The sequence below is a fragment of the Anoplophora glabripennis genome, unplaced genomic scaffold (genome assembly GCF_000390285.2).
Source record: "Anoplophora glabripennis isolate ALB-LARVAE unplaced genomic scaffold, Agla_2.0 scaffold10, whole genome shotgun sequence".
Lineage (NCBI taxonomy): Eukaryota > Metazoa > Arthropoda > Insecta > Coleoptera > Cerambycidae > Anoplophora > Anoplophora glabripennis.
Window position 1 is genome coordinate 345,098 of NW_019416481.1, and position 144,179 is coordinate 489,276.

Consider the following 144,179-nt stretch of genomic DNA (forward strand, 5'->3'; position numbering starts at 1 on the left):
TTAATGCGGAAAAGTTTCAGCTCATTTACAATTCACATTAACTTTTTTCAGTAAATGAACTCATCCATACACTTTATTTTCCAGACGTAAAACGGTTTTGATGTTCGTGGCTTAATTGGAAGAATAATTAATCAATTATTTATGTACTATAATTAGCTAAATTGCGTCATCGCGGCCATATTTATCTTTATGTAATTTTCTAATATCCCTTTTATTTAAACGACCAAGTATTGATATGATTGATTTAGACAGTCGACAGAAATGTAATATTTAAAAATGTCTAAAATGTCGTTTAAGGGGAAGCAATAAATCAGACTGAAGATGGCCGAACTTAATACTCAAATTATGATTATTTATCTTAAAAAATCGAGTTAGTTACTACAAAATAAAAATAATTTTAACTTTATATATTTTTCCACACTAAGGCATATTAACTACATCTTCATATTTTCCCCACAAAATGCTCTTTGGCCCATTATTAATAGTCCGCTCTGTATATTCGACACGGTGCAGAGACGTTTCTACTTTCAATTCTGAATTAGTTATTTCCATAAAAAAATTAATACGGTTGCAACTGTACTTCGCCGATTGACAGCTAGTATATCCTGAGCAACTATACTGTTGGGATATCTTGGATGGAACAGACGCATAAATATGGAAATTTGTAAAGTAGAAATGGCATCGAAGTCTGATGTGAAATATCTGGTATAAAAATATGTAGCTTGAGAGTTGCAATTACTACAAAGGAAAATGTAAAAAAATAATTGGCTGATATCAGATTTCCCAACTTTTATGCTCGTGTTACTGCCATGCTTGTATAAAACAGGGCGATTTATCTGTAACTCCCATTATTTTAAAGGTTAACCTTTCCACATGTCATGTGATATTGGGGTTATTTCCGTGTTTTGTCTTGAGTTTTTTAATGTTAGTAACGTCGATTGGAAGATGTTATCGAGATGTTTTTAATACACAATAAAGAATTTGCAATAAGCATTTTTATAAAGAGGATTCTGAAGATACATTCCTTATAGGGATAATGAATTAGCAACAAAGAAATTAAAAACTGTTATAACTTATTAAACCATATAAATTTTTCTTCTTATTCTGAAATCTAAGGGCCAAACGAAAATAATAGACGCAGATAATAAGTGAACATTTAAAAGTTATAAGCAATATCGGCCTAAAGAGTCNGAGTTAGTTACTACAAAATAAAAATAATTTTAACTTTATATATTTTTCCACACTAAGGCATATTAACTACATCTTCATATTTTCCCCACAAAATGCTCTTTGGCCCATTATTAATAGTCCGCTCTGTATATTCGACACGGTGCAGAGACGTTTCTACTTTCAATTCTGAATTAGTTATTTCCATAAAAAAATTAATACGGTTGCAACTGTACTTCGCCGATTGACAGCTAGTATATCCTGAGCAACTATACTGTTGGGATATCTTGGATGGAACAGACGCATAAATATGAAAATTTGTAGAAATGGCATCGATGATGTGAAATATCTGGTATAAAAATATGTAGCTTGAGAGTTGCAATTACTACAAAGGAAAATGTAAAAAAATAATTGGCTGATATCAGATTTCCCAACTTTTATGCTCGTGTTACTGCCATGCTTGTATAAAACAGGGCGATTTATCTGTAACTCCCATTATTTTAAAGGTTAACCTTTCCACATGTCATGTGATATTGGGGTTATTTCCGTGTTTTGTCTTGAGTTTTTTAATGTTAGTAACGTCGATTGGAAGATGTTATCGAGATGTTTTTAATACACAATAAAGAATTTGCAATAAGCATTTTTATAAAGAGGATTCTGAAGATACATTCCTTATAGGGATAATGAATTAGCAACAAAGAAATTAAAAACTGATATACCTTATTAAACCATATAAATTTTTCTTCTTATTCTGAAATCTAAGGGCCAAACGAAAAGAATAGACGCAGATAATAAGTGAACATTTAAAAGTTATAAGCAATATCGGCCTAAAGAGTCTCAAAAGAAATACCACCTAAGAATCACATTAGCGGTGGAAGTATCAAGTAGTCGTTGGAAAATAGTTGAATCTTCGTTGTTTAAAGTGCATAAATGTCACAAAATACTTGTCATTACTCAATACGAACGTCAAACGTATAACTTTTGTGTTTATAAAATGTTTTTTCATTCAGAAATTGTTGATATGTTGCTAATTTACGGTGAGTCACAAAAAAATTCAAGAAGAGCTGTAGCGTTGTGTCGAGAAAGGTATCCAGAACGCCTCATTCCTGATCATAGAACCTTTACAAGGTTGGAGGCTGCGATTAAATGAAGATGCATTTTCAGTTTGGAAAAATCAGATAATTGAACGAAGAGTAACGTGTTAATTCAGCTAGACTGTTACAGTATTTCGAACAAAATCCACGAAATTCTATACGGGGCTAGCCGGGTATTGAATTTGGATAAATCAGCCGTTCAACGAATTTTAAAGACCAATTGAGTAACATGACTACAAAATTCACAATGTGGAGTATTTGCCTGAGCGTCACATTGAAAACAGACTTAATTTTATAGCTCAAATTGTGGTAGGTAAATGTAGAAACTATTGATCAGAATCTTTTTCGGCACGTTCTTTGGACGAACGAAAGTCGGTTTCAGTAATAGTTTGCCAAACAGTCGCAACGAACACTACTCCATTGAAAATACCCATATTATAAATCGAGTCCAAAACCAAGGCCATTTTGGAATAAATGTATGGTGCGGCATCATCGGTATGCATTTGATTGGGCCTTATTTTTATGAACATACATTGAACAACGGTAGTTACCTAAATTACCCACAAAAAAGTCAGACGAAGGTTGGATATGTGTCTTGAAATGATTAAAAGTCTTGAAAAATTAAATTCTTTATGATTCGCATTACAACTAATATATATTTAAATAGGCGGTTGTCATGCTAATTTCTGTCTATATCTTTTGTGACTTTTGCTAGTGCTTCCTTAGATTTGGTACTCAATAATTTATTTTTTTACAATAACTTGGGAACAATTATGGCAAATAATTTTACTAATGATGAATATGTTGTTAGATATAATTGTGATGCGAAAATGTAACAATGACAACATTCACTCCTCCAGAACATTACATAAAGTAGAAATTATACCAACGTTTGTATTGGTAATTTTAAAGCCCTGAAATGGTTTTTTCAAATCGCGCTGCGACCAAGCGCGTAACAATGACCGTTAAACATTAACACGGCCCTCTGCGATCCCGGATAACTATCTGGGAAATTCCGGTCGTGAATAATGCATCCAGAAGGCCGGCTTTGAAGACGCATTAAATCGGCTAAATATTTAATTGCTCGGCGATCCTGTAGAGCCAACACACTTCGTCGCAGTTCCGCTATCGGTGGCCTTTAATCAACACGACTCCGGAAAGTAAACATCGGAGCATCACGGAGTGTTTGCAGGCAGTTGGCGAGCCCGGCTAGAGAAACAATGGACGCGCGAGGTCTAGATTGGTTCGCCGGCCCCGGGGGAAATCGCTGAACACTTCAGGATTTATGCCGGAGTCCAGACAGCCTTCTATAAAGTGCATCGGAGGATGTACGGTGGGGATGTTGATAGGGACGGGAGAAAGCTTTAATGTTTCTTCTTCTTCGACGAAGGAAACACATTTGTTTTAATATTCAACGATTGATTTTAGACTGCTTTATTTTCAACTATAGCAATGACAATGAGAATAACGAGGCAGTACTAGATGATAGTTCACTATTAAAAACACGATAAAAGCTAGGTTAGTGACCGAATACGAATGACATTATGAATGAATCACCCTGTATAGGTGGAAACACCTGAGAGACTGAATTATACTTAAATTTAATAATTGGCAGGATTTACTAACGTGTCAATATTTCACTCATTTCAATTAACTACTTCAGTAAATTTTTTTAATATTTCTATTAAGGAACATTGGTGGAGATCAAAGGTTCAGGAAATTTTCTTGCAAATGTTTTGAAATACCAGTAAATTTTACGAATACTTTACAAGAACACTTTAATGTCACAAATTGATTGTACACTTTAAAAACATTTAAAATTTTTTTAAAACCAGTGGCGTACGATTTTTTTTTTTTTTCAAAAAAGGTCCCCTCCTCCCCCAATAACTATGCCACTGGATTGTATTTTGAAATAAGTTATCCATGAAAAAATAGTCCCTACTAAACATATATGTCATCCCTCGCATTTTATCACTATATCTTTTATGCCAGTGAAATTACAGGAAAATGTATACAGGGTGTTTCTAAAATAGAGTTCCAAACTTCTGCTGCGTTTATAACTCATTAAAATAAGCCAAATAGTTCCTTTTAACATGTGCCCTAAAACGCACCCTTAGGAAGTTATATGCCCTTAAAAGGGCTCAAACAAAACTGGTTTTTTTTATGTTATTGACAAAACGGTCGCAAATAAATAGAAAAAAATTTATGGGTCTTACATAACTTTTTACGTTAAATAACATGGGCTACTCCGTTTTTCGACATGCAAATCATATGCGTCCCATTTAGGTTGCCCGTAATTTTTTTTATTTCAATTTTTTTACAGTTTTCTCTACAGATTTATAAAATCAATACAATTTTACGTAAAAAATATTATCTTTGTCCAAATCGATATTTCCAATGGTTATCGAGTAAATTGAGTTTGAATATTTTAATCCCATTATTTTCTATTTCACATTTAGCTATTGTCTGCAGTAGTAATTAGTTCTTTAATTAGTAAGTGTAACTCTAAATTTAGTCTTAGTTTATGTCTTAAATTATTTATTAAATGATCGGATCCTTCATAACTGCAATTTATTTGAAAAAAAAAAAACAGTTTTGTTTGAGTCCTTTTAAGGGTGCGTTTTAGGGCACATGTTAATAGGAACTTTTTGGCTTATTTTAATGAGTTATAAACGCAGCAGAAGTTTGGAACCCTATTTTAGAAACGCCCTGTATAAATATTTGAAACTTTTAACACCCTATATCTCCATAGGAAAGTATCCTATCAAAAAATTTTATAGGGCAAAACTTGATTATTTTCATCGGTAGAATATGCCATTAAAGTTTGGCAAAACTTATAATTAACACCCTGTATATCGCGCACTGTTTCTGTTTTCATAGTCAAACATATCAAATGATGTTTATTTTATTATTACTTTCTACATTTTTAAGAAATTGTAGCCAACAGGATTCAAGGTCAACAAAATAATCGTAGTCTCTTTTAATTTTCTTGTAAGGATATGATTTTCCTTCTTTTTTAACCAAACCCCATTAAAATATATGACCGTTTTCCCAAGTGTAACCACAATTTTTGTATTTTTCAAATTCAGGTTTTTTAATGTAATCTATTCTAATATTTACAAAGAAGTCTCGAAAAAATCAAGGACCAATGCTCACAGCCATTGACAACTACCACAAAAGCCTACAGACCAAGCTACCGAAAATAAGTTTGTTACATTTTTTTTAGATAAATTGTAATAGTTCTCGTCAGGTATCTTTTGAAAATAAAATGAAATTAGTGATGATTTAAAAAGGAGTAAACTGAAACTAGTCCAATGATTGAACCTTGTGGCAATTCGTATGTATATTAGTATAAAATTATCATTTTTTACAAATACACTAGAGTAAATTTTAAGTTAACTTGTTAAAAAAAATACTGAATTGAAGATTAAAATATCATTATTGAAACTAAACTGGTACAAAGTAACTAACAATGATACTGCCATCGATCAAAAAGTTAAGTGAAGCCAAACAATATTTTAGAAAACATAGATACAAACAAATAAAATTTCCGTGGATCAATAACTGAAACGGGAAAGAGCAAAGTAAACACATTTAGGTAATGGGAAATATTTTGAGGATAACAAGTTAAAATCTAATACATCGCATCCTACACTGTTGTTTATTTTGGAATACCATAATACAGAGCTTGCGACTTACTCGTGTTAATAATAAAAGAACGGATCAATAGTAGTAACAGTTACTGCAATCAAAAATGAGAACAGACTTTATGGACTTGTATAACGAAACTGTGAAAAATAATTGAAAGTGCATTTACCTTTTATGCCGGTTTATGTCATTAAGGTTTCGGTTCACTGATTCAATAATCTGTCACAGAATGCTCCAGACCAAATAGAAACGAATAATGACATCACTTATTAGCTTAACAAAGAAATAATGAAGACAGACGTTTATTGCATTATAAAAATAAACTTCATCATTTTGAAACTGACAGTATTATCAGGAGCAAAAGGAATATTTGTAACTCTACGAAATGTAATTATTCAATTTAATGAAATTAGAATTATTTTTGCATGCCCCAGGGGTGTATTCTAGGTCCCCTCTTATTTATACAACTTATCAATGATGATGTGAATATTAATATGAATCTTAATATGGTAATAAGTTCGTTAAAAAAGCTTCTCTCATCACTTTACTGCTACTGCTGTGGTTGTAACAAAATGTAGCACAGTCAGATTTCCATCATAATTTCTAATCCTTTCACATGTAAGTCATATCCATAAATATTTTTTCGTACACGTACCCGAGCGTGTTTTATTCAAACCGTCCGTTTTTTTACACGCCCCTACGTGGAACGCGAGAACTTTAGATGAAATATTTAAAAATGTATAATGGACATTAATTATAAAAACTGGGACAGGTATGCTCGTACGCCGTAATAATTTCGTTACGTTCTTAGTTCTGTATTAATGAGAAGTGAAATTGTGAAAAGTAGGGACCGCGCTAGCGGGCATTATTCATGAGGACCGAAAAGGGATTATTAAAAACTAGAGAAAAGTTGTCATTTTATGTTCGGACTAGGTGGTTGTTAAAAATTTACTGGCATCGATCTGATACACACGCTACCGCGACCGAAACTGAAACAATGCGGTGTTGTCAATTTTTTACATGTAAATCGATTTTGGAAAAGGTCACTTTTGTTTGAAACCGTTGAAAAATAGAAACAGTAGTATAGTCTTTCCGAAGACAATTGGACATGTATAAAAACAATTAGCAATAAAATTTAATGAGTTTCATAGGCGTCCCTAAAAAAGTTTTCTGCTAAAGGTAAAAAATTATAATAATTTGTATATAATGTGTAGAAAATTTAAGCAACAACATATTTTAATTATTTACGTCCTCATACAATTTTATTATATGTATTGATGGTAAACTTCATTTTGTTCCGTTTCAAAAGGTCTCAATATGCCATGTTGTAATAATATTAGTAAACAAAATATCCCTCTTATTTCTCCCTTTCGCAATTGTAATATGAAGGTGCCTATAATAAATTAAAATTACTTGAATCACAATAAATTCCGCATTGCCGCACTGCACTGTTAGGCCATTTGTTGACAACTGAATTTATGGCCAGGTCGCCCAGCGCGACTGTGTTTGTGCCGCGTTTACCCGCGCGATAATTGTTCAACTGGGCGACCAGACCTGTAATGAGTATGACTAAATAAATATGGGAAAAAGCTTTTCAAATATTTCAATACCGAGTTGCCGCGTCAGCAACAGAACCTAGTACACACTACCAACCTCTTGGTACTTCAAATGAGATCGGAAAGACTTGTAACAAAAGAAACTTGCAATCGACATATTTTTACTGTTTAAACATACTCAAACATGTTTCTACATAATAATTTCTGCCACCTTCCATTCTTTTTTATATGTGTACTCTAGTTCCAAAATAATAGGACATAATAATTGTATTGTGCTGTTCATTTCGCATAGTGTTCCGATATGATAACCCTGCGCGCGCACTTGTTACGTTCTATTGTTACCAGGGCGTATTGCTATCTTTGTTTATCGTGTAAAAAATAGAGTCCACTGAGATTACATAGTTTAGTTCACCACTGACGTGTGTCCGTGCATGTCATAAGCATACAAGTGGGAAAAACCTGTTGGTATTTTCACGTTTTAGTTAATCTAATAAGTGTTGTTAAAAATGAATCTTGTGGAGTGTTAATAGCCAAGCTAATAATAAAATAATACCACAATCGACATATTTATTTGGTGTTATATATTTAATTATTTTTGGAACTCTCTAAAATGATACGCCCATGGGGCCGCATTTTCCGCACGCCTTACCCGTCGTACAGTCTATATGCCGAGAACGAGTCACTGCCTACTAGTTTTGAACTGGGGTGTAGTTTCAATTTATTAAAACAATGTTGACGGTGAAATGATATATCGTTCGTAATTTTTAACGCTCGACCGGGCGATCTACGTGAGGTCATCGTTGAACCAACTGAATTTATCAGGGATGTCGAAGTTTTCCTCCCAAACAGAGTCTCAAGAAGCAGCAGGCGGATGGTTTTCGTCAAGGTTTTTATATATAAAACAACTATGACATATACAATTTGTTCCACTTTAAAAACAACGTAGTTATAGGTACTCAAAAAACTTTAAAACATATACTCATGCTTTTAGTGATAAAAGTTGCTGCCAAAAATAATTATTCATTCTAGATTGCGATGTATATTTTTTGGATTAAAAAATGTTGAATTTTGTTGCGAACGCCAGCAACTAAAAAAATATATTTTGGCTAAAGCGACACATAATTGTGTATCAAACAATAATTTCTTTGAAAAGTGCTTCAAAAGAGGAAATAAAAATTTTGACACTAATAATACCTAATATTGAAGCAATTATATTCATAGCTGATTTAAATCTAGATTGCCACTGTCTGCGGTCTCTGGGCTACATTTTGTTAAATATCCGTTAGCATGTACGCTTCTTCAGCGTCAAAAATACCAAAACATACTAAACATCGATTGGGACAAGTCGACACTTGCGACTTAAACCGACACAGTGTACATAAAACTTGGCAACATCAAAACTACATAAAACGCCACCGCACCTGGCCCGTTCCCTGGGGAAGGGCCATTAACTCCCCGAAACGTCGATACCCCTGAATGTTTTACGAAATGTTATAAATTAATGGAATAACAAATTGACCCGCTTGTCTTTCCATGTCTCTCTAAATATGTTTATTTTCTGTGAATGCTGCACGCGATCTTCCGACGGGAAAAACATCTATTATTTAATTTCTAATTATAAGGAGCCTATCGGGTATGCGGAGGAATATCTAATGGTCCATCGATCGCCGGATTAAGGGTATCATTAGATCTATTTCAGTATTTTCCAAGAAAGTTTCAGAGGGACTTTAATGAGGTGTCATTAGGGTCTGTTATTGGAACTGTACAGAGGGCTTTGTGGTCTACTTATAGTTTCATTACTTAATATTACAGCACTGCTTGCAAAACTTACACGAGTTGCTTCGTTTGATGTGTGTTTGCAGTATCGGACGAAGAAATCACGTCACTGTATCATGTATTTCAATTAGCTAAGGTTTCGAAAATCAATCTGTTTGAAAACTGCCAATCTTAATTAAACAACAAACGTTCTTAGAACTGAAAATGATAGATTAATTTTTGAAAGGATAACTAATTAAAGTAGGCACAGTATGTGTATTTTTAATTTTTTATTTATCTTCTTTTGCATTGTGAGATTTTTGTTTAAACAAAAAGAGTTTGATAAAAATAGCTATTGCCTGGTCCTTTTTGCCTATGTATCTGTTTTTGTCACTTTTTTTTTTCAAGCAGAAAAATTCCCGTAAACAGAGACTAAAATAAAATAAAACTATGTATCACAAATAAATAACTTCAGACAATATTTTGAGATATTTTGGTGTAATTAGAGATATTTCAAAACCTTCTGAAGTATCTCTAAATATGTGATTTGAATGTATGTATTTCAAACTATTTCGCGGTTTTTCAAATATTTCGAAGTTCTTGAAATATTTTGAAAGTTTCAGGATATATCGACGTATTTAGGGATTTTCGAGATATTTTGATGTAATATGAGATAATTCAAGTTTTTAAAGACTTTCAAAGTTTTAGAAATTTGTAAAAGCTTTTGAGAAATTTTGAAATTTTCCATATTTAGAGGCTTTGAATATATTCAGATGTATTTAAGGGTAGCTTGAAGGATTTTCAAGTATCTCGAAGTGTTTCTAAGTACACAGTTTGAAGTTTTCGAATTATTTGAGTTTTGAGGTATTTGAAAGTTTTATAAATATTTTAAAGTTTTCGAAATCATCGAGATAGGTACATCGACGCATTTTGGGGTTTCTCGGGATGTTTCAATGTAATTAGAGAGTTTTTCGAAGGTTTTTGTGGTATTTCTAAGCCTAGGGTTTGTAGTTTTTTAAAATTTTCGAATGTATTTTATGGTTTTTCAAACATTGCGAAGTTTTTGTAATATTTTGAGATTTTCGGGGTATATCGACGTATTTAGAGAACTTCGAGATATTTTTGTGGTATATAAGATATTGTAGTAAAAGTTTTTAAAGTATTTCGAAGTTTCAGAAATTCTTGAAAGCTTTTGAGAAATATTTTGGATATTTTGAGAAAAAAAAATTAAAATTATAGAAATAAACCCTACACCAAAAGGAGCAGTGAAGGGTTATTTTTATAAAAAATAGTTTTCCCTAACAAAAAAAATCACTGAAAAAGCAGACAAATACAAAATATAGTACAAAAAACATCACTTTGTACCACGAACTTTAAAAACTCGCTGTCGTTTTGAAAATCTATCGGTTTTCGTCATCTGAACATTTTTTTGACTGTCAAAGCAACTAAACCGAAATGTCAAAAAAAGTTCAGAAGACCAAAACAGATAGATTTTCGAAATTTCAGCAACTTTTTTTAAGTTGTGTGATTTTTGTACTATATTTTGTATTTATCTATTTCAGTGTGAGATTTTTTTCGATTTGGCAAAATTATTTTTATAAAAATAACCCCTTACTGATGCCGCAAGGGTTGATTTATTTCACTAATTTTTAAATATTTTCAGAACTGTCAAAAAACCCAAAAATTAAAAGAAAAAAACGAAAACTATGCCACAAACAAATAACCTCAGACAATGTCTTTAGAAAGTTTGTAAAATTTTCGAGAATCGAAGTTTTTCGAATAATTTTAAGGTATTTCGAAATATGTCTAATTATGTAATTTAAAATTTCCTCAAGTTTTCGATCTATTTCTATATATTTTGCAATTTTCGAGGTTTCATTGGTATTTGATGGTTTAAAAACTTCGAAAATTATTTTTTTGTTTAATTAGGTATTTCTGAAAAAAAAAAATTTTTAAATGCCATGAATCTCGTTTATTTTTCGAGATACACACACAAATTAATTGGAAATGCATGGCAAAGTCCTGAAGTAACTATTTAATTATGTTTTTTTTCTAAACCAGATACCTATATATAAAAAAAATGAGCGCGTGGAAACTATTGATATTTTCACGCTGCCAGGGAGGTAGAACGCAATTTCCCCCACGATATCATTACGAAATTAACATGCTCCATCACGGGCAGGGCAATTAAAATAAAAACAATGGGAACATTAATCCCCCCCGTCTCGCGTGGCGCGTAAACTGCAGCAATAACAAAAACCCGGTTTTAATCACATCAACATTTCAGCACGGCCTGGCTAGTACCATCGATAACATTATAAAAGGGGGTTGTCAATAACAATCCCGGGCATCCCCGGGAAGCCGGCACGGTCGACCGCTTTGATGGATGACTCTAATCTCTTTAAATGGAAAATTAATTAAACATTTGTATTTTCAGCACTACATTCCATAATACGGAGTTAAACTTTGAAGTATTCATTTTGTCCGGGAACCCATCAAATGGAGATATTGTGTAACGGCAATTACTTTCCTCATTACGTTGCCGCTTGCTGTTCGTCACATTCGGAACATTTTTTAAATAGATAGCATGGCGAAAATAGTATAAATAATAATATAATATAAATTAAAAACATTATTTTTCTATGTATCTATCTACAACTCATCAGAAGTCTTAAATACTCCAATCGGATTAGAACGTGTCTAATATCTACTAAACATTTTTTCAAGTTTTATGATCGAATTCGACTGGAGACACTGGAGTAATATTAAATACTAGATTTCCAGACTTAAGTAGGCAGTCAATTCAAAGTTTCCGAATTCCGAAAACAATTATTTAAATCTCAGCTTTCTTGAATGTGTGTTTTATTATTTTTGTTAACAATTACACCACAATAACACCACCCTTTTATCCTCCATCAAAACTCACATTTTCGAAACACATTTTCTTTATCAACATAGCTATGAAAAAGTGAGTTAATTATCTGTAGCAAAAAATGTGTATTAAACACTGAAAAAAAAGAAGAAATGAACGCTTTATACAAGAGTCTGGAACTCCTTATATGTATAACAGTAGGTACGTAATAATTTTACATGGATGCGAATGCTAGTCACATATTCGACTATTGAAAGCATTTTTAACCTCGGCTATCAGCAGAAAACAAAGTACCACACAATAGGGCAAGTACAACAATATGAAAACATGCCATTTACGCGTCATCGCCCAAGCGTTACCGTATGAAGCCAACAGACCAATATCACCGGAAGTTACCGTCTATTATTGCTTATTTTTGTGCAATAATTTAGCCTTTGTCTGGATATATCAGTTTGACATAATACGAATATATTCTCTTGTTCATAATAATTTCAAGTAGGATACCTATTAGATTTAATGATCTACCAGTCTAACGACAATGTGAAATAATATATATAGGTACTTACCAAATTATTTTGGCAGTCTCAACCATGATTTAGGCAGCAAATGAATGTTTCAGCATTTCTAAAAGGGCCACTAACAAACACAAAACTTTCGCTATAAATTATGTGCTAGTTAACTGTATCTATAGAAAAACTAACAAATGAAGAGTAATATCTAATTACCAAATAGCCATGAATAAAAATAAAAATCAAAACCTAGATAGGTACCTATATGAAATTTTAACAATAAAATTTACAAAAAGGATAAACAATCCAGGAAAATGACGATTTAAGGTACTTTGAAATATAGTAAGTACTGGAATCATTTCAAATTTATTTGACCATAACCTCAATAAACAAAATGAATATCAAATTTATTTACCAACAAAATGAAGATGAATGTGGAGCTTTTGATTAACTACATAATATTTTACACTCAATATGATTTTAATATTTTTATGCACATTGAAAATTAGTTATCCAAAAACATAAAAAAAACTAGAAAGGATCGCAATTTTAGAAACTTTGGCGGCTAACAATACGAAGCGATTTTAGCCGAGACAAGACGAAAGGCAAATACAAATTAAGGCGTATTCCACAGTCCACAGAAATGGTTATTTCAAAATCAAGCTTGCTGAATAATATTTAACTATTTAATTCATTATATTCTTCTTTTTGTCAACTGAACTAGTTAACAGAAAATAATTTTTAGATTATCGTTAACAGGAGTGAAGAATGTTGTAATTCAGATAGAATTAATTTGTTGCAAAAAATTTAAAAGTGTGTATGTGGTACCATCTCTTGAGCTTCTCTTGAACTGTCATTAAATTAAATAAACAACATAACATAACCTTCCTTTCTATTTCGTGACGATAGCGCTAACACCAAATTAGATTATAGAGAAATAATGTCAAATAGTCATTTATTTTTAAATCCGGTTTTTATTTCCACCCCTTTACAAAATGGGGTAGGACGATACATCAGTCAGTTGCAAAGAGTAGTCCTTAAATTTTGTAAAAACCACGGATCTAGTCGAGGAATGAGGTTAAGTTATATATTTCACAAATTGTACTTTCAAACAAATTACCACTTTTTATTTACAGAGAATTCATCGAATCTGGATTAGTGAACTACGCAAAAGAAAACCCAGGGGTAGTCGTTTATCTGAAACCGAGAAGACATCGCTCCCCAGTAATAAAAGCCGAATACTGTAAGTAATCCGATTATTTTACTTTATCGTTTAGTCAGTAATTCCTCCCTCAGTGAATGGTGACACTCAATGGATAACGTGTAGAAATTTCACCCAAGAAGAAATATTGAAATGGCTTACATTATTAAAGACCCAATCGAAAAATCACACCGGCGATAGACTTCGTAAACTTTGGTACTCGGATCACCCTTCCATTCAGGGACCATGGACTCCCTACACCTTCAGAGATCCAAGATTGAATTTGGTACAGTTTCCTAATGAAGAGTTGTCTCAACCAGCTAATTTGGAAAAATCCTCAGAACAGGAACTCATTGAACTTTTCGAGAAGCAAAAAATTTTGGAATAAACAGTTACGTTCTACAGTTGTAGTTATATAATTTTTCCGTTTTATTAAATTTAAATCACAATATAATTTTTGTTGTAATTTTAACTTTAAGATTGACGTTTACCATTTTCATTTAATTTAGAAAGGAAGATCAAGGTTTCGAAGTTACTGTTTCATTATATAAATTCGTATTTTGACGTTTACACTGTAATAAATGTTTAAAACCTACAGCGAGAATCAAATCAAATTTGACAATACTCAACTAATGTAAAATTGATTCATTTTTTTTTTATACAAATAAGTAATTTCAGTCGACATAATGCAATATTTATTTAACAAAATGATGCAAAATTGACAAAAATTGTAAAGGATACTAAATTAACATAAACAAGTCACAATATTTGTTCAAAATTGCAACCATTCTCAAGAATACATAAATCTAATTTTTTTCTAAATTGGGTATCAGTTGCCTGTAAATAAATATTTCGAGGAACAGATGCACAGCTCCCGTGTTAGAATTTTGTCACACAAATCAGCCAAGTCTTCGATGACTGTTTGATAGCTTTTTAGTTAACCCCGCAAGAAAAACTCAACTGGGATTAAATAAGGGATGCGGGCAGGTCACCTTATTGGTCCATTGCTGTTTATATTTGCAAATTGATTCTCGTCAATCCATAGAAATCTTAAAACTGGTCGTTTTCTCGAAGCTTTATTTTCTACAATAAAATTTAGTGTTTGCGGCATTCGCCAGGATGTAAATTATGCAATATTTCAATCATTGGGACTATTTATAGTTTTTCTTTAGATACTGTTTGCAAAAGTCTTATACAGATTTTTTGTGTTCATTTTATTTAGAATTGCTTTTATGAGGTAAGTCTATTAGTTTTGTTTTACTAAATTCTTTTCTCCCAAGTATATTTTCCTCATTTATGTTACATTTGCAGTTCCATCATATACAGGCAGTCGTACTTACATGTTCAGTTCTCAAAATAAACAACGTAAATCGAAATGACGTAAGTCGATACATTTTCTTTCATCCATTTCTATATAAAGTGAAGGAGTTAGCCAAAGCTGCCAAGGCCTTCCGACTGAGGTCGACCAGGGCTACATGGTAAAACCGTAGTGGGTTATAATCCCGCATGCGGCAGGAAAATTTGAAGGAATTTTCTTGTCGTACCCATGGATGTTTGTGATTGCTAAGGTGGAGGGTAGTGTAAGTTAGCAGGCTAAAAGGGCCAAGCATGGCCTAATTGCCGGTAAGCTTCGTGATCTTTACCTTTTTTAGGTTCTATCAGAAAAAAACTACATTATTAAATAATTATACTTTATTTACAAAACAAACATGTATTTGGTAAATAATTATGGCACAATTAAAAAAATAGAAAGAACTGTAATAAAAACTAAACCATTGGTTTAAAAAACGTATCAATTCGAGTTTGTTTCGCTTTTTTTTCTTGTTTTCATACATTTCTGGATAACACTAACAGGAAGTAATAATTTTGTTATTAACATTTTCTTTCAAAATTTGAATCATGTTCCTTAAATATATTTATGGCAATGCTTGCGAAACCGATGACGGCACAAGTGAAATAGCCCATGACATATCTCGAAACCATTGACGTTAGATTGAGGACTGGTGTTAAAATATTGTCCAAAGCAACTCGAAACGACGTATCTCGAGGACTGCCTGTACTTATTTGTTTTCGTCTTATATTAGTGTTACCATTATTTGTGGTCAAGTAGCTTCTAATTAGATTTCTTCACGAGTGTACGTCCACTAGATTTTACTGTTTATTTGTATCCTGTATGACAAAAGTGACAATAATAAACGACTCGCAATTAATGCTATTTATTGGGATTACCTTCCGTTTTTGAGAAATTCGGCTAGGGATTTTTAAAAGGGACACTCTGTATATATTGATAGTTAGACAACCAGTCAAACTTGTGAATCAAAATACCAAATGACGACTCCCAAGAACTCCTTCGACTCTTACATTACAAAGATAACAGGGATTTTTTAGGAATATCACCATCTACATAGCCTTCATAAATGATTACAAGCCAGATGACCAGTAATTTTGTTTGGAATAGTAATTTTACATGCTTCGCGTTGGCAATTATGTTTCGGTAAAATTAAAAATTATTAAAACAGTAGGACCAACATTACATTAAAACACAACATTCTGATTCACCAGGTCTGGTTAGTGTAATTTTTCACGAGTTTTTATTTAACCAATTAGTGATCGCATCTTGAGCGTAAACACAATGATTTGTCATTGTTCATTATAAACGAATCAACGTCATGACCGATTTAAGAATTTTTAGTTGACGATACCAGCCCTGTAATGTGGTTGCCTAAGCTCAGCATCTCATGGCTTGTAAACATTTATGAAAGCTTTACGGTAACCTCATCTGTAGAGTTTGGGACTCGGTCGGATGATCATAGCCGTCGTGTCGACCTTTCGCTACAACGCCACGTACAAAACCAGTAATAACGCCAGTTATTGGCTTCATGTTTGCTTCGTATATATGTGTTTTAACTTTAAGTATGCAAAAATATTTATTTTTATTTATACTTACTCGTTTACTTATTTGTTTACGACGAACACGCCTATGACTAGCCCACGAAAACCCTGAGCTCTACTAATCTGTAAGTTTGAAGTTATTTAACTGAAATAAAAAAGGATATAACGAAAATTGGAAAAATATGAGTTTATTTCCTTAATTTTTTTGACCTTGAAGATAATGATCAAGGTCATTTCAAGGTCATCTTTGATTTTTTAAATGAAAACCCATATTTTTTATTGCAGATTCGTGTTCTGTGGGAAAAAATATGTAACTTATGTATGAAACATTTTTTTGAAATTGCTTTGTCTCTCGCCAGAGTGCACTCACTATACTTTTACTGTTCCATTTTAATTATCAAGCTAATATCTCAAGAAATCAGCCAAAACGATGAAAAATATTTCCAACAAAAGTTGTCAGGTATCGGGGGGATCAAATTACCGTGACCTTGAAATTAACCTGTCAAGTCGCAAGGTCATTTCAAGGTCAACCTTCTGCAGGAAAAAATATGTAACATTTGTATTAAAAATTTTTTTGAATATGCTTTGTTCTCTCGCCAGAGTGTGGTATACTTTTACTGTTCTATTTTAATTCTCAGACTAAATCTTAAGAAATCAGCCGAATGATGAAAAATATTTCCAGCAAGTTGTAAAGTTTCGAAGGGATCAAATTACCGTGACCTTGAAAATAACCTTACTCAATTATCAAGGTCATTTCAAGGTCAACCTTGATTTTTTTAATTGAAACCCATATTTTTTTTATTGTAGATTCGTGTTCTGTGGGAAAAAATACGTAACTATTGTATGAAACATTTTTTTGAAAATGCTTCATTCTCTCGCCAGCGTAAGCTATACTTTTAGTGTCCCATTTTATTTCTCAGGCTAATATCTGAAAAATACAGCCGAATGATGAAAATATTTCCAACCAAAGTTGTCAGGTTTCGGGGGGATCAAATTACCGTGACCTTGAAATTTACCTTAGTCAAATATCAAGGTCATTTCAAGGTCAGCTTTGATTTTTTAAATGGAAACCTATATTTTTATTACAGGAAGACTTTTCAAGAAAAATGTTACATACAAGATACGTATATTTTCCCGCAGAATATGAAACTGGTATAAAAACATGGTTTCCATTTAAAAAATCAAGGTTGACATTGATAATTGACTTTAATGTTAATTTCAAGGTCAAAGTAATTTGTCCCCCCGAAACCAGCCAACTTTTGTTGGAAATATTTTTCACTATCCTGCTTATTTTTTGAGATATTAGATATTGAGAATTAATATAGAACAGTAAAAGTATAGCGCACTATGGCGAGAGCAAATCATTTTCAAAAAGTGGTTTCATACAAAAGTTACGTATTTTTTCCTGCAGAATATGAAACTGTTGTGGGTATACATGCTGCAAGTGACCCATTTTTAAGTACAACGTCAATAGCGCCAGTCTGACGCCAATCGGGACGCAACAGGGTTCCAAAAAAAAAGGGTCGATGGCAGATTGGCGCCAAGGACCAGGTACTTCTGCGAGTGACTCCACACCAAGAGGGACTCTCCAGCAAACACTCGCCCTGACTTTTTTTTACAAACTTAGTTTTCAATAAAAAACTTTATTTTTACCATTGAGAGAGCGTCTTATTTTTGCTGTACAGCCAAAGCAACTCTCACTGTAATGAAAACATGGGTTTCCATTTAAAAATCAAGGTTGACCTTGAAATGACCCCGATAATTGTCTTCAAGGTCAAATTCAAGGTCACCATGATTTGACCACCTCGAAACCTTATAACGTTGGTTTGAAATATTTTTTTATGAAAGTCGGATTAAAAATATTATGCGGCCTGGTACATTAAAATGGGACACCCATAAATTTTCACAAAATAAACTAAACGGCAACTTACTGTATAAATGATATATTTCTCGGAATTAAATTATAATTTTTTTTTATTTACACTATAATAAATACTTACAAACCTAGAGCTAGAAACGAATTTGACACTACTCTGACTACACGTGATAGAGGCCCTACTAAACACCACTCGTATACAAAAATATTACAAAATAAATGCTATTTTTTCAGTTCTTATTATCAGTATATTACAAATTCAAATCACAAATAATAACTAGCAAAAATTTGTATAAAATTCACAATGAAAACATGATTAAGCTTAACTTAGGTATCATTTAAAAAAAACAACGTATTGTCCTTTTAACGTTAACCCTACTTCATATTACTAACCGTTCCTCCAATAAATAGTACTAAGAGCTATATAATTACGCTAAAAATCCGTGTTCATTGAAAACGGAGACAATTATTCACTTCACTTCCGACATCCATAACGAAGCAATCCCCCCCGTTCTCTTGTGCGATTTAAAAAATGTGCGTTACGTTACACGAACAAATACTAAACGCTTACATCCCCATTTCAATCGATGCTTGTTTGAGCGCCACCGACTCGATGCTGCTTTTATCGACAACACTGAACAAGAAAATCAGTAACGTCCGAAAACCGTTTTATTGAAAAAGCCAATCAACAAGGTCGATAACACAACAGTTACCGTCAAAGTCAATTTTGCAGCCAAAACGAGCGCCTCAGAATCGTACTATTATGTTAATAGCCTCGATCTAAAGCCGCATTCCCATTACAATCGACAGTGTCTGACTTAACAGTCGACATGTCACGGTTTTCTATCAAACCGGGAGTAACGCTTTCGAAAAAGTGATAAAAATCCGGTTCTATACTGTCTACAATCTTTGTTTGCGTAATTATTTAGTTAAACTTAGAAACGAACGCTAGATGGCGACTCTCCCTAAAAATCCCTGTCAACCCATTTACTGTGTAAAGAAGTGACAGGAATATTTTTGTGTGTCGCCATCTAGTATTACCATCTCTAAACTTGACCGCCATCGATTGAATTGCCATTACTAGCGTACCTTAAGAGGGCTCTATAGCAAATAGGCAACCACCAATACATTTTTATAGATTTAATTACACATTTTGTCTAAATATGAATCAATGCACAAATAACAGACTTTCCTCCATTCTAACGCAGATTTTCTATAAAATGGATTTAGTTTGAATCTCAAATAATTTTTTGGTGTAAAGAAATTTGTAATTTACTTGTTCAAATGCGGCAAATTACAAATTACTTTACACCAAAGAGTTATATGAGTTTCAAACTAAGTCAATTTTATAGAAAATCTGCGTTAGAATGGAGGAAAGTCTGTTATTTGTGCATCGATTCATATTTAGACAAACTGTGTGATAAAATCTATAAAAATGTATTGCGCCGGTTGCCTATTTGCTACAGAGCCCTTTTAACGACAGTACCTCACAGCCAAACAAGTGCCAATCGCAATGGAGATGCAGCTTCTAACCCCTGGAAAAAAGTTTTTATTTCTAGCTAACCCCTACAGGTGGCGATCGGATGCGCAGAAAATGAACACAGACCCAGTGAAGTGAATAAGCACTCCCGCTTACGGACATTTATATCTTACTATACATTGTTAACAAACACCCAATTGATTCACGTAAAATATCACGATTCAACTAAAGATGAGGACTAGATTTGCGGATCAGGGAAATCAGACAACGATAACGATTTAAAATTGGCAAAAAACAAAGTGACACATTGAAAATCAATGTATTATAAAAACTTAGCGCCTAGATAAATGGGATAATACTAATGTGACGTCGCGCGCGGGCGATCTACTCTGCCTTCAGCGTTTTGCTGAACTCCTCCTGCTGCCTCTCCCGCCACTCCTTCTTCGCCTTCACCCGCTTCAGCTGGCCGTCCCTAAAATAACACAGAAGAAACGAACTCAACACAATAAAATCCGGCTCGAAGGACCAAAATTTACTCTCCTACGAACTATCACTTACCACACTAAATCGACCAGTCCGCCCTGCTTAGCGATGGAGCTCTTGACCCTGTTGGCGAAGTCTATGGCAGTCTCTCCCTCTTCCTGGTGCATGGGCGGCAGGTACCACACGTCGCAGACGATGGCCCAGCTGGTCATCATCATGTACAGGTACTGCAGCATGGAGTACCTGTTGCTATTCCAGAAGGCGTCGCCGAACCTCGGGTCGTACTTGATGGCCACGGGATAGATGACGCTGCCCACCTCGAAGCTGCCCTTCTTGAACTGCATCACGGAGGTGTTGTTGATGCAGGTGCCCTCGGGGAAGATGAGGATCGGCGGGTTGTTCGGGTTGGACACGTGCTCCTTCAACCTAGTTGTCAATTTAATAATGATTATAGTGTTATACAATCATTTTCCATTTCTAACTTTTTTCGCTCGGTCCCCGTCCTTACCTCTTAGCGACGGCATGTCTGTCTCTCGTCTCCGATCGCTCGAACCAGATGTGAGGAGAAGCCCTAGCCAAGGCTCTTTGCAACAATCCCAAGAAACCCCCATGACGTTGGCCGATCTACGATTTATTATATTAATAACGGCAATAAGTGGCAACAGGTTAATAATGATAGATATTATACTTTGTTTTGAAATGAATGCATTTAAATAGGCATAGGCCATAGAGTTTTCCCCTTAACACCACACAGGCTCAAGTAATAAGAAAATTTTCAAATAATATTTTTTTCTTAAATAAAAATTTTCCCATTCACACAAGCTATCACTCTAAGTATTCGCGACTCTGTGCACGCTGTTAAAAGCGAGCATTTTGCCCAAATTATTCTCTCATTGTATTCTATGCAATGATGCAATTCCTCCATTTTATTTACTTCAATCGAATACACCAAACTTTCCTTATTTCAGAAATTATTTATACCACTGCAAGTAAATGGAGTGATGTGTTATTGGAACAAACGACCACGCACCCACTATATGGGATTTTGGTTCCCCGTCGATTTGGTTGCAACCAATTTTTTTCGATAGTATTTGACCTTCTGATAAAAAGTTCTCAGTCGACGAGAGTTTGAATATATGAAAGATATGTTATGTTATTTCGAACAAGCTCTATCACCATACTTGATTATGGTAAACAAGTATTTGGGCGTGCTGATTACAAATCCAAGGTAAGCTAACCTCCATCATGTCAGATTCAAGGTCATCTCAAGGTCAACTTGTGAAAAAACCATTAGAAAAATGTGAAACAGTAGGTACCTAGGTTTTTGAGGTCACTGAATACGAATATCGGGTTCGCTTAAGCCTACAAGGTCACCTAGCGGTCATTTTTAAGTCATCTAGAGGACAAAGTGAGAAAAAACCTTTTATTAAGAAGAGCATGACAAATTGTTATAGACTTGAAAGACCTTTCGTGCCGATTTTGAATCTGACTTTTACAGTGACAATGAACTTTAAGGCAAGCCTGATGTCACTGAATTCAATTCTGAGGTACGCTTAATCATTGTCAGTTTGGCCTTGAAATGACCTAGAATGACCTCTAAGTGACCTTGTAGGCTTAATCGAACCCGATATTCGTATTCAGTGATCTCAAAAACCTATGTACCTGTTTCACATTTTTCTAATGGTTTTTTCACAATTTGACCTTGAGATGACCTTGAATCTGACATGATGGAGGTTAGCTGACATCGGATTTGTAATCAGCGCCCCCCTGTTTACCATAATCAAGTATGGTGATACAGCTTGTGTGAAATAACATATCTTTCATATATCCAAACACTCGTCGACTGCCAGACCTTCTAGGAGGCTTTTGAGAACTTTTTATCAGAAGGTCAAATACTATGGAAAAAAATTTGTTGCAACCAATTCGACAGGGAACCAAAATCCCATATATTGGGTGCGTGGTCCTTTGGTGAAATATGTGTTGCACATGTATCGCCGGTAAATTAAACTGTTTTAGGATGGTCTTTTAGCCATAACGCTTGAATTTACTCCACGAAATATGAACAAAGTTAATTTTTTGTGATTTTTTACTAGTTGTACGTTGTAGGATCTTCAACAACATCTAAGTGGCATACGTCTTCCAGCATGTCCAACAAGAACACAAATTATAAAGGAAAGCGTCTGGCATTCAATTGTGATCCTACGGCAGCATTTTGATTACATTCCCCGTAAACGAAATCATAAATACGGACCATTTTAAGTACCGCAATTAAAGCGTATGCATTTCAAATGGTTTTTCCTTTATTTTTAAGATTTTGCAAAAACGTTATTTGAAAAATTTGTCCACTTTAATTCTAGGTCAGGATCAAAAGAAAACCGCAACTTAGACACCCCGTACGATGATTCTTAAATTGCTCTGCATCATTTCAAAACAAAATATAGTTAAAAACCAGTTTGTTTTTAATTAAACATATTTCTAACAAAACACTCACTCTTTCTACAGGTGCTAAAGGAGAAAAGAACATGTAGAAATAAAATAGCCGGCAAACGGACAAATAACGCACAGAAACCTACCAGCGAGTAGCAGTTGTCACACATCAGGATGAGTACGTCTATGGGCGACGTATGGTTAGCGACGCAGATGCCGCTTTTCGGCTTGTTCTCCTCGTTGTGATAAGTGACAACCGCCGAGATGGCCCTAGACAATATCCCAAAGCACATTATGGACACGTATTTGTTCAGCTTTTGCTTAAAGTCGCCCGGCTTTACGTATCCCACCAGGGCCGTACACAGCGTTAGCCACCATACCTGCAAAGAGCATAACGGTGACACCTTACAAAAGCCACAGACATAAGACGGACACGGTTTTATACGTAACGATAATGTTGGGCACAAAAAATACAAGATGAGAGACATTAGCTAACAATTTAAATCTATAGCTTTAGATGATTGTAATGATAATGAATTCTCTTTTAATATCATATACAGGATGGTTCAATTATACTAATGCAAAAAATTAAAGGCTCAAAAGAATTTCCGAAATTTTTTCATGATTTTTGACCGACTGTATTTAGGTGAAAAATGGTCGCATCGGGAATTAAAAAAAAGCAATTTGAAGCTCTAGTTTTTAGATCTTTTGGTAAAAATTTTTTAGGTGCTATGGTTATCATACAATTCTAAGAAAAATGCGTGACAAAAACATTTTGCATTTTTTTTTTTTTTTGAGTCTACGGACCTGAAAGAATTTTTTCAGCTAAACCATTGCATGGACCAGATAGCTTGTTTATTCAACTTCAATTTCCTTTTCTTTTAAATTTCAATACGACCATCAAAATATCGGACTTTTAATGGAAAAGGATCGTTTTGTTCTTCAATCATCGATATCTCAGTGACAAATGGTCGTACAGAGAATTGAAGGGTAGTTTCAAAAGCTGGAACAAATTTCCTATAATATGCCATAACTTTTCGAAAAAAAAAAAATATTTTTTTCATTTACACCAATTTTAAAAAACAAGGAAAAAAGGGTAATTTATAGTTTTTTAGAAAATTAACAGTTAAATTCGAGTAAAAAATAAAAAATAAAAAAATACAGTTTGATATACCCAGAAGAACGCTGTGAAATTTTATCTCGATCTAGCAAACCGTTTTTTTGTTTCAAACAAACTTGAAAAAAATTAAAGGGTCACGTTTTTTGACCTTAAACACTGTGTGGTTGTGGTTTTCTGACAATTTTACCGCAAATAACGTTTAAATTGATGAACAAAAACAGATTTCGACCCCGATTCATACCGTTTTTTGAGACAAATTTCTAATTTTTGTGCAGTCACTTAAAAAAACAGTTTTTTTCAAAACTTTTCTCTGAAAAAATAATTCAAATCTTATTTTTTATTAATTTAAACATTATTTACAGTAACAATATGAAAAAAGCTGAAAAAAAATATATTTTCCATTTTAATTATGATTATGAAGTGTTTAAGCTAAAAAAAACGTGACCCTTTAATTTTTTTCAAAAGTTTGACTGTTAGAAACAAAGAAACGGTTCGCTAGATTGAGAACTTCACAGGATTCTTCTGGGTATATCGAACTGTAAAAGTCATGCTTAACATTAGTCATTTCGTAAATATTTCTAATTTAGCCGTCAATTTTCTAAATAACCATAAATTACCTTTTTCCTGTTTTTTAAAATTCATATAAAAAATGAAAAAAAAATTTTACCTAAAAGTTGCGGTAGCATGTTATAGAAAATTTATTCCAGTTTTCGAAACTGCCCTTCAATTCTCTATACGACCATTTATCGCCAAGATATCGATGATTGAAGACAAAAAGATCCTTTTCCATTGAAAGTCCGATATTTCAATGAAAAATGGTCGTATCGAAATTTAAAAAAAAAGAAAATTGAAGCTGAATAAATAAGCTATCTGGTCCATGCAATGGCGTAGCTGAAAAACAAGTCCGTGGAAAATAAGAAAGAAATTTTTTTTTGTCGCACTATTTCTTAGAATTGCATGATAAGCGCAGCTCCTAAAAAATTTCGACCGAAAGATTTAAAACCTAGAATCTTAGAGCTTCAAAATGCTTTTTTTTAAAATCCCGATATGAATATTTTTCACCTAAATACAGTCTGTCAAAAATCACGGAAAAATTTCGAAAATTCTTTTGACACTTAAATTTTTTGCATTAGTTTATATTTTCATTAAGTTTTAGGAGCAGATGGACTACAAAAAACAATACAATGTTGCAGTGTTCAAACTGCACATTTTCGACAGTAAAAACCTACTACTTAAATGTAATTTTTTTTTTGTCAATACGGACGAAGCACCAAACATTAAAAATTTTTCGATAAAAATTAATATTTTTTGCAAGACTTATTAAAAACTAACTAATTGTGGATATGTTACTAATTTTAAGTAAACAAATGTATGTTTTGTACAATTATTTTTGTTGTTTACAAATAAAAATACTCGCAAATCTGATAGAAAGTTTTTGTTACTACTTTTTAAAGCACTGTGTTTAATTTGTGAATCTCGGTGTCAAGGACATTGTTCCAGTCCAGTTGAACTACGTAATATCAATACACCTGATGTGATATAACAACAAATAAAAGCCGACGCTAATTTGGAAGGACGAAAATGTTGATTTTATCACATTTATTTTAGTTTTCAGTTTATCGGTTTACGTAATTTCGCAACATACTGCATGAAATAGTTTTTATAGGGATCTAAATAGAATTTGTATACCTAGTACAGTGTTGTGTTTTATTAATATTATTTTTGTTGTAAAGTTTAAAGAGGTATTTAATGAAGTGTATTGTGTAGTGCACCTTAAAAACTATTTTTTACACTTTGCAACCTCCGATTGCTTCCCCGAATCTGATTTACCAATTGTACCGCATAATCTACAACACTACCTAACCTTATAACGCTCTGAAATACGACACATAAAGCTTTACGTCTCCATGGCTCCACAGAACTCCACAAATCTATAAACAGCTGAGGCCTTCGAAAAGCTGAATCAGAAGCAAGCTACGATTCCAGGCCCCTTTCGGTTTGAATTCTGGTAACTCACCAAAGAATAACAATTGTCTACGGATAAAATAGAGACGTCGTACGGTGAGGTATGGTTCGCAACGCATACCGATCCCCTGGCCGGTCTCCACTGTTTATTGTGAATATTGACAACCCCCGAAAACGATCTGGATATTATACGAAACGCCATGATGTAGGCTCTTGCGTTTACCCATCTTTTGAAACGACCTGGCGGTAACATTCCTACGAGGCCTGTCGCTATTACTAGCCAGAGTATCTATGGGGGGAATCGAAAATTAAGAAAAACAGTTCAAATGCGTTATTTGAAATTTTATCCATAAATAAAAGAATACCGAAACTATATTTTCGCGGTAAATGAAAAAGTATATTACAATTATTGTTATCGTAATGATCATTTATGGATTTTTTACAGCAAGATAACCAAAAGGTAACAGAGTGTGTGCATGTGTCGCCATCTATCAAGTATTAATGAATACTTACCCCGACAAAGCAAATAATGACCCTCAAAGGGAACAGGAAAAAGTATCTGATGAAAAAGCCACACATCCATATTATGGTGAGTTTCCAGGAAATGAACTCGTATCCCCGGTTCGTGCGGATCAATAAATTCCAGTTCTTCAGTTCTTCCGTTTCAAACCTTGATGTTACTTGGTCTTCTATGATAGCCTCTACTCCGACTTTTAAGTAGTCGAATACTGTTGATAAGTCAAAGTCCTTATATTTTTCCTATAAAAATTGATAAACGGAATGTATTCCTAGTATAGAATGGTCAATTCTGAAAATGGGGTTATATTTTCAGTGGGTGTCACTCAAATATGGGACAAAACACTATTTTACTACATATTTTCACACCGGTATTTGTTTTTCTTTCTCTCAAAAACATATTTTTATGCTGATGCCACCGAAATAAACTTTCAATTTCAAGACTCAGTTCTATTTAGTTTTCTTATAATTTCGGTTATTTTTTAAATTTCAAGAGAGCCTTAGTATATGAAAAACGGATGAAATTTAAGCAATGTGTATTGAAGCGTTTCTTTTCAATGTGAACATACTTAAGTTATTTTGAAGATTTAGTCAAAATGTGATAATTTAGGTACAATCATTACATAAACTTTAGGTAGGCACATTCATTTTGAAAAGTAAAGTTCAAATGAATCCTTTTCTAATCCTATCTGCGTTTATTTCATCAAAGCTGAGAATTTTAGAAAGTAATTTTGGACTCGACATCTCAAAAACAGTTGAAAGTATAAAGAAATACTAAATAGAGAAATTTTACCAACGAATGACCAATGACCAATATGACCAAAGTTACTAACCATATGTGATGGGTTACATTCAAAAATGACCACCAAATACATAAAATAACCAATCTTTTTCCTATATTTAATTAAAATCATTATCGATAATATTTTTTTATGAAGTAAAGAACCAATTTGTTGTAAAAATAATAAGAATTATAATCATAATTATGTTATAAATGGCAAAAATCTAAAAAATATTTAAGTTTGACCGGTTATAACTGTCAATATTAGTCCAAAAACTTTTGAAAACGCATCATTTTGAAATCTCATCTAGATTTTTTGTACAGCAATTTTCCTTGCCTACTTCTACAAAAAAATAATATTAACGATTTTTTGCATAAAATTTTTCTTTTAAAATTTTTAAATAAGCCATTTCGATGGGAAATTCAATCTCCAAACTTTTTCCTATACCAAAATACTTTACAACCTTATTTTGAAGGAAATTTCATCCATATTTTTTTTCTATGAAGCAATGCCTATACCTATCTTTACTCAAAAAAAAGCTAGACACACGCACAAAAGTAAAAAAATAAAAAATAAAAAAATCGAATTTTTTGCTTTTTTTCTTATTGTTTATTAACAATCTTTTGCATAAAATTTTCCTTTTAAATTTTTTAAATAAGCCATTTCGATGGGAGAAATTATCTAAATAATTTTTCCTATGAACTATAGTAAAATTTTGCTTCGTTTTCGAGCTACAATTAAAAAATTGAAAGGGGTGCATTTTCACCCTTATCTCCAATTTCCACCCTCTAATTTAATAGCACTCCGCGATTTTTTCATCTAAAATGACCCTTTAAACGATTCATGTAATAAAATTGTTTGAACGTCATAGTTTCTTTTAACCTTTTTTTTAGATATAATCAATAGCCTAAAATGTGATATGTATGACATGCAACCAGAATGAAAAGGCATAAGATCTTATAAAGTACAAAAACAGTTTAGAAATGTACAGTAAGCATAACAAAACACTAATCCAAAGAAATATAATTTTTGAAAGAATTCTCTAGTTTTGCCGGTCATTTAGCCATCATTATTTACAATAAAAATTCTTTTCAGCAGCGTCACCACAGAAGAAGAAAAAAAATTACCAATGCACTTGCAATGTATCTTCAGTCATTTTCAAGAAAAATACATGCCTAAGACATATCGATCACTCAGTACATCGTATAGGCAAATTTTATCTTTAACAAAAGAGTTGATAAAGGCAATTCTGTTTGTCAGTCTATTATACTATCTAATATTTGCTCTTTACATTTGAATAAGCTTGGGTGGAGTTTTGCAATGAACTAAAAAATTTCAATTACGGTTATCACATTTTTAACAAGTACTCCTCTATTTATACTTCATTTGCCACATATAAAAATGAACCAGTGTAATTATACGTAAAGAAAAATTGATAAGTATTGCGTAAAAGAACAACAGATAGTCATTTTAGTCATTTTATTAAAGGTTCAGAAATAATTGACGAGAGATGTTAGACATATATTTTAAAGTAAATACTTCTACTAATGTACTTCCTTATCACTAATGAGTCTACAAATATACCACAGCCCCTTATCATTTATCGAAATAAGATCGTTTTTTTCCTTCATTTTAAGATTTCGTCACTAGTTTCCCACGTGACAATCCTCTACTTAAAACTTTAAATTATTCCGCTTCAACTTAAAACAGATATGAATTTCTGAGGAATAGGAGAGTTTAAAGTGAAGGCTGATAGGTATATACAATAGTTTAGATATAATTATGGCGGCTAGAAAAGCAACATGCAATTATTTTTTTATTGACTATACACTAATTAACACAAACTACTGTTTATCAACAATAATTTGCTTTTGTAGCATAGAATACTTAATGAATTGAAAACAAACACAAAATACTTAAAAAATGAATAACAGGGCTCCATATACAGGAGTTATTAAAAAATTGCACGTGGGTTAGTGTGAAATGAATAATTTTATTTCAAAAGGGTATATACTAATTCTACTTAAGACTTTATGTTCTAGATTACCTTGTTATTTCCTTCTTTCAGTTCATCATCAGAAAGCTTTTCTTCCTCCTTATTTAACTTAGTGGGTGGTTCCGGGATGAAAATAAGTTTTTCGTCTCTGCTGATCAAAGTATTTCCTCCGTTAACCATTCCATTTTTCAGGCCATTATGAGGAATTACGGGTTTTATTTCTTTTGGTACTGTTATACCAGTGTTGGGACAAATTTCTTCGCTGTAGCCTTCATCGTCTTCCTCGTTTTTCTCCAGAATCTTATGCTTCTGTGCCGATTCAATGTTTTTTCTGCCATACTACAATTTATAGATAAACTTATTTCCATTATTCTCAATTTTACAAGATGGACTATTATTGTCGGGTTGTGAAAAGTATTAAAGGTCAATTTTTATATTTACTTGTATCCTAACTATAAATATTTCAATCAATTTCGGTGACAGTGTTTGACCAATGCTCTCTTTTGTCTGAAGTGAGGAAACTTTTCAGTCAAAACAAACATAAAAGATTTATCAACAGTAAAACATAGACTTTTACCCTTTGGACTGTTAGTGATACTTTACACTGTTTATAGGACAATTTTTTTATTCATAAAATAAATTTATAAGTCAAGGTACAACTACACGATATTTTTAAGTCAAAAACACGGACTTTGATCAATATTTCGAACACGTTAAACCAGCTGATTTACATTCCATCTTAATAAAAATGTATTACAAGACTATTAGCTATGCATGTCATTGAAGACATTATTATGTGCAAATATTATAGTACTCATACCAATATTTGGATAGTGGGCCACATAGAAATTTATGTATTAAAAAATTGTTTCGTTTTATGCGAATTTGATCAATCACATCAATTATTTTATGTTATTTATAAAATATAGCGTTAACTATAATTTTCCTAAGGTTGATGATTTGAGTCTCCAAATGTGAACCCTGAGGGACACCTGAAATAATACGAAACGACGACAAATCGCATTGAAAACTTTGAACTATAGTATTTTTTTCATTTTAATATCTTTTTAACATTAATTTCTTTATAAATATTAGAATCATATTTTTAAATAATGCGCTAGTGAAAAACGAGAATAACATCGCGAATGCACATTTCCCAATGAACTAAATTTACATTTTAGTATCCCCATTCTCCACCATTGCAAAACGTATCAAAGTACGAGGTCCGCACCGTGCTTCTGCGGTCAAATATCAAACAATTAAAAGAACAATAACCAATTTCATCATCACTATCGCCGTTTCTGTTGCAATTATGATTTCCGACGTATCATATCTTTATATTTACAGACCCCATTGTAAATATTTTTATATATATAGCTTAGTATATACAAGTTTTATTATTTTAGTTTATTGCTATGACTTATACTTGGGCATGTCGAGGTAGGTAAACAATTTTTATTATTAGGTAGGGCCGAATAATTGTATATACCTACCTACTACCACTTTTCACTAATTTATATCACTAATATTTTTTTATAATGGGACTATATTTTAGTTTTACTGTGCAAGTCCATTAGGATTAATTTTATATTATCCTATTTCCAATTTATTTGGTAATCTATATTGCTTTTGTTTTGATCAAATTAGTGCAAGTGACTTAACGTACAATAAAAAATAAACAGCAATTTATTGGTCAAACGTAATAAATGTGCCAGATCGATATGTAATAAAGTAAGCATCAAAGCAGCTGTTGTTAGGTCAATGTCAATAATGTGTCAATAAAGATAATGAGTAACAATGTAGAGGAAATATATTATTGTTGTTTATTTAAGGGAAGGCAATAAAAATGTTCATACTTAACGCTAAAAAAAAACAAGCTTTCGTGTTTTATTGATTAAAATTAAATTAACAATTTAGGGTATCAATTCTGAAATATAAATTGTGCAGGGGGGGGCTTGCAGTTTCATCATAAAATTGATTACTTGCCTTCAAAAAGTCATATTATTATTTTTCTAAATATATGACCTATTTATAGCTGTTTTAAAACCAATTTAATTAAGACAAAACTGATATAAAATCATCTAATAGGTCAAAGAAAACTACGAACAGGTATTTCGTAGAAAATTGTTATTTGGTTATTTGCCTGTCTTATCGTAAATAACTATCATTTGTCGTCATCATTGGCGTATTATAAAATACGCATTGCAATCTTGTCATTTATTTTTTACGATAGAACAGATATCTTTTCTTTTAGTAAGACTTTGGCAAAACTACTTTCGAATATTGGACAAAGTACAAAAGGCAAACAATAGAAGAGAAGATTATTTATTGCTTTAATAAATGATTAATACGGAGGATTAACGTATAACTGAAACCCTTTTATTACGATATGCAATATATATATGTCACGTCTAAAAATACCAAATAAACTCCAGTGAACCTCTCTTGATACCGAAAGGACAATGACTTTGCTTTCCTGTAGATTTCCACACTCAATGTTAAGAAGATAAAAAAATGCACCAACCTATTTCTAGATTGAATTCTTATTCCTAATCATAAAATATATGGAATGTCTGTGAAATATAAAACCAGCTGTATGTTGAAAAGATTAGTGAAGAATTATTGTGTCTGTTTATTTTTATAATAAACTATTATGATGAAGGAATTTTAATGATTTTAATTACATATATTTATTTAAAAAACGATAAACTTAATTATCTACCTATACAGTACATATAATTATTAGTTATAAATATGTAAATAAAAGAAGTTTGCAGAACTAAGAAAAACATCGGGATTGCGATTTTGGCATTGATGAAAGATTTATTTTCAAATCTAGAACAAATACTAAAATGTATTCGTAAACAGATATATTTTCCACGAAAAAATTTTAGTAAAAACTTCTTAAAGAGGTGTACAAATCTAAGAAAAGTAGGTATTTAAAGAAATATATTTACATAGAAACTCGACAGAAATATGATTAAATGCAAGTAAATGTAAATACATTCAGATAGCTACAATATGTTTAAATGCAGTTTAAATAACTCGCAAATGCTTGGAAAACACATTCCTCTAATAAATCATAAATAACTTCTCTGTTACGGGGTGTTTCTTAAGAAGGGGTCAAAAATCCAGGGGCGTATTCTGTGACCAAAAGTAAGGTTTTTTTCGAGGGTTTTTTGTTATATCAATGTGGGGTCTTAGGGACAGTCATTGTTCAGCTACAGCGTGCCAAAAATTTTTAAAAATCAGTTTTTAATTTTTAATTTCTAAACCGCTTAAGATAATTTAATGTATTTAATAAATACATAAAAATTAAACAACAGTCAATTTAAAGGACGTTCAATTAATTTTCTGCTCAACTCGTTTGCATACAGTAAATTTCTTTAACGATAATGACCTTCCACAGGAAAAAAACATTATAACGCACATCGTTACTACGTAAATCCATCATCTTTTTTACCTCTTATTAAATTTATGACAGTACAATTGATGGCTTATTACTAAACCTCTTAATATTTAAATTTTTCGTTACATCCTTGAAAATATACTTCGTTGATATCACGCAAGCAACAAACAAGCATTCGGCACAATTTTAACAAAGACGATTAATTATTACGAGCACGAGCTAACTAAAACTTTTTGTGAATAGTTGAAGTTGTGTTACGTCTCATAAAACGATTTTAATTTGAACACGCCGCCACTGGACGAATGCGAATTTCTAATCTAAATTAAATGATTGCGGGACATTATCAGAACGATGAGAATTCACAAACGTGACCCCTTAATGTAAGCAATTTTTAAACAGTTTTTGATGACATACATTCGTCCACCATGAGAATAAAGTCGATTTAATGACAGACAATCCGTAATCACTCAAAATAAAAATGAACGATATATGATCGCTTATTTGTATTCAGATCCAAAAGCTTAGTTTTTTTTTTATACCCACTTAAACGCTTAAGTTTATCAGCATGCAACAATTGCACTACTTAATATATTTGTTTTAAGCACGAACCTATTGATTCTGTTACATTTAAGTTCAATTTATGTACACACTTATCCATGTTACAATCACGTATATATAATCACGTGCTGTCACAAAATTGTTTTTTTTTAACAATAACAATGCAGGAGTAGGTACCTTTGTTTCCAAATAAAAATAATCTTCCTGGTACAAATAATTACGTTTGTATTTCTAAAATTAAATAGCCCCCACAAAAACTGAACCTTGACTATTGGAGGATCATCTAGGTTAATTAGATGACATTATAAGTGATCAAAAAAAAATACCAGTCATTTCTAGACACATTAATGCAAGTCACACAGTTGTATACTTGTTGGAAGTCAAGTTTTGCTGCTTACCAAGGAACGGATATCTCATATCAACAAGGAAATTTATATTCTTGAGTAAAGTGTTGTGTAATAATACCTAGTAAGCCGATTCAAGGCGACTTCAATGGGAGCAAGGTCTGGTCAACCTGTAGGTCAGTGTGTTATTGCAATTAAGACTATGTTTTCTACATTTGCGAGCGTGTAATCTTCCATTATGTATTTACATTAAACAAGTTGTCTCTGATAATTTTGGGAAGATGCTATGCAAGTAAATAGTGTTAACATGTAGATAAATATGTTTTTTTCCTACTTGCTGTTGTTTCCTAAAGGCAGGGTGCTAATTTGCGATTAAAATTAAATTTTGCGTTTTTTGTGGCGATACGTTAAGGAAAAAAACACAAAACGAGCGTCAAAGTATATCAACAAGTTATAAAAAGTTTAGAAAGAAGAAATGCCTAGATTAATTTCCTTGGTAAAAACACGTATGACAATTAAATGGGATTTTAACAAACTAATAAAAATAAACAAACTAATAAAAATAAACAAGAACAAATCAACAATCTGAGTAGGTACTTCAAAATAATTATAATGTAAGTATTAATGTGGTTAACAGAGACTGATGATGTAATAGAAATATTATATATATGTATACATATAAATAGTTCTAATACAAATTCAGTGTAAACTAATTAGTACTGTTTTAAACTGTAATGTAATTTGTTTTTACAATTTTTTTTTTAAATATGAAACTGAATTTGATATTTGTCTCGAGTAGGTAGATAATACGGACGACTACTAATAATAGGTATTCACTCAAAAATAAGTGTCGGATAATTTACACATTGAAGGATATCTCCTAATTTAAAACTATGTGCAACTAACTGTAAAAATAATATTTTTAGGTAAAAACCATTAATTTCTTGGCCTACAGAAATTTAACAGAAATAAATTGACGACTATAGTAAAACTAACTTTCGATATCAACAAAGCCGAACGTTTATTTTTTGGGATATTTTGTTTTCCACCCGTTTTTATATAATTGATAAACATTAATAAAGAAGTTTATAACGTCTATGATGGCTATATCAAACTCTTGATGTCAAATTACATACAGGCCTAAGGAAGATAACGGCTCAATTTGTTAAACAAAAGGAATACGTATAATAAAATTTAACAAAAAATGTTTGTTTTAAATTTCAAATATTTTAAATTGAAAAGAAAATGTAATGTTTTGGGCATCATCTGTTGGGCGATTTTGGGATGGTCAGTTGCACCACTGCTTACCAACTTAATTTACTTTTAGCAAGCCAAAATAACATGAACACTTAGGTAAATATGTTTTTTTCTAATCGCTTCTACTTCCGAGATACTGGTGATAAAAATGGTAATTACAAACTCAATTATCTTATAACTTCCAAAATACACTAAGAAAGCTGATTTTTGCAAAAAAATGCATTACTAATACGCATATTATATGAATACATATTGATAATAGGTTATAAGTGACTGTACTTCAGCTAACTTGCTCAGCATCCTCCAAAAATGATGCCAGTCAGTTTAAGGGTCCCATATTCTTTAAATAGTGTTTTCCGCAGACAAATAATTTCAAACATTTAATAACTGAATAATCTAAAGCTTATCAAATAATAGGAATATTATGTCATGCCACCTGAGTATTTTCAAAGACGCCGCAGTAAAACGAATAAACAGGTGCAAAAAACGATCAAACCATCAAGGTTTTAGATACTGAAATCTACGAAAATACTAACTTTTTTATATATAATTCCACATGTAAATATTCTTATAACATTTACTTGCTTAGTCCTACAACATATAAAATTGTTTACTTTTATTTATAAGTACGTGAAAATAATTATTAAAATGTGGGGTTAGAATAACAGCAAACGCATGTTTTACAAACGCTTTTTTTTAGTTATTATTTTATTTGAGTAAATTTAAATGGTAACAATGAATAAACAAAACATCAAGGATTTTATTTTTGTGCTTACTTTTGTTCTACACGTTTTACTTTTAAAGATTTCAATACCGAAAAACGCCAGAAATTTCACTATTTCTCGGACAGGAATATGGCCACCTTAAGGACACTTTGTATAAGGCTCTTTAGATATACAGGAATCACAGTACTTAAATTTGAAAAAATAAGCAAAGTAAAATACCTAATTGTAAAAATCTGCCTTTACTTGGATCCTTCGACCATAAAGAATATGTTAAACATTTTTCGTGACATAACTATTGTGTTTTTATTTCCAAATGGTTAACAGTGTTTCACAAATTCTATAATTGAGAGAAAATGTCAAAACAGCAAACCTACCAAAATTAAGTGTTACAAAGGTCAGTTGTGCAAAATAAAAATTATTTTCGTTTGACATAGAATAATACGTAACAACCACCGTCTATTTTTGTAAGAACATATCCGAATGTTGATACATTTTTAAATTTTGCGAAATGTACTTAACAAATTTTTAATTTATCATAATATAAACTACCAAAACGGACCGCCAGCCATTAAAATGAATATTTATACATCAACTAAGTATTTAGTTACAAATTGTTTACAAATGGTTGGTTTCTTATCAAAACGATTGTAAATACTTATATAACTTCCCAGAGTCTAGTAAATCATGTAATTCACGTGCTATAAAAGCCACTGTAATGTTGACCTGAATTTCTTGCAGGTTACTGATAAAAGAACCAAAATATAATAAATATACAGGGTGCTCACAGTTAGAAATCATGAATATTATAACACATTGGGTTTGTTTATTGCTATTTATATGTTCTTAAATGACCAACTTCGGAAAATTTAACACCAATTAATTATTAGTTATACTGCAGATTTATTGACTGTAAGAATTTCTAGAAGTTAAATACAGCTTTTATGTAAATCAGAAGAACTACACTACTACTGCTAACTACTATACTGTTTTATATCCACAACATGCAATTTTTTTATCTTTGGATACTACAATACAATATCCTGAGACACCTATCAGACTAAAAATGCAAGGGATGATAAAGTCGAGTTACAATTTAAGAGTGTCTAAAAATAATTTTAAAATGTTCTGGGGGGCCGTTTTAAAGACAAAGGAGGTGAAAGTCATTCACAAACATAAATCTACAGAAAATTTTTATCTCAAGTAAACAACAGTACAGGAAACTCCAACGTTAACCTTAATCTCGTAATAATGACTAGGTATTAGGATCACAATAGCCAGAATTAACTTAAGACAAACAAGTTTTCCTAAAATCCGTACTTGATATTTTGAAACGTCGTCTACAAACTGCACGACTTAAGATTTACAAAACTGAACTGTGGGGCATATTAACAATCTATGTAAATTTTATTAACGGGCATGATATAGGTAATTACCAAATGTAAACTAACTAATATTCACAATCATTTAAAAGCAAAAAATAATCGATATAGGATAGGTACATACATATAAGTTTTAGTATCTACCTGTCGCAATAGTAATGATCAAAAGTACAAAGCAGGTAAATGTGTTAGATAGTGTGGAATAATGAGGCATAAATTTCAATTTAATTGTAAGTACATCTAGATTGTTTTCCTGTCACGAACTATTTCAGCTTTCTGTTTATTGGAACTATTTAACCAGTTTTTTTTCATTCAAACAATAAAACGTAAGTTTCGCGTAATGTGAAAAGAGAAAGTGTTTATTGTGGTTATGAATGAACTGGATGTAAATACATAAATATGAAAATTTCTTCTTAAATAGGTAGGCACATTATTTTTTTTTCAAAGGTTAGGTAGTTCCAGATTATTCTCAGAAAATCTGATACCACATTTTGAAACTTTTGAATAACTGAGACGTAGGTAAACAATGTATTTAATTACAAATAACTTTCTCTACGATAATTACGAATTTTGGTTTTCTAATACTGTGTACTATTTTTTCAATTTTGTAACACAAAATTGTATACCAGAACAACTCGCCAACTGATATGTGTATTAATAATTACTTATACGTAGAAACTTACCTCAAAAATCATCAGCAAAATTTTAACATATAATCTTCTAACTCCTAAGGATTTTCCGATTGATGCCAAAAATATTATGCACAATAACAGCATAAGAAAAGGTGTTAGAAATATGGAAGCGACAATAGACACAATGGAAAGTAATATAGCCATAGTGTCTCTGCAAATCACTACAATTTTCGATTTTAACTTTTTGCACCGAATATTGTCACATTATTACAGACGTCAAAAAATTGTGCCGTCCACAACCCGCAATCCTCACACTTATAAATACCACAGATAAATAGTCGAAAGTCGAAAAGTCGAATCGTGTCTAATCGACTGTCGTCTCCGAGCTCGGAGTTGAACCTCTAAGCTCGAAGTTCGAAATACAATGATTTTCCATGTAATTTTCCAAAACGTGCAAAACCAATGAGCAATGAGCATGCGTTTGGAACCTGAATCATTGAATGGAATGAATAGTTGAATATTTATTTCTCATAGTATGGCTACTCCGTAAATTTATGTCTATATCAATCTAGGGACTGTAACATTAATATTCGCATAATGTTTAAAGTCGAGAAATCTTTATACAAGAGATATTTAAGCTCTTTTTTCCTCATTATTCGTAAATGTAATTTTATTTTTATCAGGTTGTTAACTTGTCCAATGTTGACATTAGTCAGTAATATCTCTGAATGTTCGTATCGTCAGTGGTTCAGTTCTATTCTATGGTTCTGTCAGTTTCATTACAAATTTATTAGTCGATTTAACATTTTTACAAACTGTATATTAAATTACAAAATTAAGAATGGCAGATATACAGGCACCCGTCCGCGTTTCGCCTCTAATCAAAGTATGTATTAATACTACCTATTAAATTTTTTATTCTCCATTTTCCATTACATAATCGCCATAACCTTATAAATTTCATTCCAGTTTGGGAGATGGAGTTTTCTCGGTGTAGGAGTTCTATACGGAGCATTCCATCATAATAGGTTATCCAAGAAAGAGGCTGCCATTAGAGAAGTCGAATCCAAAAAGAAAGCTGAACGTGATGCTAAACTTGCTCTTGAAAAGAAGGCTGCTGCCGATAAAGAAATCAAAGAATTAGAAGCGCTGGGCAAGTGAATGCTGTCGTATAATATTGTTTATTTGTACATTAGTTGATAAATAAAGTGTTTAAACTTTGATGATTTAAGTGGGGAAAGTATCCCAAATGTACAACTCAAAAGACAATTTCCGACTTTGATTTTGAATCCCTGGTAATATTCAAATGCATAACTAACGTTTTTTTAAACAAATGTAGTCGAATAAAACTTTCTGTTTTATAAGGTTTTTTTTTAATTAACCTTACAAGTATTATTGACTTGTCAAATAAATGAATATAAGAGAGAATGTAGTATAATATTCAAGTATTTCAAGTGAGGAAAACAGCAGAGTATGCAACAATTAAAACACGAGAGCATCAATGGTGCCATATGCTAATTTTGGAATATGTATATTCAAACCACCAAAATTCTGCAAAATTAAGTTGGTAGTATATTGACAATGTTTCTTTAGCAATAAATGGCACCTAATTTTCCAAAAATTATATATGTTCATGAATTATTATGCACTTGTATAAAGACATGCGAAATTATGCACATTGCATAAAATTATGTAGGTGTATGGCAATACTGGATACAATACTGCGATTTAACAGTGATTGTCAGATTTGAGGATATTTTATATTTTTTTTTCAGAAAATTTTAACAAATATTTTATATTATTTCAAGATAGTTTGATCAAAATTTAAACGCTAGCGTATTGCTAAATTATTAGGAGAAAGCACCGCGTGTTAAAAAAGGGTAGATGCTGTAGGAAGAAGAAGCGATACTTTGGGTACTTATTCTCTCTCCATTTAACCTTTGGGAAGGAGTTGCTTTAGCCAATGGCGTGCCTGTGCGAGAGAGAAAGATCGTACACGAACAGTCTCTTCCTCTATCTGTCACTCGTCTACACTGTCGCAATATGCATGCCTCATCCATGTAGTTATAAGGTTAAATCAGGGGCTGCGCACTCTCTGTGGTGGGGGAGAATTACGCAATAGTTCATACACTTGCCATTTTGGCGCTGGCATCTAGGAATCTTGGGTGTTGATAAAACAGGAACCAAGTTTATCATTTACTATTTGAATTTATTTTGTTTTGTGGATGGTTTTGTGGTATTGTTGTATTTTATTTATTGTTAATTGATTATAAACTATAATAGGACAATGGTTTTTGTGTGTTGTGGACCGAATTGTGATGAAAACGTAAGGAAGAATTAAAACACATATATAAAGGAAACAATTGTACCGTAAATGTTTAACCTATATACAATATTTTTATTACACTTTCTTTCAGGTATACGATATTTGGGTAAAGAGTATTGGTAATCATACACTGAAGTCTTGATCCTCAAATTGCTTATATACAGCAGAGTATGCAATAAGCAGTGAATTTTGTCGAACTCCTGGGGAGAAAAAGTTAAAATATGGAAGTTTGTCCATATTATTTTTGTCAGGTAAATATATAAAAACTAAATAAAATATTGTGTCAATATTTTTGTATGTGTACTTTAGATTTTCATGAAAGTCCGACACAGGAAAATTCGCTTTATAAATATGGAAGTTGTGAAACAGAAACTCATTTGGAAGTACCAGATCCTATTCCAAGCACTTCTACTGAATGCAATACACCCAATATATATTCTGAAGTTCAAATCACATTAAGGCAGCCAGGTAATTTCGCATTTACTTAACCAGAATTAAAATTTTTAAAATGTTTCCAATTTACATTTATAGATTAGAATATTCTTTTATTGGAGGTTATTTGCGTTATTTGCAATATAAATTAGTGACTACTGTAAAATAAATATAAATCGTTGACTGAAGTATGTACTATTTTTAATCAATGCATGAATTTATTTGCAGTGTCCTTTACAGAATTTTATTTGATTATTTAGTAATACTTTTATAGAACTGTATAAATTGTAATAAATTCAATTCTCTTTAAAGGTGAAGAAGAGGATAATCCATTTATTTCAATACCAGGTACTTCAAGGGATTGTATAACCCCAACCGAACAGGTATAGTTAGTGCGGTAGACTCAATTACTGAAACTTCATTAAGATATAAAGGTGCTTACTTTATTTTAAATAGTATGTGTAAATATTTGTATTAGACATGTTTCTATTAGTAAAAGTGTAGTTTAAACAAATTTAACATTTCTTGAATTTCAATTTGCATATTAAGCTTATTTTGAATAAAAGAACACGGCCTATATTTATAATATAGGCCGTGTTCTTTATACCTTATGTGTTTGTGTGGTCTAGCTTGTAAAGTATTTTAATTTATATATTTTATAGTATAATATAACTTGCAATATGTCAGCGTATTGTAATTTTCTATAAATAATTAAAAAAACAAATGCCATTTTATTTAATAAAATAAACAAAACTGTTTACAACAGTGCAAAGAAATCATTTGAAGTACATATTAGGTAAGTAAAATTAAAAACAAAATAAGCAATTGTATCCTTTAGAAAGAAACAATATTTTAAATAATATCTATATCACTTATATTGTCTGAAATTACTTTTCTGTGGCAGTATTTAGTATTTTAGAGTTTGAGTATTTTTTGCCATTAACAATTAAGAAATAATCCCATGAAGTAGAAGGATTATTGATGTAGGGGTTGTTTTAATAAACTTACTTTTGCTTAAAATGATTATATTTTATACTAAGATTGTAGATAATATACTTAAAAAAACACTATTGTACATTACTTTGATGACGTTTCAAAATTTAAAGTAATGTGGCATACTGTCTCTTTATGGTATACTATTTACAGTCTCAGTATGAGATATAATCATTTTAAGCAAAATTAAGTTTATTATTTAATATTATCAATATATTTTAAAAGTCCCGCTAAATGACTTCTACTTGATACACTTGGCACATTGGCGCTGATACTTATTACAGTCCTTACCCCTCCACTCGAGTTAGCTATCTATAGTTATCTATTGTCTCTGGGTTAAATTAGTCAAATTTTATACATATCTCAAGTCGCCATTTAATGACAAAATAAGAGTTGCACTATTGACTATTGCTATACAGAGTGATTCATTAATAATTGTACATACGTTGACTTAATAATCCTGAGCTAAAAATATGAAGAAGTGACACATATAACCATGGATAACGCTCAGATAAAATATGGCTCCTTACGGAGTTACGGAGTGTTCTATTTAAACAAATTTAAATTATTTTTGCTCTTTACTTTAACCCTGTTTGATAATTCAGTTAATGCAATGCAATCCCATGACAGAAGACACCGACATGGATAATAATAATATGACAAATAAATTACATATGTAATTAAATAAAAATGATAATGCAGCCCTAGGGTTATTTTTAAAAATCTCGAGAAATAATGCGACTTTGCCGCTATGAAGGAATTGTAGGTTAATTGCATAGAAAGTATTGAAGAATTGAAAAATTGTATCAAAAAATTAAAATTCCGCTAGTGGCGTAGAAGTTGGGAACGGTAAAATGCCCCTCTACTCCTGTCGTACCTCTGGTAGTAGCCATGAACGATGTAGCATTTTTTAATTTGTTGCAAAGTATCTAAATTTTATGCCAAGTATGACAGGGAAATATCAAACAGGGTTACAAAGTATACGGCAAAAATCATTTAAAATTTTTTAAATGAAATATCCTGTAGGCTGTAACTAATAAGGACCCATATTTTATCTAAGCGCTGTGTCAATTCTTCAATTTTCAGCCCAGGATTATCCAGTTAGCGTATGTACAATTATTAATGAATCACTCTGTATAAGCTACGCTTTCCTAGTATATTCAAAGTTATTAACATCTAGCCATAGAAAAAGATATTTATTTATCTATGCATCTAGCGGCCAAACGGAATTATGCAACTGGAAATACAACACAGTCAATTTTTAGCCCAACAATCAACTCTTAAATCATAAATACAAAGAGATCAAGATGCAGTAAGCAACTGAAAATACAATGCAGTGAATTTTTAGTCTAAAACAATCGTGTATAAACAAAAACCAAGAACTTACTAGCCTACTATGCAAGTTTAACATAAAATAAATTTTTGAAATAAAAGAATGTATTTGACATCAAGGCTAATTAAAAAAAATAGTTTATGTTGATTTTTCCCTAAATATTGCAATATCTTTTTCCATTTTTGGGGAATTAACCTAGCAAATGAAAATAGGTAGGTACCTATTATATGAAACAATTAGATAAGTAGATACTTCAATAAGATCAAAAATGATCTCAAATGCTTGTATCAGCATTGTTTTTATTCTGGAATTTCCTTTATTGTTAATGAAAATCGTATCGACGCATTAAATGACGCATTTTTATTTTATTTTTTATTGATCTCGGGTTTAACTCAGTACTTACCGCCTCATATGAAATACAATCAATAAATTAAATGGTAACAGTGGCGACTTAAACACTATTGGTAGGCTTAAATGTTCATTAACTGTTATCTAGACTGTATTATTAAAGATAATTCGAATAATTTATCTTTCTGATACATAATATAGGTATCAAGAGTAAATAATTATTATATCACGTAAAAGAAGTCTAAAACAGCTCCAAAAGATTACACCTTTCGACTTTTCCATTTACCTACTACAATTTTGAGTAGGTGTTCAGAGGTGTACTGTGGGATGTATATGATAAAATTAAATAATATCTGGCTCTTTATATAGGCATCACCTTGGTTGTTGTCTATTTTGTGAATAAATAAATATTGTCGCATACGCATACGCTGATGACCTCACATCCCCAGTCTTCCATATATGGAGGTGATATCACGTACATATTTGTCCTCATTATTACTTGTTCAACGATGACTCATGCCCATGTTACGTTATCTCCTTTAATTTTGTTATCATATCACCCATACCCATATAAATTCCGTAAATAGATAAAAATAGTAGCATTACAGTTACGCACTACTTGGAAAATTGAAAATTAGTTGTTAATGCCAGCAATGTTTCACGTTTTGTTTCAAAATGGGTACGGAAATATTTCTTGTTTAGTTCAATTTTAGAATAACCTTTAGGAGTAAAGAATTCAACCCCTATAATAAGAATTCTATTTATAGATCTAAAATTCATAAACTCGAGATGTAGACGTCTAAATAACTGTCTGCATCTGCATTGCAGTAAGATTATTGACTATATTTAAATCAATAGAAATTTATCTCATTAAAGCAGGCATTGTTCAAAGAACGTAATGAATGATACAGAAAGTATAGTGAAAAATAAAAAATAATACTTATTGGGTAGGTAGTTAATTAAATGAATTTCAGAATAAAAATATGGAATACTTTATCTAAAGTAGGTAGCTTCTTAAATATTGTCCCATAAAATGTTTTCGCAGATCTAATAAAATTTTCTATTAGAAGTAATCAAATTTTAGTTTAAAGGAAATAGTAATAAATACAAAAAATATTAGATGTTATTGATTTTCTGAACAAATGGTTTACATGTTCTTGACCGTGACAGTCAATGGCCTCGATATTCCTGTTAAAAATGTTACTATTTTTATTTTAATATAGGTATATTTTAATTCAAGAAATCATATATTGTCAAAAAATTCTTCCTAGGGTTTTGAAAAGACCTAAAATTTAATTTTATGTCCACAGTTGTAAAATAAAAACAAAACGAATGGGGTATTGGAAAGAGATCGAGAACAAGGATAACAGATGTTCCGTTTTCCGTTAGGTCACATGACAGCGGGCGGCGAATGAAAGCTTTAGAAATTAGGCGTTGGTTGGTGACGTCAAACAGCTTATAAATAGCAACGCAAACAGAAAATCGAAAGAGTTCGTTTGGAAAGCTGCATTACTAGCTTGTCTGAACGTCTGTTGCAGAAGCAAATTCATTTCATTTGTGGTGTGTAATTTAAACTTGACAAAGCAAAATGGTGAGTATTTTATAATATATTTGGATTTTGTATTGTATATTAAATAAAAATTGCAGGAAACGTTACGTTTTTAATGTGTTAAAGTTGACGTGTCGGTGAATGCCACGCCGGCGCCGCCATTTGCAAAGCCGGCATTCTACAATTTTAAATTTCTTGGCCAACGAATAAAACGAAAACTATAGAATAGTTTTCTGTAAATTTAAATATTGTCATTAATATTTGATGAATTTTTATTAAATTGTCATTTAATTTTCCCTTCGAGAAAGATAGATAAACGTAAAAAAAATCATTTTCGAGTACGAGCCTACCGTGAAATAAGTCGTGCATCGTGACATTTTTAGATTTTTAATTTAAAAAACGTCAGTTACAAAATTTTCCCGTTAATTAAATCGGATTTTATTCCGTCTTTTCCTCCATTGAATTGATTTTAAGCTTATTTTCTTGGCAATATGTGAAATTTCCCGCAATTTGACATCACTGGACCAGTGTTTTATGAAATTTGCATCAAATCTTTTTCTTTTCACAGCGTGAATGTATCTCAGTGCACGTCGGCCAAGCCGGAGTCCAAATCGGTAATGCCTGCTGGGAGTTGTACTGCCTGGAACATGGCATCCAACCTGACGGCCAGATGCCCTCCGACAAAACCGTAGGGGGTGGAGACGACAGTTTCAACACCTTCTTCAGCGAAACCGGGGCCGGCAAACACGTACCCAGGGCCGTGTTCGTCGACTTGGAACCCACAGTAGTGGATGAAGTACGAACAGGCACGTACCGCCAGTTGTTCCACCCCGAACAACTCATCACGGGTAAAGAGGATGCCGCCAATAACTACGCTCGTGGCCACTACACAATCGGCAAAGAAATCGTCGACTTGGTTTTGGACCGTATCAGGAAATTGGCGGATCAGTGTACTGGACTACAAGGTTTCCTCATCTTCCACTCATTCGGAGGTGGTACCGGATCCGGATTCACATCCCTGTTGATGGAAAGGTTGTCTGTGGACTACGGAAAGAAATCCAAGTTGGAATTCGCTATTTACCCGGCCCCTCAGGTATCCACCGCCGTTGTAGAACCATACAACTCCATCTTGACGACCCACACCACCCTGGAACACTCTGACTGTGCCTTCATGGTAGACAACGAAGCAATCTACGACATCTGCAGACGTAACTTGGACATTGAGCGCCCTACCTACACCAACTTGAACAGACTGATTGGCCAGATCGTTTCCTCCATCACGGCCTCCCTAAGGTTCGACGGCGCTCTCAACGTTGACTTGACAGAATTCCAAACTAACTTGGTCCCTTACCCACGTATCCACTTCCCCTTGGTCACTTATGCTCCCGTCATCTCTGCCGAGAAGGCCTACCACGAACAGCTCTCCGTCGCCGAGATCACCAATGCCTGTTTCGAACCGGCCAACCAGATGGTGAAATGCGACCCCCGGCACGGAAAGTACATGGCCTGCTGTATGTTGTACAGAGGGGACGTCGTACCTAAAGACGTGAACGCTGCTATCGCCACCATCAAGACCAAGCGTACCATCCAGTTTGTCGACTGGTGTCCCACCGGATTCAAGGTCGGCATCAACTACCAGCCCCCGACCGTCGTGCCCGGAGGTGACTTGGCTAAAGTACAGCGTGCCGTGTGCATGTTGTCCAACACCACCGCCATCGCCGAGGCTTGGGCCCGTTTGGACCACAAGTTTGATCTTATGTACGCCAAGCGTGCTTTCGTTCACTGGTATGTGGGTGAGGGTATGGAGGAAGGAGAGTTCTCTGAGGCTCGTGAGGACTTGGCCGCCCTCGAGAAGGATTACGAAGAGGTGGGAATGGACTCTGGAGAGGGCGAAGGCGAAGGAGCCGAAGAGTATTAGACGGAACGGGCATTCGATTTTTGACGATTTGTATTTCTTTTCTAAATTTGCTCCATTTTTTTTTATATTTTTGAGTTTTTTTGAACGATGTTTTGAAGTCTGATTTATTTAATTGAAATACATTTTTTTACCAGCAAACTCGTATTTTTAATTTTCCTAAATAATCTACTTCTAAATAAATTGCTAAAAAATTTTGAGATAGTTTTGTAAGTACTGAAAAATATTGTTTTTTAGTACCTTCTGAATTTTTTAAAAATTAAAATGCTTTTTAATTGGTTGAAGACAAATTATAAATTTGTAGCAATGGATAGCAAAAAAATCGGATTGAAAGTATTGTACTTTTTCCTTTCGAGTATTTTGCCACTAAATTAAAAAAATTTAAAGCACTAGAAGGATTAATCGAAGTTTGTTAAGAACATTTTTGCTTGTGTAGTTACCCGATTCAAAAATTTAAGATATCCCGCGCAATTTACTTGTTCGGATAAAAAGAAGAGATCTGTTCTTAGTTCTTATCCTAATCCTAGGCTTATGGTTAGAAAAAGAAAGAGGTTATGTGATGTGCGGAAAAGAAGCGTTAAGATTTATGCCTTTATGGAAAAGTAAAGTTTTAGAGAAAAATATAGTGTGCCTTCCTGAAACAGTCACCCAAATAGAGCTCCCTACACCTGTAATTTTGAAATCCAAAAAATCGATGTTGCAATATGTTCTAAAAAATTTCGTTTTAATTTTTAAGTGAGTAATTTTAATAGAATTTTCACACTTGATATTTTAGTGGGAGAAAGGCTGGAAACTTGAAATGAGATGAAACCAAAATATCGATCGAGCCAAAAAATTGCAGTATTAAAGTTAAATTTTTTATTTCTGGGAGAATTTTAGGTTTTGGCTAAAATTCGGTACCTACAAGGGTTTTTTTGGATATCAAAAATAAAAATTGCCCTTAATTTTGGTCAAAAAATCCTAATCCCTCGTCTCTTTTTCCTCAACAAACGATAAACTTATTAGAAGTGTAAACTTAACACACAATAGTTTCAATGCATCTTGTAAATATTTATTAAAATCAAATTGTCATTTTTCTTTTTTTGGGAATGGAATTCCGTAAATATGTTGGAAATGGAAAATATTAAGGCCCCTTTTGACATTAAAGCATGTCTAATTTTATCAAATTCTTTAATTTAGATTTAGAGCATGGCAAGACACCCAAAAGAGAAAAATTTAAACGGTACAAATCACTTATTTAGAATTTTAAATAATTTTATACCAGCTTGTCAAAAATGCAAAATTAGATTCAATCATAACATACTAGAAACTTTATTTATTGATCCAAAATCAGTGAAATTATTTGAAAACAATTGAAGCAAAAATAAATGGTGATTTAACGAATTTATGAATTCTGCTAATAGTGGCACACGAATGAATTTCTTGGTAGTAAACATTTCCATTTAAGGTCGATGAGATCAGAATTAAGTAGGTGAACAGGTAACACCATTCTAGAATAATTTTGTAACATTCTTTTCTTATTCTAGTTATTTATTATACAAGTCATTAATAAGTGAAGAACAAATGAAAATGACATATTTTTTTTAAATGGATCCTAAAAATAAGTATATTGGAGATCTATAAGTTAAAGTCTCCTATAATTATTTTAGGCGTCAAGTTTTAAGACTATAAACATTTTATTTAATCTGAAATCTAAGAACACATTATTTTACCCATTTGTTTTATTTTTTCAGTTTCTGACAATTCATTTTCTGAATTAATGTAAAAAAATTAATTTCGTATATGAACAATTTACAACAAAATAACTGAAAAAAAACAAGAAAAAAACAACGTTCTTCCACCCTGTACTGAATGGTGGTCAGGGCTTACCAAGGTAAGTCGTTCCTGGGTACACATATGCTGCCTATATTAATGTTGAATAATAATATGCTGCCCCCTCTCCCACATCTGGACTAGTCATTGCGATTAGAATGAGGGGAAGAGATATTATTATTATATCGTTTTAACAGATTAAAAACACTATATATTACAGTTCTTCTATAATTGGTACCTAAAAAAAATTGGATTTTCCAGGAAATTATGATTCCGAAATTAAAAAAAAAATTGTGGTTCATTTGATATTTACTTACTATGACCCTCACCCATATAATGAGGCACTTTGTATATCTTAAAATATACAAATAAAAAAAATAATTTTTCTTCGTATTTCAAGGCTTAGGCATGTTTGAGTAAAATAAAAAATGTTATATTTAGGAAACAGTTTATTATAAAAATGTAATATAAAATATCAACTGAAATTATGTATAATTCATTTAGTTCATAAGACACTAAGTTATTAAAATATACAAATTTACGTTCATACAGGGTGCAACTGAAATGTCTGTCCAACTCATAACGACATATGCTATGTCACAAACAAAAAAAGTACCTGTAAAGATATGTGTTCCAGAACACTTTGTCTTTGATATAGGTGTTAAAAAACAAACTGCAGAAAATATTTTAATAATAATTACCTAGGCACAGATTAATATTTTATAATTTGTTCCGAAAATGATGCATTCTAATATGCAACAAAAATACGTTTTTATTATTTTTCCTAATAGTGAGAACCTGAAATAGTTTGGAATATAGAAAAAAAAAAAACGATTTTTTTCTCAAACTTTAACACTACTTTGAGAATAAATAATTAATAATAAATAATTCCCTGAAACATGTTTTATAAGAACTTGTCTTGTTGTTTTGCGACATAGAATCTGTCATTAAATTTTGTTCAAGCATTTTAGTTACACCCTGTATAAAATAATTGTAACGAAATTAGTAAAAACCTCGTGGACACCTAACGAAAATAAGTAAATTTTTCCATTACAATTAGAAAGTAAATGGTAGATCTAATTCCATTTCCACCTTCAGTGTTAAAAACAGATCAAACAGAAGTATAGAAGAAACAAACAAAAAAAAGAAAATGTGATTATGTGCCATTTACAGTCTCACATATTCATGTTATTTAATTTAATTAACTCTTAACTGTTTTTAGCCATTCGATAGAAATGGAAATCGAGTTCAAAAATTTTCGAAAGCTATTTTTAAATGTATCTAAATTGTCCCACACTACAAATGTATAGTTTCATAGAGTTTTAAATGTTAGAGATGTATATTTTATACAGGGTGTCCTGAATTTTAACCAAGACGAGATAAAAATAATAACATTCTGATGTTATACCTGTTTTCGAAACCCCCGTTTCTAAGGCTCAGGCGCTGAAGTTCAAAGAAAAAATATCTTTAAATGTCTTTTGAACAAATGAAGATATTGAAACAAAATTTTGTGTACACAGGACTTGCTTGAATAAAATGGCAATCAATGTATACAGAGAAAAAGTTAAACCAGTAGCGTAGATATGGGATATGCTGGTTACATTTTCTTCAAAATTGTAGTCACTAGAAAAAAATTTCATAATGCAAATTTTATTTAGATCAAAATAATATCGAGACTGCGGAATGCATGTGTAAGTCAAAACTCACAACACGACCTGTGAAAGGAGGATTCAGCGGAAGCAGTTACGGATCGCTGCAGAAGATGCTGCCAGTGCTGGATCCCGGAATTGCAGATTAACGGTAAAGTAAAAAGAAGTCGTCTCAAAAAATCGATTTTTATAAAAAAAGTCTCCAAGTTTGGGATATTAAGAATATCATGTGTACAGTCTTTCCGATTTCAATAGAACACCAAAGAGCTAGGCAGACCAGGTTCGGTCGCTACACAGCAACTCGGCATTCAAATATTTGAAAACCTTGTTCGAATATTTATTTACCCATACCCATATACAGGTCTGGTCGAACTAAACGTGGTGGCAGAAATGTATCCGCCCAGTTGAAGAATGTGCGCGCGGGCAAACGGCGCACAAACACGGCCGCACTGGGCGACCGACTATAAATTTCAGTTGTTGACAAATTGCCTAGCAGTGCAGTGCAGCAAATAACTGTACCCAAAATATTTGGAAAACGGCTCAACCGATTGCTTCCAAAATTTAAAACAGTATTTTCGAACATGTTTTCTACTTTAGAATGTAGAATTTTTTTCATATAACTGATTTGTTTGTGATTAAGTCAGAAAGGTCAGAAATTAAGGTTGAAAAATGAATGTAAAGTTCAAATTCCCTGATTTATTTTTTATTTTTTTTATTCCTACGTTGCGAAGGGAATCATACAAATCATTTTGATAATCTTTTTGAAAACTAAAAACTAAAAACACCCTGTACCTTAAAAATGAAATGTTCAGAGCACTTGTTTATATGAGAAGATATTTTAAAATTTGGGCTAGGAAAACGCATTTTCAGTTTTGATATGTTAATGTTAAACACACTGTACAATTTTAAATTTACCTTTACAAATTGTTAATTTGTACCAAAACAGCAGTGACGACAGGTGGAAATGAGTAGTTATATTTTGAAAAAAAAGTTGCCATTTTTTAAGGGCATGATTTCTATGGTCACATAGAAAACATTCTTGACAAACAAATTTTGAGTGGAATTTGCAAAATAAATTAAAATAGAGGTCGCCGACACTGAGACCAAAAAAAAAAGTAAATTTGGTCAAAATATATACAGGGCATAGCAAAACTACCGGAACAGCAGAATAACTCGGCGGAAGAGCATTTTAGAGAAAAATGTTAAATATAAAAGTATCAGGATTTTTCCTTGGTTATCCGATGGTGAACTTGACATTGACCTTGAAGATCATTTCAAGGTCAAATGTCATTTTTCATATGGGACTCTATACTTTTGATGCCAGAAATGAAGAGCGGAAAATTTTACATTCAGATACGACCTTGAGTGACCCTTCCTTTTTGACCTTAGGGCCCCCACAAGGTCAAACTAACAAAAGTACAGGAACGGCAGAATAACTCGGCGGGAGAGTGGCTATCCCATTTGAAAAATCACATTTGACCTTGAAATAATCTTCAAGGTCAAGGTCAATGTCAAGGTCACCAGTTAGAAATCCTGGAACTTTTGTATTTAACATTTTTCTCTAAAATGCTCTCCCGTTGAGTTATTCTGCCGTTCCGGTACTTTTGCTATACCCTGTATTTTTCATAATCAATTTTTTAAAAAATTTTGACAATAAAATTTGCTTTGTAGTTATATCTATTTAAATTTTAACTTTATGAAAAATATAAATTTTGAGAAAAAGTAAAAACATTTTTATCTATAAAAAATATATCTTGCACATGCAATCCTTTTCGAGATCCCAGTATTGGTAGCTCCTAAAATTAAATTTATTTTTCAAATGTTCTCTGCATTTTTTGTCACGAAAATTATTATCAAAAGAAAAACCACTGTTTTTCGCTAACCACCACTGCGAAACGGTAAGTCACTTTTGTTTACAATAAAATTTACAATCCACAAATAACAAAAAAATGTTTTGTCCAATGGCGTGCCATAATTTTAGAGAAAAATGTAACTTGCGTACCTCATATCTACGCCACTGGTTTTACCTGAAGTAATTTTTTTTTAAGTCGAATGTCACTTTATTCATGTATGGAGCACACAAAAGTTCGCTTCAATACCTTCATTTGTCAGAAGATGTTTGGAGACACTCGTATAATTGTTTGTACAAGTTGAACACCCTGTATCTTAAAAACGGTGAGGTTTCGAAAATAAGTTTATACAGCAAAGTGCCAATATTTTTCTAAAGCTAAATTTTAGTGATTAAAATTTGGAACACCCTGTATTTAAAATGTAAATAAAACACAAAAGTGTACTAAAATTCCAACAATTATTTACTATTAAAAGTTCTCTGCCGCCGATATGTTGCCACTCTCAAATAGCCAACTTATTTCTCAAAAAACTTAGCAAAAAAATATATTTTATTATTCGAAATATAATTTTTGGTTCTATAATAAAGGATTAAAAATGTATATTTCAAATTAGTTTTAGCGTAAGTTAAAAAAATAAAATAAAAAAATTAGTTTTATATTCTCTCAGGGAAAACTTAAAAAAAAAATATTTTCATTTACTACATAAACCAAAAACTCTGCTGCATTGAAACCTATACAAAACTGGCTCTCGTAAAATACAAATAAAACCCGATAATAACACTGGTTTACCGTAAATCAAGCTATAAAAAGCACAAGCTTCCATAACACGCAGAAATATCACCGTTTAAACAATTTTAACATCGGATGGACTTGCGCCCACCTCGATCTTCCTAGTTACGCTGGTCGACGCGTCTTTAGAATAAACCACCGGTAGTCTAATGATAAAATTCTTCGGCAAACAAGTTTCCCGGGTGCAAGTCACGAGACTAAAAACGATATCGGCGAAATTATCCTTGGCGTCCCTTTCGAGCGGCACGCTAATAACTAAATTAATATTCTTGAGGTTGGACCCGTTTTTTGGCACGCAAGACCAAGTGGAGTCCGGCAGATCCACCAGCCAGCTTTGTGGTGCGTCGTCGGTTAGCTTCAAATCGTTTTTGAAGGAAACGTCGATGCTAGTTATCACTTTACCGCCATTCGAGTTAACGATCACAGGTTTGCAGTTTATCACGGTGTACTTTGATTTATCCAGCACCGATTTCTTTTCTGTGAGCTTCTTAAGGGTTAATTTTTCGATTTTCGTGATATTCGACTTGGACCCCAAATAGACAATTTTAATGAAATGGTTATTCGTGTCCGCCAGATAGAGTTTTTTATTGTCGAAGCTGACGCACATACCAGCCGGTTCGTTGAAGCACCGCAAGGTACCGTTGGAGGTGTCTCCATCCGGTGGAACTAGGGTCGTTACGGAGTTTTGAGCGATGTCGATTTTTTTCAATTTGTGGTTGTACGTATCGGCCACGAACACAGTTTTTTCGTCCGCCGTGGCCGACAGACCGAGAGTGTGCTGAAGTTTGGCGTCGAACAGGCTCCCGTCCTTGTCTCCAAACGCAAAAAGGTTCTGAAATCAATTCATTAAACTTAAAAAATATTTGCTGTTAGTCAACACTGAGTAGTATTTCTGTTATTTGTTGATTAAATCTGGTATATCACAAATCGATATTTTATAAGAAAACATACCTCTACATCTACAGGGGTCGGCATAAGTCAGGCAACGCTCTCGAAAAATCGGCATAAGTCCGGCAAAGCTCATAAGTCTGGCAACACTGTCGAAAAAGATTAAAACGAAGCATGTTCGTGCTTCAGACAGTTGTGTCTGTGTCATGAATATGATAACACGTGCTCATCGAGTAGACGCGTTTTCAGAATGAAAATTAATGCTCTTAATGCAAATTGGTCGCCTGACTTATGCCGACCCCTGCAGTGGTCACTGCTACGAAATGCCTAAGACCTACAAAGAGTGTATCACAGGTACTATGAAAACATGACCAGTGTTGCCACTATTTTTTAATTTTAAGTGAATATATTGCAAGAAACAACTAGTCTAGGGGCTATTTTGACCCAAATAATATTGAATTACAGCAACAATATCATATTTAATATTGTCGTCGATTTTTGTGAAGTTATTATTACGTAGTAGCATATTCGCCCCACGTTGGGCGCCATGTCGCTGACTTGTGATGTTATGATTATATAGTTTCATGTTCACCTCAAGTTGGGTGTCATGTGCATTGGTTTATATCCTTGTTGTTGTTGCATATCTGAGTACATACACAGGGTGATTCAGAATTTTATCAAAAAAAAAAAAATAAAATGGATGTATGGGGGACTCTTACAAATACAATTTTGTAAATAAAAAATCAAAAAGGGCAGTTCGAATATGATTTAAAAATACAGGGTCGGAAAGTCCCCATGGTTTATCAGCCGTTACGTGAGAGTGATAAAGAAAGCCATAGAAATCTGTGCGATAGAGAAAGATGGCTATAATGAAGGCATCTAATAGTCACCACCCATTTCGCCCTTCCACAAATAAGAAGTGGAACTCATGTCAAGGTCATTTTTTCAAATAGGAACCGTTACTTTTTATCATGCCATTGGAAAGAGTGGAGAATTTTACGTCTAAATATGATTTTGACTATGACCTTGAGACCATGGTCAAGATCATTTTAAGGTTGGATAAGATTTTTGATAGATACCGCCTGGAAACCATAGAATAACTCGAAAGTAAAGGAATATACGGAAAAACATTTCATACAAAAATGGTTTGAAGTGGTCTAAAAAATAAAGGTCATGAAGTCATATTCGGAAGCAAAATATTTTGCTCTTTCTAACTGCACAATAAAAAATATGGGTTACCCTCACAAAGATTGACCCCTACCTTGAAATAACCATGATCTCAAGGTCATGGTCAAAGATATATTCAGACGTAACATTTTGCGCTCTTTCCAATGGCATGATAGAAAGTAGGGGTTTCCATTTGAAAAAATTTCATTGACCTTGAAATGACCTTCAAGCTCAAGGCCAAGGTCAAATTCAAGGTCATCATTGAATAGCCTGGAAAAAATCCCAAACCCTTTCTATGAAACGTTTTTCCGTATAGCCCTTTACTTCCGAATTATTCTGGGGTTTCCATACTTTTAGGATATCCTGTATATTAAAAAGTTGTATGTGACTTTAACGTTTATATCAAAATTTTATTTTTAATTATTTATATTTGAAAAAAAAAAAATGGTAAAAAGTACAGTGTTTTCTTCAAAATTCAGAACTCCCTTATTAGTAACAAAAAAGAGAAACAAAGCTATTAGAAACTTTCTTAAAACCTATTTAAAATAAAACATCTTTCTTACATATGGATTCCTATCTCCTCCAACAACCGGCGTCACTTTCCCATCTACGAGAGATAACCGCCTCACACTCGAGCTCTCACTGTCGGCTATGTAAACCTCCTTATTCTTGGCGCAAAGCGCCAATCCCGAGGGCTGAGCAAACGCGGCAGAGTTAGGGTAATTGTTGTTTCGGTTTTCCTCCTTTCCCGAACCGGCTATATTAATGCACGCGCCGGCCGGGTACTTCTTACACTTCCACCAGACGGTGTCCTCCAGGAATAACGCCCAGATCTGGTGGGTTCCAGCCATGGCGATAATCAGGACGTCTCTCATAGGAGGTTTGCCATCTGGGTGAAACGTCAGGTCCATGTCGGCTGTGCGGTAGATGCACACGTCCCAGGGGGACGAGATGGTTTGTTTCTTCCACAGGTTTCCGCCCGTTCGGTCGTGACCTTGGAAACCGGTACCTGAGGAAGTTGAAGGGTTATTGCCAGCAACAAAGGCTTTGATTGTTGAGTTTTTTTTTTAAATAATTTGGATTAATTTATGACAATTTAGAGAAGTCCATATATACAGTGCAGTTGTATATTGCATGGGTGAGGAACAGCATTGCCAGTATGCCAGTAACAACAGTCATAAATTTATCATGTTCTAAGAGATTAGCAGCACGTTCTTCCATAATTTAAGATTTTAAACAGGTACGAGTAAAATTAACAAAATAGTGGTATGCAAAACCAGTGGCGGCTGGTGCGGAAGGGCTTTGAGGTGCCGCCCGCCAACTATCATGAGATTGTAATATAGAAAACCACTTTGACTTTTTATTTTTTTTCCCATTTTTCTTAAAATTTCTAAATTCTCAAATTCTGTATACTTAGTTAATAGTGCAACAAGTTTTTTTTTATTTGGAAGTAAAAATTTTTAATGCTACCTAAAGTTGGTGCATGTTCAACAACTATCCTAGAATATGTGGAAGTGGAATATAGGGCAGACAAAAAATTAAAAAATATATTAAATAGTAGTAAAAGTAGTTTCATATTTAAAAATTGATCAAAATATTGTAAAAAAGTTGTATAGAAATAAACGATATGTCCAAAAATAAATTATATTCGGGAAATTTTAAATTGCTCCCATATAAACATTATTTTCAAAGTTTCGCATTAATTATAGTAGTTAAATCGTACTCGTATATCTTTTTCGAAATTTGTGAGAAATGTATTTTGATTTATTATTTTCTAGGACTAAAAAAATGTATGGCTGTAATTTATTATTCGAATAGAAGTCAATGACTTTCTATTGGGACTTATCTTTTATCTAAACAACTTTTTGTAATAACGTTTTAATAAAATGTTTAAAAATAAGACTATTTTACTATTGAACAATTTTTTTCCATTTTTTAGCCTGCACTGTAACTTGGAGCCAATCTAGTACACCCAGTATAATTATCGAAAATGCACCAATTTTTGGCAGTGCTTAAAATTTTTATTTGCAAATAATAAAAAAAATTCCATCAAGAAATAAATTAAGTATTTCCCTATTAAAGTTAATTTACAAGTGATGGGTCAAATAAAAATTTTTTTTGCTTTAGGCCGATCGCAAACACAGCCACGCGTGGTCGCCACTGGTGGCTGCTACACGCTGCGGACTGTATTTTGTATGTAGTTTAAATAGGTTCAGCGTAAACACAGCGTTGGCAGTGGCTCGATCCAGCCACACGCTGTGGCAGAAGTCATACCTGCTGCTTGTAGCCGACGACAGCCACTTTTCTTACGGCGCAAACACAGTCCACAGCGTTTAACTGCTACATTTTCTGAAATTATGAGCACAGAAATGGTGGACAATATAGTCAAAGATGTATTTATATCCAAAATTGAAAAAAATTCATAAAAAGTGGCGGCCACTAATTAAAAAATTAACCGCACGTGGCGGCTATTTGTAGCGAATACTAGTAGTTGCTTCTAGCTACTTGTGGCGGCCACTTGTGGCGACCACACGTGGCTGTGTTTGCGATCGGCCTTAAAGTTTATACCTTTGAAAACGTGTATAAAATTTTAAGTCAAAATTCCAAATATTGACTGAGTTACAGTCATTTTAGTGAGGCAGGTATAGACACCATAAATCATTTGTGCGCTAGGGACAGACGAAGAATCGTGCGCAAAAGGACAATGAAATAAAAACAATGCTAAGGACACCACTGGAGATGTAGAGGAAGAACCATCATATGGCCCAGGACTCGATAGTTTGACGTGAGTATAAATATGTTAGTAGATACATGATTTTATAGTAAGAAGAATGGCCAGAAAACTTTAAACATGTTTTTCTCAAAATGACTTTTTTCAAACTGGTCACATCGATAACTCGATTAAGTATCAACCAATTTTCAATTTTTTTTTTATTCCTCTTTGCAATCGCTAAAGTTATGTGTAGCCGATTTTGAAAAATTGGATTATTACTATTTTTTAAGACCGTTTAAATGTAAAAATGGGGCAAAGTGAAAAAAATTTTTAATTGGTCCCCAATTTGTAAAAAATCAAAAAAAAAAAAATGGCTACGTACAACGATAACTACATTCATATAGATTCTAATGCAATTAAATTTTTTTTTCTCAGATAACCCGTTTTTGGAAAATCAATGCGACCGACCGTGGAGGGCGATTTATTTTTTTAAGGCATTACGGCAAGGCTCAACTTTGTAACAAATTAATATTTTTTAATAAAAATTTACATGAACCAAATTGAATGTACACTTAATAAAATAAAAAACACCCAGGCCCCATATTCCTTAATTTTCCCGGTCAAAAATATTCATGAAAATTGCTCACTTTTTCGGCCGTCACAGTGGCCATCCCCCTTAATTTTGGGAAATATTCTCGTTCTCATTAGAAATAATCTCCAAAAATCGCTAACGTTCTCAGGAAACAAATGAAATTGCGGACGGGCGTCGAATAAAACTTGTTGTTCAGGAGGTATGGAAAGAAATAAAGCTGTGTATTAGCTAAAAATTTTGATTTCATACCTGCTACAGTCTCGACGGTTCTATTCTTTAAATTGATTTTCCGAATTGCGTGATTTTCGGTATCGGCAACAAACAAAACGTCTTTATTCTGAAACGCGAGGCCTTGAGGATTATTAAACTCTGCATCTTCAAGATTTCCATCCTTAAAACCGAGTTTCTTCCCTCCGATTTGCTGCAAAATAGTGCCGTCCCCCTTAATTATCAATATCCTATTATTTCCCGTGTCAGAAACAGCTAGAATCTCGTGGTTATTCTCGTCTAAAATGTTGGTGATCTTCCCAGGGAAAAGCAAAGGGCCTTTGAGGTCAGGAAGTAAGTGATATGCTGGTAGGAATGGTAATTTATGATCTGATATTTGGTTCTTCGATTTGTAAAACGCCAAAGCGTTTTTTATGTACAGTTGGAGATCTTCTTTGTGCCCCTCTCCTGTTAACATGACTATTGGGTTCGCGTTTGGGCCAAGCATTAAAAGAGTGGGCCAGCATTGGACATCACAGTTTTTCCACATATCAGAATTAGCATCATTCACTACAGGATGACCGATGTTATAGCGTTGGACTGCTGCCAAGATATTCGAGGATATTTTCTCATTCTCAAATTTAGCACTATGAACGCCAATCTGAAAAAAAAACCAAATCAATTCTTTAATAATATCATTTCAATATGAATTCATTTTTGTATTCAATCTGAATACTTACCACAACTAAGCCATCCTCGACAGAAAACTGATTTTCGATTTCACGAAGATCTGGTAAAATATGCATACAGTTTATACAACAATAAGTAAAAAAGTCCAAGACGACAACTTTCCCTTTTAAATGCTTTTTAAATGATAGGGCATCTGATACATTGAACCATTCAAGTCCTAAAATAGAAATTATGTCACACTTTCAAATTTTCGTTCTGTAATTATTTAGGATACCCACCTTGCTCGAAATCTTTAATTGGGGCATACTTTACGTTCTTCAAATATTCCTGAACAGCAACGTCTTCATCACCTATTTCCTGAATAAGGTTGAGCAGTTTTTCATGGGAATAGTATAAATAATTTTCAGCAGATTCCATCATGGAAAAACGTCTAGTTACGTTCTGCACAATTGTCCTAAAAAAATTCATGGTTCTAAAAACATTAATTCATGAATTACATTACAAAACTTAATTAAACCCTTACCACTTAACAATAAAAAGTGTATGAATAATATCAAGATATCAAGTTGAAATTTAAATGGGAAAAACCTTTATCCTCTTTGAATTACTTTCCCTGGTTATTTGACAAGTCAAGTAACTCTAACCTAAGTTTTAAAATGACACATCAAAAAAGATTCAAATGATTTATCATTAAATTTCATAGGATAAATGTAGTAGAATAACATTAGGAAATATTATTTCAGATTGATGCATCACTGAACATTTAAATGTTATTTAAAAATTACTATTTGTTATCTTTGATTACCAAATCTTTTGTGGCGCCTTTTGTGATGCTGAAAAAGGATGGCTATTTTTAATTATTTTAATTAATAACTATGTGATATGTAAAATTTAAATAAAGTTTGACTTGAGAAATTTTTAAATATGTTTATTTATAAAATTAAAATATGCCGAATGCCATATTATCAATCATCGATAACTACTGTGTTTTGATTTTGAAATAATTCTAAATTCTCATAGAAGAAGATGGAAAGAAGCGATGCAGAGTTGCCACCATGCCAACACGAAACATAACATATAAACCCCAGAGATATAGAGTCTATATCTCTGATAAACCCTTTTCTTTTACTCATTATTTCGGAATCATAACATGTTACGGTCCGATAAAAACCAATTAGATTGCTAGATTTCGGATCGTAACGCGTTATGATTCCGAAATCATGAGTAAAAGAAAACAGCAATAATGTTGCCAGTTGCCAGTTAGTATCATTTATCTAGGTTGCCAGTAATGCCCAGGCTTAAAAAATATTGTTGCGGACAGGAAACTGTACTAATTTTTTTTTGTTTTTAATGAGATAATGAAAAGGTTTACACTACCATATGACAATTAAGATCAAAAGAGATGGAAATAGTAACTACAAGTTAGATATTCACCAATATTCAGTGGCCAAATAAAGCCTAATATTTCAGTCAACGCAATGACGGTTTTATTGGTTCCTGTAATAGTCATTGTTATTGCAGGTGCGGACAGATGTCGCCAGCATTAGTATTTGATCAATCTACTAACTACAGTGACTAAAAACCACTGTAGGTCAATTAGATACTTTATATTTGATGCATTTGATTAATATTTGAATTTTGAATAACGCCACAAAAGTTTTCTGTTTATATTTCTATATATTCACTGCTCTGAAGGGTATCTCTGTGGTCTGTGCCCGTGATCATAATAGTACTTTTTTTTACACACACTTATTGACTATGATTTGAAAGTGACACTTCTTTAAAACATGATTCATGTTTCAAGTTCTACTAAATATATTTTAGTTATCTATAATCGGCATTCTATTTCAATTCAAAAATATTTATTTATCCAAGGTATGATGTTAAAGTTAAAATAACAACAAGAATAAATAAAAAAATAAAAATAAATACCTATAATGTTTGGTATCAGTATCAGTAAAGAACATTGTTCGATTTCATTTGATAAAGTTTTCAGGAAGTTTTTAGATTTTGAATTAGCTTAATATCAATACCTTTAAAATAAAGTGAAAATATATGTATTAAATGATTTAGTCGGAATCGTAACAGTTTTTGTCCAACGGTATCAATAAACAAACATATTAAGTAAAATAAAAAAGTAATTTCTCATATTCCCATTATTTATTTTCTCTAGATAATCGTACCAATAAAACAATTTGTTATATAAAAAATAAATATTTTATTTACAAAAATGATTCACACATTAAAATCAACTTAATGTACAACAATCGCGAAATAAAAATAATACTATACAATAATAATAATAATAATCATGCCACATTCTACGAATGCAATATAACGTTGTTATAATCAAATTGCAAATCCAGTAACACACGGTCATACATTTTAATTACAACAATAAATACTAGATGCGCAATAACTTCTGCTTTAAATTTAACTAATAAATTAATGTCCGGTTTATACGATGAAATTGGATATACTGTAGACATAACCGGGCTTATCTGAAAAATAAATTTGTATTAATAACATTTTATTTGCGTTCAAATATTCATGTATATGGACAGTTATTTTGTTAACATCAAAAATTGTATTAGAAGAGAAAATATTGGTTCTTACCACAAAGTCCAAAATATTTTCGAGAATCTGTCAACCCACTTTCAACGCAGTTTGGATGACCTCTTGAATAAGGTGACTGACCAAGTACGTTGCCTCTATAAAAAAGAAAAAATATTTTAATAAAAAAAAATGTAATAACATTGTAAATAGAATAGAAAATACATTAAAATATGATGTCTTTTTAGATTATTATTAACTTACCCAGGTCCGTAATTGCAAATATAGTTCTTGGTGAAACCCTTAGCTGGGTCGTAGTAGAAGGCATAACCACAACCAACCAGATTAGTTTCTGCCCATATCATCTGTAAATGAAAACATAGGTGTAATATACAGTGTAGGAAAGTAACGATGGTCTATCAGAAGTTACGTGAGAGCGATAAAGTAAGCCATAGAAATCCATGTGATAGACAAGGATGGCTATAATGAAGGCGTCTAATAGACAACGCCCATTTCGCCCTTCCACAAATAAGATCCACTTCTTATATTCTATGGCTTACTTTATCGCTCTCACGTAATTTCTGATAGACCATCGGTACTTTCCTACACTGTATAGGTACTTAACGAAATGAAAAATATGTTTGTAATTTTTATTGCTATAATAATTACATATATTGATGCCTCAGGAGTTCTAAGTAATAGGTGTTTTTATGTTTTTTTTAAATTAATTATTAAAGAGAATTACATATAGTAAATTACTAGCACAAAATAAAAAATAGAATCGATATAATGTTTCTACTCATTTGAAAATTACTTATTAAAGTTAATTTTACTGCCACATAAATCCTTATACAGCAATATACTGATTGTGAAACGGTTGTAGTTGCAGTAGAATCTAGATTGTTGAATTTATTTATTCTATTTCCATCAGTTAATGTTATATACGGGTTGTTTTCTAAGCACGGTATGTAACTTCAGGATACAATTTCTTATGGTATTGAAAGAAAAAAAGTTTCTATAAACATGTGGGTGGCCGAAAATGCTTGGATTCTGAGATACAGGATGTTGAAAACATATTAATATTTGAAATAAATTTGGAACAATCAATGTTAAGATCTAAAATTTGGCTGTTATTGTACGTTGGCAAAGAGCTGCATTTTTCGTATAAAGTCAATCTTTATCTGCCGCCAGTGGCGCAGTTAGGTGTTAGTCAGTCGACGTTTTCGTCATAAAATGTAGAACGCCAATGTATTTTTTAAAATTTTTATTATTTCCGGACTCGCCTAAGATTTTACAATAAGTACTAACCTATTTTTTAAGAAAAAAACTTATTTAATTCAACGGCAACAAAAATAAGAGATACGTCTTTTTTTGTTGTTTGATACCGAGATTGTTGCTATTTTGCTAGTTATAAGTTGCCAACCAAAATTATGTGGATCAGATAATAAAATTCGATAATTTACTAACGCTGAAATGACTCGGATGTATTTCATCTACGGCTTAGCTCATTTAAGCCATGTTGCTCGTCAGTACCTCGAAATGTGTTTCCTAATCAATGAATTGGACGTGTAGGTCCCCAAGTTTGGCCAGTTCGCAGTCCCGATATGAATCCTTGCGACTTTTATCTACGGGGTCATCTCAAGTCTCTTGTGTATAAGACACCTGTACTAGATGAAAATGAATTACGATATCGAAAAATTCAAAGTTGTGAAGTCATCACAAAATCTCCAGGATTTTTTGAACGAGTGACACAATCAATGATGAAACGATTGGAGTTATCAGAAAGTGTCCATTTCCAACATCTGCTTTGATTTTGTGTCGAAACTGATTATTTCTATGATTGTTGTTTGTAGTTGCTGGCCATTTTTCTAAGAATAGGTTCGTATTAGGCAAAAAATATAGTACACCTTTTTTATAGTAAAATATTAAGCGAGTTCGAAAATAATAAAAATTTTACAAAATCCATTGACGTTTGACATTTTATGACGAAAACGTCGACTGACTCACGCCTAACTACGCCACTGGCGACAGATAATAAAAATTGAGTTTATAATAATAATGCAGTTCTTTACCAATGTACAATAACTACCAAATTTTAAAAAACTAACATTGACTGTGCCAAATTTATTCCCATTAATATATTTTCTTTAATTTTTAACACCCTGTATCTCAGAATCTAAACGTTTCCGACCACGTGTTTATAGGAACTTTTTATTTAAATACCATAAGAAATTGTGTCGTGAAGTTACGGACTGTACTTAGGAAACAATCTGTATAGTACGTAAGTAAAACCATTATATATTTAAAAAAAATTTTGGACTACTTTTACATATAAGAAGAGTAGTTTTAAAATCTCATGAGCCGCGAAATGCGCGAAAGGCGTGGCATATCTCCACAACTCTTCTAATAAGCACGTCGTGAAAACATTGACTCAGAATTAGACCACGTGCCTCATTACAACCAGAAATGAAATAAGACGCTCGGGCATCAACAAAGTCAACTAGCGAACGTTTGTTATACATAACGAGCGTTCAAATAAAAACGTGGTCAAGTTGGTTCTGAAAATTTGGACGTAGGGCGTAGCGTATAGCAAATTAACTTAAACGTCATCTGTCAAAGTGCTATATCGCCGCTATCAATTTGAATATTTTCGTTTTAAAAAGCGTTTAAAATGGTGTTTTCTCAAGAACAAAAAGTGTTTATCATAGAGTCCTACTTTAGAAATGGACGCAAGATTGATGGAATATGGAAGTATTCTATTGAGGAATGTTTCATAGAATTTCAAAATCAATTTCCCGGCGTTGTTGAGTACAAAATTTTTCAAAGTGCAGTTCAGCGTTGTGTTAATGTTTTTCGTGAAACGGGCAGTGTAACAAGAAAAGAAGGAAGCGGCCGACCTAAAAAGCGGACTGAAGAATTAAAAGAAAATGTCCAACAAATAATGGAAAATGCGCCAAGAACTTCTGTACGTGTTTTATCACAAATGGTGGGAGTATCAGTCGGTACCTGCCACACAGTGTTAAAAAAAGATTTGCGTTTGTTCTCCTATCGTTTAACTTGTCAGCAAGAACTTCATGAAGTTGATTTTCCGCGACGGGCTGTATTTTGTGAATGGTTTTTAAACAACTACGGTGAACTTCATAATATCACCTTTTTTTCTGATGAAGCCTGGTTTCATTTAAGTGGTTACGTAAACTCACAGAATATGAGAATGTGGTCTTCTGAAAAACCAGATAACTTTTTTGTCGAGGGCCCTCTACACGCTCAAAAAATTGGAGTTTGGTGTGCTCTCAATCGAAGGAGGATTTATGGACCTATTTTTTTTAATGGTACTCTTACTGCGCAAAGGTATAGAGAAGAAATTATCGCTCCTTTTGTTAACCAGCTGGAAGAAAACGAAATTACAAACTTTTACTTTCAACAAGATGGCGCAAGGGCACATACGGCAGGCGAGACGATGAATATGTTGAGGGAAGTTTTCCAAAATCGACTAATAAGTCTCAATGCTGAACATGAATTTCCACCGAGGTCATGTGATATTACGCCGTGTGATTTCTTTTTGTGGCCTTACCTTAAAAACACTATTTTTGAACTGCCTATTCCTGATTTAAACCATCTGCAGGCTCGACTTATAGACAAGATTCGTGAAATTAACAATACCCCGAGCATCTTAGAAAATGTCTTTAATTCTTTGAGGAACAGGTGTGAAAAGTGCTTGGAACAAGGAGGGGGACACTTTCAGCAGCTGCTTTAATTTATTGTTATAACAAGGAGGGGGACACTTTCCGCAGCTCCTTTAATTGTTTGTTATTGTTATCACGATTATTCTTTAAAATAAAGTTATATAGTCATTAACGTTATTGAAACTGACAGCTGCTATACAGCTCGTTGAGAAATGAGGTTAAGTTGGTCGCTATAAGCTACTCCCTACGTCCAATGTGTCAGAGCCAACTTGGACCACGTTTTTATTTGAACGCTCGTTATATTTTTATTGCTTAAATTAAAATAATAAAGAATAGGGCATTTTATTATGATATTTGCAATCGGATCAAAGGCTTGTTTACGCTCGAGATAAACTGTGAATAATAGATGTAATGTTTTTAGGACGTAGAATAATTTAGGCAACGGTTGGAATTATGTTTCTGCGCATATGAAGGTCAAAGCTCATAAGATTTTGAAAACTCTACTTCCTGCAAGTTCAATGGTATGGAAGTTACTGAATGTGGCAGACATCTCGATTGTAATGTCAGAATTTAATTTTAGGCTTAGTTTTGGACTTGGATACGATTTTTAATAGCGATATTTGACAACAAATTTGAAAAGATTTACGGGATATAAAGTACTACTATTTTATTTTATAGTGCATTATTTGATTTCAAATTTCTTCTTTTTAATTGTTTAAAAGTTTTATGAAATAAAAAGAAATATTGATAAAGGTCTACATTTTAAAATGGCTCTTGTTACGCATACAATAGTATACATACAATTACTACTTATGTTTTAATTTTAAGTTAATTAACTTAATTAATAATAGCTATTTATTCCTTTGACTGAAGTTATGGAAAATATCTCTCCCGTACTTCTGTACATTTCAAGGGGTTAATTATAATCTACAATAAACTTAAAAAACGGGACTCTTATCTTATCCTTTCGCGGAATAATACAAAAGCTCCTTACCTGCGTGTAATGTCCAGTATGGCCTTCTCCAATTCCTCCATAGCTGAATTGTTTGAATTCATTGAACCACTTCCTCATTGAGTCGGCAAAGTCCGGTTTGGAATCGTTGTCCGAGGACGGTTTCCTCGTGGTCCAAGTGGTCGCTATGTTTTGTCCCACTGGGAATCGCGCTAAAATGTAAATTGATTTTTGTACAGGGTGTCCCCACAATCGTAAAATCATCGACAAATTTAAGGGTTATTATACTGTGAATGAATAAAATGAGTGAAAGAATAGTTACTTACAGACATGTCTTTGAGCATCATGTCTTTCTGACTGACAGGATAGGGCCCAGTTTTGAGCACGGTTGGCCAGCTCATTATCCCACTTCTGAAACAGAAAGAAATACACCTTTTAAACTGTTTTCTAGGTTTTCACTCAATTACAGAATAAGAGGGTGCAGAATGGAAATAAAGAAACTTACAATGTTGCAAAAGAGAACAATGAAACAAGAAACTAACGGAAACTATTGAAACTAATGTTTAAAGTATGATTTGAAACTATTAAGACTGCAACTAAAAGCGTTAAAGTCACATCATAACTTAAGGACTCTATCCTTGTTTATATATTTATAGTTACAATCGAAGTTAGAAAGAGACTCTCATAAAATCCTTATTTAAAATATAAATAATAGTGATTTTATTAGAGAGTCGCCATCTAGTATTTTCTTCTTCCTAAGTTTGATTGGTTGTCTAACTGTATTAAATTAATAAGGATTCTATACATAAAATGTAATGAAGAATTTTGTAACAACTTTGTTCACGTTTTCTTCTGGTGAAATGTTCGTAATAGGGTCGTTTCACATATATATTTTTTTATTTATCTGAATTCAGGACGTTCACGTTTTAAAATTAATATAGCTTTTTTAAAAATTTTGTTTTTACTAATATTAACTGAGATATACAACTTTCAAAATATGACCATGTTCCGACTTTTTCTATAATGCGTTGTGACGTCAACTATGTCGCATGCGCATTACGCTTTAAATTTAAGTTGGTATAACAAGTTAAGTTGGCTATTCTAACTTTGCTGGAACAGACACATTTTCTGTCATTTATCATTATTTACTATTTGTTATGCTGGTGACCGGTTGTGTTTTTGTGCGTTATTTTTGTTAATTATAATTTTATTTAACATGGAGAGAATGAAAAATTACAATATACTTATCAGTTATCACTGCCACACTCACTATGCAATAATAAATAAGACAGATCTACTAGGTTTGTGATATTAACCTCAAATTATAAAGTTTATCAAAACTGTCATGAATCATGATGTCAAATCGTTTTCTGTGTATTTTGTTTATGTCTCGATTGCGCATGGTATACGAGTTGACGTCACAGCGAGAGAGACAAGAATTTTAGATAGGACAGAAAATGTTTAAATTTTATTTTGATATTGTTCCTTTGTGATCCATTTTTTTCTGAAAATTATATTACTGTAAGTAAATATAAGCTTTTACTACTGAAAAATAATTGCAAATTAAATTTTTGGAATCTAAAATAACGACCCTATTGTTGGGAATTTTGAAGTGGAAAAAATAATTTCAGTTTCAGTTCAGATAATTATAATCAATTTTATGACGGAAAATCAGTGAAAAGTATTCATATCTAGTGAGGAAATGAGTCAAGGAGACTACACTAATGCACCTATCAGTTTTAAAAAGCTTCTTTAAACATATGAATGTTTATAGTTGGGGCACGAAATAAGTCACGCTTGGCAAATTATTTATCTGGATAATTAGTCTAAATTATCTTGAAGTTGCCTACAGTTTTCCAAGGTTTTGACAGTGGTGGACAATTCATACGGGCTTTGCTATTTATAAATATATTAAATAGTAATGGCCTCATGACGTGACACCGAAAGGAGAAATTTAATATTGTAGACGTATTCGCTTTTTTTCTCACTTGAGAATCATAATTTCTCGAAAGTAAAGTAAAAAATTAATAAGGATTCTGTTAAAATGTGACGTTGAGGGATGATATAGATTTCATTATCATTAATTTTTGTAGAAGAGGTAGCAGTAGAGGTTGGACGTGGACAGATATTGAAAGCAAATTGATTTTAAAAAATTAGTTACCAAAGTAAATATATTTGTATTTTGTTTTTTAGTTGGGCCTTTGGCTAATTCTACCCTGCGTTTTACCTTGTTCTAAACGGCCTCTTATTTCATTGTAAACTCCGAAATGTATATTTTAGGGACCACTCAAAAATTATGTGAACTTTCCGGCAATTTAGGATACCTAAAGTTTTTTATTTCATTCCGACGCACGGCATAAAGGCAATAACTCAATCGGGCGCGGGAACCGACCAATCTTTTTTTACTACTCTCTGCATTACCCCGGATCCACTTTTCCCTTTCACTTTATTACTCTTGTGTCGTTGTTTCGTCATTTTCTTTTTTTTTCAGGTATCAATTCCCTCTCCCTTTCGCGTTAAATAATTTGTAGCTGTCTGGCGTTTTACGGGCATATCTCCGTCTTTGAGCCGTGCGATAGGTTGTGTACGGTGCAATAACCTTTTGTAATACGGGGGACTCTCGATAAGTTGTTCAAAAGGAAAAACTGACTGGGGTTGGAGATATGGTGGAGATAAAATGTATGATGATGCGAAAATATTAAGTACGTATTTCATTGTTCTTTTACAACTGTAAGAGTAGAGACAAATACGCAGTTGATTATTTGAGTCCAATTCGGAAATCCCCACGGGAGGCGCCACAATCGTCGCATTTGAAACGAGTAATCTCTTAACTTACACTTATACTTAATATAATTGTGCTATGCTATAAAATGTATTGGATTGTTCTGTCAGAGTGTCAAAAAAGACGATTGAATGAAAATTATGTTTATTAATGTAATTTTTATTTAAATAAAGATAAACATGTGAATGTGATGACTACTACAGAGCATTCATACATGATTACGTGACCAGTACTTTGTTTGGAACAGTGTGTAGAATATTTGCTTAACAGTTTTATTTCAAGGACATTTTTACACTCAATGTACAAAGATCTACATACCAGTGTATGTGTGCATTTACTTTAGAGATAATATAGAAATTAAGCACCTATCGTTTTTGGAAGATAATGAAATTATGTATTTCCCTATCAGTGAACTCTCTAGATCTAGAACGATATTTTACACACAATTTGTGTTGTAATGTAAAATTTTCTTCGACCTATTTGCGGATATTTAGCAAATATAACCTAAAAAATGAGAACGGAATAATTTTACTGACTCACAATTAACGAATATCCCCTCCCCCCTCAAAAAAAAACAAAAAAGATTTTCATAACTTAATGATGTAAATAAAACATTGATTTTTCACAGTTGTAGTATTCGCCATCAGGTGGCGTTGAAAATGTTAGAATCGTCAATGGATATAAACAGTGCAACAATATAGTTCATCGTAACATTGGCGGAGGCCCTGGATGCAAATTGTGGGTAATTAGGGGTAATTGTGGGGGCTTATATCAACCATTGCTGTCACCGTGATATGTGTGGTAATTCAAGACATTTGTTTAATGGTTTAAGTTTCATTTGCTTTAGCTTAGTGAGATAAGGAATAGGAATAGGAAGAAGGAGGAATACAAATATATTTTCGTGAAATCGTAAACAGCGTTCCTACGAAATTTTGTTGGTCATATAAGAAAGAGGCGTTACAGAAACTTCTAGGAAATTTTTACCAAATCTTAGTCTTTATTATCGTTCTGTATTATCCATTATCCTGCGTCATAAATTACGTCAACTTTATAACACTACCAGTTTCATGTTTACATTTCGTTTTAACTAGTTTTTAAATTTTATTTATTGCTGTTAACTGCACGAGGTTATATCCTTGAAAAAAGTATTTATATAACCAATGCAGCTTGTAGTAATAAACTCCGTTGTTTTCACACATCTGTCAATGTTGTTAAAGGGTTAAAATTGACTAAAATTTTGTTTGACAAGCTAAAGTCAGCAAACCTTATTGTCTTTGCAAACAACAAGGTTTGAAAACGACTCTTTGCACACGAGCGAGACATATTGGTGGACCGATTTTACGATACATTTTATACGACTGCAATCAGAGACCACAAAAATCAAATTTCAATTTAAATCATTTTTATTACTAAAATTGCCAACGCATTAACAAAATAAATTAAATACAACTTTTAATTTAACTCGTTTTTATTAAGAAAATTGCTAACGCATTAACAAAAGAAAGTAATATTTAATATTTATGGTAACATTTGAACATTCCTTCAAGGTTACGCTGGGAAAAGCAGTATTATTGTGCACCTTGTTTTCGGTAATAGAGAATATTTTTGGTATCGTGTTTTTAGTGCAGTTTTTTAGCGTGCAGTCGTTGTTTTCTTGTTGTATTCCAGTAGACGATCGTTGTTCTGGTTCTGTGGCAGCAGAAGACACTGAAGACCCTATCTTTTTCGAAACTTCCATTTTATTTCTCAAACAGTCATTAACGTAGCCTTCGGCAACTGTACTGGATTTCCACCCTCCATGGCGTTTGAGGGCAAGCAGATTTGAGCCAGAATTGACTAAAATTGTGGCCGATGAACGCCGAAAACAATGTCCCGTGTAACTTTCTGGATTCTCTAGCATCAAAAACTTGGCGATTTCCCTAGCCATGTTTCCAATTTTGTTGATGCCAACGTTTTGGCTTGAACATTTTCCGTTTTGATAGTTAAAAAAAAACCTGCCTGTCTTCAGATTAGGAGGACGAAGAGCACAGTACTTTTTTAAGATAGTGTAAAGGTTTCCTGTAATTGTAAAATACCTTGGTACCTTTGTTTTTGTATTCTTCAGTTTAATCAGCATAGCACTGCCGAAATCTTTGGTGTCTTCTATTTTGAGATAACTTAATTCCTCCCTTCGACATGCCACAGATAGTCCAACTGCCACCACCGCCTTGATAAGTAAATATTTGTCGTCTGATGCTTTCGTCAAAAACCGGCAAAAATCATCTTCTGTGAGGATTTGGGACGTAGTTTTCGGATTTTCGTTTGATTAGCGCTTGCAACTTTTTATAGCTTCCAAGATCTATGTTGTGATTGGCACTTAACGTTGACTTGAGCATCGAAAAAATCGTCCACAACGTCGAAGATTTATATTTCTAGTTCTTCAAAATACACCATTACTGCGTTTTCTGAGAAAGTTTGGACATTTTTGGCTAGTCGCCAGTCCATAAAGCGGCTTAACTCAGCTTCATACCTGCTTCTGGATTTTGTGGGCAGCAGTTCCGAACATATTTCGCTTGCTTTCTGTAAAATCTCTTCAGAATCACACATTTTCACAACCAAACTTCGGGAATTCAACAATTTTTTGAAGTATCTAATCAATAAAATAAAGGAGCCGTGACGGTTGCTATGAAACTCAGCCAACTTGAAACATTGCATAATTTGGGTGACAACATTAAACAAAAATCACAATCTGGACGCGTGTGCAAAGATGACATAACCGCGTGCAAATTGTTTAGCACACGGCGTGTGCAAAATACCGTTTTCAGAGCGTGTTTTCCGTGCACAAAACCCCCTTTTGCAAGGCAGTCGTATAAAAATATATTTAAGTCCAGTCTTATTACTGAAGCACGGGTGAGATGGACAAAAAGCGACGAGATGATTTTTCGCACGCCTCTGCAATTTTCACTAATTGTATTTAAGAGAGTGAAAGATATTGCATCGCCCACGTATCGGTCAATCTTTACATTCCTTACTCACCATCTCCATCATATTGGTCGCAGGTGGTTGTCCTCCTACTTGACCTAGAGCTATGGACTGCCTCATGGCATTGTGCATGTCCAATATCAACTGTCTGTCCCCATGTGATAAGCCGGCTCCTAAGAACAAGGCAAAGGAAAATTACAGATAGTAAAATATAATAATAACGATTTTACAAGCTACAATCGACATTGTTCTAATGGAAATGTATGGGTTTGTGTAGAATATCAATAGGTCAGTGGTACGTGCAAAATTTTCAATTGTTTGGTGTTTGCTGCTGATTTAAACAAATTAATTTCATATAGGTATGTTCGCTACGTCTCACAGTGGGAAATATTGGACAAAATTCTCGCCACTCGTCAATTTTCATTGTCGTGATTTTTTTTAATAATCTCCTGGTAATCTGAGTTTTCATATTCCGGTGAGGTTTTCTTTTTTTTATAATGCTTAGGGAGCGCCCCAACCAAAATGTCGAAGAAAAATTTTTTAAATACTCGATGTTCAGTTGTAGAAAAAAATGTTTAAAAAGTATCTGCTATTAATAAAATTGATTATTATGACCCTTGGTGATATATTTGATGTTTTTTCTTCAAAAACCTAACCTCAAAATTATTAATTCTAACTTAAAAGCCTTAAACGAAATTTACATTGGAAAAAAGTTTTTTTACATGCCAGAAGTACGAAAGAGATTCAATAGAACCCTAGGTAACATGTTATACCCAAACCATGAATTTGAATCAAAAAACCTAACCTCAAAACCAACATTAACTAAGATTAAACTCACTAAATTAAGGATTAATAAAAAAAAAAAGAAAAATATCTTTATTGTACAGAGATTTTTTTTCTACAACTGAACATCGAGTATTTAAAAATTTTTTCTTCTACATTGAGGTTGGGGCGCTCCCTAAGCATTACAAAAAAAAGGGTTTTTGGAAAAAACCTCACCGGAATATGAAAATTCAGATTACCACGAGATTATTAAAAAAAAATCACGACGAGACGATGAAAATTGGCGAGTGGCGAGAATTTTGTCCAATATTTCCCAGTGTGCGTCTGTTGAAAAAAGTAGACATAATATGTTAAATCACAGATTGAGGTATTGAGAACTGATTTATCATACACTTCTTGTATTAGATCGATAGTCTAGTCTAGCTAGAGACTCTAGAGTCTAGATATTACCACCTAGATTATAAAGCCTTCAAGTTTCAAGAGTGAGTCTCAGTCACACATTTGCGGTAGCAAAAAATGTAAAAAAATAATTTCCTAAAATGAAACAAATTTTTTTACGTTAATTTTTTCACAATTTAAATGTTAAATACTCATCAAATATGAGAAAAAAATACAAAATTTTGAAAAAGTTCTATTGAAGAAACAATTACCTAAATGTTTCAAAATTATTTATATTTTTTTTGCGTTTTATCTTTTTATACATTTTTACATTAAATATTTCAATGTCGAAAAATAATTTGTGAAAAATTAGTTTTTTTTTTCAATAGTTTAAATTTTTTTATTTTCGATATTTGATGAGTATTTACGGCGAAATTGTAAAAAAATTAAAGCAAAATTTGTTTCACCTTAATCATGAATGATGACTTAGGAAAGGAAAACGGTTCGACCGATCAATTTCAAATTTTACAAGCCTTATGGGCATGTATTGAGCTAAAAAACCTACAAATGTTGATACTTTTCGCATTATTCGCAAACTAGGTAGTCGCTGATTTTCCAAAACAGCAAAAATGAAGATAATTGAATTTTGCAAATTGCTTTTGGTTTCTGCATATTTACACTATGTGTGTACTAAATTTCAAGTGTCAGTAAAGCTTCGAACAAATTTGGCAAAGTTTCGAGTTTCAGATGCCGATGAATGAATAACGCCTTATAGAACAAAAAGTTTTGCTCTCATGATTTTCGGCTTTAGCGTCATTATTGTATGTATATTGAACTATAGTTTTCGAAAGTTTTATCATTTTTTGTTTATAATTGACATTTTTACAGCAACTTAAAAAAAAATTGACGTTTTTTACCGTTTTTTCAATTTCGCAACTTTGTTGTTGCAAATTTCGTAATCGGACCACCGCCATTTTGTAGCTATTTTTATTGCGAAGAAAATCATGTCCTAAGCATTTTTTCGTACAAAGTCATCCCGCTGAGTTATTTAAAGAAAACTACTTAAAAAAAATTTTTTCACGATTAAATTGTTAATAACTTTTTTCCTGATAAAATACTTTGTCAGCAAATTAGCCTGTTATTGTACTCATTATTTAAAGTATTCCTGTCTTCCTTTTCGGCCTCTGCCGACTGGAGTATAAGACAAAAAAAATAGAAGTTATGGCATGATCCTTGATGATCCAAAATTATAAGCGAATTAGATCAGGGAAAGGGCATTTTTTATTAGAGGACATCTATATGGAAGAATGTATTAGTGTATCAAAGATATTTGAAAAACAAAAAACATCTTTCCGTCTACTTTGACGCGCTCTGGCGGCAAAACAAAGAAACTTGGGATAGAGGTACCTATGTTTAGTTAAATCTTTTATTTAGCAGAGTACGATCTGAATAAGTCTTATCAAAACAGTGAATCGCTGTTTACGACCTGGTCAACTCGCGTGTCTTCTTAATCAGATCCGTTCAAGAATGCAAATGAAACATTTTAAACCAAATTACTTCTCCAATCTTCCAATCGGCTCGATAGACGCACCTGAACTGCCGTAAGAATGTCCTGATGGGAATTAATGGTTCGTCACGGTTTCTTGGTTTGTCTCATTTAGATTAATGGCTCTATTAGCGAATGGCGAGATAAAGGCGCGCAAACAAATTGTTTTAACATTCAATTCGCTGTTCTGCATATATTAACTCCCACTAAACGGCACTAAACGGTTCTTTTGTCGCCGTCCGTTCCTGTAATTGGCGTGCATTAACGGCGTCATTAATAACTTTCTTTAATTGCTTCAATAAATATCCGAATGCGTTTCTCTCGCGATTTGGGCAGGAACAAGACGTTATCAATGCCATACGTCTCCTATCAGTGCGAAATCTACAGACTCGCCGTCGTCGAAAAGGAGAATATCAAGGATTTTTAAATGTCATCGTATTCGGGTGATAATAGCCGGCATTCGTCATTTCGGTCCTGCTTGGAATTTTATCAGCCACAAAGAGATCTGCGACGCGATAAGGAGAACCGGAAGTTCGCAATGCAAGAACTAATTTGTCACGACCTATTATAATATTAATTTTTAATATTGCAACAAGCAGCTAAATCTTCCTTTTGAAGGGTTATACTGGGTGTTCCAAAAAGGCAGCTCAGGCCATATATCCTTTGGGCGAAAACAATTTTTCATTTCAGTTAAAAAAATTGAAGTAATTTATCTTTGCTGTTAATGTATTACTTTATTTTTTGAAATATTTTTTATATTGTTTTTTTCATTTGGAATTATATTTGTATTAGGGTGGTTTTATTGAACAACTCTGTTGGATATCGCCACTCATTTTGATTTATTTGTTATACTCACTTTTTTGAAATGCAATAAAGACCATATTATTATTATTATTATTATTATTATTATTATTACTACTACTATTATTATTATTATTAATATCTACCCTAATCTTAAAATGCTACTTGATCTGTTGGTATGAGTGGTATACTTTATCATTTGTTTTACAAAAAATAAATAAATTCAGACAGTACCTATTTGTTTTTCTTTAGAATAAAAAAAATTGACAGTTGTGGATACAAATTTCAAAAAACTAAAATAACCAATTTTCCAGCATATTTAGTTCTTTTCAGACATTTTCAATGCCTCCTAGATTTAAAACTTCAAGAGTGTATGAAAAATTATTGGTATTATAAATTGATTAAAGCAGGCCATGGATTGCCAACTAGATTACGAATGAAAATATTAATATCTTTACAAAAAATATGGCGCAACATTACCAAAGAGTAAGGTTAAGGTAGAGAATAAAATACGTAATGACACCACCTACCCTATACACCTTAAGGCTTCTGTGGCATATTCGAAGGAGTTAAAACATATTACTACGTGCTTTTCTAAGTTTTCTTTGCTGAAACGGCGATGTTTATCACTTAATATTCACTGGTGTAGGGAAAATGACTGTTCAACGTCTACTGTTGACAACGGAGAGTATGAGAAATTGTTGAGGTATGAACTATATATTAATATATTTGCTGGTAGCTCTTGATATGTGTCAGATAAACCTTTACATATGTTTTCCAAAATGGTATATCTTGTATTTTTTTCCAACATTCTTTGCATTTTTTCCTTTATCGTACTACTGATTAGGTGTATATTATTGGCATCTATATCTTTTTTTTTATACATCATCCATTATATCAAATTGTTCATTTAGGGATAGTTCAGTGATTCCAATTTACGGAATTAAGGAACTTGGGGTTCTCTAGTTTGTTTAATGGAATATTGCTTGAAAGGCGTCTGTAAGTTCATAGAAAAATATAGTCTTCAGCGCTTGGCGAGGCATGACTCTTCAAATATTTTGTCACTTTAGATTTGTCACAAGAATTTATAATGCGTTCACACATTCTTTTCTCTTTTGGCATTTTACTTCATTTTCTCCCCAAACAATAGTTGTTAATGTAAATTATGTTACTATTTATAAATAGTTATTTAAATACACACTTTGAATACAATTTACAGAAGATGTAAAAAAGAAAGGTATCGACGCGACACCAGCTACTACAAGGCTCCGTAGATAATTGAACAGTTCAAAACGCGTGTCAGCTGCCAAGGCCACCGACCCCCCGCCACACAGTGGGACGAAACGCCACTGTCGCATTCAAATTACTCTACACCCCACATAGTTCAACTGTTTCGGGTGAATTTTTTTTCAAAATGTTCGTTTTGAATGTCCCTATCGATCCCTCATTTGGGATTTTTGATTTCGGTCTTAATTTTTTTGAAAATTGACTCCAAAATTCGATTTTTATGAAAAAAAAACTAATTTTCGGCGCAAATGTGGTCCTACATGGCACAAGTTGATATTTTACGAAATTTTTTTCAGCTGAAAATTTTCGTTTTGATAAATACTACAAAACTGTCTGCGTGAAAGTCGGGAGAAAAATGTTTCATATTCGCTAAAACGGTCATAATATTCCAAAAATTTTCGTGGAGAAGCGATTTTTTAATTGGAAATTTCGCAACCTAAGGTGACAAAGAAAATAGATAAAAATATGATTTTGGTCTCAAATAACTAGTAAAAATTTAAGATGAGCATAGCTTTTAGTTTTTTGAACATTTTCAAAAATCACCCCTATTTAGGGGTTGAAAAGACGCCCAAAAGAAAGAATTGAATATTACCATAAAAACAGCATGTGAATTTTTCTATCGAATGATTCTTGATATAAAGAATTATTCTCATGTGTGAAATAAGCATGTTGAATTAGAAAATCCACCCTTAAGCACGCGCTCAGGGGGTGGAATCGTCCCCAAAAATAGAAAATATCAGAAATAATTGTAAAAATTCCAAAAAAAAATATATTAAGATAATTCACATGCTAATAGTTTTTATATCAATTGGTAATATTCAAATTCTTCATTTTTTGCATTTTTACAAACTCTAAGTAGGAGCGATTTTTAAAACTTTCAAAATACTAAAAGCTATGCTCATTTCAGTTTTTTACGACAAGTAATTTGCGACTAAAAACATATTTTTATGTATTTTTTTTTAATTCTCTGCGAATTGCGAAAAAACGGGATAAAATCACAGTTTTTTTGCGGTCACTCTTTAAGTAAACCAATTGTCAAAAACGATATTTTAAAATACACCATTTTTTTGAGAATCCAAAACCGTAAGCATAGCATAAACAAAAAAGTTCTGAAAGAAATTGCAATATTTCCAAAATTAAGCCCTACTTCAAAATTTTACAAGAATGAACAAAATTGTGGAATGAAATTCATGATAAAAAAAAAACAATTCATTTGAGCCATCAGTGGCTTTAGTGGCCATTTTTTAACAACCCTATTTTCCCGTTAAATTAATGTTTGTGGTACTCAATATTATAAAAAACAACCTAGTTATTACCATTTTTTTTTAGTTTTGACCCAGACCATTTATGTATCTTGAAATGAAAATGAAATGAAAGTCTTTTTATTTTCTGTGGTGAACATACTGATTTATTTTATAATAACACTCTGTATGATGCCGATACAAGACAGATAATTGCCATAAAAATTTTAGTAGTTGAAATGGGACAATGTTAATGGAAATATTACACCTAAGGTGACATTGAAGCATCAGAATTAAATGTAGGAAGTCTCGGTGCGAGAAGATGTTGTAGAAAGGACGAACCGTCTTCACGAATTTAAAAAAATGTAATGTATAGGAAGTTCTAACGTGGCGCGACCCGTGTAAAATAATTTAGTATCATTAGCGCGGCGTTTCGGGTATCCTTTGAAAAATTAGCGTAACATTTCCATTAAAATACAATAATATAATGCTGCAAAGACCATTTATCAAAATTAATACTCACTTAGTATTGTTCTTCCACAGGCAGTAATATATCCAATCAATGTCAAGCCAATAATTGCAATTAATGACTTAGACCCTCTCCTATGTATTGTCTGGCACATTGTTTCTGAAACAAAAGGTCGGTTAATTTTTACGCAACGCATCAGCACCAGCGGCGCGAGAAGTTAGTTTCTTGCTAATAAGGATGGAATATGGAATTTTCCACATCTCGTAGAGGCGTCGGAAATACTATTCGAACAATGTTTTCGTTTCTATAGCGTTTCCATCACAAAGAAATGATACCAAATGATATTCGTAATATAATAGTGAGTTCGAAACTTTTTTTTATCGAATTCAGATTTCTTTTTAATACGCGAAATACATACCAAGGATAACCAAGGATATATTCCGTTTCATTGTTTACGATATAGTAGTTTTCCTACTCCAAGCCTGAACAAATCTAATATTTTGGAAGTGTAAAATACCACGTCAATTTAGAAGCTTTACGTTGTCAGTAGAGGAAGTGGAGGATATCGAAATCTGATGGAGCAAGATCAGGAATATGAGGCAGATGGGAAATAACCTTTTAATCGAGAATAGTGGTTTTGTCTCAAGAGGACACAACAGGAGAGGAGTTGTTGACATTAAACCTCAGCAGCGATAATTATATTCCTCTGAAGCAATTCATAGTAGACAACGCCTCCTCTGTCCCATCATCAACTTAGCTCGGTACCAGCTTTTGCTCAGGAAATTGTTTTTTTGTTAGAGCTAAGCCATTATTTTCTGTTGTTGGATTAAACGCAACATTTTTCGATATTAGGAATAAAAATGGTCATTGTTGTCGATGATGATGAGCTGCCGAAACAGTTTGACCTTAGTTGGTATGTGTCTGCTTTATTTGTTTATAAAATATTACTAGATTATTAGGGTGTTTTTTTTTGAGGACTATATCCTCTTTATCAAGCTATATTTTTTTATATGTACCACTGCTGTGATTATCCAAATTACATTTTTATCAGATGCGGTTAAAACTGATATTTTGTTTCTTAAAACAACCTGTATCACTATTAACCTAACATTATTCTTATAGTTAATGGGTTTTCCTATTTCTTCAGGGTTTACTGATTATTTTTTCCGTCAATATAACAATGGGCTCATTCAACAATTCTTTTTTATTTGCTTAACCGAAAGATTGCAATTTTAAGGGTCGTCGCTAAAAATTTGAATTTTATATCGCCTACAAGTCATCCTAGAAAAATCATAAACTGGCACGCTGAGTATCCGCTGAACCGGCGAGTGTGACGTCACCGCATGGGAAATCGATGCCGCATGCTTGCGTGTGTTGTCAGTCAGTCGGCTAGCCGGGATTTAGTTGCGTGTTAAGTTTTGATTGAGTACATTAAGATACCAAATTTTGTTAGCAATATGGAAAACACAGAACAGAAAAAATTACAAATATTGTATTGCTCCCCAGTCTGAGAGCATTAGTATGAAGACGCCTAAGAAAATAATAATGTCAAGTCAATAGTCTATTAGTCTTTACTTTGATTTGTTTTCTTTTTAATATCTTTTATTTGAAAAATGACTTATTTTGAAAGCAAACAAAACTACCCTGCGTAATTTAGGTATGTAATAAATACGTTTGTATCCTCTAGAAACACTATACACTTGTGTTTTCCATTGTAGATTTTTTTGTGAATATTATACAAATACCTATAGGTACTAAGTATTTATATAACATATATTTATAAGATATTAGGAAGATTTTATGTAGTTTCCATGGAAATAAAAATAGTAATATGAAGTTTGTATTTGATTAGGTAAATCTTTGAAACCTGTGATAGAAACGGAAACGGGAAGATATTAGGTAAGTTTTATGTAGTTTCCACGGAATAAAAATAGTAATAACAATTTTGTATTTGATTAGGTAAATCTTTGAAACCTGTGATAGAAACGCTTTAAACGTAAAATCCTTATCCTTATTTACTATTCTTATTGTACAAAAACATTAAAACTTTCACTACAAACGTACTTTAAAGAAGCTTTACGCGTTATTGAAACGTAACCTTTGCATTTTCACTCCTCTCATCTCAGCACTGATATATGCCTGGTTTTTATTAAAAAAATCCATAACCATTGACAAACCTACTTTTGGCAAATTAGCAGGATCTGCTTCTACGAAATTTGCTTCCATTTTTAAATTTAATATGCACAAACGCTAAAACACTCTGTAGATGCAGATCTGGAAGTAGCGCCAAGCCGGCTGACCGTCCCATGCGGTGACGTCATTGCATTCTGAGACAAATATTCGCATTTTAAACTCATATAGCTTGAAAACCGCTAATCATGAGCAATACTTTTTGTATACAAAATAAAAATTTTTGAAAGTTTACTGAATGACTCCATTATATTTAGAATTTTTTTCGGCTATTGTTTGTATGTTTTTTACAATGCGCCACACGAAAGACAGAAAAAAGGAAATTAAACCTGTGAAAACTGATTTTAAAACTAAAAAACAAGAAAACTGGTAATACTACTTAAAAAAGAAAATATTGATATAATAAAATATCTATTTATTCTATTTCATTATGATAATAAGTTAACAAACGCCAAACACTTGATTTTATTCAAGAAATCCTAGAGCATCTACAGGATTTGCTACGAGGTACTAAATGTCTGGTCATTAATAGACTTGATTTTTTCTATTATCCACATTATAATAATTTTAGACGATAATTAATCGGCTAAAATTAGAAGCAAGGTTGTGCAAAATTGTGGGTCCATAATTATAATGACTATATTAAAAGTAGTGGAAATTCCTCCTATTTGCATTTGATTAATATATAACTTATGAGACATCCATTCATGGATTTTGTGTATAAAAATGTATAAATAAATTTTATTCGACCCTGAAGAATCTGTTTTTTTTTTAGGTGGAGTAAGATTTTGTTTTCTTGTAATTAAATTTATTACATAAATTCACAGATCCTGTTTTTTATCTTCAGTGGAAAGCTACAGATAGGTCGATAATTTTATGTTAATAAATGGTTAGTCAGGGGTCACTGAACTTTATTATATGAATAATTATTTATTTTTCCATTTTAAAGTCAGTTGATTTACACCTAGGAAAATATGAAATCACAGTATTGTTCATTAATACGAATTCTTGCTACATACGTTCATTTTTTCACAGCCATATTTAGAATATAATTCTATATCGGGATTTTTTGAAACAAATAAGTAAATGTGAAATAAATTATCTCTATTAGGATACAAGAAACCACTAATGTATTATAATTTATGAAAGAATTTCTAAATTATCTAGTAACGTTTCGCCTTATGTGTCTTAGAAAACAATTAAAAATGTTAATTGGCCAATTTTAGCTTGAATTTGTGACAAAGACTGTTAGGGACAGGCACCTGGCTGCAATAAATTCGTTCGTTCTTTCTTTTGTCTAAAATAATGAGCTTTATCACTCTGTTAATTGATCGACTGGGTTTTTTTCATTTCCAATAATTATAGAGCTAGTTTTTTTTAGCGGACTCAGCTTCGCTAATTGGAAAATTGGAGAAATCTGATTAAAATGATCGAATTATTAAAAACAAGGAAGTTTTTAAAAAAATCGCAACTCTAATCCTGAATACGGTGTGTCCAAATTCAATGACGTAATGATATTGCCGTTATTTTCACCAAATTAGTGGTTAGTACTTCGATGTGTAACCATCCAGGGAAAGCTCGCAATGCTCGTCCACATACTAGTGGCCAGTAGTCATGTTTGACAACAAATTTGACGTTTCTATTGATATAAATACTTATATTCTGTTTTCTAAAGCTGCTGTAGACTAGAGCATCACCATTTAATTTTAAATAGTTTCATTGCTAATTCTAATCTTTTATTTTAGTCCGGTCAAAATAGACATTTCAAATAATGAAAATTCCGACAGAGCTAAATTTTTATGGAGACTTTGGGTACACCGTTAGAAATAAAGTGTCAAAAGTCGCCATTGATCCCATGTGTGCTAAAAAAGTTATTCGGGGTCAAAGGTCAAAATTTGAGGTTTTTTGTTTTTTTCGAAAACAGTAAGTTTTATCAAAAAAGTGGCCCGGACAAAATTTATAGATCTTAAAATTATCCACAGAATGGACCCTATACTTTTTTTCTAAGAATCACCATTCCTCGGATATCGCGATTCTATTAGCTGAAGGAGTCACGTTCTACATAATATGCACACATTTCCACACCACCTGTGGGGTAGTGTACTTTGGCGCGTTTTTTTTAAGGTGGTTTCCCTGGTAGGTCTACTCCACGAACTGTTATGATGGAATTTTCAAGGACAATACTCTTTTAACTGCATGATGATTATTGATATTGACATTGGTTATTGACTTTAACAGTAGTTCTGATTTCTTTTAATATTTTAATCTGATCTTTTCAAAGTCGACTTCAACAGTCATGTCTTCTTCGATTTCTTCTTCTTCTTCTTCCTCTTCTTCTTGTTGGATGTTCATAAATTGTTCAAATGAAGATGAATCAGCTGTCTCTTCATCGAAATCACATGAATCTTCGTCTGTTGTATTCGATTGGACATTTGAGCAAGACTGGCTTTGGCAATTAGTACACGCTGGAGAATACAGTAACCCTACCCTTCTACAGCCACATTTAGCACTACAACCTTTTTTGCAATTGCAAAAAATAGTGTTTAGGTGTTTTTCCGGAGCAGGTGGGAGTAAAGTTCGAATCGGTTCCAAAGTATTATCTGTTAATTTCCAACTCCAGTCTTCTGGATTCAGTTGATTGCCTAGCCATGTCTGAACTTGATAGTATACTCGATACAAGCGTTGATTAGCAGAAGCCGATGTTGGAGGAAGACAAGATAGTTGTACTTGTTTCGTGTATTTTTTATAAAAGTTATATATCTACATTTATCTATACAAGCAATTTTTTTGGAGCTCCATAAAAAGCAAGGAGAAAGCGAATTCCTTTTGTGATTATTGTTTGAAGTGAAGAATCAATTTCTGTAAATACTATAGCACAATCAATCAAATCTTTTTTTTCAAATAATTTTAATATTGATGTTTTACCCCTTCTGAACATTGCTGATGTAGTATCGCAGTCGGTTATCGCATGTAAAAATAAGACATGGTTTTGGCATTTTGGATAAGCAGATAAACTTTTTGAAGAATATTATTTCTGTTCGCTGTTGAGCCTTTCCAGGTTTTAAAAAGTATATAATTTTATCAATTGGAGTCCTTGCAGTGAGTAGTATTAATAAGTCAACATATTCACCAACTACAATAGTTGTATTTGTTGCATTAAATTGTTCTATTGCTGTTTCAAGGAACGTCATTTTGACTAAGGGACTGAGTATTTTTGAGTGTATATTCTTAGAATAGTATAGTTTATACATACAAGAGACACAAATAGGCATTTTTACTTGTATTAAGTGCCTGACTATGTATATACGTGGCATATATGTGCATATCATGTAGAACGTGACTTCTTCAACTTTTAGAAACGCAATATCTCAGGAATGGCGATTCTTAGAAAAAAAAGTATACGGTTAATTTTTGTAGATAATTTTAAGATCTATAATTTTTGTCTGGGCTACTATTTGATAAAATATACCGTTTTCGAAAAAAATCCAAAAAACCTCAAATTTTGACCTTTGACACCGAATAACTTTTTTAGCACACATGAGATCGATGGGGACTTTTGACACTATATTTCTAATGGTGTACGCAAGGTCTCCACCAAAATTTAGCTCTGTCGGAATTTTCGTTATTTGACCCCTATTTTTATTACTAATTTGACCGGACTATTTGTCACCACAAACTAGTTTTATGGCCGAAAAATTGTACTGATGTAAATTATTCATTTTCAAATATTTTGAGCGCTCTTCTTAAATAATAACGAACGAGTTAGTGGTTTCCCAACACGCAGCTTCGATAAAAATTTCCAAATGGGAATCTAGATAACTTTTCCGATACGCCAAGGCCTCCAGAATCAAGATAGGGAGAGGGCAAGGTCGTAAAGTATACAGAGAGTAGAAATAGCGGCATGAACCGTTTGAAATCCGGACCTTATGAGTGCTAAAGTCGATATTCCAGACACGATTCTGTCTCTTAACCGTGTTACGCTGTGAAAATTGAATCGTAACGATAGCATCGCCGAGGAACGGTTGATTTTGGGATAGAGACGCGCATGTGATGGTGGGAGGCTGCGCGGCGGCGGGCGGGTAGGAAAACAGATAAATTATTTACAGCGTGTCACAATAACAGGCCCCGGGGTCTTCGCCGGTTGCCGGTTTGTTCGTACTGACCATTTTAATACATAATCGGTGCCGGACGAAGCCAAAACGGCAGAAATTTGCGATGAAATCCATGCGGCGTTTGCTGAGGGCGTTCTAGAAAATATAACGATTACGTTATATATTTCTCCAATAGTAATTAATAATTAGAGCCGGGAATGTATGCATGCATTAATCATGCTTCACCCCATAGATTAGTCAACCCTTGATGTAGACCCCCTCTAATCCAGAGGGATTCTGCATAATGTTATTTTCATACGTTACGGTTTAATAATTTCTTAATTATTGTAATGTATACAGGGTGTGTGCGAAAGGTTGGGAAATCTCGAAACTGGAGCTACTGGTGGCCAAAATAGTCGAAAGAATAATTTTAAAAACTTAAGAGTATAAACAAAAAAATTGGAACTTTTATTTTTTGACATTACAAATAAGAATTTTGGCGTTGCTTGTATGTTATGCTCTACTCCTTTGACAAATAGGAAATAGGGGAACATATTTTTACCTTTAGAATCTTGGCTAATAAATAAAAAAATGTATGGCATTGCTGATATAAAAGTAGATAAGAGAAAATAAGAGATATAGAAATAGAATATGAGCTTGCTATGTGTCAAAAATAATTAAAGATATGCTCAAAGCACACACTGTTATGCTTTTAGCAGAAGTTGAACATTATTATAGTGAAAAAATTAAAATTTTATTTGATTTAATTGTAAATGTAAAAGTTGTATATAAATAATAATTTACCTATACGGGGTGTTAAAAAAGTAAAAACAAATTTAAAAGCAATTTTACTTAAAAAAATAAGGGTAAAAGTCATATGGCCTTACGCCCGAAAATGTTTTGTTCAAGAGACTAACGATGATTAACTTACTAGTAGTGACACTTTTACAGAGTCACCATTGAAGATGCAGACAGTGAGCAACAGCGAAACGTTTGGAAGCATTGGATGCGATCAGTTACAGAGGCCATCTATAGCTGTTTTAGAACCAATAAAAACCGGAGTGAACATCAGGGCGAGCATTGGGGTTCTGTCAACGTTTTCGCCGCCACGGCGCTTAGCCCAAGAATAAAAAGAGCTAGTTAAAGATTTCTAGCTAAAGCTAAGGAAGTACAATGAGAGTCTGTTACTGCTTTTTCAGAAATGGCTACTACTTTTGCGAACATTTCGCGAAGCATTGTTCAGAAAAAGGTGGGGCACCTGAATCTCCGTTCCTGATTGACTTCATTTATCATCACCATATTCAAATCATGCAGATTTGTTAGGTAATATTCTGTACCCAATTTGATTTGATTCGGTCAAACCGTTCGGAAGATATAATCAAGAACGACATGGATATGGTACCGCGATATAATTCAAGATCTAATGTAAGTGTCAAATGTAACAAACTTGGAACTAATATCATATTTAAAGTCGCCAATTCATCTTATGTGTACAAATTTCAATAAATATTGCTGTACGTGTGAAGTTCATTGTTGTACTTTGAAAATGTTATTATTACAAAATGCAACCGAGAATTTTATTGCAGTTTAATGTTATAATATTCTGTGACCACGGCCACTTCATTGTATTCTATATTATTATTATGTGATTTTTTTTCTTATTTTTTGTATTTTTACTACATAACTTAGTACTAACTTGTAAAATAATCCCGACAATTATTTAGTAACGTAAGTTTCTATTTTTACGACGACACTTATTTCCAATTTTCCACAGCTCTGGACCTGGTTGACGTAGCATAGAGGAAGGAGAGTCTAGATTTATTGGATATCTAGTCTTGCAACTTGAAATTTACGAAGGCTTTAAAAATAATTTAAATAAAGTTTTGGAACATCCCTAAATCAAACGTTTTATAATTTATACTCAACGGAACAAAACTTTCTAGGAAAGTTTCGCGAATTTCTTTGGGTGCTAGATGCGGGTTTCAAAACTACATTTAGGAATAGTAATTCTTTCACCAAATTTTAAACTATTACAAAATATATGTACGTTAAAATTCAAAGCATTCTGTTAGCTTCCCATCTTGTTTAACATGTAACAATTCTTGAGAGATTCTAAAAACTTATAAAAAACGTTTAAATGATTGCTACTTCGCAGCGTCCAGTGAATAATAAATTAAATATTTTCTAATATGCTAAATGAGGATACTTAATGAGGATAATATTAAATTAGAGAAAAAAAAGTCATTATCAAACACATAGTAATCAATTACATATCTCAAAATTCCTACTTAAGTTAGAGCTTATTAATATTCCACAAACGTTTAGTTTTATATGCTAATTTCTCTTAATATAAATTTAAGGCTGTTCCGACGATGCAAATTATATTTATTAAAAAAATTATCGTGTCTAATCTGCTGATCGTCATGATAAAAATGGAGAACTCCTTATTACTTTATTACATTTTTAAAATAATAATCACCAAAATTTTTATACCCAGGCGGGACACCCTGGGTTCATGTTTCAAAAAGTTCCTCATGGGATAATAATGGAGGTAGTTCACGTAAAGTTTTTTCTTAGACGATCTGTTTTCCTTAATTATTTTTAATTTGGCTAAAGATGTCAAAATTTGTATATGAGTAAACATCAACTGTGCGTTAAGAATAATGTGCAAACGGTTTCTTTCTGAAAAGTAGTGTCGCCGATACAGGTAATTGAAGGGGTACAATTGAAGAAAAAATATGTTAAAAGTCAAAATTTATTACATTTCTGTAAACTCTAAAGGATACTACAAAAAAAGTATATTTATCGAAATTCGGTAGCATGTACCATTTTCGAGAAAAATGAAGTTGCATTTTTTTTGCTCACTTAAAGCGGCACTAGTACATTAATAAAATATTAAATTGAAAGAGGACCTTACCATTCAATGAGCTGAAGACATTTAGCTACCAACGGTATTTGTATTTAAGACTATAATTTTAATTTCTTACGTATCACATGAAACAGTTAAATTGTAAAACATTTTATTAACTAAAAAAAAGTTTCAGTTTGATGTAAACTAACATATAAAAAAGTAAATTAAAATAAACAGATTATGGTTATTAATTATCTATTATTAACTAATTTTAGATTTTGTAAACTACTACACTACCACTACTAAAATAAACCATTGTTGAATGGACTGAATTGTTGATGAATGCTTAAAAAAAGTGATAAGAAAAGAAAAATATTAGGAAACAGACTCGGAGACATACAGAACAAACCAGCTGCACAATTAAATAAATGTGCAAATGCGAAATACTACAGTAGATACTGAAACTGTCCCCCATTTCTTTCTATGCAACTTCATTTTTATCGAAAATGATATATGCTACCGAATTTCGACAAGTATACCTTTTTCTTTGTAGAACGCTTTAGAGTTTACAGAACCGTTTAGAAATGTAATAAATTTTGACTTTTAACATATTTTTTTTCGATTGTACCCTCTAATTACCTGCTTTTCAGAAGGAAACTTTGCACATTATTCTTAACGCACAGTTGATGTTTACTCGTGTACAAATTTTGACATTTTTATCTTTAGCCGATTTTTAGATAATTAAGGAAAACCATTTGGAAATAACAACTTCAACACACTGCATCTCGAAAGCAGGGTGTCTAAGAAAAAAACCTTACATGAACTACCCCTACTATTTTTCCATGAGAAACTTGCACACAAATTTATTTTGAAACAATCAATCAATCAATCAATCTTTATTCATCTAGTTAATCATACAATGATCTAGGATATGTCAAAAAAAATTTACAGCCATTTTTTTAAAAAGAAAATACAGTAAAACTACACACAAAAAAAAGATATGTACAAAACAACACACTAAAACTCCAAATACTCCCTAACCGAATAGAAGCTGTTTTGTCCGATGATGTGGTACCATAAAATTCTACAAACTGTTTTCTACTCGTCAGATAACATCTTAATAACTTGTTGCATTGACCACGAAGACCATAACACTCCACCCTTTTTAGTAGAATATCATGATCCACGCAGTCAAAAGCCTTTGACAGATCCAAGAATACAGCCAATACACTATTTCCCTTATCCAAATTACCAAATACATAATGCAAAAAATCCTGTAGTGCAGTGTTTGTTGAATGTTTTGCCCTAAAACCGTGCTGATTTGGAATAAGTATATTATATTGATCTAAAANCTTACAGTTCATCACAAACTGCAAACATATTTGTTTCAAAACAACCAGTTTCTTAAAATATATATATTTAAAATTTAGTATTAATGCAGGAATTATTCAAGACAAATGTAGCATATTATAATCAAACTTATATGATCTTGAAAGAAAATTGTAGGTGGTCACAAAATGGTCACGATAGATGGAGCCACTTACGCTCTGCGTATACACATCTCCTTGTGAGTAACGACACTACAGCAGCTGGATCGTTCTAACACTTCTAACGACGTAATGATGAGGACCATCAATAAGTCCTAAACCGACCTATTTCTGGCTGGTTAAACTTACGAACGATCCTAGCTGTTGTACTAGGTGTTGTGAGTTTGAGACAAAATATTTTTTATTACTGAGAATTCTGAGAAATATTTATATCCAAATATATTATATACAATCGTTTGACCAAAACTATTCAGTTTTGTATTAAACAAATGATACATTAATATACAATACTTGTTTCTATAAAATCTATGTAGATCATAAAATTAAGAATAGAATTCGTTTAATCGTACGTACGAAATATTTATTTTAAATGCTGCCTATTTTTAAAGTAAGAAATTATATTTCTGGGTATAAATTTAAAGTATTTAAATAAATAAGTAATTTTCTTGAAAGAAGAGAATATTTTCTTGCGTATATATAAACGTGCGACACCTTTAAATCAGATGTACATTTTTTTGCGTGTAGGGTGATCTTAAAAGACGTGTTTACGCAACTCCTGTGGCATGTGAAGATGGACTGCAGCAAAGGAATTTCCACCGTAGTCAGGAAATAAAAAGTAATATTCAAATGATTTGGAGAGTACAGCCATCACTATAGACGTGCTCGTGAGTGCATAAGGCAAAGCGACACTCATTTTGAACAATTTTTATAGTAATAGATATTTTTTAGTTCTTCTATTTACGCAGCGTTTCGTGTGATTAATATCTATCAAAATACTTCTAATCTTCGTTAATAATTAAAAAAAATGTATGGCATTGCTGATATAAAAGTAGATAAGAGAAAATAAGAGATATAGAAATAGAATATGAGCTTGCTATGTGTCAAAAATAATTAAAGATATGCTCAAAGCACACACTGTTATGCTTTTAGCAGAAGTTGAACATTATTATAGTGAAAAAATTAAAATTTTATTTGATTTAATTGTAAATGTAAAAGTTGTATATAAATAATAATTTACCTATACGGGGTGTTAAAAAAGTAAAAACAAATTTAAAAGCAATTTTACTTAAAAAAATAAGGGTAAAAGTCATATGGCCTTACGCCCGAAAATGTTTTGTTCAAGAGACTAACGATGATTAACTTACTAGTAGTGACACTTTTACAGAGTCACCATTGAAGATGCAGACAGTGAGCAACAGCGAAACGTTTGGAAGCATTGGATGCGATCAGTTACAGAGGCCATCTATAGCTGTTTTAGAACCAATAAAAACCGGAGTGAACATCAGGGCGAGCATTGGGGTTCTGTCAACGTTTTCGCCGCCACGGCGCTTAGCCCAAGAATAAAAAGAGCTAGTTAAAGATTTCTAGCTAAAGCTAAGGAAGTACAATGAGAGTCTGTTACTGCTTTTTCAGAAATGGCTACTACTTTTGCGAACATTTCGCGAAGCATTGTTCAGAAAAAGGTGGGGCACCTGAATCTCCGTTCCTGATTGACTTCATTTATCATCACCATATTCAAATCATGCAGATTTGTTAGGTAATATTCTGTACCCAATTTGATTTGATTCGGTCAAACCGTTCGGAAGATATAATCAAGAACGACATGGATATGGTACCGCGATATAATTCAAGATCTAATGTAAGTGTCAAATGTAACAAACTTGGAACTAATATCATATTTAAAGTCGCCAATTCATCTTATGTGTACAAATTTCAATAAATATTGCTGTACGTGTGAAGTTCATTGTTGTACTTTGAAAATGTTATTATTACAAAATGCAACCGAGAATTTTATTGCAGTTTAATGTTATAATATTCTGTGACCACGGCCACTTCATTGTATTCTATATTATTATTATGTGATTTTTTTTCTTATTTTTTGTATTTTTACTACATAACTTAGTACTAACTTGTAAAATAATCCCGACAATTATTTAATAACGTAAGTTTCTATTTTTACGACGACACTTATTTCCAATTTTCCACAGCTCTGGACCTGGTTGACGTAGCATAGAGGAAGGAGAGTCTAGATTTATTGGATATCTAGTCTTGCAACTTGAAATTTACGAAGGCTTTAAAAATAATTTAAATAAAGTTTTGGAACATCCCTAAATCAAACGTTTTATAATTTATACTCAACGGAACAAAACTTTCTAGGAAAGTTTCGCGAATTTCTTTGGGTGCTAGATGCGGGTTTCAAAACTACATTTAGGAATAGTAATTCTTTCACCAAATTTTAAACTATTACAAAATATATGTACGTTAAAATTCAAAGCATTCTGTTAGCTTCCCATCTTGTTTAACATGTAACAATTCTTGAGAGATTCTAAAAACTTATAAAAAACGTTTAAATGATTGCTACTTCGCAGCGTCCAGTGAATAATAAATTAAATATTTTCTAATATGCTAAATGAGGATACTTAATGAGGATAATATTAAATTAGAGAAAAAAAAGTCATTATCAAACACATAGTAATCAATTACATATCTCAAAATTCCTACTTAAGTTAGAGCTTATTAATATTCCACAAACGTTTAGTTTTATATGCTAATTTCTCTTAATATAAATTTAAGGCTGTTCCGACGATGCAAATTATATTTATTAAAAAAATTATCGTGTCTAATCTGCTGATCGTCATGATAAAAATGGAGAACTCCTTATTACTTTATTACATTTTTAAAATAATAATCACCAAAATTTTTATACCCAGGCGGGACACCCTGGGTTCATGTTTCAAAAAGTTCCTCATGGGATAATAATGGAGGTAGTTCACGTAAAGTTTTTTCTTAGACGATCTGTTTTCCTTAATTATTTTTAATTTGGCTAAAGATGTCAAAATTTGTATATGAGTAAACATCAACTGTGCGTTAAGAATAATGTGCAAACGGTTTCTTTCTGAAAAGTAGTGTCGCCGATACAGGTAATTGAAGGGGTACAATTGAAGAAAAAATATGTTAAAAGTCAAAATTTATTACATTTCTGTAAACTCTAAAGGATACTACAAAAAAAGTATATTTATCGAAATTCGGTAGCATGTACCATTTTCGAGAAAAATGAAGTTGCATTTTTTTTGCTCACTTAAAGCGGCACTAGTACATTAATAAAATATTAAATTGAAAGAGGACCTTACCATTCAATGAGCTGAAGACATTTAGCTACCAACGGTATTTGTATTTAAGACTATAATTTTAATTTCTTACGTATCACATGAAACAGTTAAATTGTAAAACATTTTATTAACTAAAAAAAAGTTTCAGTTTGATGTAAACTAACATATAAAAAAGTAAATTAAAATAAACAGATTATGGTTATTAATTATCTATTATTAACTAATTTTAGATTTTGTAAACTACTACACTACCACTACTAAAATAAACCATTGTTGAATGGACTGAATTGTTGATGAATGCTTAAAAAAAGTGATAAGAAAAGAAAAATATTAGGAAACAGACTCGGAGACATACAGAACAAACCAGCTGCACAATTAAATAAATGTGCAAATGCGAAATACTACAGTAGATACTGAAACTGTCCCCCATTTCTTTCTATGCAACTTCATTTTTATCGAAAATGATATATGCTACCGAATTTCGACAAGTATACCTTTTTCTTTGTAGAACGCTTTAGAGTTTACAGAACCGTTTAGAAATGTAATAAATTTTGACTTTTAACATATTTTTTTTCGATTGTACCCTCTAATTACCTGCTTTTCAGAAGGAAACTTTGCACATTATTCTTAACGCACAGTTGATGTTTACTCGTGTACAAATTTTGACATTTTTATCTTTAGCCGATTTTTAGATAATTAAGGAAAACCATTTGGAAATAACAACTTCAACACACTGCATCTCGAAAGCAGGGTGTCTAAGAAAAAAACCTTACATGAACTACCCCTACTATTTTTCCATGAGAAACTTGCACACAAATTTATTTTGAAACAATCAATCAATCAATCAATCTTTATTCATCTAGTTAATCATACAATGATCTAGGATATGTCAAAAAAAATTTACAGCCATTTTTTTAAAAAGAAAATACAGTAAAACTACACACAAAAAAAAGATATGTACAAAACAACACACTAAAACTCCAAATACTCCCTAACCGAATAGAAGCTGTTTTGTCCGATGATGTGGTACCATAAAATTCTACAAACTGTTTTCTACTCGTCAGATAACATCTTAATAACTTGTTGCATTGACCACGAAGACCATAACACTCCACCCTTTTTAGTAGAATATCATGATCCACGCAGTCAAAAGCCTTTGACAGATCCAAGAATACAGCCAATACACTATTTCCCTTATCCAAATTACCATATACATGCAAAAAATCCTGTAGTGCAGTGTTTGTTGAATGTTTTGCCCTAAAACCGTGCTGATTTGGAATAAGTATATTATATTGATCTAAAAAGCTTGTGATTCTCTTGGCAATAATTTTTTCAAATATCTTAGAAAATACCGATAACAGTGCAATTGGCCTGTAATTACATACATCATTCGCATCACCTTTTTTCGGTAGACATATTATTTTGGAGACCTTTAATAAATCTGGGAAACACCCTGTCTGAAAACAACAATTTGAAAATGAACGGGACACTATATGTATAACATAATTTTAGAAAAATCTAGTTACTGTAGTCCAAATTTTCTATCTAGATTTATTGATTCGAATGTTGTTATTTGTTACATTAAAGGGTTCTTCAGGGTTCCTATTTGAGCTCCTCATATTCATAGGTATATATTAGTATACAAAATATTTTCTAAAAGAATTATGTTTCTTGTATAATTTTCGTAACCGCAGATTTATTCAATCTAAAATGAAAAAGTAATAAAAAATGAAGCAAATATTTGTTTAAACTTAATTTTTTTCCCAGAGTCAATTGTTTAAGCAAATGTTTCAGTTTAATATTCATTTTAATGCGGTAGTTAACGATATGAGGTAGTTTGTGTTAAAAATTCATAGAAAACATATTTCGAGTCAAAATTTGGAAACATAGGTGGAAAATAGTTACTCACCAACGTGGAATACCAAAATCACCGAAGAAAATGATGCGGAGTAATCACGAAGTTCGAAAAATTGGCGGAGCTGCCTTTTCCACTGCACGCAGTCACTCGCGAGCTATCAACCACAAATGAATGAACAGCAAAAAGTGGTCACTGTCGCCGGTCTGTCTGGTATGTCAGGTTCAATCTTGCGTCGGGTCTGATTATATATCCTGGAGGTGAGCACAGCTGATGTCAAGGCCGTCCGCGAATTGCAATAATTCAGCGCCCTACCACCATCGCACAGTTTCGGTTTCTCGGAAATGGCGATTTGATTAGTGGCCCGATCGGAATGGGCGACTTTCGATTATTTTTATTGTTATGGGTTCCGTAATAGGTGGACATTTGAATTTTGCCTCATTTGCATCTTCAAGTTTAACAGATATTCGCATAATTTGGAAGAATTGATATTGTGATCGATTTTCGATCAGATTTGTAAATACCATCAATTTTATGAGTTTATAAATATGTATTTTCAAAAGAAATACTTTTAGATTTCCTGCTAGTAGGTTTTATTAAAAATGGCAAAGCCGAGGTTAACATATCGCAAATTTATCACTTCTGTTCTATTATTTACCATGTAAATCTGTTGAAAAATGCGCTTAAACTAACTAAAACGACATTTGTGAGGTAATATTGTTTCTTTATTTGTTTACCATCCACGACTACTTGTTTTGCTTGATATATTTTATTTAATAACAGACAACAGATCATGGCTAGGACCTACAGCAAGGTCAAAACTATAATATTGACCTATTTCACACAGATCCTTAACATACATTTTTCTGTAATCCTAGTTTTAATATTGACAAGAATAGTATATTGTTATATTAGGATTAAAAGTGTTATTTTTAATCCGAATAAAACATGCTATTTTTTCTCCAACAGAAATCCCCCAGTTAATTATTAATTTGTGCTTTGAAATTATTCAAACCAAATTTGGATGATAAAGCAAAGTAGGTAAGTAGGATATATCGAAGTAGTCATGGAAGATTTATCAAACATTAGTCGCCTTATTGCTAATTGAGTTCATTCCTGATTGTATGTGATTCAATTTGCTGAAAGTGTAAAAATGGAATCTAATGAAGATTTGGATATACCTGAGGAGATACTGAAGTGTGCGAAAGAGGTTTCTTTGAATCTTCTCCTAAAGAAATCTCGAGAAATGTATGAATGTGTCTACCAACGTTGTATGGATTGATGCAAAGAAAAAAAACAGTTGTATTCAGAAAATGTATTGACGGTGTATTTCTATTAGCAAATAAAATGAAGCCGTCAACGCTTTGGTTACATTATTCAATGTTGCAGTAAACGTTGGATATAAAGAAGGGAATTGATATAAGCAAATATTCAAAGTTTGAATAATGCACCTGATAATTTATATTTGATGATGAAGGTAAATGCTTTAAAAATAATAGACAAAATTTTTAAAAAGCTTCTTTATAGATCGTCATAAAATTGGGGGTTGCAAGCAAGCGCATGCCTTTTCTGATGAATTAGTCAATTTAACAATTGATAATGTTGAAGATATGAAATCCGCCTTAATTATAAAAATTCCCAATATCAAAACCAAGAGACCACGTCCTTTTCCTGTGCTGGGAGACAATTATTTAAGTTTTCATCAAATATATGTTGCTTGACGTCGACCCAAATTAGTAGAACGTCGATTATTTCTCAGATATGTTAGTGGAAAGTGTCATCGAATGGTCCGTATTCATAAAATCAGTGCCGTCTCGCAAGAAGTGGCAAAATTTTTGAAGCTGGACAACTGGAAAGAGTACAGTGGACACGCATTACGCCACCCTTTTAGTTGACGACGGTGGTGACCTCACTTGCCTTAAAAACACGGAGGATGAAGATCGAGCACTGTGGCGGAAAGATACATTGAAGACTCACTTTTGAATAAAGAAAATATTGCGATTCTGATTTCACAACATCTGAAAATAATGAAAACGTGTTGGACTGCTTTCATATCATAGTTTTGTGACCTTTTTTTTATATAGTTAACAAAATTCGTCATTGCAATCAAGTCTAATTGACTATATTATGACGTACGAAATGATTTATAATATTTCTAAATAAGTCACAACAAAGTTTCCTGACGTCAGTCGTGCTTCCGCGTAATAAAAATATTTTTGCAAAAAGTCCAGCTCGAAGAATACAATGCTTTGTGTAAATACAGTCATATATATAGGTCTGCCATAAAAATGTGTAAACATCGATATTAGACGATTCAATATTTACCCAAACTATCACCATAAACGACAAAATCAACCACTCAGCGTCTGAGTTTAGAGACAGAAATACATGAATACAAATTCATTAATTAGAAACAGTTCTGATGTGATTCTGTTTGCAAAAGTCACGATCTCATGCATATGAAATAAGATATCCTGTTGCATAACAAGTTCGGATAGATGTTGTCTAAGTAACTCAAACTTTTTAATGGATTTTAAGTATTCATTAAACACGTACATGATCAATTTTAGTTCGCTGTTTCACTTCAAGAATGCTCGATACATTTTTCTAGGTTAATACAAAGAAGTGTCCTATATCTTTATCTTTGTGCGATATGTACCAGTACTTAGTATGTGAACATTAAAACATACTTAGTGAAAGAAAGTTCAAGACGACGCTGCATTATTTTCAGATGAATCACTTCCTGAGATTTGGCTGAAAGTAATGTAATAATAACAGGAGTCTGTTCTTTTGATTAGGTCCTATTAGTATCATGTTTTTTGCCTTACTAAACGAATTTGTTGACAGTTTGGCACCAACAGCCACCAGTTTAGATGAAATGCCTTCAAATTCTCAAAAAATGTGTTATTTGTGAATGTGCTGAAAGATTGTAATCTCCATATTATCGAACCCATTGAACACGAATCTGGAAACGAGAAGGAAAATGAAGAGGAATACCATGATGGTGAAATGGACAGTGAAGATACCATGGGAAGGACACAATACAACCTAGACTTAAGAAAAGAAAAATCTGAAGGAACCAAAGAGGATATGTTGTATTGTCAAGGTTGACATTAACTCCTCAAATCAAAGTTTGAAGACAGTTCTTCTACACTACACATAAAACTTGGACTAATGAATTCGCTAAGGTTTTGGACAAAGAGGATGAGTATTACAGGCACTATGAAGATAAATTTCCCGCAATGATAAACTGTAGGTCGTCAACGTACATATTTAATTTGCAATAACACAACTTTTGTGAAATGTTTATAGAAAAAAGTAATAGGGTGACTTCGAAAAGTTGTTAATGAACATTTTTGACATGTGCCGAACGCCAAACTGGCCGCATTGGTAATTGGTAACAGTTGTTTATAGATTCATACATCTCTCAGTGAAATGCAATATTATCTCTAAGTATCAATGAGTGAATTAGATAAAGCAATGAATCAGTCTTATCGTTAAAAAAGTACAGGGTGTTCAACCTAAGAGGGATTTTTCTGTAACTCTGCAACTATTAAATTTATAAAAAAATAGTTTTAACAAAAGTTGCCTGGAACCATATGGGCCATATAAAGAAAATATTTTTAGCTTTACAGGGTGTTTCATTTCGCGTGGGCGCTGCATAAATTTGTTATTTTAAATAGAACACCCTGTATATTATTACGTTTTTGAATTCCTTGGTTAATATTAGGTAGAGTTTATTGACTGTACATGGTGTTTAAAACTTACTGTTGTCGAGATAATCAGTTGTTTTTGAAAAAAATCACAATTTCTGCTCTCTAAATGAGGCTAGATAGCGTCTAAACTATAAGAGTTAGAAACCTGCAGTTTTCACAGTTCGTTTTGGCATAAATTACTCTATCTTGTTATCTAAGAGCAAAACGTGTATGTTATTCAGACCCGGAAATACTGAGACCTACATTTAAAAATTTTACGAGTTGAAATTTTATTTTATTTTCAAATGGAATGACCCTTAATAATTATCATGGGTGAATGCAAAATTGAATGCCCTTTCGACTGTTGTTCATACTTATCTTTAACAGTTTTCCAGAAAAATCAGGTTCTTTGCTAAAGTCCGAAAAAGTAGCTATGTAAAAGCGTCAAGAAGGTCTTGCAAAACCACTTTTCTCTCACATTTTATCAGGCCTGGGACTGACAGTGTCAATATTTACTGGCATGTTTAAAAAGTGGTTTGACAAACAAAAGTAAACCATTAACAACAACTAAAACAAAACGCAAAACTGAAACTTTGCACCTCATCTTCAGGTCATAACAAGGCTACAAAGTTAAATTTTTTGATTATACTAAAAGTATAAATTTTTTTTTTAAACTATTAACAAATAAAACTATATGTGCATACTTACATATCACATTTACAATGTATAACCAAGGTTCTGTATTTATAAGGTTCTGTTTTAGTACAGTCAAAAAAATTAACTTTGTAGCCTTGTGATGAGGTGCAAAGTGTAGACCTCGAAACTAGTCGTCTTAATAAAAGGATTGTGAGATTATTTAAGCCTTTACTCTTTCCCGAGAATTATAAAACCATTTATTCTTATAAATTTTACAGTTACAGACTCCCAGAAGAATCGCTCTTAGGTGAAACACCCTGTATATGGTGCTACTTTCAGAGCCAGAGTGACCTAGGTTGTAATATGAGATTGTTTATTCTCTCCCCTCCCCCTTCACCATATTTTGAGTGGTGGGACCCCGAGCTTGGACCCGGGACCAATTAGGCACAATATGTCAAAAATGTTTATTGGCAACTTTTCGAAGTGATCCGATTAATTTCTTCTATAAACATTTCACAGAAGTTAGTGTTTTCATTGCAATATTGACTCAGACCGTTATAAGTAGGAAATAACTGATATTTGAACCAAAGTACTCTGGAGACCATTGGTCAGCAACACAAAACCAACAACTTATCATAATTTCAGCCAATTTGAGCGAGCCCTCTTTTCATAAAGGCAGTGCGGAGTCCTTTGTACCTATACCATTTGAGTACGTAATTACAAAACCAACATAATATACTTTCAAGAAGGCCATAACAGTGCATGAAAACGAACGAAAAAACGAAATCTGCGAGTTGTCAAAAGCTCTTAGAAGGTCTTTTACCTTTTTACCTTCGCCAATAATATTGAAGTAAGTCCTTTCTGATTTCTTATTTTCTTCAGCGCTTTAGTATTAACACTTTGACCAAGAACATTTGCCCAGTGTTCCCTAATTTACGATGTCATCGGCCACAGCAACCGAACGTCTGTCGCTGCAGTATATCTCACGATCCCTCGCCCGCAGTCAGATAATGAGGATATATATTTTTATAATGTTATTTAGCGTCCCCTACCGGGCATAAATATCCATTCCGCGTAAAATTTAGCAAAGGAAGTTGGCATATTTAACAGGCGAATTGGAAAGACGATAAACCCGACCAACAGTTTGGTGCTAAGATTGCGTCGATTGATCACGGTGTCGGAAGCCAAATGGTGTTAATAATTTAAGGCAAGTCCGAGGGAGCGCAGGAACCGCTCCTACGAGTTAAGGAAGTCTCGGATATTCCCTTCGATTGACTGGCTCCTTGGAACTTCACCCCTAAAACACTTCCCTCGCAAAATTATTCAATGTTCATTCATATATTATGCAGAGTGTGCGGCCTCTCCAGGTGAATTTTAAGCCGGAGATGAGCTGCAATCTATCTGTGACCGGAACGTCGGTTCGATTTTTAAGCGGGTCATTTCTCCATGTCGCTCTGCGTAATTACATATCGCGATTTATGTGAGCTGCCGCTTCCTTAAGGATATTTAATCAATAAGTTCCTTTTGATATATCCAGGAAGGCACAGTCGTTCTAAATCGTGTAAGTCAGGCTGTCTTAGGTGCTCATCTTCATTATCCCTTAGTACATAAAGGCGGACATGCACTCTCAGGCTGGAATCGAAGCGACCATTCCTGGGGTCTTCATTTCATCTGCGTAATGGGATGTTAGTCGCCTGGTCGCTTGCAAAGGAACTTTCAGGATGCTCGGGCGTCTCCACTTCATGCCAAGTTCGACGGATGTTTGACATAGGTGATGTCGATGCTGTCGCTCTTCCTCCATTGGTGATAGTCCAAGCATTATAGAGAAGTACTTACAGAAATTATTACCTGGAAAAAAAATATGGCCGTATAGGCATATTAAAAATGGCGAACATGGACACAAAAATTCGCAAAGTTGCAAAATACGGATTTTCATAAATAACTGAAAAACTATAGCTCCGATCGAAAAATTTTAAATGAGAAAGTTGTAGATTTTAAAATGATCTATCAACTGATTTTGTGTAAGTATCGATTGCTTTGTTACTTTTCGAGATATATCACAAAAAACCGTTAAAAATCTTCTCTTTTCTCTTCTTCTATAACTCGTTTACATTTACTTTTCTATACGTACTATTTATTGTAAGCATAGTCCGCGGCAAGTCAAAAAAGAACATTTTTGAAAAATTTAAAAATATTAATTATTTTTCGAGATATATCGGTTTTTAAAGAAAAAGTCGTTCTCGAAAATTGGATATATCTTCTCAGCGGATGATCCCACAGTAACGATTTTCAGTTTATTTTCTCCGTTAAGAGTTATATTACCATGCTGTTAAAAAAATTTTGACGATTTTATTAATTTTAAGGATAAAAAAATGACTGAAAATATCGCACTTTTTGTGGGTACGTTTTTTAAAATAACTACTTCAATTTTTACTTTATGACGAGTTTTGTAGAAATAAATTGCTGACATTTGTTTATGAATTTCGATGCGCTTGATGGAAGTTAATGCTGAATACTTATATTTTCAAGAAACAAAAATAATAGAATATGTTTCATTGATTTTTAGTATTAGTAATTGTAGTGATTATTACTCAGCAAAAAAATTAAGGTATTACGCGAAAAATACTGTGTAATAATAAAAAATTATTAAAATTATCATAAAAGAAAAAAAATGTAAATCAAATAAACATTAAATATTTCCGGGACTATTTTGCTTCAAAGATATAAAATAACTATAATATTCGTGTTTATCTCGTCAAATTACCCCAGATTAAGCACAAAATGGTTTTTGTACGTGGTTACATTTACATTTTTTTTTAAGTTAACTCGGCTGCAGGTCATAGAAAAACATATTTTATTTATTTTCATGAAAAAGTGTCAGCTATTTCTTTCTATAAAAGTCGTTGTCATAAAGAAAAAATTGAAAGTTATTGGAAAAAAACATACCCTAAAAGAGGGTTATTTTTTCAGTCATTTTTTGATCCTTAAAATTAATAAAATCGTCAAATTTTTTTAATACCATGGTAACACAACTCTTTACGAAGAGAATAAGCCGAAAATCGTTAATGTAAGGTTATCCGCTAACAAGATCTAGCCAAATTTCGAGAACCATTTCTTTTAAAAAAATCGATATATTTCGAAAAATATATAAATTTTTAAATTTTTCAAAAATGTGCTTTTTTGGCTTGTAGCGGGCTAAACTTACAGTAAATTGCAAGTACGGGAACGTAAATGTAAATGAGTTATAGAAGAAGAAAAAAGGAAGATTTTTAACGGTTTCTTCAATTTATCAATAAATTTCGAAAAATTACTTTTAGGTATCAACTCAGATTACTGCAAGGAGATGTCACAAGATAATAAATTAACGAAATACTGGAATACAAGCAAATTTAAAAATTATTACATTTCTAAATCGTTATTTGTAAATGTGGAAGAAAATGAGAAGTCCAAATCCTTGCGGAATATGTACTTATTTTACAGCTTTTGTGGCATTTCATCAACTTTCAACTTAAGCCAACATCTTGTTCGACTCTAAACAAATGTTTTTTTTGTCTTATAATAAATTCCTGACATGTCCACATAAAAAATTGCCAACATTATCCGATTCTCCTTCATTCAATAAGTCGCGAAATTAATGGGTTTCAGGTTACCAATAACGTTGATAGTATCAAATTTTTAAGTATATACAAATTTATACAGCTTCGGTACCGTCTTACGGAAGTTTTATGACCGTGTATAATACCCAATTCTAAATATACCCCGAGAGAAAAATTTTTTTAGAATTGGCATGCCTTAAATTTATCGGCACAAGTGTTTGAGGTGAGTCACGAGTAGTCTGCAATATCTGGTAGATAAATCAGGGTATTAGTGAATGGATGGGTTGAGTCATGAAGAAAGCTTTGTTGTGTTATTTTTAATTTGCAGATTTACTGTGACTTAATGCTGGACTTCTAGAAGATTTTTTCAAGTTAGTGTAATCGAATATTGTGTAAATGAGTTCTATTAGTTTTGAGAGATAAAAGTTGACTGTTTCAACATTTTTCACCCATCCTTTGAAATAAAAAATTATAGCTGCGAAGTTATGTGTATTTTCGTATGAATATTTTATTTTCACTGATCTTTTGAAACGTCATAGACGGTCATTTTATATATTTTTTAATTAAACAAATACTTAATATTTACACGTTCTCTTACAAAACCTTGCGTTTGCGAACAAAACCCGCAACTATCGCGATCGTTTGATAACGACAGCGTCCTCCTCGTCGTTACCGGTAGGCATCCCATGAATTTTTAGTTCTTCCTTGAATCTACTTCCCACAGTCGGCAGACGTCCTTTGTGGATCTGCAATATTAATGGATGAAAAGGCATGCCGTTATCGGTCGCGATATTGAATTATGCCCAAGAACTTCAATAAAACACACCTGGATTACTTCAAGTTCACTGACGTATTTCCAATATTTATCGTGCGAGACAAGAATTTACTTTTGTCGATTAACATCAGTACATTCCAGACGCCTATTGTATAGAGAATATTAAATTGGATTTTTAATTTCCGATGTTTTTCTACGGGAACGTTAATAAATTGCCGTTGATTAATTAATGTATTAGCAAAAAAAAATCATTATTATACAGGATGTCCGGTTATTCCTTTATTATATTTTTAATTTAAAGTACAGAGCTTTTTAGAACGTTGTGCTTTAATTTTAACATACGCCTATTTCTATTTTAACGAAATTAATGTTATTATTATTCTCCATTCTGCATTAGTGCAGTGCAATATTGTCAACAATACTCTATAAGCAAGACAACCATCACCCCAAAATATTTAAATGGCATTGGGGGTTGAGTAATATTTCTTTTGAAAGCTCTTACAATTCTCTTTATAACAGACTTTAAATTTTATAATTCCGCCCAATACTTTGAAAAAAATTTACATTTTAAAATTTAAATTATGTTTAGTTGCTTACTTACTACTTAGTTGATTAAATGTTCAAACTGATGACCGCCCGCTTCCATACAAGAATAAAGATTTTGTTCGAAACGTTCGCGCACATTCCGAAGCATTTCCGGAGTGATTCGACGGCATTCGTCGACGATTCTTTGACGCAAATCTTCCAGCGACGCTGGCTGTGTTTTATAGATTTTACTTTTTAGGTATCCCCACAAAAAGAAATCAAGGGGCGATAAATCCGGTGATCGTGGAGGCCACTCAATGCTGCCTCTTCTCCCAATCCAATTCCGTAGAAAACGTTGGTCCAAATACTGACGGACAATTAACGCATAATGCGGAGGAGCACCGTCCTGTTGAAAAATCAAATGATCTTCATCATACTCTGGAACATTTTCAATAATATCAGTCAAGGCAGGGTCAATAGCGTCTTCCAGTAATTGCAAATACATTTGGCCAGTCAAATTACCAGGTAGAAAAAAAGGACCCACCAGCCGGTCACCGAAAATTCCAGCCCATACATTTAATTTTTCCGGTTGCTGTGTATGCACCTCGTGAAAAACTCTTGGGTTTGAATCGGACCAATAGCGGCAATTGTGACGATTTACCGTCCCGTTCAAGAAAAAACTGCATTCATCAGAAAAACAGATGTTAAAAAGGAACTGTGGATCGTTCCCTGCTCGCTCACTCATTATTTCGCAAAATTGCAAACGGCGGTCATAATCATCCTCATGAAGTTCCTGGACTAAATGTATTTTGTATGGATGGAATTTATTCTTCTTCAAAATGGTTTGTATGCTAGTTCGATTGATCCCAGACACAGATGCCAGCTGCCTCGTACTTAATGTAGGATCAAGATGAACTTGTCCCAAAACTGCAACTTCACTAGCTTCATTAACTATAGGTTTTTCAATTTCTCGTTTTTTATTGGCTACGTTCCCTGTCTCTTGAAATTTTTTTACTAACTCTAGAACATACTTCCTCCTGACATGTCGATCTTGATGTTGTTCATTAAATAGCTGAGCTGTTCTATTCGCACATTTATTGTTCATAAAGTAAAGCGAAATGATATCTACCCTTTCCGCAATGGAATAAACCATAGTGTTTAATTTTCAAAAACACAATTAAATAAACTACCAACCAACGCTTCCAAATAATACTAGAAAATAATTTGGAATCCACTAATTTTACGTTCATTGTGTGTGTATAGCATTCATTTCTGTTTTTTACAATTGTTTTTTTTTACGAAAGTGATAACAAATCGCCAAAAACCAATGTAACGCAAGAAATACTAAATTTATACCATTGGCGTACTTAACTCGAATGACTGACATTTTTACCGTTACTAATTGTTTGTACATAAGTTTCAACTTTAAAATCAAAATTCTTAATAAGTATTGGGCGGAATTATAAAATTTAAAGTCTGTTGTAAAGGAAATTGTAAGAGCTTTCAAAAGAAATATTACTCAACCCCCAATGTCATTTAAATATATTTTATAGTGACGCTTACCCTTGCTTGGGGGTGAAAGTGGCGGAGTTAAAAATACCAGCAAAGAATGTCCCCCTTTAATCTAAAATCGACGGGTCTGAGCGTTTTTCTACAATCTTGACGCAGTTCCTGAAGATTGCTCTGTTTCGTTTTCATTTGGCCACCCTGTATATATTTCCTAATTAACAGAGGCCTGTACAATGCACTTTCATGGTGAATCTAGCCCCTCTCAACGGTTCATTATTATTCCGTCTGCCAATTTTGATCTCCAAACATATGAATTGAATTACGGCAAAATAACTTGCCAACTGCGGGCATTTGAATAGAAACTATTTTAAAATGCAAATCTGCAGCCATATTGTCACATAAAATACATAAAGTATGAACTGATTGTGTTTGCACATAAATGTCCACCGGGTAATACGGTCTATGGTGGATACATTAGTTTTTTTCAGTTTAGAGGTTTGAAACTTTCCATATAAGTATATAAATAAGGTGCTAGTCAAGATGAAATTGATAAACTAAACACAAACGAGCGTCAAAAATGGAACAAAAGATATTAAGTACTGAAATAAAAAGTATAATTAAAAAATCATAATGTTAATAACAGGTGGTCAAATACTGTCGTTTGAAATATATACCTGTAGTTACGGACTTGTACATTGGTTGTACAGGGTGCTTAATTTAACTTTCCCACCCCACTTATCTCTATTAGTTTTGCAGATATAATTTTTTTTTTGTTGAAATAAATGTTGTAGTATTTTTTTATGAAGTTTCCTTTTTGTAGCAACAATAATACAATCCAAATTTAAATGTCGATGTAGCAGATACAACTCATTATTTCTTTAGTGGCCCACCCTGTAAATTATTACACATTTAGATGTACCTAAAATTTTATTCTGAACAAAAGTATTTAACATATGTGGCACTTATTTTTTGACAGTTTTTGATATATTTGCATTTAATAGCATAAATGAACCCCGCACATTGCATATTCAAGATTGCCATGATTTTATTGATATTTTGTTTCCAACAATTATATTGTAGTTTATTACAATTAAAATAACAGTAAACAGTAGTTGTGAATTAATTTTCGGTAAATTAAAGTGGGAAATATGCATTATACCAAAGAAAAATGTAGTAATATTGTCGAAGCATATTTTAATAACAACAATAATGCTGCTGTCAGAGATTACACAAACAAGTATCCTGACAGTTCAGTAACGTTCAGCGCCAGTATACTTATGGAAGCCCAACATTTACAGGAAATGCTTGCTAAACATTGCTTAAAAATGTCGACATTTTGGCCAACTTCAAGTGTTTAAATTGTGCTTAAAGTTTGTTGATTGTTTCGGAAAGTTGAATAAAGTTGTTAACAGCTGTTTTTCATTGGAACTTAATGAAAAGTTTGTAAGTTATATTCATGAAATCAGGGAAAGTTATATGAACTTTGATATAGCTGTAACCCCCAAAGTCCATGCAATTTTTTTCCATGTTAAAGATTTTTGTTTGGAAAAAACAGAGGATTGGCTTATTACAGCGAACAAGCTACAGAATCCGCACATTCAGATTTTTCAAAAATATGGGATCGATACAAAGCATCAAACATTCACCCTGAATATTCTATGAAATTATTACGTGCTTTATGAGATTACAATGCCTCTCATGTACAACCGTGTCATCTATTAGTTGCGTGTAAAAATACACTGAATCATTTATTCAACTGATTGATTGAAAATTGATTGTAATTCTATACCACTGAATTATTAATTTTGCTATAAATTATATTTGTAGTATTGTAATAAATCTACTTTTTATTTTGTGTATATAAAAGAATAAAACATTTAATATATACTGGCTTAATAAACTTCATTTTGTTAAAATAACTTACAACTCTCTTTTTGATTTTTGAAGTAAAATTTTTATAGTTACCTACATGACAAATATCAAATTCCTTATTTTGCCATCGGAAAAAAAGCGCCACTCCAAATATTTTGGTTCAGGGCTTAAAATGATATTGAAGTATTGTAGAAACAGAATATCGTATTATTTTGGAGTGACTCGAAAATTTCATTTGAATTCGCTCAGGAGCACCGTGGTTTAAAAGTAATAAGCAATATCGTTCTAAAGTCTCACAAGAAATACCACCTAAAAATCACGTTAGCGGTGGAAGAATCAAGTAGTCGTTGGAAAATAATTGCATGTTCGTTGTTTAAAGTGCATAAATGTCACAAAATACTTGTCAGTACTCAATACGAACGCCAAAAGTATAACTTTTGTACTTACAAAATGTTTTCTGCATTTACTGTTCGGAAAAATCAAATAATTGACCGAAGGGTAAGAAACAGACTGTTACAGTATTTCGAACAAAATCCATAAAATTCTGCGCTACTGTGTTGTGCTGTCATGGAATATAATCTTTGTCTTAACGGTCTAGATAGCTAGAAGTTTATTATATTACATCCACCATAGTTTTTTTTTTCTGAAAACTGAAAAATTGTGTACTGAATTGAACCAGTTTGTACGAATGTCTGCCAATTTGAATAACAGCGACCAATTTAAAGGGACACTCGGTTCATGGTCACCTATTTCAATGGCAAAGACTAATGGACCTATTTGATCTCTAGACCTCATTTGTTTTTTTTATTATATGTTTTAATATAGTTTTAAGCTATTACATAAGGCTGTCCATTTGAATTTAAATATATGGAAGTAAATTTTAATTTATTGCCTAATAAACACCACTTGGCTGGTATCTCAGTGGTTTTAATCTCGTTTTTTATTTATTTACAACATTTGCATCAGTCGCTTCTGATATTTGATATTCTTGTAATTTTATACAACAATTAATGTATTGGGTCTGGCTCTCGCAAGAGACGTCTCGCCTAAAAAATTGTTTGAGTATTCAAACATTTATTAATGAACCTAGGAGCTGAAATTTATTGTCATTGCAGTTTTTTGGTGGACTATAATTTAAGCAACAATGCAGTCGGTTAAAATTTAAAAAAATCTTAACTATGACTCGTTTTATTGAAAATATTTTAGGTATTTAATTAGTAGAGATTTAAGAAAACAAAAAATAGTTGATAATAAGTTCCTATACAGATAAGAATGAAATTTTTAGTGTCAGTTCGGTACATACTAGTTTTCTGTCACAAGAATTAAACAACTTTTCATGGACTTGTGTGTGAGGTCGGCGGTGTATTATTATTATGTACCTTGAAACTCCTAAGTGAGAAAGTCACGATTGATTATTTTATTCTCAAATTTTACCTATCTAAAAATTATGAAAATAGTCTTTTACAATCAACGAGATGACTGCGATTGGATATTCTAAAGACGAGTTTGTATCATTTTTGAACAGTTACCGATATTTAAAATTATAGTGCTGGTTCAGTATCACTAATCGTCAAAAATAGAAAACTGAGATAATTTAAATATAGAAAACATTAGCTCCAGGTGAAGATGAAACAATCAATACTTAGGATGACTAATTTTATAAATATATCCTCAAAGACTTACTTGGAGATATAGAAGAATAACATGTTTTTTCACTAAAATATTGTGATGAATATAATAGACAAATAAATTAAGGTAAAATATTACGGTAATATCGACAATATTTCTAAGAAAAACAGGGTACCGGAGGAACTAGATTTATATCCACCACACCGAAGATGTGACTGTATGATTTTTTTTGCAATAATCTTATTTTAGATGGCTAGATAATCGTATTCATATCGAACACCTGTTATATCCCGAATTACCATAAAAGTAAAATTAAAATATCGAATAAAATGCGACGCTATTTACGATCCTGTTCCGATGAAAATAGTTTATCTCTGATCTGTTTCAAGAAATGCAAATTTCATCTTGATTACAACGCTATAATGAGATATGTTCTTCTATTTTTAAATTCGTCCGCCAAGAAAATATTAATCTTTGGCAACGAGACCTTCTTTTTTTAAACCTGTAATTTTAATACGCATAGTGTGTCCCAAAGAAACGCTAAACACCCAATGAAAACATTTTTTATAGTGCCTACAACAAACGAATGTCAATGTTCGATATCAAAAAGCTTCTAACTTTGATTAGTGCTTTGCATTTTACATAGTTATTCTAGCATATTATATTATATATTTTTATATCCTGTACTTATAGAAAATGGGATTTCAAACACAGTTATCTATTTCTTAATATTCAAATATTTATTAAATCGGCTAAACTTACGTGTCATAAGCTACAATATCGTGGGATAGTTGTTAAATTTCAATTCGCTGCATCACACTAACAGATACAAAATAAATTTTCACACATTGCTTTTTGGGCAACAATTAGAACAGTTCATAAAGAAAAAATTACTACCATTAAACACTAATAGCGTCTTTAAAAGAACGTTAGCACTAAAGACGCAATATTTTTATGTTAATAAGTACAATTTATGTGTTTAGTGAAATGATTAAGCAGTAAAATTATTGATATATTAACAAGGAGATGTAATATTTTAATTTTGTAACATTAATTTCTTGTTCATTCATTTGGTTTGCCAAATTAATTCAAATATGAATAAAATGAGTTTAGAGGTTTTGTTTTTAACATACAAGGGATCAGTGAATTATAACTTTTGACGTAAAATATTTATTATTAGAGTATTGAAACATAAATCGATATCCATATCCATATATTAAATTAGTTATCACTAATTTAACGTATATGTTTGTTTTTTTAGCGCGATTTTTATTATTTGGGTATAGTCCGAAGGAATGTTTTCAATTTACAACCAATCCAGAGAGAAGTCAACAACTGAGTATAAACAAAATACTTGCATAATTGGACTAATCCTCCAATTATCTTCATGTTCGAGATAGCGGCTAAAGTGATGTGTTATGTTTTGAGGGTTTTTTGCGACTGCATTTTGTGAAATATTAGTTTACCGTAGATAATTAAAAGTATAAGTTGTTTGTTAGTCAAAATGCAACATTGTTGCCAATAAACTTACAGTGTAGTTGCATAATAAAGTTTTGTATTTTATTTAAAATGTTATACCTATTATTAGTCAGATGTACAGGGTGGTGTAGGTTTTTAGGCGGTAACTTCATTAGGGGATATAATAAATGTACAAAACAGGGTTATAAACAACGAATTGTAACCACTAGAAGGAGCTTTGGATATATTTGCTTGCGAATGTACATAAATAAATCAGACTTCAGGAGACACAAATTTCTATTGGTCGAATTAATATTCCCGCCTACGTCCGCATTTCGATGATTGTCGATTATAGCTGTCAAAGAAAAAGTGTGTAGCCGCTATTAACGTATTTGAGCTTATTTGTGTTTAGTGTGTCATTTTCGTCTTATTGTTGTGTAGTTTTTATATATGGACATTTATTTAGTGCTAAGACATGGTTAGAAAGTGTGTTATTTGTAAAGTTTTATTTAAAAAGGGCGAGCAGCGGCCTTTCCACAGGTAAGTACTTAAACAAGCAACATGGGCGGCGTTTGAGGAATTACATAAGGGTGTTTTACATTTAGTACTTAATTAGCAGTGATAAAATAATTTTTAATTGTTCAACTTATTTTTTCCTGTTTCAGTAATATTATAAGTATATTATGAGTAATACCTGTATTTTTTAGATTTCCTAAGAATCTGGAACGAAGAAACTTGTGGAAGCTCTCCCTAGATGATGTCAATATTACCGACAACATTTTGGTTTGTTCTGATCATTTTGCGATTAATGATTTTCTGACAATGCCATCAGGTATGAAGTACTTGCAAGAGACAGCTATTCCAGTAATAGCTTCTACTTATAACAGGTAAAATAACTTTTATATTGATTAAAATATACAAGTAAAAAGCCTTTACGGTTAACTAGTACTCCTTTACATTTTTATTTAATTTTTATAGATCAGACAGTTCTAATAAGGAAAATATTCCTATAAATAATGTTCCTACGGAACAGTCATTGCACTTGCCACAACAAGAACCAGAAAATATACCCACATGTTTATCGTCATCGACACTGAGTGCTCAATCTGGCTTGCTATCTACTACAAATAAGGCTACAGATCTTACTGAAATATATTTGAAATTTGGTGACACCGCACCAAAACATTCATCAACTTTAACTGCATCAGAAATAGGAATGGATTCACCCAATCGTAATAAAATTATAAACGTGAAGTAAGTTATAAAAATATAATTAACAAATTATATATCCTTTGTATGGTATCTACAATTAATACGCTATCTGCTTACCTATCTAACATTTATTTTTATTCAGTACATTTTAAAAAATATCAAGAAAATCCTACCTTGTTGCCTATTTATATATTACCATTTTATTTTATATAAACACTACCGTAAGAGTTTATATAAAATACATCTGGAATAGATAATTTATCATTTTTAGGAAAAATCCTTATCCACGATATTTTGGAGAATGCCATACATGGATAGTCCAAAAAGAGCAAGAAAAAATTTGAGTATTTGTAAGAAAAAAATAAAAATGTAAACAATAAAGATCCGAAATCTGCAGCAAGCAGAGGTCGTCTAAAAGCCAGAATTTGTAGCCTTAATTCTCTTCTGAAATTTTTGAAAAAGAAATATGACTTAAAAGAAACTGCTCAATGTATCGTATCATTCATGTAAGTTGAAAAATACTTATTCTTCCTATGTCTATAAACAATATGAATTTTTAGGGATCAGCACCTGGAATGCTAGGTGAAATCTGTCAAAGATCAAGAAAAGGACAATCTCGTAAAAAGTCTTCACCTGAGTTTAGGTCGTTTGCCTTAACGTTAAGCTTTTATTCAACACATGCTTATAATTATGCAAGAAGATGGCTTTGCCGCATACAAAAACAATTTCTAAGTGGTACATACAGATCTATAGATGGAACACCTGGATTTACAAATGAAGCATTGGCTGCTATTAAAATGAAAGTAGGAGAAACAAACAGTTAAATTGCAATTTGGTATTTGACGAAATGTCTATAATGCAACATGTTGAGTGGAATTGGAAACGATTGATTGGATATGTCGATGTCGGCACTGAAGCTATGGAAGCCCTTGTTTTTATGGTTGTAGCTATAAATAGTCATTGGAAAATACCTGTTGGGTACTTCTTGACAAACGGAAAAACCTAATTTGTTAAAAAAAAGTTTAGAATTTTTAAGTGAATCAGGTATCAAAATAGTTTCTGTTACTTTTGATGGCGCTCCTTCAAATATCAAATTACGGCTTTAGGTACCATAAATGTTAATGTTAATATTAATAAGTAGGTAGATTATAAGTTTGTAGCATTTTAGGTTATTACTGTTTCAAATTGGTTTTCTAATAAAAACTAGAAAAATAAACCAAACATTTGTCTTTTATGACTTCTATAAGTCACTAGTGGGTTATAAGTCATAACTTACTCACTAGTGACTTATAGGCCACATTATTCCTTTAAAACCAAAGAAATTATAGTATCATTATATACAAGTGTTGGATAAAAGCATTTAATCGATCAGTACTGATGTCAAAACAATTTGAGTATGGTAAAAACGGTCAACTACCACCAATATGTAAAAATTATTTATAAAATGAGTAATCCTTTCAAATGTGTATTAGTATTTTGTAAATTTTAATATTTTGCATTTTTTGACAGTACGCCACTGCCGCTGTGTCTCATTGTTTACATTTGACACTATCTATCTTTATTTATTAGGTAGTTCTCTGTTTAGATGTTTGCTACAGTTAAAACACATGTATAAGAATACATAAAGCTCCTTCTAGTGGTTAGAACTCGTTGGTTATAAACAAATTGTCTCAGGGTCAGGCAAAAGCCGCTCGAGAATTCGCTCTTTTTGCATTAAATAGAGCTTATTTTCACGGTAATTTTAGAAAAAGAAAAATGACCTACGCCTGTTTTTTCCCAAGGTAACTTTTTTATATAAAGTTAATTGTTAATTTATTATTGGAACTATCGGGCCGGGATTTTACAGAGAATTAAAGAAATAGTTAAACTTTCATTTTCAGAAAGTTTTACTTTGATAGTTCATGTAAATTTGCCGAGCCACTTATGTATTTGCAATTGCAACTTAGCCTAACTTCTTTCGAGTTACTTTTTATCGTTCAGCATACTTTTCCCCGTCATAAATTCTATCTAATAATTTTTTTAAGTTTTGAGGTTTTATGATCTAATTCGACTGAGTAACAGTAAAATTCAAAACATACCTCGTAACCGAGCTGTATCGTAACCTGTTCGGTGTCACGTTACAGATTGTTGTCAATAATGGATGCTCACATTTAGGCTCTATTAATGTTCTCTGAAATATTTATTTTTTAATAATTGCGGTTTACATTTTCTGAGACCTGTCCAATAAATATTGTCATTTCAAATAAAATATGGCCCGCGATAGTAGTTTATTAAATTAGGTAACCACTAATAAATATTTATGAGACTTATTAGATCAAGCCGGTGATGTATTGAATCATTAAATTTCAGACTGTTATTTGACATATATATCGATTTCTTTGCAGGCTGTCCTATTGACAGAGAGCGGATTAATTGATAACCGTCTAAAAATAGGAGTATTGGCAGTGTGATTGGCACCAATTGGGATTTTAGTCTTCAGTTTTAGCAGCAATGGAAATATAATAAGTTTAGATTGATATACTGTGTCCATTGAAGCGTCTGGGCGGACAATTAAATTTGCTTAACGAATTCTTGTTTATCTGGCATCTTTGTAGTGATAAGTTCTCTTATTAATATTTTACTCGCTTAGAGAGTTCTGAATTTTTATTTATATTGTCGTCTTTCATCATATTCCTCTGGCGTTTCGGACCCCACATTGGGCGCCATGTCGTCTTGTTATTACTTCAAGCCATTTCAAACATAATTCAAAAATAATTTTTCACTCTCTACCCTACTGTTTTTGGAGTTAGAAATTGGAAACTGTGGCGATTTTTGATAGATCGTCCATGAATTCTCACACCACAAGAGTCACATATAAATATTTTAACACTAGTCAGAGACAGAAAATACTAGAGAATTTCTAAAATCAATGAACAGCGAGCTAGTACATTTGAATATACAGGGTGGCCAAATGAAAACGAATTTTCAGGAACTGTGTCAAGATTGTAGAAAAACGTTCAGACCCGTCGATTTTAGATTAAAGGGGGACATTCTTTGCTGGTATTTTTGACTCCGCCACTTTCACCCTTAAGCAAGGGTAAGCATCACTCCAAAATATTTAAATGGCATTGGGGGTTGAGTAATATTTCTTTTGAAAGCTCTTACAATTCTCTTTACAACATACTTTAAATTTTATAATTCCGCCCAATACTTTGAAAAACATTTACATTTTAAAATTTAAATTATGTTTAGTTGCTTACTACTTAGTTGATTAAATGTTTAAACTGATGACCGCCCGCTTCCATACAAGAATAAAGATTTTGTTCGAAACGTTCGCGCAAATTCCGAAGCATTTCCGGAGTGATTCGACGGCATTCGTCGACGATTCTTTGACGCAAATCTTCCAGCGACGCTGGCTGTGTTTTATAGATTTTACTTTTTAGGTATCCCCACAAAAAGAAATCAAGGGGCGATAAATCCGGTGATCGTGGAGGCCACTCAATGCTGCCTCTTCTCCCAATCCAATTCCGTAGAAAACGTTGGTCCAAATACTGACGGACAATTAACGCATAATGCGGAGGAGCACCGTCCTGTTGAAAAATCAAATGATCTTCATCATACTCTGGAACATTTTCAATAATATCAGTCAAGGCAGGGTCAATAGCGTCTTCCAGTAATTGCAAATACATTTGGCCAGTCAAATTACCAGGTAGAAAAAAAGGACCCACCAGCCGGTCACCGAAAATTCCAGCCCATACATTTAATTTTTCCGGTTGCTGTGTATGCACCTCGTGAAAAACTCTTGGGTTTGAATCGGACCAATAGCGGCAATTGTGACGATTTACCGTCCCGTTCAAGAAAAAACTGCATTCATCAGAAAAACAGATGTTAAAAAGGAACTGTGGATCGTTCCCTGCTCGCTCACTCATTATTTCGCAAAATTGCAAACGGCGGTCATAATCATCCTCATGAAGTTCCTGGACTAAATGTATTTTGTATGGATGGAATTTATTCTTCTTCAAAATGGTTTGTATGCTAGTTCGATTGATCCCAGACACAGATGCCAGCTGCCTCGTACTTAATGTAGGATCAAGATGAACTTGTCCCAAAACTGCAACTTCACTAGCTTCATTAACTATAGGTTTTTCAATTTCTCGTTTTTTATTGGCTACGTTCCCTGTCTCTTGAAATTTTTTTACTAACTCTAGAACATACTTCCTCCTGACATGTCGATCTTGATGTTGTTCAATAAATAGCTGAGCTGTTCTATTCGCACATTTATTGTTCATAAAATAAAGCGAAATGATATCTACCCTTTCCGCAATGGAATAAACTAGTGTTTAATTTTCAAAGACACAGTTAAATAAACTACCAACCAACGCTTCCAAATAATACAGAAAATAATTGGGATTCCACTATTTTTACGTTCATTGTGTATGTACCATTCATTTCTGTTTTTTACAATACGAAAGTGATAACAAATCGTCAAAAACTAATGTAACGCAAGAAATACTAAATTTATACCATTGGAGTACTTAACTCGAATGACATTTTTACCGTTACTAATTGTTTGTACATTATAATTATAAAATTTAAAGTCTGTTGTAAAGGGAATTGTAAGAGCCTTCAAAAGAATTATTACTCAACCCCCAATGCCATTTAAATATTTTGGGATCATGCTTACCCTTGCGTGGGGGTGAAAGTGGCGGAGTCAAAAATACCAGCAAAGAATGTCCCCCTTTAATCTAAAATCGACGGGTCGGAACGTTTTTCTATGATCTTGACGCAGTTCCTGAAAATGACTCTGTTTCGTTTTCATTTGGCCGCCCTGTATATTGTATAATATAATTTTAACGATACTAAAAACTCGGAACTGGTAATTTGTGGTTGTTGCCAACACTCGTATATTATAAACTAATCAATTTCATACCTTTTTGCAGTTGCAGATGTTCCTAGAATCGTAAGATTTAAAATATTGTGGTTTTCTATTCTTGTCTCGGTAGTATTTTCGATTAATTATATAGTAGTTAACTGATTTGTCCTTTGTCGTTTTATAGTATTTAATGTCTTTTAATGCTTACACGGGCAATATATTTTCAAATTATACACATTTATGAAGTGTGTTTCTCGATATGGAAATAAGTAATTGCGAAATTTATTAACATAGGTTAGTTATTCGTATCCTGTTCAAGATGAGTAAATACTAGCCCGATTAAGTCATTGTGTGACAAAACAATTGTCGGAAATACACGGAAATTAGTTAGAATTTGCGACGAACGTTTATTTGTGGTTTTTGTTAACAGGGAATTTTTAATTTTTACATCAGTTAAGTATTTAGCGACGAACTTCTTTGGAAGTGTCTAATGTAATTATTTTTTGGGAATACACAGTCAAAGTATCAAAAGCATACATCTGCTTTTGGCTCAGCTTTGCGTGAAAAACCAAATTATAATTATGTGGTGACCATGTTTAATTAATTAATTAATTTTTGAGATCGGCAACATCGTTTTTCTGAAGAAAACCACAAAGGCGAAGACCTTTGATCCAATCTAAGTACAATGAAAACAATACGCAATAATATCCATCAGGTTATAGTTGTCTTGCCTCATGTCTTTTTCTCTGAACGAATTATCGCGAATATATCCAGTTTATTACTACAAATTGTAGAATCTTGGCCAAATACGTCCACATAACTATGTTTTGTTTATTGCTTTTGCTATAAAAAAATACAAAAACTCTAATTTATGTTTAAGTCTGGTTAAATATGTACAAAGAAGGAAGTGGCTTATGTTATGAAAGAGAATATGTGCTTATAATATAAGAAAAAGGTACGACCTCTCTATAGAATGTATATAAGGACACGCGACTTACTCGTGCTCTGTATGGCAATTACATATTATAATAAAACACTGTTACAACACTTGAATAGTTTTGCTTATTTCATTACCTCCAAAATGGTAAAAATATGTTCGATTTTATTTATGCAGAAAAATACTGAATGACAATTTTAAAACAACCTCTAAATAGCTAATTACTAAGCTTAGTGGGGCGCGGAGGAACAGGACCGTAGTCAGATTACGAATGAAAATATTGATACGTTTACAGAAAATATGTTGCATCATAGTACTATTACCAAAGAGTAAGGCTAGTAGAAGATAAAATACTTATATAAATTTAAATTACACCGATAAACTTTATTATTGAGACAAGGCTTGCGTGGCATATTGGAAGGAGTTAAAACATATTACTAAGTCCTTTTCTAAGTGAAACGGCGACGTTTATCACTTAATATTAACTTGTGTAGGGAAATTAATAAATATTAATATTAATATATTATTATTATATTATTATGTNAGGCCGCGCTCAGAGCGGTTAGCTCCCCGAGGACTAGGTCTGCCCTTGTCCAGGAATGTGGAGACGCTCTAGAGTGATTGGCCAGATGAAAAGAAGTAGAGTTGGTTTGGGTCCCAGGCCATATGGGTATCGCTGGTAACGAGAGGGCGGATCAATTAGCTCGACTCGGGTCAAGGGGACCTGGACAGGGACCTGAACCAATCTTAGGTATCACACGAGGCAGCATTAACGGGGCCCTAAATAAATGGGCCTATCAAACTTTAGGTCATAATTGGAGGAGAAATAGAGGATGTAGGCAGGCCCATAGTTTTATACATGGACCTAGCAAATCCAAGACGAGATGGCTGCTGAGCCTTAGTCGAAGAGCCCTAAACCAAATGGTTCTGACAGGCCACTGCAGACTTAGGAGGCATTTAAGCTTAATAGGAATTGAGGAGGACCCTCTATGCCCGAAATGTGGCGAATGGTAGGACACCCCTGTCCACCTTCTGGGACAGTGTGCAGCCTTTGGGAGAATAAGACATAAAGTCTTTGGTGCTGAAGAGCTGCAAGGGTGAGAGACCTTCCATGGACCAAAATCCTGGCGTTAATCAGGACGTCGGGTAGGTTCGAGGAGGGTCAGAGGCAGAGAGTGATTAGAGAGTGATTAGGTGATGGGACGGCGGGGTAGCCAAAAGGGCCCACTTGTGGCCTAATTGCCAGGCTGAGGCCGCCCCTTTTACTACTACTACTACAATATTAATATATTTGCTGGTAACTGATAGGTACCAGATAAAACTTTACATATGTTTTCCAAAATGGTGTATCCTCTATTTTTTCCAAGACTCTTTGCATTTTTTCTTTTATCGTACTACTGACTGGGCATGTATTATTGGCAACGTATATATTTTTTTGTATCATCCATGATATCAAATTGTTTATTTATTGACACTTATATTATTGTCAGACTAAACTGTGTATAATAATACGCAGTGGTGCAGATGACAAATGAACACGTTGCTGTGATAAACGAACTCGTTTTTTTCCCCCGCCCATTTATGTCACGAATAAAGGCGAACTGTTATTATTAAGATATACATATAGTTGATTGATATAAAGATAAAATTATTGTCTTTCCTTGTTGCATCATTCTGTTTTTGCCAAAAAAATTATTACAATAGCTTAGCTTATTGGAAATCACAGTGTGATTTTTTTCTCAGTGTGACATGGAAGCAATACTGTCTAATAAAAATACTAAAAACTATTTATTGTAGTTTCATTGAATTAATTCTCACCCTTTGACGATTATTGACTATTTCGACAACTTATGCCTTTCTTAGTAGGTACGTCATTGGTGACAACGACTAGTTTGTGTAGGATTTGGAAAATGTGGTATTATTACAGAAGTAAGTCCAAAGACGTCAATAGATGAAAAAATGTCTACAAAATAGTTTTTTTCTTGACTTTACTTAACTTTAGCAAATAAACATGTTTACGTAAAACCAGTCATATTTTGAGTCCGAGTGAATTACGCTATTTCCCTATTTTGTAAATACTCTTCCATTAATTTTTACTAAGAAATTCCTCTCATTGTTTATTTATTTTACAGTTAGCAGATTAGCCCGGTACGCGTTCGCAAATAGCGCGATTTGAATTAAACGAATGACGCTTTAACCGCATAATTGTTTGGCAAGCTATAGACACTTGTTGCGTAAATTCGGCCATTTACCTCTTCGCTGCTATTGATATTCAAAACAAGACTTCGCCGGGTACTGTTCATACTTCGAATTTACCGGAATTCATAGTCCCCGCTAGCTGGAGTCTGTCTTGCCGCGATGTTTTTCTGTATACCGGGAAGAGTTCTGTTTGTTTAGGAATTAAGACTGTTCATGCGTTGTTATTGATCAAATAAGGCTAATGCATTTACGCGAAAATACGTGAGTAATTTATTCATCTGTTTACTCGCCTCTACAGAATTTGTTTTTGCAATTTTGTTCTGCGTGTACCACGTGTAGAACCGAAATCTGTAAACACGGAAACTGTTTTTCTTGAAATTTATTAACCACGTTGTTGATATTTAGATGTTACATAAGAATTTTTAAAGGGGATATAGCGGGGTGTCCTTCGTATAGAAGACGTATATTCAATATACTCCCTTGTTATTTATAATATACAAAAAAAGTTTATATAAAAGTTGTATAGAATCAAAAAACCTAAAGGACAAAATTAATTTGAAACATATAGGGCGATGAATAAAAATGGGACACGCCAAATATTACATTTTTTAAATGCTTAAAATAATTTGATGTTTGGAGAGGTAAATTGTGATTGTCCTCCCTCCAGAGATCTGTCACTATGCAGCCCACGCGTCGCGGCCCCTGTAGGGACGACCCTGTACCTCTGACATTTACCTGCGAAAATTATTCATTACCTCCACCGTATACACCGACGCCGCTAGCTGCAAAAAACAAAGAGCAATATTTTAGAATTATCCACATTTATTTGTCTAAAATAAATTATTGGGTACGCTTTGATCCAAGCCAGCGGAGATAAATTTTGTAACCCAACCCCACTAACCTTGGAAAGAACACGGTACAAAATAAAATGTGTAAACATTTCTAGAAGTTGTAGTCCTCTAAGTTAGTCTATGATGAATACGGTCTAGACTCTCTGATGTCGAGCTGTTAAGGAACATACAAACAAGCAAAATAAGGGCGACGTATGCAGGATATATCCTAACTACTTATAGGACAGCATTTTGAAAGTTTGTAGAAAAACATTTGACACCAAATTATTTGAATTGTGGTGAAGTGTCAAGGTTGTAAACAGTAATTAATTATTATGTTAATCATAGGGTTATTTTATGAAAAATTCGTATAAAAGCAGTAGATTTAGATTTCTGCATTCTTTGGAAACGGCGCACAGTGGGCGAAAACGCTCAAAATTCTATGCAAGGTAGTAAAAGTTGTCCAAATTGGGATATATTTTTTTTAAATACTCGTAATTATGTCCGCTTTCTTACGTCACTGCGACAATTGCGATATATTAAATACTCTTATAAACTACAATCAGAAATGTTTCCGATAAATGATACCACAAAATATTAACAATATTTAACGAATATAAAAAATGTAAGGTATAAATTCTAACACCAGTTAATTGTAAACCCTTAAACCACAAATTCTTGAAACCATAAACCAAAAAATCTAACCTAATAAACCTAAACCCATTAAATCCAACACTCACAAAACCCTGACATATAAAATTTGAACCCTCATAACCCAGGCCCATAAAATTTAAGCCCATAAAACCTTAACCAACGAAACCTAAACTCATAAAACCTAAATTATAAGACTTAAACCCATGAAACCTAAAGGTATAACCCAAACTGACAAAACCCAGAGCCATAAAAAGTAAAAAATAAGATCTAAACCTAAGTCCATAAAACCTAAACGAATAAAACCTGAACCTATGAAACCTAAACCCATGAAATCCTAAACCCATAAAACTTAAACCCATAAAACGTAAAGCCATAAAAAACAAAAAAGAATAAAAAGAAAGAAGTGCACTTTGGAAAACATGGAATACGCTTTGATTCTATGGCTAAACGAACTACATTTCTGAATTCATGAATAATTAAATTTAAAATATAAAATTTCTACAGTTCTGGATTTACAGGTTACAATCTATTAGTTTGAAATTTAAAGATTTACAAGTTTGGGATTATTGGGATTATCTTTTGTCGGTTTAGGTTGTGTAGATTTTATGGGTTTGAGTTTTATGGATTTAGGTTTTGTGGGTTTAATTTGTATGGGTCTGGATTTTGTGGGTTTGGATTTGATAGATTTAGATTTCATTGGGCTAAGTCCCATAGATTTAGGTTATATGGGTTTGGGTTTTGTTGGATTAGGTTTTGTGGATTTCGATTTATCGGTTTAAATTTTATGGGTCTGGGCTTTGTGGGATTAGTTTAATGAATTTAGGTTTATTAGGATAGGTTTTTAGGCTTATGGTTTCAAAAAATCGTGGTTGAAGGGTTAACAATTAACTGATTTTAAGATTTATATCTTACTTTTTTATATTTGCTAAATATTGTTCCTATTTTGTGGCATCTTTTATGGGAAACATTTCTGATTGTAATTTATAAGAGTATTTAAGACTCCGCAAGTTGAAATGTTAAAATATCGCTGTTGTCGCAGTGACACAAAAAAGCGGACATAATTACGAATATTTAAAAACTACGTATATATCCCAATTTGGACGACTTTTACTACCTCGTAGGGAATTTTCAGTGTTTTCGCCCACTTTGCGGCGTCCAAATATTATACCAATTGCACACATTGGTCTGCCTCTTTTCATACTACTCTTCTTGCTCAGAAACGTATCTCTTGCTGCCGTTTTATATTTTATAAAAATTAAAATAAAAATTAACGATGCGAATATTTAAATAAGCGGGTAAATTGACCAATTTTAATGTTGCTAAATTCAAAATGAAAAATAGCAAATACAAAAAAAAGTTATATAATTCTAGACACAGGGTGCTGAAAATTTATGGTTTGCTTATTTATACTGCAAAAAGTAGTTGAAGAAAATCATGCAAATAATATTTAATTTATTTTTTAATGAGATTAAGTATATACAGGGTGTAGATGTTTGACTGCCTTAATTTAACACGCGATAGAATACATTAAAATAAACAAAAAAACCTTATATGACATGGGTCCTAAACTCCATCATTTCCGAGAAAAAAAATTATCAAAATCTCCAACTTGATGCACAAAAGTTCGATTAATTAAGGAATATTGACATAACTGCTTGCATAGAATATCATAAACATACAACTTTTTTGAACTTCTTTATGCTTAATTCTAAAAAAATAATTAGCGTTGTAATACAAAATTTGGTAAAATTTACATCGAGCAATGTGACAACGGCGCGGCGGTTTATTAACACGAGGTACTAAGGTGTCCAGCAACCACCAATACGCAATTCAGTTGGTATCTGGATTCGACCGTGTCGAAGTGTTTTTTGCGTACCACCGTTTCCTTTTCTTGAGGTGTTTTCCAGCGAGTGCGGGTGCGAAAATTAGATTGGAAGGTGTTATCGAAAATGGTGGTGGACATTTTGAGCATATGTTATAGTTTGTTTTGTAATTATTGTGCGTGTAAAAATTACTGAATTTTGCTTTTTGGTACATACCTAAATTATTTTTAATACGTATGATTATTTGGAGGACGTGAATCTTTGGGTACTTTAATTACATATTATTCAAATACGTAATTTGATTAAAATTTAAGCACAACACTATCTTCGTGCCACAAAATCTATACATTTTATTTTATTTATTTAAAAACTGGAAAATAATTGGTTTGAAATTTACTAAATATTTCACAATAATAGTTGTTTTCATTTTTTCCGTAAGACAAGTGTGCATCAGCTGAGTAGCGCTGTTGTCACGCTGCGTTGTGATGAAACTCCCCAATATTAATACTTGCTGTATTTTGAATCTTACGCCCCTGTAATATACATCTTTTTTGTTCATTTATGATTTCTGCTCATGCTGAAGTAATGGCAGTCAAACTTCTTACGACCTGTATATGCTATTATTGTATTTTATGGAGCCACATCTATACAAATATTATTGTACTTTGTTAGACGAAATGGGGTTTCAATTTCTATTTTTAAATAAACTGACCTTAAAAGATATCTTGTGGACAAATTTGCGGCAGGGATATTTAGACATTGGTGACTTTAGGGACATTGCAAGAGAATATTATCTAAAAATAGACGTCTGAAGGGCTCGTTGAGATTGGATCTTTCGGGATATTTACATTAACTAAGAAAAGGGATGTTTGTATAACGCAATGTATTTTAAAATTCAGTAAATTTAGCCTGGAACAATTCAACTCATATATATAGGATGTTTGCCGAGAAATTGGGCGAATAAATCACAGCGTTTTTGTTGATTTAAACCTTCGAGTCCTTGTGATTTCTACGTCTTTTCGGTTACCCATTTTGACTGTTAATATTCGACAAATCCAATTAATTAGAGTTTAAAGCTACGTTTGCTCCGTACCAGTCTCTTTAATATTTGAACATTTCGCTTGGAGGTCCACAGTAATGAAATCATTGGAGTCAGTAAACAATCGGAGCAAATGAACGTTTTCTGTTTTTTCCAATGAATGTTCCTCTGTTTCGGTCTCCCGTTTCATGTTTCATCCGTCTAATATCAGGGGTAATTTATTTTGCAAAATTTAAAACACGACGGGAAAGAATCTCATCACGCAGAATGATTTCAGCTCAATGCTCTATGCATTTATGGTTTCTAAATAACGGGGAGTAACATAATATAAACTCAGCAAAAGAATTAAGAGAGCAAGAAAAATTTCCAAATTTTTTTACTGATTATTGAACGGCTGTAACTTTTTGGTCGTATCGAGAAAAAAAAAGAAGGATCTTGATGCTTGAGGATTCTAGTTTCGAAATCTTGAGATAAAAATAGTTTAATTTGAATCATATTAGAGAAAAAGTCAACTCTAAATTGGTTTTATATACTCAGAGTCAAAAGTCGCTCAATTGATAGCAGTAACTCAGATTTGAGTAAAACTCACTCATTTCCGATGCAATAGTTTTCCACTCAGTTGTACTCATACTAATAGAGTGAAAATTTCACTCAATAGGGTGTGGACATGTGTTATTGAGTAAAATTGAGTGAAATTTGAGTGAAATTTTTATACAGTGTACAGCGAACAGAAGGTTGAAAAAATACAAAAGAATGACTTTTTCTGCTGTTTTGGAAAATCAACGATTACTTTGCGAATATTGTGAAAAGTACAATGTTTTCAGTTTTTTTTAGCTCAATACATGCCTATGACCCCTGTAACTTTTGAAATCGATGACCAAGATTGAAAAAAAAAACAGTAAAAATTAACTATAATGGCACCACTTTACAGATTAGCCTTTACAAAATCAGAAGTGGGATATTTTTCTTCTCGGAGCCATCGCTAAATCAGAAGTGGGATATTTCCGTCCTAAGAGTTTTTTTGGGCGAAAACGGCTGTCCACATATTTTATTACCCGTAATATCAATTCTCCCGACAGCCGGCGTGGGCGTCCTTTTACTCCTCCACAGACATGTGATACACTTAACCCACGGTTTTATTATGTATCAATTTCCCGAAGTGTCCCAATCTGCGACGGCGGAGCATCATAAGCCAACGAATAATAAATAATTTATAGGCAGAGCCTTCTTTGAGGCACGTGACAGTTTTTAAAATAGCAATTCGCTTTGCTGGAATTCGAGTAAATGTCATTGGGAACTGAGATGCATAATTCAGGCTTGGAATACATATGGGGAATAGCAAATATGGGTATAAAAGTAAAATATAAATGGTAGAGTACCTGTGCCTGTTGTTCATGTGGAGGTTTGAAAATTTATGAGAAAACTTCGTAACGAGGTTTATACTTATCCGCGAAATGTTGAAAGATTAAAGCTTCGGAATACCCTCTCTGCAGAAATTCCTGCTGAATGGGAAATAATGCAATGAATTTGTAAAAACTAGCAGTTTTTATGGTGTCTATGGTCTACTAGGAAAGTACGGAAGGTCTCATTCTTAAGACTTCTTTTAAAATAAAAACAAGTAAATGTGATATACCGGACTACTTAATAAACCTGTTGACGATTATAATATGGATTACTAGTAACTGGAAACCTGTTTGTGCATCACAAAAAGTAAATTGTGAGAAAGAAGTGACCTTTACGTATCTACCATTATCGTAATAACACTTCAAATTATTACATAAAACATTGAAATACAAATATACTTAAGCCAGCCAGTACTTTGTGAATCAATATCGTTGGAATACTGTTAAAATAATAAACAACGATTACGTAAAGACGTAGAATCTTTTTCAGTAGGGAGAGTCAAGGTTAGCTCTACGGGTAAATCGCAATTATTCGTCTCGTTTATCCTGCAATGTCCTGCAGGACCGCATTTTATAAAAAATTATAGGAATATGCATTTTGTTCACTATATTCGCTATCAATGCGTATAAAAATGCGCTACGCTCGCAATAGTGCACAAATGCATACAATGTTTTGAATAGAGCACTAGCTCAGTACTCTACTCAGCTATGTTCGCTATGTATATTAAAATTACTACCCACTTAGATACTAGAATCACTTAAGGTTTATGTCGATTATGTTTGTTATACACATACAGGGTGTACAAATTACCTATATACAAAAGTGCACGCCTACTGAGATACAGCCTTCTAAATAATAGAACAGATAACCTAAATAAGTGTACCAAATTTGAAGTTTCTAACAAAAATAGTTTTCAAATTATTTGAAAAAAATAGGTCATCTATTCTATATTTAGAAGGCTATATCTTAGTGGGCGTGCACTTTTGTGTGTGTGTAAGTTAGGCTAATTAGTCTTATTTTCATTCAAGGAACCTGTGGTCAAGCGTTGTCCATCCTTATCAGGNTAGCAGTTTTTATGGTGTCTATGGTCTACTAGGAAAGTACGGAAGGTCTCATTCTTAAGACTTCTTTTAAAATAAAAACAAGTAAATGTGATATACCGGACTACTTAATAAACCTGTTGACGATTATAATATGGATTACTAGTAACTGGAAACCTGTTTGTGCATCACAAAAAGTAAATTGTGAGAAAGAAGTGACCTTTACGTATCTACCATTATCGTAATAACACTTCAAATTATTACATAAAACATTGAAATACAAATATACTTAAGCCAGCCAGTACTTTGTGAATCAATATCGTTGGAATACTGTTAAAATAATAAACAACGATTACGTAAAGACGTAGAATCTTTTTCAGTAGGGAGAGTCAAGGTTAGCTCTACGGGTAAATCGCAATTATTCGTCTCGTTTATCCTGCAATGTCCTGCAGGACCGCATTTTATAAAAAATTATAGGAATATGCATTTTGTTCACTATATTCGCTATCAATGCGTATAAAAATGCGCTACGCTCGCAATAGTGCACAAATGCATACAATGTTTTGAATAGAGCACTAGCTCAGTACTCTACTCAGCTATGTTCGCTATGTATATTAAAATTACTACCCACTTAGATACTAGAATCACTTAAGGTTTATGTCGATTATGTTTGTTATACACATACAGGGTGTACAAATTACCTATATACAAAAGTGCACGCCTACTGAGATACAGCCTTCTAAATAATAGAACAGATAACCTAAATAAGTGTACCAAATTTGAAGTTTCTAACAAAAATAGTTTTCAAATTATTTGAAAAAAATAGGTCATCTATTCTATATTTAGAAGGCTATATCTTAGTGGGCGTGCACTTTTGTGTGTGTGTAAGTTAGGCTAATTAGTCTTATTTTCATTCAAGGAACCTGTGGTCAAGCGTTGTCCATCCTTATCAGGGACACCCTGTATAGCTACCATTATTTTACACCTATATGATAGCTATGTTCATTATGATATTAGAAACTAATTACCATTGTTTTAAAACTAAAGAGTCGATTGCTTCGTTTCTGTTAGGGACTCGCATGTTCGCAATAAGCGTAAAGCGTACAACGTACACGCTATGTTCGCGATGATGCACCATACAATTTGATTATTGGCTTTAGTTTAGCTTGACTGCAGCAGCTCTGTGCTGCTGTTGATTAGGTTTATATGCATTAAAAATAGCTATGTTCGTATATAGTCCAATTAACTAAGCCTTTAAATCGAAATTTTGTCAACTTGGCTGAATTTTTGATATGAGTTAGTTTAAGGTATATTATAAAAATGGCCTCTTAACTTTTTCTTGTACTATTACAATTAACAGAGTTAGGGAGGCTAGAAGTTAAGGGAAGATTTCAGAAATTTAAAAAAAATCATAACAAACAGAAAAATGATTGAATTTTGTAATTTTTTTTTTCAATCTGCTCTAAAATATGTAACTTTTCTTTTCAGAGAAATAGATATATTTTTTAATTTTTAATAAGAAAGTTATAACAAAAAATCAAATTTTTAATCGTTAATTTTAATGATTTAACAAAATTAAATTTCTGAAATCTTCCCTTAACTTCTAGCCTCCCTAACTCTGTTAATTTTAATAGTACAAGAAAAAGCTAAGAGACCATTTTTATGTAGAATTGTCTGCTTTACAACTTTCATGAAAAACTTTTTTTTCTAGCTCTTACCCTTTTTGAGTTATCTTGAAAAAGCCCTTTGTTTTATCTTTTTCCACCCTTGGCCGGGGGTTGAACAAAAAATTACTCTCACTTATTGTTATAATATACCTTAAACTAACTCATATCAAAAATTCAGCCAAGTTGACAAAATTTCGATTCAAAGGCTTAGTTAATTGGACTATATAGCGATTGTCATCATCAGCAATGCTTTAAATATGCAATAAATCTACTTCAACGTGCATTTCGTGGGATCTAGACGATCTAATGCTAGGAACGTGTATTATAATAGCTATGTTCGCTATGTATATTAAAAGTAGCTAGCAGCTATTATCGCCAACATAGCTTATGTAATTTCTGCATTCCGTCTGATCACGCCGATTTAACACAATTATGACAATTTTTAATAGCACGTACAGCTACCATAGCACTCTGTGTGGTAATAATACTGATTGTTTTAACGTGTATGACGGATCAGCGATCATAGCTTAACGCTCTGTGTTATAGTTTAAGCGATTCAGGATCAGAAAGTGTTGGTTAAACGAAGAATATAGAATGGATGGACCGTATCATTAATTTTAATACCTCGCCATCCATCAAGACTTATTGTAAATAGGGTGCTGCTTTTTACCGTTTAAAGAACAGCAGTAAGCAGTCCATTGATAACCTGAATCTGAGTTTCTCGAGCCATATTTCTCCTGCAGCTTAACCTCGACACCTGCGATTAGTTCTCTTAAGATATGCAAATGCAAGCCATCGTTGTACTAATGTACAATACCGCTCACATATTTTACCGAGGAGCCCGTATAACGTAGAATTAGTTGAAATTAATGATTTCCAGGATCACTTGGTGTAATTAATGAACCGCGACGGAGAAAGTGATTTGACAAAATGTGAGGCGGAAAAGTTTGACAATTTTTTTATAAATGGGGTGGTGGCAAAGCGAACTTGCAAAAAAAGCCTCTGTCTTGTTTTAGAAAGAAGAATAAATCATACATAAATATACTATGCACAACGAATTAGTTACATTAGTCCAGACGGTATCTGTTTCAAAATGTCCATATTTGGGTGAATCGTATATCCACGGAGATTTTTTGCTTTTTGGCTTTCAAATGTCACTAGAAATTAAAATTTTTCTATGCGCATAAAAAAGAACTTTTGGCGGCACAATATGTTCAAAAAATTCGAAAAATGTCATATTTTTCTTTCTATTTAATTATGTATCTTTTCAAAAGTTGATTTTAGGCGAAAATGGAAGAGGAAAAAAATGTTTGTAATAAAATTTTTTTTACAAAATATGATTAATATTGTAAAAATCGAAAAAATCACCAAAAATGGGGTTAAAAAACATTATTTTTTTGGGAATTTTTTTGGGGTCTTTAAATTGGGTATAGGACCTTCATACTTGGCTCAAGAAAACTTCATGTTATGTAGAATCATCACACCAAATTTTTTTTTATAAATTTTCTGTTTATAACTTTTGACTTAATGAATATTTTTTAACGCTCGAGTTTTGTAGGTCTTTTGAAGACGAAAAAAGTACTTTACTGTTTTCTCGTGGAAATGAATGGAAAAAAGTTATAAGCGAAAAACACCTGGCCTATAAAAGTATAGTTTCTTAGCGCGCTCTTAAAATTAGTCAGCCTGTTCCATCAAGGTAAAAAGGCATCAAATTTTGAAGAGGAATTCCGAATAAAATGGAAAACATGTGTAACTGTCCAAAAAATTGAAGGTGATATGTATTACATTCGCCGATTGCCTTGTACCTTATATTATAATACTCTGTAACATCGGATTGTGGTTGTACATGTTAAAAATATGGTAATAGTTCAAACAAAATAATCTTACATTTTAATCTTTTAATAGACACGTTATAAAAAAGATATTTATCTGCATAGGTAAAAAATTACATCTTTATACCAATTTCATGATTTCTTTCAAAATTTGAATATTTATCTGGTTTCACATAAAAACTTGTTTCCGTATGTGTAGTCCGTTATAATGTATTTAAATTTTCTAATTCTCAGTAACGGTAGTTTGTTAATGATAAGACCCTAGAAAATATTTCATAATTAACTGTAAGAAGTCAAAGAGCAGAATAAATTATTATGAAATAGATAAAATAACTCTTTTTATATCTGCGAAGGCTTTTTAATTATAAAGTTTAAAATTATACACCACTGAAATAAGTTCCTTTTAAATAGGTAAGTAATAAGACAAGCCAACTACGGGATTCATGGCTCTAATTATAGACAAGTTTCGAGCTTAACCATCCTCATTAGAGTTTACCTCTACTAAAGACGTTGTCGCAATGCACTTTAATGAAATATTTGAAGCAGACGATGCTAATCAGAAAACAATGAAAGAACTAATTGTTGCGGCCTTCGGTCGTTCTCCAAAACAGCACTGACTGAACTGACGACGCAAATGGAGATCATATCCTACTGCGTAGTATACAGTAGATCTAAGTTATCTTCTACAAGAATCTATTCATAATCGTGTAGTGAGGTTTGATAGACCCATAAATAATCGGTAAATAGCTGAAATTTGAATATCCCTCTAATTTATTATAATTTTATGGTACCGAATAGAAATAGGAATTATATAAGCGCTTCGGATCTCCGCAGGTTATTGGCATACACGAATGCCGACCGCGGAAACCGTAAATCCTGCGAGCGGCGCTACGGTGAATCACAAGAAACACAGGGTGTCTCTGAAGTGGCGCCGCAACATTTAATTCCAAAAGTCTCAAAAAGCTTCGGTCAACATGTGAGATAAAAAATGGTGGTGTTGAAAATTGTCTTCTACGATTTAGCCCTGCTTGTTTGTTGAACAAAATGTGACGTGTTTCAAATCCGTAAAATTTAGTATGTCTTGGAAATTTAGAAATATCAATAAAGTGCCGTTTCTGTATGAGACATCAACAGTTATTAAGAAAAGTTCCTCAAAATGAAAAACTGAGTTCAAATTTCATTGTATTAAAATTACTTTTATTTTTTGCTTGACTAACTAAAAAACCAGTTTGGGTTACCTACTTGAACGTCGTATACAATTTTGTAATAATAATTGCAATTATGCTAATGCCAACTTTTTATGGTAAAGCAATTTTGTAAAAAATGTGAGCTTGTAGAATTTTTTATGTAGGTACCTTTTGCACAGGTATTTGAAAATTGATCAAACATTAGTATATAGGGTAGATCAAATAGTATACATTTTTAAATGCGACACCCTATATTTGAATTAATTTAATGATTGTTCGTTTAATTCGGTCTTTGAAATATTAGCCAATAAAATTTGAAATTTAAAATTTTAAGTTCTTATCTAGTAACAGTGGATAAATCAATAAAAGTGACAGTGGCAGTAACTCCATCAAGTAATTCAAAAAATTTCGCTGTAAATTGTTCTAAAAATTGCCATTCTCGCCAAGAGGAAAACAAATAATTTTAAGTTCGCACAACGCAACGATACTTAACTCAACAAAATCCAAGAATGTACGTTTCTTGCAAAAAACAATTAGGAGGATATTCGAAAAAATTTAACAAACGTCAAGTCTGAAGAGAAAGAAAAGAGTGGTGCAAGATAACGAAGGTGCGCAACTTAATATATTACTTTCTGTTCAAGAAAATCCAAATATATTCACAAGGCATATTTCAAAAAGGTTACAAGAATGGAATGTCCGTGATACGTCCTATTCAAAAGTTTTGAAGACTTAAGAAAGCTGGTTACAAGCATTTCAAGATCAGATCTACTTCAAAATTGACACAGACGCAAAGAGAAAAGAGAGTAGAACCTTGCCGCCTTGTGATGGAAAGAATTAATGATGATCCCAACTTTATAAGAAACAGAAAGGACGAGTCTATCTTTGCCATGAATGGCATGATAAATTGAAAAAATACGAAATATTGGGCTACAGAAAACTCATTCTGTTACAGAGAATTTAGATTGCAAGGGCGTCAGTCCATTAACGTTTGGTGTGGACTAATGGATAACAAAATTATTGGACCTTATTTTTTTTAATCAAAACTTGAATGAATGAATGAATATTTAAACTTTCTCGAAAACGACCTAGAAGATCTTCTAGATGAATTACCTTTGCAGCAATTTGGACATGTTATATTCCAGCAGAACAGAACCCCACCCCATAGCACCTTAAGAGTAAGAAACCACTTAATACAACGTTTTAACATATGAATTGGTAGAAGAATTGCACCAATTAACTGGCCAGTCAAAAGTCCAGATTTTACTTCAATGGATGCGTTTCTATGGGGATATTTAAAAAATCGTATTTACCAAAATCATATTGAATATATTGAACATCTAAAGCAACTAATTTAGAACAAAATAAATGAAGTAAATGAAAACCATTTAGATTTTGTAAGAAGACCTTTGGAGAAAGAACTTTACTAAAATGCATCGAGAAAGATGGAGGCCCTATCGAGCAACTCAATATTTAATAACATTAGTTTTTTAATATACAGTTTAGTTAAGTAGTTATTTTTTTATTAATTTTTATTTGCTAATATTTCAAAGACCGTTGCCTTTGAGTATAAGACTTGTAATATAAAAATGCTTAGAATTAAACGAAGAAAAAATCAATTAATTCAGATATAGGGTATCCCATTTAAAAAAGTATAATATTTTTTGATGTGCACTGATATGATTGATCAGATTTCAAATGCCTGTGCAAAAAGTACAGAAAACTTTTTTACAAAATCTTACTGCCCCAAATAAACAAATTAACGTGGATGGACATTATAGAAAATCACCCGGTACATCTCAATCAAACAGAATAAAATATTAGGCAAAATTCATAATCGCAGAAGTAGGGAGGTAGAGATATGCATTCTAACAGCTTCACTAGATAGTACGAATTTTTCACACAAATTGCAATTGTTTTTCCTCGTCCCATTTTCTCAAAAACGATAGCTACTAATAATATCCAACAGGAGTACCTCTTTGTACAAAAATATTAATCTTTTCGAATCTTCTAATAAAAGTTAAACATTTCAGTCTGCTTTGATAGCATAGCTCTTTCTAGTCAAAATATCCGAAGCGTAGCTTCCTTAATATGTATTTTGGAACATATGGGTACTTTGTTTATCTTTTTTCACTATTTCGACGAATTACAGTAACAGTTTGTAACACCTGTTCAGGAACAACTTCAGGAGGTGACTGACTGCATTTGTAGACGATGCGCAAGCACTAGCCTGGTGGTCTTCAAAGTGGCACACTTGTCAACGAATTTATGCAAATTATGATGTTTATTTGTTGAACATGAAAGGTTTATGATTCTTTTCATGGAAATAGAGTGATAAAATAAAATGAATTTCGCACACGTGACCTCCAAATTAACATTTTATGAGGTAATAGTTAGGAAAAACTTTTTGATTTATAAAAATTCGCTGTGGTGAGTGAAACTCCACAATATTGAAAATTTGTGGTATTTTTGTGCGATTTTTTGAAACTAATTCTAAGGATTAGCTCGAAATTGATGAAGTTACGCCACTGTAACCTTTTGATGTTGTCTGTAATTTTGTATTTGATGACAACTATCTCTGTGTCATTAACAATAATAAAATCATGTTTTTTCTTCAACCGTCACAAAACTATAGCATTTTTTGACTGTCAGAAGTCCCTAAGGTTGATATTTTCCTTAGTGAGAAAAAAAATGGTATATTAGCATAAAAAATATTCACCACTTTTAATCTTAGGACCTAAAGCTAACACTTTTAATCCTTATCGGGTGGACGTAAAACAACATATTTACAATAAAAACTTAAATGATTGTCCCAGCACAGTAAAAGAACGTGGAGTCTTGGTTTTGGTTTTGGAAATTTTTTTAGTTAAGGCAGATTTCACATCTTCAACATTATTAATTGTTAAATTGACTAATTCATCAGAAATATTTGCTTATATCAGTTATCAGTTCCCTTCTTTATATCCAACTTTGACCGCAACATTGAATATTGTGACCAAAGCGTTGACGGCTTCATTTTATTTGCTAAGTTTGAGAAATACACCATCAATACATCTTCTGAATACAACTTAATGTTTTTTCTTTGCACCAATCCATAAAACGTTGGTAGACACATTCATAAATTTCTCGAGATTTCTTTGGGAGAAGATTCAAAGAAACCTCTTTCGCACACTCCAGTATCTCCCCAAATACACCTAAGTATTCATTAGATTCCATTTTTACAGAGTTTTCAGCAAATTGAAGCACAAACAGTCACAAATGAACTCAATTAGCAATATGCCGATTAATGTTTGACAAAGTATTCATAACTACATCGCTATATCCCACTTAGCTACTTTGCTTTGTCATCCAAATTTGATTTGAATAATTTCAAAGCACAAATTAATAATTAAATGAGGAATTTTTGCCACAAAAGTAACACATTTATCCTAATAAAACAATATACTATTTCTACTCATTTTTATTCAAGTTCACTAGAAAAATCTGTCGTTTATTAAAATTTTTCTTGACTAGAACATCTATTTAAAGCAAAGTAAACTCATCACTTTGATGTTTTCTGGAACGTATTTTTCCCAACACTCCTAATTAGAACGTTTTCCCATTAACCATTTCTCGCCGAAGTTGAAGCTCCAATATATTGGAACTAACCGGATTAATATCGACTTGTAACTGGTTGATAGCCACTGCTACAGTGCCGAACGATCGGAGCGTATTTTTACGGGTTGCAACCCATCTCGTAGGGTCGAACGACAGTCGTCGGTGAATCGCAATGTCTATCTCGGAAATGAGATACCTGTATTTGTTCAGAATTACTTCTTAAGACACCAGTGGCGTGGAGAGGTCTTTCGTTTACCAATTCTATGGAAATTTGTACCATCTAGCTAAGACATTTTTTTTCACACAGTTCAAATCGTCATTTTATTATATCTTTTGTGTATTAAATATTTTATTGTAATATTTTTATTATGATTGTATGCACAGGCCCCTTGTATATTATGACGTTACTGACAACATTAAGGATTCCAAATTTCAGGAAAAATTACTAGTGTCAGTGTGTGTTTGCACCAAAACTATAAATATTTGGAAATATAATTTTTTGGTCAAATACTAAAAAGTTTATTATGGAAGACTTATACGAACTGTAGGACATTCTTGGGTCCGCTACTGGATAAAGCTCTACCTCTGACGGCCAGTTGCGGTTTGGGTTGGGATACAAAGGTGGGTCGATGCCTGTAAAGGATGCCACCTGATGTAGTTGCAATTCATAATTGATAAACATGGCTTGATCCCCTTCGTTGTTTATTGACGGGCTATTAATTTGTTACGTACACCTAGTGCGTCTTGTAGACTGTTCTCCTTGAGGGACTCCGACAAGTTATTTATCGCAACATTAGAAGAAATTTGATATTCGTGATGTCCTGCAGTGTGTGGCCCGCCATTTTTGGACGATACTACGTTGTTTACAGATAAACAACGCGCCGGCTAGTTATCCGTGTTATGTTAATTTTCAGAAGAAGTTAATTAGTGTTTCCAGCCGCTCCCAAAATTTTTTGTAAAGTTAAACATAACAAATCCATCTCAAAGTCGACGAAGGAGTGTTTTTTCTGATAATTTTTTTCTTAATATTGCGTAAAACATTAAAATGGAGCTATTTTGTGATGATTTATGACGTATCATTGAGATAACTGAGTATTATTTAATATACAGGATGTTAAAGAGAATGCAAAAAAGTGTAGACGCAACGAATATCTAAAAAATTATAAAAGTTTATATGAATATATGTCCCGAAACGCTTTATTTATATATATTTTTTTTAAATAGCATGACGTAATGTTGAAAATTTTGATATATTCAGGCTAGAAAAGCAGAGAAAAACTGACATCGGGGATGTGAAATACTAGATATGAAAAAATGAAGGATAAAATTTACATATAGAATAAGTTTGTTTAATAAAAACGCAAAATCGTTAGATAAATACATAAATCTGTCAAAATAAACTAAAAATGTAAAATTTTGAATTAAATAGGCTGTAAAAAGTAACAATTATAGTAGAAAGTTAGAAAGTACAACAAAGTACAATTTTGTAAAGTCATGTATTATACAGGGTGATTCACAACTTATCCAAAAAAAATTGGGAATAGATGCAGCATGAGAAATGGAGTCAATATCCTAAAAAAAATGTTTGTAAAATCCTTATAGTTCCCGAGAAAAAAAATATTGAAGTTATAGTACATTCAACCACTACATAGCTGGACAACTGTAGTCTCTAGCGTCATTCGCCACGTGGCCTCAGCGACTCCGAATACTGAATTCGGATTTTGCAATCGTCGTTGCGATATTTACCTGTCATCTGTGGTGTTTACAATATGTTTTTAGTAGTTAGTGTCAAAAATGGTTTGCGTGTACTCGGAGTTGATGGATATCGTTTTAATTTATGGTAAAGCATTTGTGTTATCGTGAAACAAGACAACATTTGTGTTAGTTCGTAGAAACTGAGTACAACGGATCCAAATGAGTTTAGACATTGGTGGATAAAATTTTGAACAATTGTTGTGACATCGAGTATGTCAAATGATTTTATTATTTAAAAACACAAATTAATTTTATTAATTAATAAAGGCAAAAGCAGTTGAATTTGCCTATATAAAATAGGTGCGATAAAATTCTATTTACATATTTCTTTGCTTGCGAAAGTTTTTGTCCGTTTTTATCACACCGCCATGCCGGTCGCATTGTGCGAGTTCAGGTTTTACAGTGGACCAGTTTCCAGTGCCGTGCAGAAGTGTATTTTTAAATCATTTTCGACCTGCCCTTTTTGATTTTTTTCTTTACAAAATTGTATTTGTAAGGGTCTCCTGTACATCCGGAATTTTTATTTTTTTGATAAGTTCTGTATCACCCTGTATAGGAGCATTGGTTTGAGGAAATAAAAAAAAAATATGATTTTGACAGATAGATTGACGGTGAGAGTTTACACTTATAAATAAAATTTATGCAATAAACTAAGGCTATAATTAAAGTTTATCACACCTTTAAAAAAATTAGTTCTTTGTATAACTTCATATAGCGATTTTCAAAATGTCATAACGATGATTCAACATTGTGTGAAATTTGTAGAAAGTATTTATAAGATGTAAATTGATTTGTGTTGTGTTAAAAAGACCTTTTAGTCATATAAAATTGTATTTGTAAGTAGTGTATAAACATTATTAGTTGTCAAAAAACGGTGGACCTGAAAACATTTCAGTTATTAGTTAATTCAAACAGGAAAAGACTGTTCAGAATAGTGAAAATAAGGAAATATCAATGTCAACAGTAATATAAAAATAGAATTAAGCTAAATAGCACAGTTTGGTTAAATTTTGCAAAAGTTTGAAAAATCTGTAAAATGTTTGAAAATCAACGTTGAAGAAGGATATAGGTACTGAAATTTACAGACAATTATGTAGAATCTGAATATATGTATAAGTATCATGCTGCAAAAAACATACATAAAAAAATTATTTTCAGTTAAAAAAATTCATAAAACGTCAATATAATGTATCCATAACAACAGGTTATTTTGTTTTCAGCTTATAAAAACTAGAACAGGGCTCGTAGTAGTCAGTCTTTCATAATTGGCCGAGCTATAAACATCGTTTAGTTACTCCTAAAATAAATAAAAGCAAGTCAAAATTAAGTAAATGAACGTCAACGACTTTCAGAAGTAATCTGCCATCTGTCAAAAGTGTAATTTTCCATCAGTTAAAATTTTCTCAACTAACCAAATACCTACTGGAAATTTATATAATGGGAACAAATGTTATTTAACCAAAAGTGCAAAGTATAAATTGTCAAATAAAAATTAGTGAAGTGCAGTGAGAAAATACAACGGCAGGTGAAGTGCAAACCCTATTTACCATTGGAAAATCAAGCACATGGGACCAGTTTTACGACCTAGAACACCTGAATTCCAACATCGATCATCACGAGGATTACGTCACCTGGAAGGCATCTCCGAAACCAGCAATACATAAATACGTTACGTCAGTTTCATACTTCTAAAAATTGGCCAATTTAAAAATCTCACCGTACAAATTCGTAAATAACAGTCAAACTGATAACTTTAAAGTAAATTTTTTAAATCTACCAAAGTCGACTATAATCTCTAAATTTTCACCCTGTAAAACAAAAGTAGAATAGCTAGTAGATTTAACGTAGTACTTAAGAAAATAAAGTTTGTTAAATTGTACAAATATTTGAATATGCAATACAATCTTTTAGTTAAATGCTAAATTGAATTTTTCATTTTCTAAAGAAATCTCATACTTCAAAGTATATCAACAAAAGTTAGTGAAACACACCCTGAGGAAGAGTCAGCTGTAAACCAAGTTAAATAAAAATAAAAATCATAACAAAATTAAAATTAAAATTCAATAAAAAAACTATAAATTACAAAAAAAAACATAATTAACACAAACAAAAATCATAACAATAGCTTTAGAATAAAGATTCTAGAGAGTAACACCATAACCCAAAACCTGGTATCACATTTCAAGTCCCGTCGTGGCAAAGTTGATGAAATCAATTAATTTCAGGAAATAAAAGCTTCTTCTAGTCATCTAGTCCATCACTAAGTGGTTCCAGGTAACTATAATCTAAAGATGAGCAAACTTCTTAGAGGCCAATTGTTCAAACTTAAAGCGGAATCGAATGTCGACCCTGATGCCTTACAGTCCAGTAACCAGAGACAGAACTTGCCTAATACATGTTGTGTGATAGAAAATTTGTTATTTGCATTATATACAAGCAGAAACGTACACATGCTCGTTGTTGTTAGAATTTCAATAAATCCATTTTTAAAAATTCAGAACATTGGTAAAAATGTTCACAAATTTGCTCCCAGCTGTAGACCTCATCCACTCAGGTATAGTCCGCTATTGTAGAGTTTTTCCGGAGTAAATGGATCGATCCGAGAATACGAAAACTGGGTTTTTGTGAAATTTTATATTCTCTGCCTACTTTCCCCGCATGGCTACTTTGAGGTCTCTGGCTGTCGTCCGTCGTGCCGGAGCCCTGTAGAATGGCATTTCACAGACCGTTTCGAATCGGGAATTTAAAACTACAGTTATTTTTGATAGTTCGTGGCCTCTTATGCGGCAATGGTCACAATTAACAACGTACTAACACTAACAACGTTTGTAAAGGACGTTCGTTGAGAGTCGTGATGTTAAAGGCGACAATTTGGGCGGGCAACTATCGGAAGTACGGCGAACATAAACCGCGCAGTCGGTAGGCTACATAATTAATGATGTATTAATTACGCACTGGCAGGCCATTCATTTAAGATATTATGTAAATGCTGTTGACACGTCAGTCAGTTTTTTATGTATTCCGAGATTTTTGTATAATTGTCTGGTTAATTTAGGAATCTTAACTTTAAAGATAAGTCTGGCGATAATTAAAATTTTCTCGAGTTTCGAAGAGGATAATGCTCGGAAGTATTTACTATACAGTGCTTTCGAAAAGTAACGAATAAATTCATTATTTTTTAAATTGCGAAATATTCGAAAAAATCCCCTGGCACGTCGATTTTGTTTTTAAAAAAGGCACTTTTTGACATACGACCCATATTTGTGACGTTATCGTTGTTCGAGATTTGACGTCTTCGACAATTTTTTTAAATAGCAACCCCCAATTTTGACTACGCCATTTGAAAGAGCGTGTCATTTTACATACACAGATCATGAAAAATTATTGTGTTACATAACAAAAATTTCAAGAAAATAATGTTTGAAGATTTTAAAATTTAATTTTCACAATACTGAAAATGATAATGATTATTTAAAATCGACTAAATTAAATGTTCAAATTGTACACCGTTGGCTGGCTGACAGTAGCCAAGACGATTAATAAATTCTTTTTGGACATTATCAATAACTTCAGGAGGTATACGATGTATCTCGTGACGAATTCTTGCTTTTAAATCTTCTAAATTAACCGGTCTAGTAACGTATACTTTGCTTTTTAAGTATCCCCACAAGAAATAATCTAGGGGTGTCAAATCAGGCGATCTGGCTGGCCACTCAATCGGCCCCCTTCTCCCTATCCAACGATTCGGGAACAGCTCATCTAAATAAGCACGGACAGGTGTTGCATAATGGGGAGGTGCACCATTTAGTCGATTTTTACATAATCATTATCATTTTCAGTATTGTGAAAATTAAATTTTAAAATCTTCAAACATTATTTTCTTGAAATTTTTGTTATGTAACACCATAATTTTTCATGATCTGTGTATGTAGAATGACACGCTCTTTCAAATGGCATGGTCAAAATTGGGGGTTGCTATTTAAAAAAATTGTCGATGACGTCATATCTCGAACAACAATGACGTCACAAATATGGGTCGTATGTCAAAAAGTGCCTCTTTAAAAACAAAATCGACGTGCCAGGGGATTTTTTCGAAAACTTCTCAATTTAAAAAATAATGAATTTATTCGTGACTTTTCGAAAGCACGCATTAATATTTTTAGTATTATCTACATTTAAAAATTATTAATAATTTCAGGCAAGTTAAATTTAAGACCGTACAGAATCAAATATAAATGCAACGGGTAATTTTTTATTTCAATTATTCAAGTAATATTAAGGTTACTTTATTGATTTAAAAAAATGTAGCGAATAGAATTACTGAGAATACAGCTGTGAAAATATATATTTAATATTTATTTTACAAAAAAAAAGAATATATATCTTTAACGAATTAATTAGTTTTTTATAATAATACAGTTTGGCTACTTCTTTTATAACGCGCGTTAATTCATGCTTTTTTCCTATAGAAAGGTGACTAAACTCGAAAAAAACAGCAACATTTATATTAGTTATAACATCCCAAGAACACCATACATTTAGCTGTCAGGATTAAAACGGCAATAACCTAACTATTGCTTATTAACAGACAAAACCCATAAAAGGTTAAAAAAATCGCGTAAATCTTATATTTCGTCTTATTATTAATTATTGATAATAATGATTATGTATATGGTTATATCTACAGAACAAACACTCTATTAATTAAATATGTTTGCACTGGTATTAAGACCAAATATACAGCATGATGATAGAGTTTGGAACAAAATTCATAACTCTTATACTGTGTGATTTTTAAAAATTCGTCGAGACAGGTCAATTTTGTTCTCGGGATCTTTTAAGATGATTCAGCGTGATCCAGAAAAGCTGAACGGCCAATAAATTTGTTAATTTTTATGGAACACCCTGTATATTTTCTCATATTCATATAAAGCGTTCTCTTAGGAATGCAGTGATGTAAGGTTTGATGCGTCTATCTCAAATAACAAGCGAGATATTGCCTTTTTTGAAGAGCACCTCACTGCTGCTAGATATTTAGATTTTCTGCGTTTTGAGTTGGTGCCGGCTGTAGCAGTTCTTTTCCTTAACGCTGCAGATGGCGATATACCCCATGAAAATATTTGGGTTCAACAAGATGAAGCTTCACCTCACTTTGATTTATGTAAAGGTTTGGCAATATCTTGATGATACATTTCCAGAAAGATGGATAGGACGAAGAGGATCTTTTGAGTGGTCCCCGCGTTCCCCCGATTTGACTCCTCTAGATTTTTTTTATGGGGTTATTTAAAATCTAGGGTATATTTCAATCGACCAAACAATTTAGCAGATTTATAACTGAGAAAATGACATTAAATAATGTTTTGAAATTAATGTAATTTTCTCGCAATATCTCGCTTGTTATTTGATATAGACCCATCAAACCTTATATCACTGTATTCGTACGAGAAAGTTTTAACCGAATATGAAAAAATATACAGGGTGTTCCATAAGAAAAAATAAATTTATTGGCCGTCCGGCTTTTCTGGGTCACCCAGTATACAACTTTATCATTTTAAAAAATGCCCCTCCCGAGAACAAAATTGATCTGTCTGGGCGTTTTTTTAAAAATCTCTCAGTATAAAAGTTATGAATTTTGTTCCAAACTTTATCATTACGCTGTATTTGATGTTGGTAGGATTTTGACTACAACAATTTGTATCTGCAAAAAGATCCCTACAAAATTTCGTAAACACGTTTTTTTTTTAATAAAACAGAAGGAGAAAAGTTGGTTTTTAACAATAATTTGTTTATTGGCAAGTCCTGTCCCGATGGAACTTCTCGAGTAGACAATCCACTTGAATTAGATTTATGAAACAGGCTTCAAAAAAGATAAATGAAATCTTCCCATGTATTTCTTTTATTAAACTTAAACTTATGACCCTGCCTTAAGCAAGTTGTACTTTGAATATGGTGAAGAAATAAAAGTAGTTTGTTGCTTGTAAACAATAAATAAATAAACGAAATATACTATAAATATATTTACATTACGAAAATTTAAAATACGATTGCCTTGCTTGAAAGGTTGAGCCGAATTACGTACTCTTGACATTTTGACCAGCTTTGACGTCTTTCTTTACTCCGCTGTGACCCTTAATAACTGTAATGGTCCTAACAAATGGACGATGATGTCATATCGCCTCGTTTATTATTTATTCTTACACATATATAAGATAAAAAAATAGATAAACATTATAATCAGTTCCGGTGCAGGAGTAATGGCTGACATGTACTAATGAATACAAGAGATTTATCTCTGAATTTTATTGTTTTGTGGCAAAGACATTTCTCGGTAGTAAAAGGTGTGTTCTTCACACTACTGTTGTCCTTTGATGCCGTTTGCAGAGAATTTTTTTATGTAACAATACAAGAAGCCCAGCAGTTTCCTTGTCATTTTTCACAAAATGAACGAAAATCAACAAGGTTTTGAATCCAGAACTAGAAGTTAGAGCCCGAAAAATATCACAACACGATCCAGTTGTGTATCATATGTCTCAGTGTACGAAGTCTGTTACGGAAAACGTCCATATAGCGTTGACTGGAATCGAAATTTTCACGTACCTTTCGAATCCAACCGCCAGAGATCTAAACCGCTCTGTTGAGAGCCAAAACTGCAGTAGACGATGTCAACAGAGCCTGATGTAATAGATGGAGAGATTCGCGGAATACTTGGGGCACTACGATAAACAAAACGAGAAAAAATCCAGTAGCCCACCCCGACTTGTGATCGAACGTCGGCTCTGCTAATTGCATTGTATATATTGAACTCTATATTACATTACAGCTTTAGATTGTTTTACAAATATTCACGGTAAACAGAGTTAAACAATTCAAAACATTGTTAAAAAATCAAGTAGCAATGAAATGACGATAAAATAACACTTACAACGACGTTCATTGCCTTTAGTGACAGCTATCATTTTCAGTCGGCAATCAACAAGAGTAGAATCCTTAAAAACGGTACCATTTGTATTGGTCAGGAATGTTACCCTGGCTAATTAACTGCAGAAAACCATAGTCGACGTTTGATCACACCTCTTGATGACTCTTTTGATTGGATTTTTAGGATTTCGCTGTTATTGTCTTAAACGTGTCGTCGAATTTGGTTGTGCGATTTATGTTCATTACATTATCTGTTAGCAGTGTGAATTTCATGTGGGTTTTATTAGAAAATTCGAAACGTCGGTGATTTTTTGGGCGACCATGGCGATCTTGATAGTTTGGCTCTCTGAACGTTTCCTCTGGTAAATGGCTTCGGAACATCGGTGAAAATTTCGAATCAATGATCGGCGCTGTCCGAGTGGCTTCGGTGACAGGACATGTACAGCTCTGCCTGAGTGACCTTGGAGATTTTTCAGGCTCTGCAGGCGACTTCTGGATTTGGATTCAAAACATGGGTAAAACTGTAACAAAAAAATGAAATACAACTATATGCGACCCTATCAAGCTCACGCTTTTTTTCAGCACTCGATCGATCATTACTTCGAAATGGAATCCCGGCATAAATTAATTAACTATTTCCTGCCATTTTTGCGACATCATCAGCTAAGTGCTTTTTGTTTTTGGAAATATTAATATCCCCAAATCATAATCATTTTTTTGTATGTAGAGTGAGGTTCTGTGAAATATTGGCCAAGGTTTGTGCTTCTACACAAATCAGTTCCAATTAATTCAGTATAAATTTTAAACGAAGCCAGTCGCTCTGTACAATAACAGTTCACCATAGCCGTTAATTAGTTTTCATTTATTTCATTTAATCGTGATTTTCATTGCCTTTTTCTCGAGCGCCCGTTATAACGAATAATTTTCCATAATGCCCTAACCCAGTTCTCCTTTTATTTCCATTTCAGATGCCCAATTAATTTATTTTCCGATAATAGCGGCCGAAGCAAGGATTTATTATAATATTCAGAGAAAGAAACCGTGGAAATTCCCGCGGGAAGTGATTTTCTAATATTTATGACGTTTTAATATAAATCTTGTGCTAAATTGAAACGTTATCAACTGTAGAGAAAAGCGACAGAAAGAATTTTTCCTCGCGTTGAGGTACTTATTTTCTATAATGAGTAGGTAGGAGACTGCCTCTGGAAGATGGTAATGTGAAGAGCTAAACGCTCGTCGAGTGTAGCGCTAGTGAATAATTCGTTCATGTTTTGAATAATTTACACCGGAAATGGAAAACCGAAAACCCGGTGTCCCAAATTTTCAAAATTCAAATCGAAGTAGTCTCTGAAATAATTCTAATGGGCCGTCAACGTGAGACGCCCTGTATATTCATTCATTTTCTCACACAGAAATTTTAATTTTGTTAAACCATAATTATTTACATCGTCCCACTCCCCCTCCTCCGAGATGAAATCCCTTAAATCCGGTTCTGCATAGAGCGTCACAGAGCGCGACACGTACCTCACGCCGACTTGTCCAATCGAGGCCCCTCCGCGTCGTGT

The 144,179-nt window shown here is 32.7% G+C and overlaps 6 protein-coding genes across 8 annotated transcripts; 3 read left to right on the forward strand and 3 right to left on the reverse strand.

The window, feature by feature from the left end:
• The first annotated feature begins 13,481 nt into the window (after positions 1-13,481).
• On the forward strand, positions 13,482-14,256 carry LOC108903691 (39S ribosomal protein L43, mitochondrial). Its single transcript, XM_018705953.1, has 3 exons — positions 13,482-13,678; positions 13,738-13,844; positions 13,898-14,256. The coding sequence occupies exons 1-3, from the start codon at positions 13,542-13,544 to the stop codon at positions 14,188-14,190; spliced, it is 537 nt and encodes a 178-aa protein (XP_018561469.1). The 5' UTR covers positions 13,482-13,541; the 3' UTR covers positions 14,191-14,256.
• Positions 14,257-19,960: 5,704 nt separating this feature from the next.
• LOC108904040 (glycerol-3-phosphate acyltransferase 3) lies at positions 19,961-38,037 on the reverse strand. 2 transcript variants are annotated; one of them, XM_018706426.2, is made up of 7 exons: positions 37,695-38,037; positions 29,391-29,678; positions 26,559-26,804; positions 23,107-23,340; positions 21,042-21,157; positions 20,609-20,959; positions 19,961-20,522 (listed from the first exon to the last, which is right to left on the reverse strand). In XM_018706426.2, the coding sequence occupies exons 1-7, from the start codon at positions 37,845-37,847 to the stop codon at positions 20,435-20,437; spliced, it is 1,476 nt and encodes a 491-aa protein (XP_018561942.1). In that variant the 5' UTR covers positions 37,848-38,037; the 3' UTR covers positions 19,961-20,434. The 2 variants fall into 2 exon arrangements, with proteins under 2 accessions (XP_018561942.1, XP_018561934.1); XM_018706418.2 differs by lacking the exon at positions 23,107-23,340 and adding an exon at positions 26,098-26,334 and having other exon boundaries at positions 37,695-38,034.
• A 335-nt stretch (positions 38,038-38,372) lies between these two features.
• LOC108903697 (ATP synthase subunit e, mitochondrial) lies at positions 38,373-39,004 on the forward strand. Its single transcript, XM_018705964.2, has 2 exons — positions 38,373-38,529; positions 38,613-39,004. Exons 1-2 carry the CDS (start codon positions 38,485-38,487, stop codon positions 38,802-38,804), a joined length of 237 nt encoding a protein of 78 aa, XP_018561480.1. The 5' UTR covers positions 38,373-38,484; the 3' UTR covers positions 38,805-39,004.
• Positions 39,005-44,552: 5,548 nt separating this feature from the next.
• Positions 44,553-46,676, forward strand: LOC108903833 (tubulin alpha-1 chain). Its single transcript, XM_018706146.1, has 2 exons — positions 44,553-44,666; positions 45,193-46,676. The coding sequence occupies exons 1-2, from the start codon at positions 44,664-44,666 to the stop codon at positions 46,540-46,542; spliced, it is 1,353 nt and encodes a 450-aa protein (XP_018561662.1). The 5' UTR covers positions 44,553-44,663; the 3' UTR covers positions 46,543-46,676.
• Positions 46,677-52,475: 5,799 nt separating this feature from the next.
• On the reverse strand, positions 52,476-59,529 carry LOC108903627 (NHL repeat-containing protein 2). 2 transcript variants are annotated; one of them, XM_018705874.1, is made up of 6 exons: positions 59,420-59,529; positions 59,175-59,350; positions 58,947-59,113; positions 58,249-58,867; positions 55,258-55,703; positions 52,476-53,471 (listed from the first exon to the last, which is right to left on the reverse strand). In XM_018705874.1, exons 2-6 carry the CDS (start codon positions 59,314-59,316, stop codon positions 52,695-52,697), a joined length of 2,151 nt encoding a protein of 716 aa, XP_018561390.1. In that variant the 5' UTR covers positions 59,317-59,350; positions 59,420-59,529; the 3' UTR covers positions 52,476-52,694. The 2 variants fall into 2 exon arrangements, with proteins under 2 accessions (XP_018561390.1, XP_018561382.1); XM_018705866.1 differs by having other exon boundaries at positions 59,175-59,368.
• Positions 59,530-61,107: 1,578 nt separating this feature from the next.
• LOC108903711 (venom allergen 3) lies at positions 61,108-94,123 on the reverse strand. Its single transcript, XM_018705989.1, has 8 exons — positions 94,031-94,123; positions 78,387-78,491; positions 71,882-72,000; positions 66,411-66,495; positions 66,127-66,296; positions 61,714-61,814; positions 61,513-61,607; positions 61,108-61,397 (listed from the first exon to the last, which is right to left on the reverse strand). Exons 2-8 carry the CDS (start codon positions 78,484-78,486, stop codon positions 61,354-61,356), a joined length of 714 nt encoding a protein of 237 aa, XP_018561505.1. The 5' UTR covers positions 78,487-78,491; positions 94,031-94,123; the 3' UTR covers positions 61,108-61,353.
• Positions 94,124-144,179: the final 50,056 nt, after the last annotated feature.

What these genes read in the sequence shown, in the direction of transcription:
- LOC108903691 (XM_018705953.1), top strand. Translation starts at nt 13,542, where the DNA reads ATGTCAAATAGTCATTTATTTTTAAATCCGGTTTTTATTTCCACCCCT. An exon ending in GGATCTAGTCGAGGAATGAG is followed by an intron (nt 13,679 to 13,737) that starts GTTAAGTTATAT and finishes TTTTATTTACAG; the next exon opens with AGAATTCATCGAATCTGGAT. An exon ending in AGTAATAAAAGCCGAATACT is followed by an intron (nt 13,845 to 13,897) that starts GTAAGTAATCCG and finishes TTCCTCCCTCAG; the next exon opens with TGAATGGTGACACTCAATGG.
- LOC108903711 (XM_018705989.1), bottom strand. Translation starts at nt 78,486, where the DNA reads ATGTGCCAGACAATACATAGGAGAGGGTCTAAGTCATTAATTGCAATT. An exon ending in CTGTGGAAGAACAATACTAA is followed by an intron (nt 72,001 to 78,386) that starts GTGAGTATTAAT and finishes CCTTGTTCTTAG; the next exon opens with GAGCCGGCTTATCACATGGG. An exon ending in AAAATATTTTGGACTTTGTG is followed by an intron (nt 61,398 to 61,512) that starts GTAAGAACCAAT and finishes TTTATTTTTCAG; the next exon opens with ATAAGCCCGGTTATGTCTAC.
- LOC108903627 (XM_018705866.1), bottom strand. Translation starts at nt 59,364, where the DNA reads ATGAATTTTTTTAGGACAATTGTGCAGAACGTAACTAGACGTTTTTCC. An exon ending in AATTAAAGATTTCGAGCAAG is followed by an intron (nt 59,114 to 59,174) that starts GTGGGTATCCTA and finishes TTTCTATTTTAG; the next exon opens with GACTTGAATGGTTCAATGTA. An exon ending in AACCGTCGAGACTGTAGCAG is followed by an intron (nt 55,704 to 58,248) that starts GTATGAAATCAA and finishes CAACTTCCTCAG; the next exon opens with GTACCGGTTTCCAAGGTCAC.
- LOC108903697 (XM_018705964.2), top strand. Translation starts at nt 38,485, where the DNA reads ATGGCAGATATACAGGCACCCGTCCGCGTTTCGCCTCTAATCAAA. An exon ending in GCGTTTCGCCTCTAATCAAA is followed by an intron (nt 38,530 to 38,612) that starts GTATGTATTAAT and finishes ATTTCATTCCAG; the next exon opens with TTTGGGAGATGGAGTTTTCT.
- LOC108904040 (XM_018706418.2), bottom strand. Translation starts at nt 37,847, where the DNA reads ATGGCTATATTACTTTCCATTGTGTCTATTGTCGCTTCCATATTTCTA. An exon ending in TTTTGCTGATGATTTTTGAG is followed by an intron (nt 29,679 to 37,694) that starts GTAAGTTTCTAC and finishes TATAAATTGTAG; the next exon opens with TATGGCAGAAAAAACATTGA. An exon ending in TAGACAATTGTTATTCTTTG is followed by an intron (nt 21,158 to 26,097) that starts GTGAGTTACCAG and finishes AATAAATCGTAG; the next exon opens with ATCGGCCAACGTCATGGGGG.